Genomic DNA, 144,179 nt, shown 5'->3' on the forward strand with positions numbered 1-144,179 from the left:
CTTGCAACCCCCAAAAGAAGGGGCTTCTTATTAATGACTACATATTACTTGCAAGGTTAAGGGGAATAGGTCTGTTTTCTACTAGTCAATTAAACAAATCCAGAGAAAGAGACCAATCAGCACAGGACTATTTTGTTTCTATAGAACAGAGATGCTGCCTGATCCTTTTCTACTAGGATTAAATCTCTGATAACATGCAAAAATGATAAAGTAAAATATTTAGAATTAACATGAATTAGAGCATTGAGGAAAAATTATATGATTATTTGGGGATGAACACAAATTAAGCTCATGTATACACAGACTATTTTCCTTTTAATTTATAAAAGAGTGACAGTTCTGTTCTATCTGAAATTACACATTTTATATACATTTATAGTATAGCCACAACTTTACTTCTATGTGAATAAATGCAAGAATTAAAGAATCTAATAAGCAAATTGCCTCATAAACTTGAACGCTTGTTTTTCTTTCTTCATTTGAATATTTAGTAAAGTTAAAGATAAGGGATTTTTACTTATTGTTTTCTTATTTTATATTTAACCATGACTAGTCCCTATAAGGTTTTGGGATTCAGAAGTTAAAAATGCCCTTAATGAATAAAGTTCTGCTAATTTAGCAAATATATAGAAAGTGTAATGAAAATCTTCAAAGGTATAATAGGATGCTGCATTTTCAGAAAATACCATTTTGCCAGAGCATTTAAAATATCAGGAGGTGAGCAATTTTTCAGCATTTTAAGAATTATACTTTCAGTTGATTGAGATACCTGGGACTTGCTTTGAGTCAGTTTTCTCTGTCTGTAGATCTACATATTGATTTGCAACAAACATTGTGTGCATGGCTATATGTGTGTACATACGTGTGTCTGTTCCTTTACCACAAAAATAGAACTTCTTGTAATAACTGGTGATCATCTGTGATATGATTTTTATAGTGGCTCAAAGCCTTGCCTCCACAAAATATATTTCCAAAGCAGCAGGTAAAATTCCTACTAGTACAGAAATCAGTTATTTTGGAGTAAATCAATTCTAGAGTAACTTTAAATCATGCATGCTTTAATATATTCCAGTGGCACATTAGCAGAGATCAAGATCAAAATACAAGATTAATTATCTACACTGCACTCCCCAATCTGGTGGTCACTAGCCACATGTGGCTATTCAGCACTTGGAATTTGGCCAGTTCTGGAAATGGAAAACACACCAGATTTCAAAGACATAAGATGAAAAATGGTCTGTAAACGATCCCATTTATTAATATATTGCAGATATAATATTTTAGATGTATTGATTGGATAATTAAATTGATTTCAACTTTTTCTTGTTACTTTTTTAATGTGGTTACTAGAAAATATAAAATTATATATGTGGCTCACATTGTGTTCTCATCGGGAAAATATGTCTATACACTTGAAAAACTGATACAGCTTACAGAGAAAAGGACAGTGAGTCAGAATAAGCACTTCAGAATATGCCTAAGAAACAATAAACTAACAAAAAGAAAAACGACAACTTTGGGGCTTAGAAGGCACTGGCTGCAGGTCATTCTATAAATATCTGGAGGTTTTTATTTTGTTTTTGTTATTGTAATAATATAGTAACTAAATGGATAAGTAGGAAACAGCACGAGACCGAGGAACAGGGACTTAGTCTCTCATCTCTGGATGCAAGTTAAGGAGCACCTGGGAAACCTTCAGAATATCCCTACCTGAGGCCGGACGCGGTTGCTCACACCGGTAATCCCAGCACTTTGGGAGGCCGAGGCGGGAGGATCACCTGAGGTCGGAGTTTGAGAACAGCCTGGCCAACATGGAGAAACCTCGTCTCTACTAAAAATACAAAAGTAGCCAGGCGTGGTGGTGCATGCCTGAAATCCCAGCTACTCGGGAGACTGAGGCAGCAGAATCGCTTGAACCCCAGAGGCAGAGGTTGGCAGTGAGCTGAGATGGCGCCATTGCACTCCAGCCTGGGCAACAAGAGCCAAACTCCATCTTTAAAAAAAAAAAAAAAAAAAAAAGAATATCCCTACGTGAGTCCTGTGCCCACAGATCCTAATTTAAATGGTCCAGGCTGGGACACTGAAGCTTTTTAAAATATCTCCCTGCGTGTATAAAAGAGGTTTGAGCCAGAGTTTTACCCGGGCATCAAAATAAGAGTGAGATACATATGTGCTTTATCTTATGAGCCAATGCTCTGACTCCCTGCATGCTGTTATTGAGGATTTGGAAGATGCATTAGAATTTGGAAGAATCTAGTTCTGTGGTGGATCAGCAATATCTTCCATGGGATAATGGAATGGGAAATAGTGTTAACTGTTTCAGGAATGTATCATCCGGGTCCACATATTCACGTATGTGATTTCTAACTATTTTTAACCTCATTAATGCCAGGTCTAAACTGAAAGTAATTTATAATTGATCACCACCCCTGATGCCACCAAGGGCCCCTTAAAAGCCTTTCCTGGATTCCTTTCCTCCCAATCTGCATAAGTGACAACCTTTCATCATTCCAGGTGCTGCTTAAAATCATCTCCTTAGCAAGTGCTTGGCTAATGAACCAATGTGTAGCAGTCATAAAGTCACTTGACTACTTTGCCCTAATTCAAGACATTGCAGAGCTTGTTGCTAGAGATACTATCCTTCCCTATTTACTTAATTTGCATAAAGGGTCTCCACAACCAGAGGTAAGACTCATGAGAAAATGTAAGTCTCTGCTTCACGGCTACATACCTCAAAAAGTACCGGCACAGTAGAAACACTGAATAAACATGTGCTTAAAAATAAATAGTACTTTTTATGCTGATATTGACTTTGAAGCTGAATGTTTTATTTGGAAGGATGGTAACAGTTTTTTTTTTTTTAAATCTTTTCTTAATAATCTTCTCTTAAAAAAACAATTTTAATTGTTCCTAAATGAATTATACTTCCCAGCAAAGGAAAATCTTTACAAGGGTTTTCCTGATGTCAGACTCTAATTTATTGAGATCCTATGGATGTTGTAATCATTTCAGGTGCTGATTTTTACTTTTTTTTCTTTCTTTTGAGACAAGGTCTCACTTGGTTGCCCAGCTCACTGCAGCCTCACTCTCCCAGGCCGAAGTGATCCTCCTATCTCAGCCTCCCAAATAGCAGGGACTCCAGGTGCATATTACCACACTGGGCTATTTTTTTTTCTCACTATGTTCCCAGGCTAGTTTCAAACTCCTGAGTTCAAGTGATCCTCTGGCCTCGAGCCCCCAAAGTGCTTGAACTCCCAAAGTGCTGATATTACAGGTATGAGATACCATGCCTGGTCCCTGATTTTTACTTCTGAAATCACACACCTTCTAATATTTCTTCCAAAATGTTTGACTTTGAGCTACTTCACTCATGATTCAAAGTTTTATCAGAGAGTGGGCTAAGGCTATAGAGATTAAATCAAATTAGACATTTTTGCATCTTCTTAAAAATACAAATAAGATGTAATGAGAAACAATGCTGAAACTGTATAAAATCCAAAATTGTATATTACCTTAATCCTCATTACCATAATCATTCTGTCATTATTTCAATTATAAATTAATAAACTCCTACTCATTCTTTCTAAATCCCAGAAGTCTTTTGAGCATAACCAAAATCTTAAGTCACATATAAAATATAACTTTGGGTAAGGAATGAGGAGAAAAATGTATTATACTATGACTTTGAGTTAAAACAGTCCATTTTCAAATGTCTTATCTTTAAAATACATCTAATTTGGTTAAAATATGTAAAATATCTATTTACAGAACTTTTAGAAAGACAAACTGTATCATGTTAATGAAATACTATATAGCTGTGAATGATTCCTCCTAAGACGTGACTTTCCTCTATCTTCTTTGGAACTACTGTTTAATACATTTAAAAGAGATGTGGTAAATGTTAGGAGATATTTGAGGAGAGGTGAATCAAACTCTCACCAATGAATGGTTTGAGATTTTATTAGACTGGATCATCACTGGAAGAAAGCAATTGCTGTGATAAAATGCTTTTGAAACACACAAAAATATTAGGAGATATCAGGAAAAATATTTACAGAGTGAAGTATTAAATGTAATTGTATATGTATAAAGTACATTTATACATTTTCTAAAGCAGTACATCTAAAAATGCATTCCGTAAGTTCTGTTACTTCAAAGGCTATTTGATGACACTATGGACTTCTACATGCCTTTTTACACTGATGTAGGCTTCTATGTTAGCTGGATCCTTAGTTTCATCCCATAATTGCATGCTGTATTTTTAAAATTAACTCTTTAATATAGGCCAAATAGCTTAAAATAACACTGCAAGCTCTTTATTACATGGTCTTTCAGCTGCATTTCATGCCATCAGGGTGTTTCACTTTCCAAAAGGAAGAGATTTAAAGCTGTAAAAATTTTATTACTGTTGATAAATAATTCTTACTAGAAATAAACTGTAGTTAGATTGTCTCCCTAACATAGTCTGCCTATATGTGCAAAAGAGGAAAGGGTAGAAGTATAAAGGGAATAAAATCATCCAAAGGAATCTCTATCTAAGAGCATTAATTTAGTATTTAAAAACATTGCCATATGTCGTATCTTCTACTCCCAGCAACCCTATAGATAATTAAAAAATAAATAAACGCATTCCAGTTCTTGAAAGACTTAGAGTCCTCCCATGGAAACAATTCAGGAATGAAACAGAGTCAATACTGAGTTGTCAATTACATATTTTTCCAAGTAACATATTTTTAAAAGGAAAATTATAGAATTCGAATTAATATAATACACTTGTTTAAAAATACAAACCAAATAACATATATTTATGCCTATTCTTTAAGTGAATCAATAAAACTGCCCAACTTTAAGGTCACCTGCCTTATATGCCTTGAGGCTTATCTGGTTTTAGAAGAGTCATAATAAGTAAGTGATTCACTGCCTGGTTGGATTTTAACCAGAGAGAGGAAAGTATCAAAGAGAATGCCCCACAATAAAGCACTTTAATGTGATAATTGAACTACTAGATAAGATAGATGAAGTCATTATTGACTATGAGAAGCTTTCCATTCTGTAGAAAATGACTTTGGATAAGAGGCCTCCAGAGTTACAGAGAGGTTATGTTTTGGTTCTTTAATGGTGAGAAAAAAAGGGCACTAGGAGCCTACTATAGTACATGGAGCATAAGTGAACAAATAAAACTGCTCATTTCTCCCCCCTAAAATTTGAAATGCTTATCATTAAAAATTAATTAAAGGTGAAAAAGATACCGTAAACATATGTATTTATGTGCAATTCTGTCAAATAGAATTATGAAAGGGCAATCAAATGTTTTTATATAAACTACTTGGAAGTATCAAAAATTTCAGGTTCAAAGGGGTTTCCTCCCAAAATGCCTAAATGCATTCTAAAGTAAATATATTATCTACAGAAACAACAACCTACTTTTTCACACCATAAACGTGTTAGTGATAATGTTGTAATATACTTTAAAGTTATCATAGAAATAATGGAAAGTACAGTTTTTCTAAAAATAAGATAAAACTGATGAGTTCACAATTTCTCACAGAAAAAACTTAGCTTAAATAAAATTATACTATCATTTTAAGAGAAAACAAAATTAGCAGTTTCTCTGTTACATTTCCACCCTGAGCACCCCAAAAAGTGCTTTCTTGGTCACAGAATTCACAATCTGTGAATTGAACTCTTATTCCCTATTTCTTGTTGCCAAAGGATTTTGGGTTTCTCTCTATCCTACTCAATCTCTCCAACAAGGGAAACCAGGAGCAACACCTTGGACCTTCGGAGGTGTATAATTTAGATTCTCATATAGCAAAGAAGGCATGATGGACTAAATGGTCTCTGAAATTTTACCAATAGAGTCAAGAGAATTTGATTAAGCACTGTCCTTTGATTTACCTCTCACCAGCTGCAGGGATTATTTAAACCAATGTCCTTGGTGCTCTAATTTCCACCTTTTCAACCAGAATCAGCTTATTTACTTCTTTGAATTAATTAACCCTCTTGCTCCTAAGACTCATCTATTATGGTATAGAAAGAGCTTGGGTTTAAAATGTAAACAGATCGTAATTTAAATTGTGTCTTGGTTACTTACTGACTATACCCTTTGATCATAACTATATACTCTGTGCCTTAATTTTTGCCATCCAAAATTATAATAATACAGACTACAGTTAGAAGATGACAAAATAAATATGTGAGAGTTTCTGTGGTTGATACATACTAAGGATACAAAATAAACATTTTCTAACTGAATAAACTCCACCTTATTCAAGGATATTTACTTCTAACCAGGGCTTAGAGAATGAATCTCAGTTTCTAACAGTGAAATCTTAAGCAACAAATACTGAAATGTGTACAAAATGTGTACAAAATTTTTTGGCACAAGGTAAGTTTCTTCAAATCTTCCACATCAATTTACCTGCTCTTAAGGCTAAATGTGGCTGTCTCGCACTCCCTGGGACTATTAAAGTCGGTTTTGCCTGGAGTTTCCACATCTAACAATTTTTTTCAGTAATTAGGCATCTTCTTGATCATATATACTTCTTGACAAGCACAGTCAAGGAGGGAAATTAAACTTAATTGAGAATTATGACCATAATGGCAAAATAGCCTTTAATGAAAATGAGTTACATTCATTGGCTGAGGCCATAATGAGATGATTTTCCTGAAGCAGAGTCTTGAAGAAAAATGAATAACTAATTCGGGGGCAAAAAGTCTCAAGGAGAATATACATGTATCTCTAAAACCAAACATCATAACTTAATTCACTATAGGTAGTGGTATATTTTTTCTGCAGAATCACTCCAGAATTCAATAGAAGTTCATAGCAAACACTCTCAGGGGAAGAAAAAGCTTTACAATTACAATCTTAATATTTATCTTCCTCTTAAAAGAAATACAATGCATGCTTCAAAGCATGTTCATCGCATTATGCTTAATGTATCTTTGTTTGTTTCTTGAAAAGAAGGGTATCCATAGGTCTTCACCGGAAGTAAAGCATAGAATTTGAATACTATACCAAATTCTTTCCAGCCTTAAATTTAGACCATGCTAGAGTGCAGTTCCTTAAAATTATATCTGTAAATAATTTTATGAAAGTTTCAAACTGTAAAAATGCTTCATTTTGTTTGTAACATTTTCATTGGTCCATTCCACATTTACAAATGACATCTCACCTTTCTTTGTTACACCATATATTACTAAAAAGAACATAACATCTATGGGCAATATGCTGCAGGAATACTTTTTTTTTTTTTTAAGACAGTGTCTCACTCTGTTGCCCAGGCTGGAGCGTAGTGGCACGATCTCGGCTCACTGCAACCTCCGTCTCCCAGGTTCAAGCAATTCTCCTGCCACAGCCCCCTGATGAGTAGCTGGGATCCCAGGTACCCACCACCACGCCCAGCTAATTTTGTATTTTTAGCAGAGATGGGGTTTCACCATGTTGGTCAGGCTGGTCTCAAACTCCTGACCTCGTGATCCTCCCGCCTCAGCCTCCCAAAGTGTTGGGATAACAGGCGTGAGCCACTGCACCTGGCCAGGAATACTTTTATTTTTTGAAGTGGGTAATTACAATTGAACTTGAATGCAAAAAACAAAGAACTGGCTCACAAACTAACGTTCCGAGCACCTAAATGCTTATGACAGTGATCCTACATAATGCAAGGAATTTGGCATTTGGGATATGAATGAATATGTATATTTTAGAAACTTCTCAAAATAATATTTCCCCAAACTTGGTTCATAGACCACCTTCATCAGAATCATGAAGGCTGATTTCTTGTCCCCAAGTGCAATCCACTAGATCAGAATCTCTAGGCATGGATCTTAGATGTCTGCATTTTAAACAAGCTGCTTGAGTATATCGCTTACTTCGAAATGCCCATTTATAGACAAAGAGACAACAGACCTAATTAGTCCAGCAGTGGATGGGAACCTCATGAACACAAACTAGATGACACTTAAAACTTCTCACCCTAGGGCCGAGGCCCTGCAGGATGCAGTCTCTTTGCATCTCTCCAGCTTTCCCCAGCTCGTGCTCCCCATTTTCTGCTGCACATGCTTGGGCCACACTTACCAGCCTCCTTCACAAGCCTAAATTCTGATTAACCTAAAGCCCAAAGGACACCCTCTACCACCTCCTATCCTGACAATGGCCCGAGCTTGATCTCATACCCTTGTCCCCCGCTTCTCTCTCCAACCCCCCACCCCAGCTAACATGCGTGTTCATATGACTTCTTTGTTAACAAACATCTTTACTTACATATAATTTACATACAATAAGCTGCAACTACTGAAAGTGATTCATAAGTTTAGATTTCCGTCACCCTGGAAAGAAACCTCCTTCACATTAAGGTCACTTCACATCCTACTTTCCCCTCCCTAGCCCTATGTGGCCAAGAATCTCCTCTCCCCTGTGCTTGTTCTGGATGTTTATATGAATGCCAGCTGTGTAGATGTCCATCATGGCACTTGCAGCTGTGTTGCAACTACCTACTTATACATCTGCCTCTCTAACCAGACTTACAGAAACTCAGCTTCCAGGGTCTCGCATTGTGCCTGACACTTGAAGAATAATGAAGAAATACTGGATTAATTAATAAATATCTCTTTTTCCTCCTTTTCACAGGCAAGGAGGGGCAGAACTTGCATGTGAAAAGGAGGAAATGCAATAGAGAAGACTGTGCTTTACCTAAACTCGGGGTGGGGAGTTAAGTTCTGACAGGATGAAGGGAACTGGATGAACCAAGAAGTCAAAATTAAATACTTTCCAAAGTAGCACTGATCTGTAAAATTTGGCATTAGCAGTGTTTAATATGAGAGCAACTGTCCATGAGATTTCCAGTGATACATAAGCACTGCTTCTACATGTCAGAGAAAACTACCCATTTTCTGCTCTTGTCCTTTACCTCCTTTCCGAGCACCTCTTGCAGCCCGTGTACTCTTCCTTGGTGCAGGGTCAATGGGTTGCCCAAAGTTTTCTTCTGCCAGGTATGCTAATTTCAAAAAGAAATACTCCTTTCCTCTAGTCTTACTCAAAATTTCTGCTGCCTGAGAGCTATTTACATCACAGTGAAGTGATTCTGAACACGTTAATCAATAGGCAGAACTGGTTAAAAGATTAGGCAAGTATCGGTCATTTAATTAAAATACAATAGAACATACTCTTGAAGAATCCTCAGAGTGAAGCAGGTAAATCATTAAGTAGCCCAAAATACCACAGGGGTCTGGGGGAATGAGGGACGGGCGAGGGGCAATTACTGTTAATATTTTTCTGAACATACTTTATGGCAGCTCTCTCTGAGGACATATACATGTATGTATGTGTGTGCATGTGTGTGTGTGTATACTCACTTTTGTGATCCATTGTACAGAGTTTTTCATTTCCGTGAATACAAATCAACAGTATCCATGGATGGCTGCATGGCATTCCATTGTTGAACATTACATGATTCATCTCTAAACAATCTCTTATTCCTGGACATTTAGGTTATTTTACTTTTTCTCTGGGTAGTATAAACAATTCTAAAAAGACTATGAGCATTTATCTTTGCACAATTAGTTTTCTTATTAAAACAAATGTTTATAAAGAAAATTTCTGTAACAGAGAATATCCAGGTTTTATGTTTTGATCAATATGGTAAAACTACCCTGCAGAAAGACTGCATACCTTTATGCTCTGATCAACAGTGTATATGTGTCTATTTCCCTACATACAGGAAACAATTGCATTTTCATAATATTTTCAGATTTTACAATAAGCATAAAGTAAATCATGGCCTTCTGACACTGCTCTGTCGTACTGGAAAATCAGCATTTTATTAACCTTTTTTTTACAAGTGATGACTGCAAAACAACTTCTGAAGCTTTCATCATCCTTGACCATCTCTCTATCTCTGACCTCTATCCTTCCCCAAATCCATACCCCACCTTAGTTCCTTAAACTGGAGTCATGGAGGCTGTGGAAAACACACATTCCCTAACAATCAAAAGTATAGAAATTGTAATGGTCTATTTTTTAAGCAAAATAGAAATACAATATTCATATTTTATGTGTATATCTGCAGTTACTAGGAACTTTAAGTATATATTTATTGATCCTTTGTATTTCTTTTCTGAAGTCCTGTATCTATTTGCCTTATAAGAATATTTACCTTGGTTGTTAAGGTAGTTTTTCCACCGATATTAAGAATCTTTGTGATCACATATTAACTTTCTATATATATGTAGACATATATATTTCTAGACCCTCTATTCTTTCCATTATCTTATTATGTTAAATAATATAAATTTATAATGAATCTCAATATCTATTAGGGCATGATCCCTCTTCCAATATTGCCTGATAGTACTTTTCTTGTTTTATATATTTTTTTCAGAGGTACTTTAAAATCACTTGACAAATTAAAAATCCTAATAGGTTTTTTCTTGAATTTACATTGAATGCATAAATTTTTAGTGATTTCATATCACTAATGTTTTAAACTTCCTCACTGTAGCAGTAGAAGTATTAGTAGAAACAGTCAAATAATTAGCAAATGGTAACTAAATGTTGAGTATGTATAAGATGATTTCCAAACACTTAAGATCATGGGATATTTTTTAGTATTGTCATTACTTTGTAGATAGGAAAACTAAGCTACAGAATATTTACAAAACTTGATAAATGGTCAAATAATCAGTAAAGACTAGAGCTAGAATTCCACTCAAGCATTTTGAAAAGAGATCCGGTATAATGATAACTCTGCAATTGAAATACCTCCTTCCATTAAAGTATTAATGTTTTACAAATTAAAAAAAAAAAATTTAACCCAGGGCCTGTACAGGTCTTGTTGAATTTGTATCTACACTTTTTATGTTTTTAGCTGCAGTTTTTAATTATTAGATATCCTTATATTTTCAAAAATTTTGGCATCATAAATACTATCAATAATTTGTTTTGTAAACATCTAATGTGCTGAATGCTAATTGTTTCTGAACATATTTTGGTCACTTCAGGTTTTTAAAAATAAATAATAATATTGTATTCTTATTTCCAATTTTTATACCTCTGAATTCTTTTTATTTTCTAATTCATTTGCCTAATAATTCAATAAAAATAAAGATTTATTAAAAATAGACATTAAAGTTAACTAAATGCCTTTTTTTTTAAGATGGATTCTCACTCTGTTGCCAACCTAGTGTGCAGTGGCACGATCTTGGCTTACTACACTCTCCGCCTCCCGGGTTCAAGTGATTCTCCTGCCTCAGCCTCCCGAGTAGCTAGGACTACAGGCACTTGCCACCACCCTCGGCTAATTTTTGTATTTTTAATAGAGATGGGGTGTCACTATGTTGACCAGGCTGGTCTTGAACTCCTGACCTCGTGAACCTCCCACCTGGGCCTCCCAAAGTGCTGGAATTACAGGCGTGAGTCACCATGCTGGCCACTAAACGCCTTTTTCAATAATCATATAGATTTTTCCAATTTTAGTGTCATTGAGCATATTGACTTATAAAATTAATTAGGATAATTTTCTTCTCTCTTTCTAACCTCCAGCACTTAAAATGGCGTAGGCTTCTTGACTATAGAAGAAATTCAAGAATAAAATTTTCTAGCCATAGTACTTTTTATTTTTAGGTTAGCTCAAAAGCTATCTTCCTACTGGAAAACTTACAGATTTAATCACTTACTGAGACAATTCTTCTAATTTATAGCCCCCTGAAATATTATTAATTTGATGCATATTTTCTTGCTGTCCTTTCTATTTGTTTTCATAATTTTTGATCAAGCAAGCGTTCTGTGTTTTATTTATTGACTTCAAGGAACAGGTTTCTGAATTTATTTTCAAATTCTGCTTTCCCTCCTAGTTCATTAATTTATGTTTTTATATGTACTAAATCATTCATTCTAATTGCATAAATTTTGTTGTGTTGATATTTTTCAGATGTTTAAGTAATTCGTTTATTTTATTTTTATTTAGTTCCTTTATATTATGGTTGTGTATACAATCATAGATTCCATATGTAGCATATTTTTACTGCTATTTTCTAACTAATCTGGAATTATAATTTTAGTTTCTTCTTTTTGCATATGTTATTTCTCAATTTGTTACATTATTTTTATACCAGAGACTAGTCTATCATTAGAAATTTGTCATAATTTACTAAGTTTCTGTGTTGAGTGTGTGTTTCTGTGTTTCACTAAGCATATGATAACATAAACAGTATATATGATATATTGTCAAGTTTGCTTGTCAATACACTTTGCTTCTTTGCTTGTATAGTACAGAGCTTGCTCACCTCTTGAATGATATTTATTAGTTATATCAGTACAATCATTCTTGCCACAATTTAATTCTTGTGTATTAGTTTTTCATAAATTAAATAAATTAGCTAAACTCAACTATTCTTCGTGTTTCTCTCACTTTTTTGCTGTATATTTATCAATTTTGTTACATATTTTAATTGTATATAATAAATTAAGATGACGTTAGATAGAGACTGATATTTTTTGTTGAGGTTTTATAGGGAGAATTTCAGAGTATCATCAAAAACTCTTCTCCCCCATTTCCACTTACTTTCCAAGAAATATATAAAATTTTGTGTTTGCATCCAAATAAAATCTACAGCTATGAAAATAGTTAAAATAAAGTCATTAAAAATTCAGCAAAAGAGCAATGAATATTTTAAACCATAAATCACATATCGGGAAGTGTGAGACGTGTCTTGAATTACTGTGCACTTTTTATCATAACGGTATCCTTGAAATCTGCACCATGGAGTGATAATCAAGTCAGAGTATATCAAATTGAGTTTCTCATACTTTAGTATTTAAACTGTAAAAATGGGAGTCTAAGAAATAATTTATATTCAATTTTCTTTTTTACAGTGCTATGATTTCAAAGGTTACATGACTAATGTTAGTTTCCAACATTGTTCTGCAAAGAATAAAAGCTTTGTGCTAACTAAAGAATATTTAAAATTCACTAAACTCAAGATATACATACCACTTTCTGGTCCCCACCCACCCACCCAATTTAAATAACTGCATCTATTGAGAAAGAATGAGACAAGAATGAAAATAAAGAGAGCACCATTTTCATATGCCAGAAACTGTGCCAGAGTTGCCCTGTTCTATATAAGAGCCAATAAGAGGTTATTTAAATTTAAGTTAATTAAAATTAAATACATTCCAAGTGGAAACTATGTGGCTAGTGGCTACTGTTTTGAATAGCATAGGTGGAGGACAATCCCAGAATCACAGAAAGTTCTTTTGGACAGCACTGAAGGCAGTTATTTTTCTTCCCAAGAATAATGAAAAATAATTTCTTTTTATTCATCATTTCAGATGGGACAACTGAAGTTCAGAAGAAAAAATAAACAGCATACTCAAGTTTAGAATATTAGTAACTGGTGAACCAACGACTTTATGTCAGTTCAGTTTGGTTTCTGAGCCTCTGCTTTTTCCACTTAATATGTAGAACTGACTGACGGAAAGAAATCCTTAACATTAGGAATAGCTCATGGAAGGCCCCTCCCTGAACTGAACACAGCCTCAAAAATCTCACCAGAGGTAGCACTGGCACAACTTGTCCCTGGAATATTTATCCTTGTCCTTTCTATATTCCTTGTCTTACACTAGATTCTCTGAATTGTGCTGAGTTCTTACTAGTGTGTACATTTTTGAATTAAATTAACATTGCAACTCAGGTTTCTCCATTACCTCTTACCTCTAGCAAAAATTTAGCAACTGTGCCAAATAGTATATTTATATTTTATACTACCTACTGAGACAACTTCTGCAGGTGACACAGTCTAAACCTCATGTCCAAACTTAACCCTTTAAGTTCTACCAACATTGTCCTTTTCCACATTTGTGGACTGAATAACATCTCCCAAAAAGATATGCCTAAACCCTACCCTCCAGTACTTACGAATGTGAATTTATTGTTAAAAAATAATTTTTGCAGATAATTAAGGATTCTGGGATGAGATCATCTTGGATTCAAGGTGAGCAGTAAATCCAATGACCTATGTCCTGACAAGTATAAGGAGAGGGAGGTTTGAAGCACACAGGCAACGATCAGAAAATACAGAAGTGAAGGTCAAATGGAGATGGAGGCAGAGGTTGGAGTGATGTGAGTACAGCCCAGGAACAGGAAGGATTCAGGACCACTATGAGAAGCTAGGAGGGAGGGACGGAACAGAATGTCTCTCAGAGCTTCCGGGAAGAACCAAACTGCCGGCACCTTGATTTTGGACTTCTGGCTTCCAGAACCGTGAGACGATACATTTCTGGTTTTGTAAGCCACCCAGTTAGTGTAATTTGTTTTGGCAGCTGGAGGGAACTCACAAAGCCACCATCCCTGTCAGTACAACTTCTTTTCAGTGCTTTGATCTCTTCAAAGCAGTTACTGTTTCTTCCACATCTCCCAAAGATATAATCAAGAATTTCTTGTGATTAAATTCCCAATTAACGCAAACAACTAAATACAATCTGGGTGAACACCTGAAGAAAAATGTCAAAAATACGTAAATGTTAGGTTATGGGAAAATGATTTTGCCTGTTAAAATTCGGCTGACTGGCTGGGTCTAGACCCACACTACTTCCTTTTTTAAAGTTCTGAACAGGCGCTGAGGCACTAGAAGCCTCAGGAGACTGAATGACATAATATGTGTGAAAGTGTACTGTTGATCAGTGCTACAGGAGGAAAACAGCTTCATCTAACTGACAAACAAAGGAGGGTTCCATTTAATGCGACATATAGGTAATGGTATGTGAATTAATTATTACCGTGCATGGTGATAAGAAAAAAAGAATATAAAAATTTACATTTAATTATTTTATATGGCCAAACCAAATTATTTTAGATGATCTTACCTTATATTTCTCTGGCATCTGCAAAACCAAAGTTTACCAATTTTCCATATCCTAAATCTTTTAATGGTTCTTGCATACAGAAACTATTTAGAAAGACTCTCACAAAGTCAAACATTGTGTTTTAAATTGCCCCAAATTCCCTAATTCTATAAAAGGTAGCTGTTTTCCTCCTAAGGTCTAGTGCTGGTAAATAGAGTTATTTACACAGGTCATATTCACCTAGGTGCTCACTAAAAATAAAAATGTGGATTGATCACCTTAAGGTCAGAATGCTGTAGGTGAAAGGCCAGGATGGAAGTGAAATCTCAACCAGGGGAAGTAAGAGGAGCAACCTCAGTAATTAATGGTAAGGGTGATCAAAGGAAGAGAAAGGGAGGACTTGACCTTTCTTCTGGTAGAGTACAGATGGTATGGGCCAGCCAGGTGTTGGCTTCAGAGCCAAGGGAGCTCCTGACCCAGACACAAGACATCTCCCTAGTAAAAGACTTCAAGACTTAAATAAAGAAAAGAACATATTGCCCAAAACTCATCTGCAAATAATTGTAATAAATAGTAGCACATCATTTCCTCGTGGGGATTGGGATAAGGGATCAAAACAAATTCAGTCCCAGAAAATGAAGCAGGGGGGTTAAAAAACATAATTGTAATTTGAAAGAGCAAGCTTCTTCAGGTTTGCTAGGAAGAAAACAGTATCTTCACCCATAGAGAGGAAAATGATCAGAAGGCCTGACAGGCCTTGACCATTTAATTTACAAACTAACCTGTTATCATTTTTTTGTTTATTTTTCTTGAGATGTGGTCATCAATAACAGGTAGTAGATGCAAAGGGAACCACTTAAAATCACTTTAGCCTAATTAAAATTTATGCTAGCCCCCAGTCTCTAGGTTTCTCCAGTTAAGAAAGGTCATGTTTTCAGGGGGAAAAAAAAATACTGGAAAAAAAGAAAAAGAGAGAAAGAACAGAAAAAAGGACTAAAGTTTAACATCAAATGACATATGTGCCTAAGACTCTCCATAGTATACCGATCCATTCTTACTGAGACTTCTATTATATACATTAGAGACTTTTCACTATTTGCTGACAAGAGAATACAGACGATCAGAATTATCACACCTTGACTGATAGGAAATTTGCTGCCGAAGGTTTGCAGCTAATTTTCTAGTCTACATTGAAAGTTTTTATTCTACCAATTTAAACCCACAATTAAAAAAAATTATTTTAAAAGCAAAAACTTCTAGAAAGAGCATTTTTTACAGACCTGGAGAGAGAGTGGCACTGAAAGAGGAAAGGTTATCTTTGATAATCTACCCAGGGATAACCAGATTCAGGTAGGCGCCAAAATAACTGGATTTAAAACAACAAACAAGGAAAAATCTAATTCATAAGGTAATTCAATAGGGATGTGTTACGTACCTGTAAACTTTATTTAGAGAAACAACCAAACTGGCCAGGCACGGTGGCTCACACCTGTTAATCCCAGCACTTTGGGAGGCCGAGGCGGGTGGATCACCTGAGGTCAGGAGCTTGAGACCAGCCTGGCCAACATGGTGAAACCCTGTCTCTACTAAAATTACAAAAATTAGCTGGGTATGGTGGCAAACACCTGTAATCCCAGCTACTCGGGAGGCTGAGGCAGAAGAATAGCTTGAACCCAGGAGGCGGAGGTTGCGGTGAGCTGAAACCGCACCACTGCACTCCAGCCTGGGTGACAGAGTGAGACTTGTCTCAAAAACAAAACAAAACAAAACAAAAAAAAGCAACCAAACAGAAAGAAAATTTTCTTTTGTTTGTTTGTTTCCTGGAAACTAAAGTGATTGGAAATAAATATTTTTAAAACTAAGTGAGAAAACAGTGACACACATTTGAATATATTTAAACATACCTAAGATATGTATTGAAGTATTGGCCTATAGTATACATTAATAAAATTTGTGTAAGTTTGTGCAAGAATTAATATACATGAATGTACATACACATGCATATATCTATTATTTCTGCAGTGGAAATAAAATAATAGAGAAATAACTGCAGATATGTGTGACACTATCTATTTGCCTATATTTTAAAATATTATGCAGAGAGCAATGAAGTTCTTTAACTGAAGAAAGCTAAAACTTGGTTAGAATTTGAACATCAGTCCAAATAACTGGTGTTTTATTACGTCTATCTGCAAGAAAATTGATCTAAGAAAATCTTGCAACTTTACAATTAATTGGCAGCAAGTGAGTTAATGCTGATAAATCATGAAAATCTACAAACATGTTTTTATTCCTATACACTACTTTATTTTCTTCTAAAATCAGAAGTAGAGTTATAATGATAAAACATCAGTGTTGGTAATATTCTCTAAGTATTATTAGAAATTCCTTGGTTTGTAAGTGAGGAAATTGGAGCTAAGAGATATGCAATAACCCACCCAAGATCACACAGCTTTTAATGGAAGCCAAATCTCAGATTAGGCAGCATTCAGTGTTATATCTATAATACTAGAATATCAGAAATAATTTTTACAAGCAATGATTCCCCAAGAGTGAACCACAACAGTATGGAGGGTCCAATTATTCAAGAAAATGCTTACGAAAGCTGTTATCTCAATCATATTAAAAATAAAAAATATCCAAGCATACACTAATGTAATTTAACTTTTTAAAATTTTTCCTAAATAAATATTTTGGAATGTCAACAAAGATACAAACAATAGTAAAATTGTTCATTTAGCTTTCTTTCTAATGTGCACAATTTAAACAACTGAAATATCCAACCATAACAAATTGTTAAATAACTTTTGCTAGATCCACAGAATGAAATAACACGTGACTATGAAAATAATGTTGTAGTGAAAGGTTTAATGGCTTCAGAATTTTAATTTTAAACAATGTTATGCAAAATGTTATGATAAATATAGCATAATCGACATACATAAAAAATATACATAATATACCACAATATCACTCACATTTATCTTATAGAATTGTTTTGTATTGTATTTTGCATTTGTAGTTTGTATTTTAATGCATTATTACACTTAAGAACTATTTCAGAAGTCAGAAAAGAAATGCTGAAATTGTGATTTCATCATAATCTTATAATGGAATACTGAACAATGGTTATAATGAATGAACTAGTTCTAAATGTACGAACAAAGAAAAAATTTTAAAATCATGAAGAGCAGAAAAGCAAACTGTAAAACGATACACAGAGTGAATGTATAATGAATGTTAAAATGTGACTTCTCTTCTAAATTGATCTTTAAAATTTCATTTAATAAATATTATAAAGACTATTGTTTTAATATTGAATATTGGTTCTGTGGGGGCAAATAATTAAAAGCCCTAATAAATACTACAATACAAATATTTTTGAGCATCTTTCTTCTGACCATGTTACTTATCCCAAATTTGTATTCCTTTTTTGTTCCCTCAACTAATTTTCTTTTTAATTTTCATGTTATTTTAATAAAAAGTATTAAACCAAAAGAGTAAGTATTCCTGTACTCCATGTTTTGTCTTTGTAGTCTTCAAAATAAACGTTCTCAGTAGTGACATGAAGGCTTCTCTCAGAGGTCGCTGATGAACAGGTTTCAGGTTTGGCACTATTTTGGTGACCTTGGTCTTACAGGTTTGGTTTACAGTATGTGTCAGTGTTGCAGATCTAATTAGATTTGAGGATGATGACTCGCACTAACATTCACAAGGAAATGAAATGTATAACCTATTATGCCGATTTACTAATTTGTAATCAAAATCAAATAGGAGCCTGGAGCTCTTGCCTGCTGCCTGCAGAAGCACCCTGAACACCTTACTTCACTAAAGAAAATGGGCAAGAGTAAACAGATTATCTGAAGGTGGCTTGGTGGCATGAATTAGAATACATTGTTCTATTTATATGATATACTCCTAATGCCATCAGACCATGCAGGTCTGCAACATCAAGTATTCAGAAAGCTAGCAACTACTTTCTTTCCCGGAGGGCACCCATGTGAGTATTACCAAACATTGCCCTTCAGATTCTGGTTCAGTTTGCATGTTTTCCATACACAATTAGAAATATTTATCTCATAGACATTGTTAAGACTGTCAGTATGATTGGAGCTGCTGCCTTGGGAATATATTCTATCCTTTTTGATAGAGATTCTTTTTCTCACAAATCTATAGATTTGGTCTCACAGTACGCATGGGGGTCTTCTTATCCATTATTTCTTGACCAGTTTTTGAAATTTGAAGAGATTTCTGAGGTGACTTGCTTATTCTTTTGCCTAGAGGCGTATTTTTTTCTTAATTGTATATAAAAACATTATTTACTAAAATGTTTTGCATATTATTCACATTTTAAACTCTTCTGCATTACAAAATGGAAAACATTTTACAAAAAAATCTGTCAATATATACTTATTTAGAACATCAGAAATAATTTTTGAATTGATATGTCAGTTGTAATTTTATAAATGATATTACATAATGAGCGAAACCACTGTCCCTTATTGTTATGGTTGTTGGTCTTCTCAAACAATTTAAAAATTAATTTTCTATAATTTCTTTGGGGTTATGAAAAGCTGATCCACGCAAATAGGAACTGTTGCAAATCCTTTTCAATTTAATTCTAATCACACACTGATTCCAAATAGTAACTCACTAAAATAAAATGACCAAGCTCCAGAAACAGGAAAATGCAAAGAATCTTACCATACAATAATATTTTTAATCGAGATTTTTCCCAAATCACATTATCTGATATTTAAAAATTAAAGGGAACATTAAGCAGATAATTTTATTCATGTGCAATTCATGCTAAAGCAGATTCGAGTGTGAATTCTGTTTCAAAGGTACTTGTAACTTCAAATTTCTCTCTGTTTTTGTTATCTCAAAAGCAGCATCATTATGATAATTGTTTCATTTGTACTGTTGGTACGTGCACTCTTTTATTTAAATATATCAACAACAAAATTTTTAAGTGCTATAAGGTTTACATTTTAAAATAGACTAAACTGGAACTACCAATATTGTATAAAACAATAGTGGCTGAAATAAGACTTTCTTAAAAAATAAATTTATAAATCATTCTATGTAAATATTACTAGCATAACAATTTGGACATAAACTTTACCAAAATCCGTAATAAGGACCTGAACATTTAAGACTACTGTTAACATTTCTTATACTTTACTATTTCAAGGTTAGTTTTCCCTCAAAATTTCTGAAAACAAATACTGAGATTTCTATGTTTTATAATTTGTTATTATCACAAAGTTTTCATTTCTTGAAATTTAATTTAATATATGTATGATAACCATTAAATTTTTGCTTTCTTTGTTCAAATTAATCACTGTGAACTGTTTCAAAAGCAAAATTTTAAAAAGCATAAGGTTCACAAGTAATAAGAAACACCATTTTGTTGAAAATGTTATTAGATTTCTTGAAGTAAACAAATTGTAAGCATTAAAAAAATCACTGACCTTTAATTATATGAAAATTAACCTTTTTTATTTTGATCCCGCAGTTACAAGTAAAATTTTGAAGAAATCACTAACAAATTTGACTCACACAAATAATTTTAGAAAAATATTTATTATGAGTGTTAATACTTTATGTGAGTTTAACACATTTTAAGTCAAAATAAAATAAAGTTGGCAATAACTGCAATATTGTCAACTCTGCTCTGAATATAAAAAGCAAAATAATTAAGTTGTATGGAAAAGTATTAATGTGAAAAGTAGGAATAAAAAACTTCACAATGATAACACAAGAGGACCTGTATTTGGGAAAAAACCTACAATAAAAATAATGACACATGCAAAATATAAATTTAATACTTTTGAAATTCAAATCTATAGGCAACATACTTAAGAACTGAAGACACTTTAGTGTATTTAATTTTATCAAAAAAACATTTATTTTGCATAAGGAATTGTTATATGCTATATGAAATTAAAATAAATCTGTAAGAAAATGAGAAAAAGAAATTATGAACACCCCATTACAAAACAAATATTTTCTGGTTGTTAACCTCTTAGACTATCTTGCACCTATTTGTTATTAAAAGAAAGATATCAGTGTACTGATTTTTATTTGATAATAAGAAGAGATCAAAGATAGATGGATCCTAATATTTATTGAGCACTTAATTTGACATTTATGTTTTAAAAATTTTTATCAATATTATAGATGCTGTTTAAATTTAGGTAAATATACTTTAAGAAAAAGGCTTAGAGATGGAAAGTAAATTGGCATGCTTATTTTTCAATAGTAACTGCTTAACCTTTAAATCTATGTTCAACAAGATACTATTATCTTCTCAGAATATTCTATTCTACTGATAGTACATATTAATTGATACAGAAAATTAAAACACACACACACACACATATACACAAGAAAGCCACTTTATCATTTCTAGTTGACATTTTGGCTGAAATATGGGATTATTTATTCTTGCTGCTGTTAATTTTAATTACAATCAAAACTTAAACCTATAAATATTTATCTTCTAAATAACAAAATTAAATCCTAAAAACTGCATCAGCAACTTATTCTTACTTTTTATTTTATTTTATTTTTATATTATTTTTATTTTATTTTTATTATTTTTATTTTATTTTTAATAGACAACTATTAAAAATCAGTCTATGTAACTGCTGAAGTATTTTTAAAAAGGTAATGTGAATCTTTCTGCTTAATGAATGATAGATTGAGCTATAAGATGAAAAAATATAAAGTACTGATGCAATCCATTAATACACTGATATTTGTGACTGTGATTGGTTCTCATTAAAAGTGTCCGGGTTTAAAAAATGTTAAAATAAAGTTTATTTAGAAAACTGGTGGTATAAACTGGAGGGAAGACATTCATGGAAAGGTGTCTCCTCACTTTTCTCCCTCTGTCATATAGTTGAAGCTGACATATGGACACTTTTTGTTCTCACATGCCCATGGGCACTAATTTAGTAAATTCTATAGACCCAGAGTAGAGATTGTTTTATTGTCTGTTTTGCATAATGACGTTCTAAATCTAATGTTACCAGTAAAGTTCTCTGTCACACAATAATTATCAATATTTATTACTAAAGCAAGTTCTTGAACATACTGTAATTTAAGCATGGAAAGTTGAATAAGAATCTAATATAATTTATATTCATAATAAAAGTACTAGCAAAGTGGTAATAATACTGATTTGGGGTTATATAGGAAGTAACATCAATTTAAACTTTTTGCAACACCAGTATTCAGCCTCTCAGTTTGCCAACAGTATTCTATCTGCTAGCTGCCTTTAGTTTAGGCACAAAGTTCTGATAATCATAATCAATCATACATTTCAAAACCTTTAAGATATTCATATTGGAAAACACAGTATAATTCTGTTTGTTAAGGGTGCTGTGAAATAATCAAAATCATGAAACTTATTCCTATCAGAATGAAAATGCTAGTTAGACAACCGTTTTATTCTAATAATATCAGGTACGTTTAATTATGCCTCTCCAATCTCCTACCTTTGGAAAATAATAATTAGAAAGGTATGCTTATTATAATACTTAGTAAGTGTGATTCTGGTAAATAATTTTTCACACACTTGATATCCACTTTTGATCCATACACCTTTTTCCATAATAAGTTCTAAATATAAGCCCTTTAAAGCATGAAAGACAGTTTTTGACCACTATAAAGAATGACTATGTTTGTCTTGTCCCATGGTTTTAATCCCTTGGTAACAATATAAACAGTTTATATAACATATTGTATTTAGAGGTTATCACAAGTTTCATGGTAATTACGTGAATAGTAGGGCGGCTTACCCAATTATATTTCTATGACTAAATATCTCTAAAGCTATATGGCAGAACTGTCCTATACAGTAACATATAGAAAATTATCTGAGGACTCTGGGGCTTCAAAAAAAATTTGGGATAATCAGTGATAAAATCTATCCCTGAATATTGTATGAGCAAAACTGTACTCATGTTAAAAATATGTTTTATGAGATATATATCATATAACATATGCCGGAAAACAATCATATTATACATATATAATTAAGCTATATTCTTGGTAGACTTTTATACAAAGAAGTGGTAATTAAAGAGAGTTAAAGGTAAAGGTGTTTGTACCCAATACAGCATTAATATATAAAAATTAAATTACAGTAATACTCAAAGTTGGAAATATGATTTGGGATAAATCTTGCATCCTCATCATTTCTGCTAAAATTTATATCCCAAGATACATTTTTCACTGCTGTACTCATCTAGAATAATTTTTTTATATTATGATTTTTTCCTTATATATAGTGCTAAAAACTTTTTCTTCTTATTAAAAACTAATGGTGCCTCCCAATAAAACACTCAAGTTTCAAACATATATGCCTTTTCTATAAATTATAAGTGAAAGTCATGCTCAGTCATACTTGACACTAAGAGAAACCAAACAGGCAGGTGACAAGACAGAAACTAAAGAATAAAAGGTTTCATCTTTTGCTTGATCGTCACTGACTGATAAACCCATGTTAACTCCCAGAAGATAACTTAATGGAGAAAAAACCGAAATCTCTGTTTCTTCATAATCTCTCAATCCCTCTATATGAGTTTCAAAAACTTAATTCAGTTGAAATTTAGGTTGGTGCAAATGTAATTGCGGTTTTATATTTCAGTCTAAACTCAGTGGCTACATTTTATGGTGCTGGAAGAAAACTACCTAATAGAGCTATATTATAGCTCTATTAGAACAATGTCCTAAAGAGATGGAATGAAAATACAAATAATGCAGAAAGTGCATTAAAATTACTGTAATAACAAGTGCAAACACTTGGTGAATGCCAAGCTTCAACTATTACCATGAGGCTTAGGTTAAATACAGATCCTCTACTTAACAGATATCTATTTTTGATCACGTTTTTAAAATGAGAATTTAAAGTTGATGATTAGACTATTTTCCAAAATTCTTCAATAGGCACATTGCCACTCCCATTACCAAGATTCCCAGTGAAAACTGATGACCCATGTGTGTATGTATATATGTATGTATGTATGTATGTATGTATGTATCCAATATTTCCCTCCACAAACTTGAACTCAACTTCAGTAGCATATTACAGGATTGTATCAGTCCAATAAACTTAACTGAAAACGCTCAGTACTGTACAAAGAGTATTTAGTGATTATATTTTTAAAGTCTCAAAATATGTAGAAATATATATGTCAAAGTTATATCAAAATTATGTCAATCTTATCAGCATTTCATTTATATTGAGTTTACAGAAAAACTTACAAGGCACCCGGTTTTCTCTGAAGATATATATCACATGAGCAATGACCATAATATACCTACGTTTAACCTATTTTACTACATTAACATTGCTTTGACCAGCTGATTTGTAAACTATCAATAAGAGTTATATTGGAGGAATTTAACACATTTAATAGAGATGATACATTAGTAAATGTCTGGTATTCATATTTTTAAACATTTAAATATGGCATACAACTTTCAGCATCTTACACTGAAACCCTTTTGTTCTTGCCTGTGTAAAGGGGCATAAATTTAGGATGGAATAAATTTAGAAAAATCTATAATCATTTAATCTGTGTGGCAACAGGCGGGATAAAATTAGTTCTTTCAGAAAGGTAGTTATACTATTTTATAACACTGGGAGTTCCAAGCCTTCTTGGATATTATGCGAATGTGAAAGAAATATACTTTCAGAATGCATAAGTAAATACTTTGCTACAGACGTTATCTGAAGATTTAGAAAACAGTCACATATATTTTATAAACATGTGCCCTCAGTGTAAAGCATGTTTAATTCAAATGATTGCTAGTGCTACACTTTTCAATGGCATCGTGTCTGTCTCTAAATTCATTAAAATGTTTGCTGTATGGCTGTAACTTTTAAATTGCTAAATAATGACATTAAAGTAAGATCTAATAGGATTTTTTTCAGAGTAGTTAAGCTCAGTTCTCTGCCACGGTAAAATCTATGACAAAACACAATGAAAGGAGCAAGAGATGGGAGATGAGCAGATTAGACTGAAGAACCAGTTCTTTCCTGAAACGGTGCAACAAAGCAGGTGCCTAAGTCTTTGCCGTTCTGCCTGTGAAATGGGCAGCCCATTTGTCTCTGTTCACTTTAAAGCTATTTTTTCAGATGCATGACTGATTGCAAAGTTTTAAAATTTTTGTAGGAAGGCAGATTCTCTCCTGATGTTATTGTTAGCATAATATATCAATGTAAGGATTTTTTAAAGTGGCTTTTGAAGAATTTCGTCTTTGTCTCTGAAGGTAAAATGAATGTGACCAGATCACAACAGATCTAAATTTCATGAAATTTTGGGGAAGAAGGAACATCAATTCACAAGAATGACTAAAACGTTTTATTAACTTTTTCCTTCAATTTAAGCTGCAGTAAATTATTTGAAGAAATAAGTGTATTTAGCTATCTTAACTTTGCAAAACACAAATTCAGTTGCATTTAGAATGCTAAAAAGTATTCAAAATGATGTTTGCTTACTTTCAAATGCAAGTTTTTATACTTTTAAACTATAACGCAATAATTAGACTTTTATTATGGCAGAAGGCATTGTTTTTCATGGTGTTGTGAGTCACCACAATATATAACCAAAGGACCAGTTGACATTTCTGACATGAATGAATCATCCTGTACTCTAATATGCACAAAAACTATTTTCAAATGCTTTATGAATGAAAAAGAAGCCTAAAGAATTGAAGTTTCTACAGATATATTCCAATCATATTTCAGTAGACACAAAATTTTTTCCAAATACGACAGTAAAACCAGTGTCTCCCCTAAAGTGAGCTCCATACACATTTATTTGGCCTCTTTGTGATTACATTGGGATAAATGAGTGTTATGCAGGTTCCAGTATAGTTTTCCACTGCTCCATCTGCTGGATATGTCTACATCTCCTGCACCAAAGTGGTAACCTCTGAAAAGTAACATGAACTAATTCAGCAGGTGGCTTCAAAAGGCTCAAGCACGTTGCTTGGAAACTTACTATGACTTCTAAATTTTCGTTTCACTAAAAACTTCCTACTTCACCGTAAGAAAAAATATAATAACAATGAACCTATAACTATTACTAAAATAGTATGGCACGGAAGATACGTTTCCCAGTAGGTGATACGTTACAAACAAGAAGGCACTGGGCAATTCATTGCAGGTTTGCACACCGCTCCGATCTCACTGATTTTGGCATTTATCTAAGAGGTTTCAGAGTCGTTCACCTAATCTAGAAATGGAAATCGTATGCATAAAAGTTTTAAAGAGATTTTTAAGCGTGTCTGTTATTAAGCACATAAATATCACAAAAGGAAATCATGCCTCTCCAAACACGATTTACCAAGGATCTGGGAGCCCTTAGCATTTTCCCCCGCAGCGTCTTTGCAGGCAGCTCCCGAGTTGCGCTCTCCGACGAGGCAGCCCCACTTTTCCTCCTCCCAGTCACAGAGGGGACAACGTGCAGCTGCCGCCACCGGCCAGGCCGCTGTCACCGCTGCCGCCGCCGCCGCTGCTTCAAAACCATAGCTGCTACTGCAAAGAAAGTGTTACTCCTCTCTTGGAGTCAAGTGGCTGCAAACTTCACCTGCTTTTCATGTACCTTCTCCTGCAAACTTGTACGTCCTTCCGTGCAGAAGGAGCAACGAAAACCATTACCAGCATCACAGGGAACATCATAATGAAGGACACCCCCGGAAGGTAAGACCTGCGAGTTATTCCGAAATACGATCTTAATCCAGATGGGAACCACCGCTGCCAGCAGATCCTCCCCCCCACCCTCCTCTCGGTTCCCATCAGCGACCGGAGCCCACGCTGCCAGGGAGCGCGGCTGCAGCAGCCGCTGGCATGTGCGAAGTGGAGGTAAAGTTTGACAAATGATGACCACTCTGGGAAGGGGAAGAATCTAGGCAGCCAAAAATCCGCGCGGGGTGTGCTAGGGAAGAAGGCGCCCCGGGAAGCGCCACGTACCTTGCTGGGGTGCTAGGCGTGGAGGCTGAGGAGAGAGTCGGTGGAGGTGGCGGGGCGAGAGTCCAGCCCTGGCCGCGGGCTCCCTCCCGGGGCGAGCGGAGCCGCCGCCGCCGTGCCCGGGCGCAGGGCCGAGCGGCCGCCGCCTCGCCAAAGGCGCTGGCAACGCCACTCACTTGGCCCGGGGAAGTTGGGCAGCCTCCGCCGCGGCCTCGCCACCCGGCGAGAGCAACACTTTTAGTTTGGACTTTCCAGCTCCAGTCCAGGCAAATCCACACTCACGCACACACGCGCGCGCGCGCGCGGACAGCCTCTCAGAGGCGCGCGAGTCGGCCCCGGTGGCTCTCTGGTCGCGTCTTGCTCTCTCCCTCGCTCTTATTGGCGCGGAGGTTATTGTTTTATTTATTTATTTCCTCCTCCCGGCTCCATCCCCCCTCCCCGCGCCTCCTTCTCCGGCTTCCCCTCCTCCTCCTCCTCCCCGGTCTGCGGGACCGGCCGCGGCGGTAGCTCCAGCTGCAGCGTGGCGGGGCTGAGCGGCGGGACCCGGCGGGGGCTCACCGGGTGGGGGCGCTCCGGGTTGGGGCGCTCCGGGCGGGGGCGCGGGGCCGGGCGGGCGGGGGCGCCGGGGCTGCCTCCTTGGCTGAGGTGAGGGAATGTGGGGGAGGCGAGGGGAGGACGCTGCCGCCTGCCGCACTGTGCTGTTCCGGGGGCACCCAGCCGGGTGCTGCGGGGGAGAAGCGGGGCGAACCCCGCGCCGCAGCCGAGGAACTGCGCGAGGGGCGGCTGGCTCGGCGCGCCCGGACCCGGCTCCCTCTTCCTCCGGCCAGGCGAGAAGGCTCAGTCGCCTCCTAGCCACCGCCACCCCGCTTCTTTTCCTGCTCTCCCCGGGGGCTCCCCACAGCCCCTCGGGGACGCTCGGACGCGCGCCGCCACCGTTTATCCACGGAAGACAGGGGTTTGCATTTGTGAATGGTGGTTTCAGCGCTACGCGGTTAGGCTGCCTCCACTTTCCAGCCGCCGCTGCCCCGACTCTCGGGAAAGGTGCAGCCACCGCCGGGTGGGGCGGGCTCAGGCCTCCGGGGCAATGAAGTGGGAGTCTGCGGACCACGGCCCCCAGCGCGAGTTGGGGTGCCTACGTGACACTCCAGACCCACCTACAAGAGCCAGGGCGGCAGTGGCTCTGCTACCATTCTCCCCCAAAATGAGCTCTAAAAGGGCAATTGACCGCTGTTGCCACGGTCTTTCAGTCACGGCCTACCGGGCTCCCAAACCTGCGGGAGACCCGACCTGAAAGCCGGCCGCCCTCCCCCACCCCAGTTACCCAAAGGCCGGGCTGGAAAGAGCCCGGGGCAGAGAACCGGAGACCGGTGGGCGGCTCTCTGCTGCCTGCCCCGCTTCCCAGCGGCTTCTCCAACGCCAACCCTTCCAGGCTTCCCGTTAGGTAAACCTGTTTTGGCTTTTTTTTTTTTTTGTCCTTTGGTTTGCTATTTATTTATTTTTAGGAATTCATGATTTCAGTCACGAAAGGGGGAAAACTTAAAAGGAACTAAGTCTACAATATCTGCATAAATACAGCCAGTTAACTAAGCAGCATCACAAAGGCTGCAATGTAAATCTCACGCCTTGGATTTGGAGGCAGGTTGGTTTCCTCAGCGTTTTGCCCGCCGAAGTCCTCACAGCCTTGGCCTGCATTGTACAAGGTGTATAGATACAGGAAGATGGTGACACTGGAGTGCTTGCCCTGATCCGTCACAGTATGCTTATGTATGTAAACAGTGCTTTCCTTTCTATCCAAACCTTCCAATTTCCCTGAAATTTATTCATTAGATATGCATTTCTTAGTCTTCTGGATCTTTTCTCAGAAATCCACTGTTAGGGGTACAAATACTACTTAAGGAGCCGGTTTTACATACTTTACATTTTCCTTGACATCCCGACTAAGCCCCCCAGAGGTCAGACAGGGGACAGGTGAGGTCAGAAAATGGGAGAAGGTGGAAAAAAAAATGTTTATCTTTTAGGTGGAAAAACAATGTTTATCTTTTCAGCATGTTCTAGTTCTCTTGCCCCAGCATAATAATGTGTACTTGCCATTTTCAAAGAAGGGAAACAGGAAATGCCCATTTCTGGACCTGTAACTACTCCCGTACTCATGAAACACTGGCTTATTACTGAGAAAAACGGCCACCCATAATTCAATTTAAGACCTTTATTGAATGGAGGAATCTAGAGATAATACCCAAAAGGCAGTAAAGTGCCTTACTGGTCAGCTGAGTGGCGGACATGAAGATGTGCCCGTCTCTGATGACATCTGTGCCAGTGAGATAGTAAGAGTTTCACTCAAAATCTGAAAGAACCACTTGCACTTTTAAAGCCAAAGCTTTGGAAGCACATGTATTTCTCCAGAATTATTGTCCCCTGCTCCAGAGGTAGGCAGCCTCTAACATAGGGAAGTACCTATCTGATAATGATAGCTTCGACTGTGTTTTACATAGAACGTTTTCTGTATACACACACACATATACACGCACACACACATATGTGAATCTAACACACATACACACATATGCATGCACACATACATATGTATCTAACATACATACATACATACACACATATACAGGCACACACACATATATACATATGTATCTAACATATATACGTACATGTATATATATACACACACACATACACACACGTATTCCCCACCCCACCACCATAGTTTGAACAACTCTTAAAACAGCATACTTTTTCTAATTTTCTCTTAGGGAATGCAACTGTTCTCCTTGTCCCTCCTCCCCATTTCCCCACAGACTTGCACCCAATATGCTTCTCTTCTCCAGTGTCCAGAGGTAGCAGTGTTCACTGAGTTTTGCAATCCACATTATGATGGCTGTATTCACTCTTACTAGAGAAACACACATTTGATGCTGGGAATGATACTGACTCTAGATGCAGCAAACATCATTGTCACAGTTATTAGATGGAGAAAAGATGAAACCAGGAATTGATTTCATCATCATAGTAAAGAACTGAATATTGTATAATGTCTATTTTCTGGAAACATCATCTGTTTCAATGATTGTGTTTATGTTTGTACCCACAGCCTAAGGCCTGATTCATAGAAATTTAAAAATATGTGTAGGATGAATTAAAATTACTAATACATAAACAGGGTGGATAGCCTATTTCTTTGTTAAGGTCACTGAATCAGAAGGAAAATGATATTAAACATAGGTAGTAAGGGATAACTTAATGTTTTCAGAGGTTATTGTCAGAAATACCAAAAATATACTATCTTTATGTAGAATATAAAAATGTATAACTGCATTGAATTGATTAAATTTATTTAAAAATATGATTTAATTTCTTACTAAAGGGATGGAAAATAAAAGGACATAGAAAGGTTCTGCAGGGGACAGAAGGATGAAAGTTGTGACTGTAAGGGAAGGAAGCTGCAATGCTGGTAGAGGAGGGGCACGATAAGAAGATAAGAAACATGGAGAGAAAGAAAAGTATGAGAATCCCTTGATTTCTGGCCGAGAACATCAGCAGTCATCAGAAAATCCCTCTTAAACCCTGCTTAATATCCTGAATTTGTGAAAATTTGCCTAAACAGTTAAGCTGCTTGTATTACCACTGATAGAGCTACGTCATACAGGAGAGTGAAACCAAACCAATAATTCTCACTTCCACAGTCAAGAACTTCACTTTTCCCACTTTTTAATAAAAGGCACACTGAGTCATGAATGTATATGGTACAATAATTTTAGTTCAATTTTTTAAAATTTATGAATGCACGTTGGCAAGTCACATAACTCCATCTTGTCCAGAGTCCCTACTTGTAATTTGCAACCGGTGATCTATTTATTTGTGTTTGTGTGTACATATGTATGTGTATGCAGACATATTATCAACATCTAACCGAAGGCACTGCAGTGTGTACATCTAGGTTACACATATGGAAACTGAAGCTCAAAAATAAAAATAAAAAATCTGTATTATTTGTCCCTGCTGGTAAAAAATATGTAAGCATTGCAATTTTGAATACCTAGGGTTAATACTAAACCATTTGCATGTTAGAAAATGACTACCAAAAAAAAAAAAAATCATTTAAAAAGGTGTTCTTGGCTGGGCACAGTGACTCAAGCCTGTAATCCCAGCACTTTGGGAGGCTGAGGAGGGCGAATCACGAGATCAGGAGATTGAGATCATTCTGGCTAACACGGTGAAACCCCGTCTCTACTAAAAATACAAAAAAAATTAGCTGGTCCTGGTGGCCGGCGCCTGTAGTCCCAGTTACTCGGGTTGCAGTGAGCCGAGATCACGTCACTGCAGTCCAGCCTGGGGCACAGAGTGAGACTCCGTCTCAAAAACAAACAAACAAAAAACAAAACAAAAAAAAGATGTTCTTGATCTGTAATGTGTTTCGTCTCTTGCTTCTCCAAATTCTTCAGCATTTATCATTATGGTGAATCTAAAAAAAAAATCACTAACATGATATACTCATTTTTGATATATATTTGCACTTTATAAAACATAGATTTTCTAACTCTCCTATGTTCACTTTGCTTGTTAGAGTATACCCTCCACCACCATCCCCATCTCAGCTTTTTTTTTTTCCCTACATCTGACATATCCAGTATGAACATTCAGGACATTGGAACAGAGACAGGAAGACTTTAGACAAGCTCTTCCATTATATCTGAAGTCAGGGAGAAAGAAGGGCAGTAGATTAGCTGTTAGGGAATTTAAGGTTGTAGAAATTCTGGGCAGTGAAAAAGTTAATTTGCCAGAGAGACAGCACCATTTTCCTTTATCTGTGTGAAGACAAATAGAATCTGTGTGCCAAGTGTGACTGTCACCACTCTCTTCCTTCCTATCCCACGAAAGGGCTTCATTTGATTCTTTCTTATTTTCTTCCTTCCAATGCAGGATCCTTGCAAATCCTGTTCCCTGTGCTAAGACCGCAACAATTTCCTCCACTATTCAGCTAAGGTAACTCTTATTCATCTCCAAGCTCCAGGTAAAGGCATATCCTAATATAACAAACACTTCTGTGATTGGTTCTGGGACCCTATATTCGTTTTCATGACACTTACAGTTTTCCAATAGATTATACCAGACTACTTGTAATTCCATAGGTCTGAGATATTGTATTTAATGGGTATATTTTCTCCAGCACTGGAATATTTCCATGAGGGGATTTTTGATTGTATCTTCAGCATTCAGGGCAGTGCCTGACACAGAGTAGTTGTCAAAAGTACATACTTGTTAAATGAATATAGAAAGGAAAAATCAATACATTTCAGGCAGGCTATATTCTGGATAGTGGAATGCTAGACAATTGGGATATGGTAGCGTAAAAAAAAAAGACAAACTACTTAATTTTATCCAAGTTGATTCTTTCTTCACCATTATTATGAAAACCCTTGGTGTTTTTTGAAGATCTATGGTCTATGAAGCTACCGTCAAGGTAAGAAGAGAGACTTTGTGCTGTATAAATTGCAACTTGTTTTTTGATAGCTGCATTTAAAAATTGGATTAGTGTGAACGTTATAGTTAGGAATATTTTGGCATTAAACATGAGTGAAAACCTTAAGTTTAAATCATTTGAGATAGCCTTGATTTTACAATTCAGGGAGTTAGTGGTATCATTTTCACTGAGGATACTACAAAAGTCCTGTACTCTCAAATGCAGTTTACACACTGATAAATTCATGAATATTCAAACATAAAATGAAGGATCTATATACTTTGAAACGTTAGTTAATTTTTATTTTCTCTTTTTGATATGGAGTTCCTCACATGCATTTTAAATAATATATTTATCAAAATATTGTTTAAACATTATTTCTCCCTTATATGTGGTGATATTTTATTTAGCAAAAAATAAAGCCAATTTCAAAATGTTCTCCTTCGTTGATAGAGGGATCAAACATGCTAACATTAACCATGCCAAGAGCTAACCAATGTCTTTGTAAAAGGTGAAGTTTCTCAGAGCTTTTGAGATAACCTTTCAAAAAATTACTTTTAATATTTGTTTCTACTACAATAATTTTAAGACTAAGATTTTGAAAGCTGTGAAGGAGAGATGAATAGAGAAATCAAACTCGATAAAGAATTGAAATCTCACAAGTGCATCCCTGTTACCCAGAGCCCAACATAGGGTTCTCAGCTTGTAATTTAAGTACATTTTAATCTATCTTATAAAAGAACAAACACCAGGAGTTTGAGGGTGGGAAGAAGGGGAAAGAAAGAAAATAACATGTTATTTTATGCTGTATTCTATTGTCTTAGTCCACTCAGACTGCTATAATAACAAGATGCTGTAGATTGGGTAAGAAAATTATTTGTTACCATTCTAGAGGCTAAGAAGTCCAAGATCAAGACACCAGCAGATTCAGTGCCCAGGGAGGACCTGTTCCTCCTAGACAGCGCCTTTTTACTGCGTCCTGACAGGGTAGAGGGAGGAAACAAGCTCCCTCAGGCCCCTTTGATAATGGCACCAATCCCTTTTAGGAGGACTCTGCCCTCATGACCTAATCATCTCAAGACTGCATTGGGGATTAGGTTTCAACTTATGAATTTGGGGCTGGGGGGACACAAACATTCAGATCATAGCATCTATGAGCCAAACAAACACGGAAATTTTCCAGGGCCAGGGCAAGGGTGAAGTTAGTAAAGCACTCTCAGGCAGAAACTTTAAGTGAGTTGAAGGAGAGGTAGCGCCAATAATTGAGTTGGGTAATATTTACATGCAATATTTTCTAAATTGTGGCAAAATATTCATAACATACATGTTACTGTTTTATCCATTTTAAAGTCTACAGTTCAGTGGCATTAAGTAATTCACGTTATTGTGCAACTATTACCACCATCCATCTCTAGACATTTTCATCTTCCCAAACTGAAACTCTGCATAGTTTAAACAATTTTCCCCCATTCATTCCTTCTTCTAGCCCCCAACCCCCACTATTCCACTGTATCTATGAATTTAACTACCCTAGGAAACTCATTTAAGTATAATCATATGGTATTTGTCATTTTGTGACTATCTTGTTTTCACATAGTAAAATGTCTTCAAGGTTCATCCATACTGTAGCATATATTAGAATTTCCTTTTTTTCCCCTAAGGCTGAATAATGTTTCCTTGGATGTATATACCACATTTTGTTTATCCATTTACCCACTGATGGACACTTGGATGGATTCCACATTTTGGCTATTGTGAATAATGCTGCTATGAACTTGAGTGTACAAATATTTGTTCAAGTCCCTGCTTTCAGTTTTTTTGGGTATAAACTCAAAGTGGAGTTGCTGGATCATACGGTAATTCTGTTTAATTTTTGAGGAAGCACCATACTGTTTTCTATAGAGGCTGTACTGCTTAGTGGCCCTGCTTTGCCACTAGCAGGGCACAAGAGTTCCAGTTTCTCTACATTCTCAGTGTCATTTGTTATTTTCTGTTTGATTTTAACCATTCTAATGGGTATGAAGTGGTATCTCATTGTGGTTTTAATTTGTGTTTCTCTAATAATAGTACTGTTGAGCATCCTTTCATGTCCTTATTGGCCATTTGGATAATATCCTCTTTGGAGAAATGTCTGTTCAATTTCTTGGCCCATATTTTAATTGGGTTGTTTTTTTTGTTTGTTTGTTTGCTTTTGAGATGGAGGAGTTTTTAAATATATTCTGGATATTAACCCTTTATCAGATATATGAGTTTCAAATATTTTCTCACATTTCATGGTTGCTGTTTCACTTTATTATTAGAGTTCTTTGATGCACAAAAGTTTTTATTTTGATGTCATTCAATTTATCTATTTTTAATGCAATACATTTTTAAAAACAAGAATTAATTCAAAAACCGTGATGAACAAAACATCCAAATTTTAAATACAGATAGATCAGTATTACTGATTTTGTCTCTGCCTCAGGCTCCAATATGGCTAAGCACAGCAACGCTGCATGCATTTTCTACACTATGCATCATGAAACATAAGAAGTCCTGTGGATTCGAACACTTCTAGTATCACAAGTAGATAAATCATATAAAAAGATTCTAGAGATGTTCTGTGTTGTGCAATGAATAGCACCTGATTAATGTAAGGTCACAATTCTCTTTGTTTGCATTTTCTGTATTTTCAGGAGAGGATAAAAGGCAAAATTCAGGTCTACACTTGCAGCTTGCTTTTCTGAATAAATATGATTATTCTTGTTAGAAAGAAAATGGTCTCATCTCTTGATGAGAATTATAACTGGAAATGGTGCCCCAGGAGAGTTGCCTAAGGGTGGGGGTAGGTAGGCTGCAAAGTCAGTGAAAACCTGTTTTCTGTATATTGTTGTGCCTAAAGCTTTTACTAACCCAAAGAAATCATGTTTTTATGTTATATAGGGAAATCACAAATCAAGAAGTCTGTAAATGTTCTAAAAGCTCACAGAAAGTTTCCTATATTAATAGATTTAACACATGTCATTTAAATTTTCCAAATGTCAGCATATGGCACTCTAAAGATTCCTTCTATCTTAATCACTAGTGACTTTATGTAGATTTACCTTGCTGAACAGAGCCCAGGCATTTCACATTGTTCCACAACTGTGTACCTCTACTGTTGTCAAATGTAAACAGGAAGCTAGATGAATGTTCTTTATAGTGTTTCCTATTGTCAACACTGAGACCTTCTTTCTTCTTAAATTGTTGGTTCAATGTTTGACTTTGTTTTGAAGCATGTATTTAAGAAAGTATTTAAAAATCATGAAGTTCATGCTCTTAACATCCTTAGAAATCAGTCCTCAAGGACCATTGCACCATTTGTCAATCTAGGGGACATTGCCATGTGACAACAAAGATGCACCATGAAAGTTGCTTGTAAACTGCTTTTGAATTGAAGCAGTTTACTTTTTCAGTAAATGAGAACAGAGGATTTTTTTTTAATAAAATGAGATTCGGTTTTTTACAGCTATCTGAGTCTTTTTAACTGCTTTCTTTAAACATGCATAGTAAAACTTTCATGTGAATTTCATTAAGCTTCAAGGTCATTCAGGAGAAAATGATAAGCATATCAATGACAGAAGTGTTTTGCATGTAATGCAGGTGTTTGCCTATCAAATGGATTCATTAAGACAGAAGATCATTTATTCATTTTCTGTTATTACTATTATAATATTTAGAAAGAAATCTTAATATGCCATATATTCTCTCACTGTTTTTCGTAAGAGCATATCTACCATACAATAAATAAATGCCTTCATATCACTATTGTTATTTTTAATTTCAGTGAATTAGAAACAAAATAGTCTATAATTCCTTCAACTGATTTTAATTACATCTGAATGTCCAGGATTTTTCCATTAATATGGATATATATATATATATATATATATATATATATATATATAAAATTGAAGGTTGGACTTTATATTGGAAAGATATTTTTACAAGTATATTAAAATTGTAGAAATTCACAATCTTCCCTTATTATGTTTTTATAATATATATTCGAAATTTTAATTGAAACTAATGTTTACAGTGAAGAAAAACATTTGAAAAGTAAAATATTCTTAAAAGTTTTTTTTATTAAATTCATCCACTTGTTACTCCAAGAATTTAAGTTTTTACTTGATTATTTTTATATGCTCATCTCGTGAAAAAGTATCTTTTAACAACACTTAATAATATGTATTAATATACTGTAATATTGATTAAAATTCTGTTCTACAGACGTCAATATATTGACTTTTTTAAACACTTGAGAATTTCAGATATTATTTACTGGTATAATTTACTAGAGTTTCATGGTGATCATGAAAAGAGAAGACTTTCTTCGAGTAAATAAATAATTATAGTTCCAATAAATTTGTAGTATGCTGCCCACACTGTATTGTTTACAATCTATTTGTTAGTTGGTATGCCTTGCTGATGGTGGGTGTGACTATCGGTGCAATTCTGAAGATGCATGGCTAGCAGAAAAAATGTCTACATTGAAGAAAACAAAATCACTTTCTCAGAATAATGAATAATTACAAAAATTACATTTTGCATTGAAGTAATTTGATGTGATATTTTTCCAAAACAAAAGGATAGCTACAGTAGTGTCTGGATTAGCTAGAATTCTCCAGAGTAGCTGTGTATAATTAATTAAATTTTTGATTAAGAGTTAATTGGCACAGCTATTGTTTCAATTGTTCATTAATTTTCTGTAAGTGTACAGTAGTTTCTCCCTTAGTAAATAAAGGATAGTAAACATTCTTAGCAAGATGATTTCTCATCGAATTTGTTCATTATTTAAGCATAAATTGTTCTTGTACTGTGTCATGAAATGCTTTGAACGTTGTAAATACAAAGATGAATACATCTTAACTTCCTAACTGTTGGTATCACACATTTGGAAACCCATCAGAGATGTTGAGGATGACTGTGCTACATACAGTAGCCAAAACAGGCATTACCAACTTTTAAAAAATCATTGACAATCTCATAGGTAAAAAGGATATTTATTATAATTTAATATTAATGTATTTTATTAGCGTTAGCTTGTTCATTTTTCATCATTTAAAGTTCATTTGTGGTGCTCATATTGTGAGCTGTCATTTCATATCCATTGCTCATTTTTTGGTTATACTGTTAGTTTCTTCATAGTAATATGTGAAAGCTTTTTATATATTAGACTTGGATTATGGTGACTTCTTTGCCTTGCGTGTTTGTTATTAAAAACCTAGTCAAACTTATCGTTGTTTTCTTTTCTGGCCTTTGAATATTGTATTACACATAGAGAACCTTTCTTTGTCCTAACATTTTATATTATTTTCCCAAAATTCCTGTCACCTTTTGTAAGATTCATTTCTTTTATATTCAAATATTTAGTTTTTATGGTACAAGGTGGAATTAAGGATCAAACTTATTTTTTTCCCCTGGAATTTTCCCACTGGTTTGAAGTGTCCTTTAAATTATCTTATGAATTTTGCCTGCTTCTGGATTTCTGGTTGGTTAAATTGATCTGACTTTCTATACACATCCTATTATTTCCTGATTTAGTTATTATTTTATCATTTTATCAACATTAAAATTTGCTTTACTACAAAAACAAATATTGCTTCTCTTCTAATCCCAATTCCAAGTAATTTGCTTCGTCTGAGCTGCTACAAGTAATGCATAACCATCTGAAATGAGGTCTGGAATATTATGGGGATCCCAAAAGAAGACTGGCTTGAGGAAGCTTCTCCTGACAGTTGGGCAAACATGTAAAGAACTGAATCAAAGATCAAGGTCAACACCTAGTAATTTGCAGATTCTTGGCGGGGTTTATACAGCAGAGACTTTCAAAAACCCACAGGGAAGATCGGTATTGGCCCCAGGTTAGCATGTTGAGCTTCTCCTATTATCAAGAAAATAAAAAATAGTGGAACCATGGGCAGATTACTGTATCACTTGAGACTGAAGATGTACAGAGGGCACATGCAGAGCCCCTTTCATCAGTTGTCCCAAACATGGATTGATGTCTTACCTACTTCACATCATTCTTTATTACCTTTGTGACTGCTGACCCTCAATGTAAACACAAATCCACACCTAAGCCCCCATGCCTTGAGAAAAAAAGAAAATTGCTGCATGTTTAAAAGGCTGTGTGTCAGTTTCCTATGGCTTCTGGAACAAATTACCATGAACTATATGATAAAACAACCCAATGTTATCCTTTTATGGTTCTAAAACTTAGAAGTCTGAAATGGCTGTTAGAGGGCTAAAACCAAGAGGAGAGCAGAGCTACACTTCCAGAGCCTCTAGGGTAGAATCTGTTTCCTTGCTCTTTCCAACTTCTTGATGCCACCTGCGTTTTTTGACTCATGACATCCTCCTCCATTTTCAAAACCAGCCATGGAGCACCCACTAGTCTCTCTTTCTCTTTCTGTCTCTCCCTCTCTCCCTTCCACCCCAACCTCTTTGCTTCTGTTCTCACACCACCTTCTCTCCCTATGCTTCTATTTTCACATCACCATCCCTGACTAACTCTTCCTGCATCCTTCCTATAAGGAACTTTACTAATCGTCAGGCATACTCAGATGACCCAGGATCTTGAACTTAATCATATATGCAAAGTCTCTTTTGCATGTAAGGCAACATTCACAGGTTCCTGGGATTAGGATGTGGATATCTTTGGGGGACATTATTCAACCTACCATAGATAGGCCAACAAAAGAAGTTCAGTCACAAGATGCAAAACTGAAATACAGCTCATAGAGGAATGAGGTGAAAACTTCAATAAAAATAGGAGTAATTGAGGAAACAGGAGCAGTAGAAATGTACACACACACACACACACACACACACACTAACACAAACATAGACTTTTTTTTAAATTAAACAACTAAGTAGAATATTTGGAAGGAAAGAAAATCACATATATTGAAAAGAGAATTATAAACAGAAAATGGAAACTATAAGAAATTGTCAAATGGAAAAGGCAAGAAATAAAAATAGTAATATCAGAAATTAAGAATTCCTTCAATAAAATATCAGTGATGTCAAAAATAGTTAATAGTAATCATTCAAACTAACAAAGAAAGATGGTAAAAGAAGGTAAAAAAATGACCTGAACAGCCAAGAGCTGGGGGACAATATCAATGGTCTAATATACCATGAGTATAGTTCCAGAAGGAGTAGAAAGAGAGAATGGGACAGAAGAAATGTTTGAAGAGAAAATAGCTGAAAATTTTTGAAAAGCAATGAAAGATGTCAAATCACAGATTCATAATACTCAAAGAAGATAAATACCCCCACTGTCCCACAGACATATGTATTCACACCCAGATACACCAAAAGTAAACAGTAAATTTCGAATGCACTCAAAGAAAAGAGACAAACAGGGCTACAGGAGAACAAAGAGAACTAAGCATTCTCAATAGTCCCATTAGTGGTTATGAGTGACTATGCACCCATCAGAAACCCAATGCTGAAAGAAAGAATACAGAGACAAAAAGAGGACAAACTGATGATTCAGCTTATGTTAAGTTCAAAAACAGGTAGAACTAATCTATGTTGATAGAAGTAGAAGTGTGATGTCTTTCAGGGTATTGATTTATAGCAAGCACAGGGAACTCTCAGGGGTACTGGAAGTATTTTTCTGTCCTTATTTTGTACTTGAATTTGCCCACTTTTTTTTTGTAAATTTGGATGACTTTTTCTTCTTTTAGTTTTATATATTTTGTATGTTAGTCTTTTACAAAATTATGTATTGAAATATAGTCTTCAACTTATTCTTGTAACTCTTTTAAACTTTTTTCAATGTATAGTGATTCTTAATATTAAGAAAGCTCTGTTTATCATATTACATTTTTTCACCTTAAACTTAAGATGTATAAAATAAGTAAATTGTGTAAATAAGATATGACTGAATTAAAATTGAATAAATGTAAAAGGGAAAAAAGCCTAAGAAATATCAAGATCTCAATATAAATAAAAACAAGAAAAATTAATACACACTTTAAATTCTAATTATAATCTAAATAGTCTGTTTCAAATTGACACAGTAAGCTGTTGAGTTTGTGTTGAAGAGTAAATATCTAGTATTAACAATGTAATTTATGCAAATAGAAGACTGTTGAGCAGAGATATGCCTTACCATATGTGAAAAAAATGCAAACCCCAGTAATCATGTCACTGTGCTGTTGGCATAGACTTAGCCAAAGGTGAGTGGAGAGAACAGAGTTCAGAAATAGATTTCAGAATCAATAAATTTCAATACGTGAAAAAGAAGGTATTGCAATTAGGCAGGAAAATATTGGCTAATTTAATACTTGTGGCTGGCACAAGTGACTATTTGTTTGAAAGAAATTTATATAAAAGCCTATTCTACATCATATGAAAACATATTGCAGATAAATTAAGCATTTCAATATAAAATAAAATCGCAGAAATGTTGGGAAATTTTAGGAGACCAAACAAATAAACTAGAGATTAGGGAATCTCTTAAAACATGTTAGGAAGGCCTGGCGCCGTGGCTTACACCTGTAATCCCAGCATTTTGAGAGGCCCAGGTGGGCGGATCACGAGGTCAGGAGATCAAGACTATCCTGGCTAACATGGTGAAACCCCGTCTCTACTAAAAATACAAAAAATTAGCTGGGCATGGTGGCAGGTGCCTGTAGTCCCAGCTACTCAGGAGGCTGAGGCAGAAGAATGGTGTGAACCTGGGAGACGGAGCTTGCAGTGAGCTGAGATCATGTCACTGCACTCTAGCCTGGTTCCAGAGCAAGGCTCCGTCTCAAAAAAAAAAAAAAAAAAAAAAAAAGGAAAATTGTTGGCTATAATGAAACTATCAAAATTTTGTTCTATTAAATATAAAATTATAGGCAAGACACATTATAAAATTATAGGCAAGACACATTATAAGTATAGTCTTGCCTATATAAAATTATAGGCAAGACACATTATAAGTATAGTCAGAGGAAAACTATAGATTGGGAAAGTATTTACAATGCACATACTTGACATATGTACAATATTTATATTATCTCTCATATTCATTAGTGCTACCTTATTTCATGACATGATTTCAGTGGATATAAATTACATTGTGTTTTATGTAACCCCTGGAGACTGTAATGTGAATAGAAGCAGGGTTAGGCTCATAGGAGTTGTTCACTACCACAACCCTACTGCAAAGAGTTCCTACATGTTCATATGAGAAAGAAAGCCTTATAGAAATGTTTGCAGAGGGTCTTTGACAGATCACATATGGAAGAGACAACCAAATACACACTAAACACAAAAATATTGTGGGACTCATTAGTAGACATTTTTTAATTGTATTAAAAGAATAACAGGGTAACTCTGTACAGGTTACCAAAAATAAAATAATAATCAGAACTGGCACCAATAGGTACAAAGGGTGAATGCACACATGTGTACATAACTGGTGAAAGATGATTTTGTAGAGCTTTTTTTGGAATATAATATGGCAATTTTATTTGATGTTTATATCGTATATATATGTTTATATCACAAACAAAGACTTCTGTAGCACAATAAGAAGATTCCAGGAAATCTACAGGTTTATTTGCATTTATTTATTGGTATGGTAAAAATCTAGGACAGGGGCCACTAACACTAATGCTACAATACAATTTTATGAGGATAAATCTAGAAATGAGCTAAAGCACTAGTAAGTAGGGAAGCTGTTGACAAAATTATGGAACATTCTTCCCACAGAAATGTGAAGTCTTTGCAAGGATGAGTTAAACGTTTATGAGTTGTCTTGAGAAGATTTTATCATACAATTCTAAGTGAGAAAATCAAATTGCAGTAATGTATATATAATATAAGCTCAATTTAATACACAGAGAAGGGAAATACTTTTGTAGAAATTTTCACTTGAGTGTATGAACAAAGAGAGAATTTGGGTTAATGGAAAGAGCAAGGAGACACCACAATAAAAGGAGATGATAAAAAAATGCTCTATTAAAAATGCCAAGACAAAAAGCAAACTCATTAAAGATAAAATAAAAAACAATATGTGTATATATGCATATATTTATTTCTCTCTTACGAAAAGGTTATTGCTGGTTATGTCTACTAATTGAAAATTTCAAGTGATTTTGACTTTCCTCTTACATTTTGCTATATTGTTTGAAGTATTTATAAAAAGCATGAATTATTTATATAATCAGAAAGAAACAAAGAAACACTTTTATTTAAAAAAGAAAATGTGTAATCCATGTGTAATATGTAAATTTGTATGACTCAGAATAAGTTAATCATTGTAATAGCCTACTTCTACTATTTGTCACATCAGAGAGCTTCATGCATTGGTAACTCCCTATCTACAACTATCTAGCTGTCTTTCTATCTCTGAGACATTCCAGGCTTTGCTTATTATGAGGGTAAACAGGTCCTATCACAGCAATTTCCCAGGACATACCTTGAAGCCACTGCGCACTTGATTACCAGATACTGGGCCACATAGAATAAATGGTGCTGCTCTGCAATCTTCTGCTTCTAGTTTGTGATGCTTTCTTTCTTTGGTTTCATTGAATGCAGTTGCTCTGCCAGTACTGACCTCCCCTAGTAACCCCAGTCCTGTTCTCTTTCATGTAGTGAACAAGTCATTATTCTTTAAGTAATATTGTGCAATAGGATATTCTGCAATAATGGGAATGTTTACCTGTGCTGGCAATGTGGTGGGGACTGGCCACATGGAGCTCTCGAGCAGTTGAAATGTGGCTAGTGACACTGAGAAACTAACTTTTAAAATTGTATTCAAGTTTTATTTATTTAGATTTAAGTAGCAAAAATGTGGCCTGTGGCTATTATTGAGCAGTGCCACTTTAAAATAAAATTTTCAGTGCTATTGGGATAGTAATAGCATTTTTCACCTATGTCTCATCTTTGGCTCTCCCAGACACACAAGCCTTGCAGGTGTGACTGTGCTGAGAGGTCACAGCCAGCTCGCATCAGGGGTCCCCAAGCCCCAGGCCATGGACTGGTACTGGTCCGTGGCCTGTTAGGAACTGGACCACATAGCAGGAAGTGAGCGGCGGTCAAGGGAGCATTACTGCCTGAGCTCCACCTTCTGTCAGATCAGCAGCGGCATTAGATAAGCACAAACCCTATTGTGAACTGCACATGTGAGGGGTCTAGGCTGTGTGCTCCTTATGAGAATGTAATGCCTGGTGATATGAGGTGGAAGTTTCATCCTGAAACTGTGCCCACCCCACACCCCACCCCCGTCCTTCCATGGAAAAATTGTCTTCTATGAAACTGTTCCCTGGTGCCAAAAAACTCGGGACCATTGCTCTGGATTACTCTCAATTCTTCTTCGCTAGTGGTTATTTGTTTTTGGGGGTCCACATTATCTCCTCCAATCCAGAATTCACTGTGGAATCTCTACCATATAAAGAAGTTTGTTAATTTCCAAATTATCATATGGATTGAATATGAATTATTTTTCATAGATATTCTGAACCCCAACAACTTATGGGATATACTTGAGAACCTTTTTAATGTTGATATTTTGTCAATTATAATAACAAAATCCTAAACACGTTCTGAAAGAAGTTCATCTGCCAAAAGCGCACTAGAAAGTGTTGTTGTCCAATTCTTCCTCCAAGCCCATTAGAGCTTAATCTCTGAGCCAGGCAAAATTATACACATGCAACCATCCCACAATTAAGGAGCCCTACATTTACATTTAGATCAGGGAAATTTAAATGTTTTCTTCTTCTGCACTCACCACAAAGAAGAGCACCAGCATAGGCACTGCAGCCCTTGTCTAAAGTTCATTTTCTCTGTCCCTATTCTGTCACCTCCCAGGAGGAGAACAAGTCTCATATGCAGATTCAGAATTTACTCATGAATTTACAGCATCACAAATTCAGAGTGTCATTCAATTTCCCTTGCTCTACTCCAGGACACTTGACGGCTACTTCTTTTAGATTCTGGAAACACAAGTTGTCCACCCCTTTCTGAGCAACACGTAGGCGCTGCATATAGCACAGAGGTTCAGTGTAAGAACACTGGAGACAGACTGCCTGCTATCGAGACCGGGTTTCTCCATATCCTAGTTGTGTGTACTTGAGCAAATGTTGAATATCTGTCTCCCTGCCCTCATCTTTAAATGGGGAATAATAATCGTATGTGGATTCCATAGGATGGTTGAAAAGATGAAATAAACTAATACCTAGTCATCCTTTGATATTTATGGGGGATTGGTTCCAGGACCCCCCTGCAGATATCAAAATACATGGATGCTCAAGTACCCTATGCGAAATGGCACAGTTTTTACTTATAACCTACATACATTCTCCTGTGTACTTTAAATAATCTCTTGATTACTTATAATACCTAATTCAATGTAAATGCTATGTAAATTGTTGTCATATGTATATTTTATTTCTATTAATTATTATAGTATAGTTACTTTTTTTTTCTAATATTTAAAATCTGAGGTTGGTTGAATCTACAGGTGTAGAACAAATGTGTATGAAAGGCCAACTGCATAAAGCATTTATAACAATGCCTGGCAATACTACTGGCACTACTACGTGCAGTGTCTCATCATTTGCTCTCCACTTGCCAAAGTTGGCTGCCCTTTTAACCTTCAAGAAGGAAGCCATATTAACAAGGAATTTTCCTTCTATGGGCAAGTTACACATACAGGCAACCCCGGGATATATTGCAGATTTGGTTCCAGGCCACTGAAATAAAGCCAATAAGGCAATAAAGTGAGTTACACAGATATATCTTTTTTCTTTCTCAGTGCACATAAAAGTTATTTTTACACTATGCTGGATTCTATTAATTCAATAGCACTATGTCTAAAAAATTTACATACCTTAATTAAAATATATTTTATTGCTGAAAAATGCTAAGTATCTTCTGAGCCTTCAGCAAGTTATAATGCTTATGCTAGTGGAGGGTCTTGCCTCAATGTGGATGGCTGCTGACTGGTTAGGGTGGCGATGGTTCCTCAAGGTTGGGGTGTCTGGCAATTTCTTAAAACAAGACAACAGTGAGATTTGCCACATTGATTGACTCTTCCTTTCATGAAAGATTTCTCTGTAGCATCTGATGCCATTTGATAGCATTTTACCCAAAGTAGAACTTTCAAAACTTGTCTCAAACCTTGACACTGCTTTATCAACTAAGTGTATGTAATATTCTAAATCATTTGTTGTCATTTCAAAGTGTTCATAGCATCTTCACCACTGGTGGATTCTATCTCAAAGAAGCCACTTTCTTTGCTCTTCCATGAGGAAAATCACCTCATTCTCTTCAAGTTTTATTATGAAATTGCCGCAATTCATTCACACCTTCAGGCTTCACTTCTAATTCTAGTTATCTTGCTATTTTGGCCAAATCTGAAATTAATGCCTGCACTGATGTCATGAACCCCTGAAAGTCATCTATGAGCATTAGAATAAACTTTTTCCAATCTCCAGTTAATGGTAATATTATGACCTCCTCTCATGAATCACTTATGTTCTTAAGGGCATCTAGACTGGTGAATCCTTTCCTGGTTTTCAACTGACTTCTCCCAGATCCATCAGAGGAATCACTATCTGTGGCAGCTACAGCCTTCTGAAATGTATTTCTTAAATAATAAGAATCAAAACTTGAAATTGCTCTTTTATCCATGGGCTACAGAATGGTTGTTGCGTTAGCAGGCATGAAAACAATGCTTATCTCTTTTTACCTCTCCATCAGAGCTCTTGGGTGACTAGGTACATTGTCAATGAGCAGTAATATTTTGAAAAGAACTTATTATTTTAAGCAGTAGGTCTTGAAAGTGGTCTTAAAATATCCAGTAAACCATGCTATTAACAGATGTGCTGTCATCCAGGCTTTGTTCTTCCGTTTATTGAGCACAGACGGGGTAGATTTACCATAATTCTTTAGAGCCCTAGGATTTTTAGAATTGTAAGTGAGCATTGGCTTCAACTTAAAGTCACCAGCTATCTTAGCCTCTAACAAGAGAGTCAGCCTGTCTTTTGAAAGTTTTCAGCCAGGCCTTGATCTCTGTAGCTATGAAAGTTCTAGATGGTATCTTCTTCCAATAGAAGGCTGTTTGATCTACACTGAAAATCTGTTGTTTAGTGTAGTCACATTCACAATGATCTTACCTATGATTTTCTGGATAATTTGCTGCAGTTTCTGCCTCAGCACTTGCTGTTTAACCTTGCATTTTTATGTTATAGAGATAGCTTCTTTGTTTAAACCCCATGAACCAAACTCTGCTGGCTTCCAATTTTGTCCTCTGCAGCCTCTTTACCTCTCTCAGCCTTCATAAAATTGAAGAGTGTTAAGACCTTGCTCTGGATCAGGCTTTGGCTTAAGGGAATGTTGTGCCTGGTTAGAACTTCTATTCAGATCTTTAAAACTTTCTCCATATCAGCAATAAGGCTGTTTCACTTTCCTATTACTCATGTGTTCATTGAAATAGCACTTTTAATTTCCTTCAAGAACTTTTTCTTTGCATTCACAACTTGGATAACTGGCACAAGAAGCCTAGCTTTTGCCCTATCTCAGCTTTCAACTCACTAAGCTTAATAATTTCTAGCTTTTCATTTAAAGTGAGAGACGTGTGACTCTTCCTTTCACTTCAATACTTACAGTCCATTTTAGGGTTATTTATTGGCCTAATTTCAATATTGTTGTATTTCAAGGAATAAACAGGCCTGAGGAGAGGGAGAGCCAGGGAACAGCCAGTTGATGGAGCAGTCAGAACACACAAAACATTTATCAATTGCGTTCACTGTCTTATATGGTCACAGTTCTTGGTACCCCAAAATAATTACAATAGTAACATCAAATATCATTGATCACAGGTAATCACAACAGATATAATAATAATGAAAACTTTTGAAATATTGTGAGAATTACCAAAATGTAACAAAGAGACCAAAAGTGAGCACATGTTATAAGGAAAATGGTGCTGATACATTTGTTCAAGGAAAAGTTGCCACAAACCTTCAATTTTTGAAAAATGCAGTATCTGTAAAGTGCAATGAAGGTATGCTATATTCCAGGGATACTTACATCTTTCATCTTTGGCTGGAAAACACCTCTAAATACTCACACAACATCTTCCCAAGGTAAATCACTGGGGTGTAACTTTTATAAATAAGATGTGATATTACTATTATGTCTGCCATTTGAGATGGAGAATAGTAATGCTGAAAATATACTTTAATTCAGAGTAAGTTTTCAGTTTTTAATGAGGAGCTTAGCACTGCAGTTTTCACAGATACTATATTGATAAATGAATGATCATAAATTATTAGTATAGCACAGAAATTGTTTTGTAGAATCAAACAAATTCAGGGACAGGGGTGTGGAAACCATAATTTGTGACCCTTTTTAGTTCACGTTAAATTATTTTAAAATTCTTTTGCCATGAAAATTTCTGTCTTGACTCTTGTGATTGTCCTTATAAATTGGAATGTAAAATATGGCTAACAGGTACATGTAATAGTGTTGCTAGTGAAAATTGATGCCTTAATAGTCTTTGAAAATCTCATTACCTGATTGTTGCTAAGAATTTTCTGGTAAGGGCTGCCTACAAAACAGAGGAATGGGAAATTCCTCTGACTTTTTACCAATGATAGAACCCTAGAGATGACGTGCTTGAAGAGGGAGGCAAGACCTGATTTTGGATTTAAAATCTGAAAGGCAGATGTTTATTCAACTGATCTAACAAGCTATAGGGTCAATAGAGAAGTAAAATAAGAAAATGAATGAGGATTGTCAGAAGACAAGGGAAAGCAAAGAAGAAGCCTATTGTGAGTAATTCCAAAGCAATTTTATGACCCATGAATTGTTCTTTTTCTGTACCAGCACACTTATTTCCAGACTTTAAATGTGTTATGAAGTTTGACTTATCTGTACTCCCTCATCCCTCAACTTACTTCTGGACCAGATCTTGGTTTATTTGGTGTGCAGGTGTCCCATAGCAGGAAATATGACCGAGATGAGTTTATACTTATGAGATAAAACACCCAGCTGTAGATCTGCTGCTAAAGAGGTTAGCATAAGGAGAGGGGCTGGAACTTAGACTTTCTGAAACAAAGACTTGGATGATTCATTATAAAGCTGTCTGTCTCTCGAATTTCTCTTGGGTGGATGGTGATAATAGACAAGTCCAGTATGGTATTTTTGGTTTGGAATGAAGACTTTGGGTAAAGATGCTATAGGAACATTCTTCTTTTAGTGAGTGGTATATAGCAATTCAGCAGGTTGGGAGGTTAGCACCTTACTTATCATTACTTACTTACTTATCATTACCATACTTACCTACCCTTCCAACAAATTGTTCACACACTTCTCTGGCAACCCATCTTAAGTGTCTTGTAATATACAGGCTCATTAGGATAGAAGTACCTTAATTAAGAACCTAAAGGAATTGACATGAATTGGGATACCTGGGATACCTAAAATGAAATGATGATACTGAATTATCCACACAGTGAAATAGCTGAAAAAAAAGTAGAACCAAGGTGTTCAGGGATGAAGAGGGTCCAGCATAAACCGGGGTTGTCTCCAGGATATGGGACTTTCCTGTTTTAAGACTGGGAAAACCCTGGGCAAACTAGGACAAGTTGTTCACCTTAGTCAAGCATCTAATGGTAGACTATTATCAAAATGACTGCCATGACTAAGATGGTTTCATGGACCTACAATAATAAATGATCTGAAGTAGAGTCAAATGAGGGAATCCTCCAGAGACATCCAAGAAATGGAGTCTTGCTCTTTCAGTTTTCCAGACAGCTTCATCTAAGAATATGTAGTACACATTGTATCTGGATTTCTAATATTTAGACATTCCTATAAGCCTGACTGAGTATTTGAAAATCTACTTCCAGATAACTGAATAGAAGAAATGAAAAAGTTTGATGTAAACCATAATCTGGGCTTCTAAGGTAGGAATTCCTTTATGATAGCCTAATATAGGATGTGCCTGTTGGTAATAGAATTGTTTTCTAATATCTTGGAAAGATGTTTGCTGAAATGATGTCCTGTCAGTAAAACATCCTAGAACTTTAAAAGTCTGAGTACTTAAAAAAATCCTGGAAACACAAAGACTATCAAGGATACATGAATAGACATAAAGCAAATACATGCCAGGAAGGTTATACCTCTATCAGGGAATTGGGATTTTCATGGTATCTCATATTTGTGAGTGGTATCTTCTTCACAGAAGCTTGTCTATGAAGCTTATTGGGACATAGTACTCACACTATAAATTTCTGCTCTCATAGCTAAGAATGAACAGAGGATTTCTTTTTATTACAAACACTCCTCTTCAGCTGTGTGTGCTGTCTGCACCTGCAATATGGGAGGGCAGTTGAGGAAACATGATTCATTGTATTTTGCCTCTCTGTTAGCCAAAGTGCTAGATTATCCCACAATTCCTTGAGAATTTTAGCAAACAGGATCACACTTGTTCAAGCTTAAATCATTTACCTAATTAAATACTTGGAAAGAATAAATAACAGCAACTAACAGTTCCCCGATCCTGCCAGAGGGCAGTGAATTACTTAATTTGTGCTCTCTGCTTGAGATGGACATCAAAAATCCTGGAGAGTTCTTTTAGGAATATCTTATAACATATGCAAGGAGAGATTTGTAGAAGCTTTTCTTCCCTTCCTCCCTCCCTTCCTTCCAACCTTTCCTCCCTCCCTTCCAACCTTTCCTCCCTTCCTCCCTCTCTCCCTCCTTCCCTTCTTCCCTTCCTTTCTTCCTGAAATATTATTTGAGCAAGGTACATACAGGCAGAAATACCATATTTTATAAGAATACAGAAAGAACTGCATGGAATCAAATTCCAGTTGACTTGCTGATATAAGTCAACATATTTTGATTGTTCCTTTTAAAGGGTTTCTTCATGCCTTGTGAAAAACAAGTTGGAGATCACCTGCTAACAGTGATAAGGGTAGCAAGGATGTTTGATGTTGGTTAAGTGGGGATGTATGGAATATTTGTTGTGCAATTTTATCAAATAAATATTGAACAATGTGCAAGCCATATGGGTGGTCTAGTTATGGTGTGGGATCTTCAATTCATAGTAGTGCTAATTTGTTAATTTAGATGATTTTCTCTAGCTATGTTCAGCTGCCCAGAAGGCAAAAAATGTCAGAAGAACAAGAGAAAGTTATTAAATAATGGACCATATAATTGAACTCAGGGAAAAAAGTGAAGACAAAATAGAAAAATAATAAGGAAAAAGTATCAAGATGGTTAAAACATGAAGTGGGATTAGTTTGGTCAAGTGAGCTAGAAGGACAGAGAACACGATACATAAATTAGTGACTTGGGAAATAAAACAATGTTAGGCCCTGGAATTAAGGGCATAGAGGAATTTGCTCATAATATTTTATACAGCAGAAGAAAATGATGTAGAGGGAGGTAGGAATAGATATGAAGGTCAGAACCCAGGAAGCTAAGGAGCATTGTACAATGATAGCATATTAAAGAACAGGCTGCCAGCCTAGGCTGTGAGCATGGGTGGGTGGAGACAATGTGGAGTGTGTTAATAATGGTTCTCAGATGCAAATAATAGAACTTACTTGGGTTAGCTTGAACAGAAAAGGATTTAGTGAAGAACCAGTGAACTACAGTTAGATCCTATACAACTAAGAAACATACAGGCAGGAACAACTCAGGAGAAACATACAGCTAATGACATCACTAGTGTCACTGTCCATGCTCAGAACTTCTGATGCTAGTGACTGGAAGATAAAAAGAAAAAAATAATCAGTTACCTTGAATAACTGGATGCCTCTGTGATGCTGGTTGCTCTGTGGAAGAAGGCTCTCCTGCTAGTTGTTGTGTGGAAGAAGCTCCTGAGTCATGTTGATCACTTCCACATCTGAGAACAATGCAGATGTGTCTGTGCTGAGAAACATATGTCACATGCAGAATCCTAGCTTCCCAGAGCTCTTTCAGCTTTCCATCCCCCATAGTACATTAGATAAGGTGAGAATCAGTGCTAAGAGTGAATCTGCCATATCTGTCCCAGAATAGTTTATAATTGAATATTAATTGATAGAAAAATAAATGAGACTCATGATGAAGTTAGAGGCAAATGGAAAGAACTCTTTGATTCCCAGCTTTTTGTATGGTTGGCCAGACAGCAGTGGTCATATGACAAAAGATTCAGTGTAGTGTATGTGCTCAGTTTTGACTTTTCAACTATGGACACTGCCAGTTCAAGAGATGGAAGTCTCTGTTTATATATATGAAGTATGGCCTCTTTTCTTTCTCTTTTTTATGTGGGGCATAAAGAATTATATGCATCACCTTGTATAAGAATTGACTATAGTTTTAAATATAACAAATAAAACTAAACAATTTTAAAGGAAATCATAGGAATATGTTACCATGGCCTTAGGTTAGGCAATTGTTTCACATATTTGACACATGTATAAGTTATGAAAGAAAAAAATACACAAATTGTACATCATCAAATTAAAAGATTTTGTAATTAAAAGGACATCATTAAAAAAGTGAAAAGATTTAGTTGTTAATTTAGGTGTCAATTTGACTGCATTAAGGAATACCTAGAGACTTGCAAAGAGTTATTTCTGGGTGGGTCTGTGAGGGTTTTTTAGAGGAGATTGGCATATCAGTCACTGGACTGAGTAGGGAAGATCTACCCTCAATGTCAGCAGGAACCATCCAATCAGCTCGAGACCCAGATAAAACAAAAAAGGCAGCAGAAAGGTGAATTCACTTTCTCTCTCTCACACACACACACCTGCTCTGCCCCATCATTGCCCTTCCTCCATGGAATGACACAGCAAGAAGGTCCTCACCAGATGCCATCTTCTCAATCTTGAACTTTCCAGGCCCTAGAACCATAAACCAATTCATTTCTGTTCATTGTAAATTACCCAGTCTCAATATTCTGTGATAGCAGCACAAAACAGAATAAGACAAATGATAACCCACAAATGTGTGTGAAATACTTTAAAATCATATTTTTGATAAGGAACTTGTATTTATATACGAGCAATTCTCAAATTAAACAATAAAATATGCATAATATAAAACCAATTTCTAAATGGGTAAAAGATTTGAATAGACATTTCTCTAAAGAGGATATACAAGTGGCCAATAAGCACATGAAAAGTTGCTCAGCATCATTAGTCCATAGGAAAATATAAATCAAAACCACAGTGAAATGTAACTTCTTATCCACAACGGTAGCTAAAACTTAGACAGACCATAAAAAGTATTATGAAGTGTATAGAGGAATGAGAACCCTTATACAATCCTGATGGGATAGTAAAATAGTGCAGTCACCTTGGGAAACAGTTTAGCAGTCCCTCAAAATGATAAATTATAAAGTCACTATATAATATGATGATTCTACTCATAGGTAGACTAGAGAGAAGTAAAGTCATAAGTCCACACACAAAAATGTACACAGATGTCCATGTCAGCTTTATCCATAAGAATCAAAACGTAGAAACAACCCAAAGGTCCGTCAATGGAAAATAAAATGTGGACTATCTGTGCAATTGGATATTACCTGGCAATAAAAAGGAATTAAATATTTACACATGCTATGTAACATGGATTAACTTTGAAAGTATTATTCTTAGAGAAAGAAGCCAGTTAAGGAAGACCCCATATTATATGACTACATTTATATAAAATGTCCACAGTAGTCAAATTCATGGTGATGAAAATTCAATTAGTAGTTACTGAGGGCTATGGAAAGGTGGGAATGTGAAATGATTACTAATGGGTAGAGAATTTCCTGTTGTTGTGATAAAAATATTTTAAAATTAGATCATGCTGATGATTGCACAATCCTGGGAATATAATAAAAGCCACTGAAATGCACACTTTATAATATGTTTAAAGTATAAATATGAAGCTATTATTAATATTAATATGTGTGTACATGTATATATTACACATATGGAATTTATATACATATAAGATACACATATATAAATATATACACATATATACATGCACACACATATTAATAACATGTATGTTACCTAAGTTTGTCAAATATATAATATATATTACACATATGTGATATTGTATATATATATTTCACATGCTCAGTTAACATACACTTACACTCCCCTAATGTGAACTAACAAAATACTAGATTCCCTGATAATTTTGGACATCCTTTGTTTCCATACTCTTTCTGCTTTGGTACCATCTTTGTGTAATTACAAATTCTCAGTTCTGTCTTTATAATCTTTCTCCTGGACCCTTGCCCTTTACTTTCTTCTTAGTCTGCATTTGATTCTTCTATTTTCTACTTGTTGACTTCTGCTGTAGAACTTTCAATAATTGACCCACAGTCGGGTGTGATGGCCCACAGCTGTAATCCCAACAGTTTGGGAGGCTGAGGCAGGTGGATCTGTTAAGTCTAGGAGTTTGAGACTAGCCTGGGAAACATAGAGGAGACCTCATCTCTACAAAGAAAAAAAAATCTTAGCCAGTTTTGGTGGGCATGTACCTGTGGTCCCAGCTACTAGGGAGGCTGAGGTGGGTGGATCGTTTGAGCCTGGGAGGTAGAGGTGCAGTAAGAAATGATCACACCACTGCACTCCAGTATGGGTGGCAGAGCAAGAATCTGTCTCAAAAAAAGAAAACAAAAAACACAAGTAATTGACCCATTAGCTTAGGACCACCTGTGTGATGTAACTTACTCTAATGTTCTCTGTAGTATCTGTATCTTTGCCAGCTATTTTGTCTGACAGTCTGGTATCAGGAACCTCCTGCTTATAATAGCAACTATCACTCTCTAATAATTGTTTCCAATGACCACTATGTTTAATGAGGAAACTGCATCCCAGTCTGTTCAGAGAGGGAAGAAATGCATGTCAAAAATTACATGTCTGTGCATATCAATGGCATGCCCTTCAATTTACAGGAGGGTTCTCACACCACCATCATGCCACAGATTTTAAGGAATTGGAAACTGTTTCCTCAAGATCCATTTCCCTTATACAGATACAGATGCAATACACTGCTGTCATGCAGAGTGTCAATCTGTATGAAGATCTGTATATGTGATCATTATAATATCTTAATATGGGAAGGTTGATAACTGAGCAGTTCCTTCTGCATCTTCCTTTGAGGATATTTCATGAACATTTTTGGCTCTCCTTGCCTTTACATTTGACAGGTTGCACAGATGATTTGTGGAATACAGCTCTTAGTGATTCTGCCTTGAGGATGAAGGATCTACTGCCAGGGCAACATGGGAATGATGCAGTTCATGACACATTTTTGAGTAGGCATCTCAAGATGAATGCCCCAAACTACTGAATATAATTAGTCTGTGGGAGACACAGCTTATGACATTCTCTGGTATTCATTACTATAGAAAGAGTCACTTCCAAAGAGGAAGAAATAAAAAGCAACATTGATGCATTGCCAGTTGACATCACCAGAGTGAGCATGTTGTGAGGTAGAATGGATATATGTGTACTTTGGTGTTCAAGAGACATGCAGGTACTCCTTCTGCATGTACTGGGCAAGAGTACAACCACTGCCTAGATACGACATTTCAGGAGTAACAGGGGAATCTGTGAGATTCAGCCTTGTGCTATCACTGAGACTGATTCTTCAGTCAGGCTAGCAAGGGTTTAATAGCTGGCCACATTGCCTATATTTTGAGCTCATGCAGATTTTCATCACAGTGATTTTAGCTGTGTTGCATAGGTTTACAACTTTGAATTTTTTCAACAATTTTAGCTCTTGAAAAACTTGTTATAATCATTAATATTTCTTTTGTTTCAGAGACACAAGACCATCACACAATTAAATGTATTCAAAAGTTCCTGTAGCTTGCCAGGTACCTTAACCTCCACTTTTTTTTTTTGCTTATAATTTTTATTAATGAGATTGCTTAAAAAGGAGTTTGTCTTTAAAAAGCAATATGTTTTGCTGCTGCCACGTGACAGAATTTAGAATCAGGCTGCCTCTGTATTGTGCAAATACCAGATCTGCCACATATTAACTGTATGTCCTTGGGCAAGATAATCTTTTTGCCTAACTTGATGCCTTCCTTATCTGAAAAAATACAGAGAAGGAGAATAATGGTTCTTAATAAGATTGTTAGGGTGTTAACTCGATTACTAATGTAAAGAGCATTTATTAAAGTATGTAATAAGTGTTCATTATAATTATCTTGCCTATTATTAGTGTATTGGCCTTTATATTTGATTTCTCTAGTGATTTTGGATCTTCCTTTTGGACTGTGGTACAAATCTTTCCCACTAACTCTTCCCACATTGGATTTCCTATGATGGTCCTTATTCAGTTCTAGAGAACCAACCCTCAGCTCCAATCTATGGATTATCTTGCAAATTCCTAGCGAGAACTAAGGGGGAAGGCACAACATTATTAGGTAGAGAAAGCGGGAGAGGTTTTCGGACTCAGATACTATTATATGTAAGTACTGTTCTAAGCACAGGAAACACACAGCATCCACCAGGGGGTGTTTGTCTTGTAAAGATTGGTTAATTTTTGTCCAGCTCAGTCAGGGAAGATCCTTAAGAGACTAAAGTTGAACAGACACTAAAATGAATGTGTTCTTGAATATGACGTGGAATTTTGTGCTTGGTGCTCACTTGCCTGGACATAAAACTATTTTTGCAGCCTGAAGTCACATAATGAAGTTTTAATAGAGGCATTAGAATAGCATGAATACTCCATATAAGAGAAATATTTAACCATCCTCTCCTTTCAGCTCTACTTCCCCAACACACTAGCTCCTAAACACACACACACACACACACACACATACACACACACACTAACCTGGCCCATGAAACCCTACTTATTTACGTATATGATTTATTTTGTATGCTGAAAACTGTGATGTTTAGGACCCACTGTAACTTCTTATTTGGTCTCATTGAGTCAGAAGCTGGATGGTGCCTTTATTCCAAACAGAACCACATAATGCCATCCTGAATTTCATAAATACATCCTTCATATTTTATTATTTCATTAGTCACTTGAATTCTCTACATAACCTGTAGCAAGTTCTTTTGATTATTTATAAGGTACACTGTACTAATAAGATATATAGACCTGTGGGCTTTTGCCCTGATGGCACAGATGGAAAAGTAGTTTCAGTGACCAGATTAGGAAGAACCTATCACTTTGTTCCTGATAAATATTTATTAAAGACAAGCATTTTACAAAATTTAGAAAATTAAACTAACCCTGTTTTAGTGGGTTGCTTAAACAATTTTTTATAGGAATGTATGGATTTGAAATGCTTTTAAAATCTTATTTCATTAATATAATTACCATTCAAAATTAAGTTACACAGAGTATCTCAACTTGTTGCTCATGGGATATGATCTCTCTTAGTTTAAAATTACATTATACTCAGGAAAGCTTCAAACTATCAGGTTAGCTTGTTTGGCAGATTGTTAGATTAATTCTCTAATTCACTGAAACATCTATTACAATTTTCAAAAGAATTGACTATAATGAATTAGAGAGCTAATCTTAATAATTTATCACTCAAATGAGGTCATCACAGCTAGTGGAATATTCAAGACTACCAGCCCATTTCTAACATTTTCTTTATATGGAAACATATATTTTACATTATGCTCTATCATATTTTTAATGGATTATAAAATATACTAAAGAGCTGCTGTATTATAAAATAAAAATTACTCATAATCAGCCTGTTGTAAATTACTTGTATGAAATTATTAATTATAATCTTGGAAAATAGTTAATATGAGAGTGTAATGCATTGATAAACAGGGAAAATGGTATACTCAAGTTCTAAAATTTTAAGCATTTATTAGAAAATCCAGAGACAATTTCAAACTACATTTGTTCACTGTGGGTATATTTCATTTAAAATAACATAGTGACTGTTAATATATTTTTAAATAGTAGTATAAATATTTAACCGAAGTTTGTTAACTTTTTAAATTCTCAAATATAACTGAAGTTTATAAAGAAATATTGGTCCAGATTTGCTTTTTTTGAATTTGAGAGATTTATAGGGAAACCTAGGAGACTAAGTTACAAAATGGCATGTTACCGAAACATTCACAATGAAGAGAAAATGGCCAAACAAACAACAATAAAAAATAAAACTAATCTTGATTTAAGCTAGACTAATATACTTCAAGCTCCGTGTCTTGGGAATCAGCACTGATTCATCAGAAAGGGTAGATTGCTCTGTCAGTTTGGACCAAAGCTTACACATTATTTTCTGCTGTTGTTCTTTAGAACTCCTGTCTTTTTACAAATGCTGACATGTGCTTGTGTCCTGACACTCTTTCCTGATAAAATGTGCATCCTATGTCCTGTACAGTACAGTCTTTTTGTGTTTAGACTAGTCCCACTCTTTCTTTTTTTTTTTTTTTAATTTCCCTCATTCTCTACAGAAATTCATTCTACCTCCCCACTGGGAACACAGCCTGCCCCAAGTATCAGCCAGGAACCAGGCACTGTTATGCACCCAAGAATAGCCTTTAAACTGCTTGTCTCTATACATTTTAATCTGCGTTGCTTCTATATACAATGTTTTCCTAAGCTGCTTGCCAATCAGAATGTTACATATTATGTATCCCAAAATCAAATCTATATAGTTTTGTACAGTCTGAATTTACTGTGCTTTTTTTCTTTTTTCAGATAGCCCTCATTCAGTGTGTTTTAGTTCCTTATATTTCATGATGTTTTGGTCATAAGCTTATGTTTGTTAAGCATCCAGATGAGAGCTGAGCTCTGGGTGGCTCCTTGATTATAGTCAGAGGACCTGGCTAAGCTGTACCTAGACTCCTAACCCACAAAAACTGTGGGATGATATATGTGTTTGTTTAAGCAACAATAGAAAAGTGATATAATTAGCTTATCTTAACTCATATAAAATGTAAATATAAACAATTTAATGGAACAGAATTGTAGGTGAAGGAGCTGAGTCACACAGATATAAGAAAATTTGGATCTTCAAATTATGTCAAAGAATAAACAATTCAGTAAGCAGTTTCAGAAAATAATATCCATTTGAAGAAAATTTATACTATATTCATACTTAATATTGTATAGAATATAAATAAGGTGGATTAAATATCTAAATGTAAAAATTACAAAACATTTTTACATGTATGCATTTAATACATTCATATATAATGTGGGAGAAATCACAAAATGAGATTTTTATAATATTGTGATGATTGATGCATTATTAAGATATGAAAAGGATGTTACATCTGACAATAATTAAAACTAATATGCATAAGCATATATTTCATTAATGCTTTGGTGGAAAAAGCATTCTTTTTATTTTTAACCTTTTATTTTGAGGTAATTACTGCATCACATACAGTTATATGAAATAATAGAGAGAAGTCCAGTATACCCTTCACCTGGTTTCCCATTGGTAACATATTTCTTTTTTTTTTTTCTGTTTTTTTATTTTTTTATTTTATTTATGTATTTATTATTATTATACTTTAAGTTTTAGGGTACATGTGCGCAATGTGCAGGTTAGTTACATATGTATACATGTGCCACGCTGGTTCACTACACCCACTAACTTGTCATCTAGCATTAGGTATATCTCCCAGTGCTATCCCTCCCCCCTCCCCCCACCCCACAACAGTCGCCAGAGTGTGATGTTCCCCTTCCTGGGTCCATGTGTTCTCATTGTTTAATTCCCACCTATGAGTGAGAATATGTGGTGTTTGGTTTTTTGTTCTTGCGATAGTTTACTGAGAATGATGATTTCCAATTTCATCCATGTCCCTACAAAGGACATGAACTCCTCATTTTTTATGGCTGCATAGTATTCCATGGTGTGTATGTGCCACATTTTCTTAATCCAGTCTAGGATTGTTGGACATTTGGGTTGGTTCCAAGTCTTTGCTGTTGTGAATAATGCCGCAATAAACATACGTGAGCATGTGTCTTTATAGCAGCATGATTTATAGTCTTTTGGGTATATACCCAGTAATGGGATGGCTGGGTCAAATGGTATTTCTAGTTCTAGATCCCTGAGGAATCACCACACTAACTTCCACAAGGGTTGAACTAGTTTACGGTCCTACCAACAGTGTAAAAGTGTTCCTATTTCTCCACATACCCTCCAGCACCTGTTGTTTCCTGACTTTTTAATGATTGCCATTCTAACAGGTGTGAGATGGTATCTCATTGTGGTTTTGATTTGCATTTCTCTGATGGCCAGTGATGGTGAGCATTTTTTCATGTGTTTTTTGGCTGCATAAATGTCTTCTTTTGAGAAGTGTCTGTTCATGTCCTTTGCCACTTTTTGATGGGGTTGTTTGTTTTTTTCTTGTAAATTTGTTGGAGTTCACTGTAGATTCTGGATATTAGCCCTTTGTCAGATGAGTAGGTGGCGAAAATTTTCTCTCATCTTGTAGTTTGCCTGTTCAATCTGATGGTACTTTCTTTTGCTGTGCAGAAGCTCTCGAGTTTAATTAGATCCCATTTGTCAATTTTGGCTTTTGTTGCCATTGCTTTTGGTGTTTTAGACATGAAGTCCTTGCCCATGCCTATGCTGAATGGTAATGCCTAGGTTTTCTTCTAGGGTTTTTATGGTTTTAGGTCTAACATTTAAGTCTTTAATCCATCTTGAATTGATTTTTGTATAAGGTGTAAGGAAGGGATCCATTTTCAGCTTTCTACATATGGCTAGCCAGTTTTCCCAGCACCATTTATTAAATAGGGAATCCTTTCCCCATTGCTTGTTTTCTCAGGTTTCTCAAAGATCAGATAGTTGTAGATATGTGGTGTTATTTCAGAGGGCTCTGTTCTGTTCCATTAATCTATATCTCTGTTTTGGTACCAGTACCATGCTGTTTTCATTACTGTAACCTTGTAGTATAGTTTGAAGTCAGGTAGTGTGATGCCTCCAGCTTTGTTCTTTTGGCTTAGGATTGACTTGGCGATGTAGGCTCTTTTTTGGTTCCACATGAACTTTAAAGTAGTTTTTTCCAATTCTGTGAAGAAAATCATTGGTAGCTTGATGGGGATGGCATTGAATCTGTAAATTACCTTGGGCAGTATGGCCATTTTCACGATATTGATTCTTCCTACCCATGAGCACGGAATGTTCTTCCATTTGTTTGTACCCTCTTTTATTTTCTTCAGCAGTGGTTTGTAGTTCTCCTTGAAGAGGTCCTTCACATCTCTTGTAAGTTGGATTCCTAGGTATTTTATTCTCTTTGAAGCAATTGTGAATGGGAGTTCACTCATGATTTGGCTCTCTGTTTGTCTGTTGTTGGTATATAAGAATGCCTGTGATTTTTGTTCATTGATTTTGTATCCTGAGACTTTGCTGAAGTTGCTTATCAGCTTAAGGAGATTTTGGGCTGAGACAGTGGGGTTTTCTAGATATACAATCATGTTGTCTGCAAACAGGGACAATTTGACTTCCTCTTTTCCTAATTGAATACCCATTATTTCCTTCTCCTGCCTAATTGCCCTGGCCAGAACTTCCAACACTATGTTGAATAGGAGTGGTGAGAGAGGGCATCCCAGTCTTGTGCCAGTTTTCAAAGGGAATGCTTCCAGTTTTTGCCCATTCAGTATGATATTGGCTGTGCGTTTGTCATAGATAGCTCTTATTATTTTGAGATACGTCCCATCAATACCTAATTTATTGAGAGTTTTTAGCATGAATGTTGTTGAATTTGTCAAAGGCCTTTTCTGCATCTATTGAGATAATCATGTGGTTTTTGTCTTTGGTTCTGTTTATATGCTGGATTACGTTTATTGATTTGTGTATATTGAACCAGCCTTGCATCCCAGGGATGAAGCCCACTTAATCACGGTGGATAAGCTTTTTGATGTGCTGCTGGATTCGGTTTGCCAGTATTTTATTGAGGATTTTTACATCAATGTTCATCAAGAATATTGGTCTAAAATTCTCTTTTTTGGTTGTTTCTCTGCCCGGCTGTGGTATCAGGATGATGCTGGCCTCATAAAATGAGTTAGGGAGGATTCCCTCTTTTTCTATTGATTGGAATAGTTTCAGAAGGAATGGTACCAGTTCCTCCTTGTACCTCTGGTAGAATTTGGTTGTGAATCCATCTGGTCCTGGACTCTTTTTGGTTGGTAAGCTATCGATTACTGCCAGAACTTCAGCTCCTGTTATTGGTCTATTCAGAGATTCAACTTCTTCCTGGTTTAGTCTTGGGAGAGTGTATGTGTCGAGGAATTTATCCATTTTTTTGAGATTTTCTAGTTTATTTGTGTAGAGGTGTTTGTAGTATTCTCTGATGCTAGTTTGTATTTCTGCGGGATCAGTGGTGATATCCCCTTTATCATTTTTTATTGCATCTTTGTGACTCTTCTCTCTTTTTTTCTTTATTAGTCTTGCTAGCGGTCTGTCAATTTTGTTGATCCTTTCAAAAAACCAGCTCCTGGATTCATTAATTTTTTGAAGGGTTTTTTGTGTCTCGATTTCCTTCAGTTCTGCTCAATTTTAGTTATTTCTTGCCTTCTGCTAGCTTTTGAATGTGTTTGCTCTTGCTTTTCTAGTTCTTTTAATTGTGATGTTAGGGTGTCAATTTTGGATCTTTCCTGCTTTCGCTTGTGGGCATTTAGTGCTATAAATTTCCCTCTACACACTGCTTTGAATGTGTCTCAGAGATTCTGGTGTGTTGTTTCTTTGTTCTTGTTGGTTTCAAAGAACATCTTTATTTCTGCCTTCATTTCGTTATGTACCCAGTAGTCATTCAGGAGCAGGTTGTTCAGTTTCCATGTAGTTGAGCAGTTTTGAGTGAGATTCTTAATCCTGAGTTCTAGCTTGATTGCACTGTGATCCGAGAGATAGTTTGTTATAATTTCTGTTCTTTTACATTTGCTGAGGAGAGCTTTACTTCCAAGTATGTGGTCAATTTTGGAATAGGTGTGGTGCTGAAAAAAATGTATATTCTGTTGATTTGGGGTGGAGAGTTCTGTAGATGTCTATTAGGTCCACTTGCTGCAGAGCTGAGTTCAATTCCTGGGTATCCTTGTTGAATTTCTGTCTCATTGATCTGTCTAATGTTGATAGTGGGGTGTTAGAGTCTCCCATTACTAATGTGTGGGAGTCTAAGTGTCTTTTTTGGTCACTCAGGACTTGCTTTATGAATGTGGGTGCTCCTTTATTGGGTGCATATATATTTAGGATAGTTAGCTCTTCTTGTTGAATTGATCCCTTTACCATTATGTAATGGCCTTCTTTGTCTCTTTTGATCTTTGTTGGCTTAAAGTCTGTTTTATCAGAGACTAGGATTGCAACCCCTGCCTTTTTTTGTTTTCCATTTGCTTGGTAGATCTTCTTCCATCCTTTTATTTTGAGCCTATGTGTGTCTCTGCACGTGAGATGGGTTTCCTGAATACAGCACACTGATGGGTCTTGAGTCTTTATCCAATTTGCCAGTCTGTGTCTTTTAATTGGAGAATTTAGTCCACTTACATTTAAAGTTAATATTGTTATGTGTGAATTTGATCCTGTCATTATGATGTTAGCTGGTTATTTTGCTCATTAGTTGATGCAGTCTCTTCCTAGTCTCGATGGTCTTTACAATTTTGGCATGATTTTGCAGCGGCTGGTACCGGTTGTGCCTTTCCATGTTTAGCGCTTCCTTCAGGAGCTCTTTTATGGCAGGCCTGATGGTGACAAAATCTCTCAGCATTTGCTTGTCTGTAAAGTATTTTATTTCTCCTTCACTTATGAGTTTAGTTTGGCTGGATATGAGATTCTGGGTTGAAAATTCTTTTCTTTAAGAATGTTGAATATTGGCCCCCACTCTCTTCTGGCTTATAGAGTTTCTGCCAAGAGATCCACTGTTAGTCTGATGGGCTTCCTTTTGAGGGTAACCCGACCTTTCTGTCTGGCTGCCCTGAATATTTTTTCCTTCATTTCAACTTTGGTGAATCTGACAATTATGTGTCTTGGAGTTGCTCTTCTCGAGGAGTATCTTTGTGGTGTTCTCTGTATTTCCTGAATCTGAATGTTGGCCTGCCTTGCTAGGTTGGGGAAGTTCTCCTGGATAATATCCTGCAGAGTGTTTTCCAACTTGGTTCCATTCTCTCCGTCACTTTCAGGTACACCAATCAGACATAGATTTGGTCTTTTCACATAGTCCCATATTTCTTGCAGCCTTTGCTCATTTCTTTTTATTCTTTTTTCTCTAAACTTCCCTTCTTGCTTCATTTCATTCATTGCATCTTCCATCGCTGATACCCTTTCTTCCAATTGATCACATTGGCTTCTGAGGCTTCTGCATTCTTCACGTAGTTCTCGAGCCTTGATTTTCAGCTCCATCAGCTCCTTTAAGCACTTCTCTGTATTGGTTATTCTAGTTATACATTCTTCTAAATTTTTTTCAAAGCTTTCAACTTCTTTGCCTTTGGTTTGAATATCCTTCTGTAGCTCGGAGTAATTTGATCGTCTGAAGCCTTCTTCTCTCAGCTCGTCAAAGTCATTCTCCGTCCAGCTTTGTTCCGTTGCTGGTGAGGAACTGCGTTCCTTTGGAGGAGGAGAGGCGTTTAGAGTTTCCAGTTTTTCTGCTCTGTTTTTTCCCCATCTTTGTGGTTTTATCTACTTTTGGTCTTTGATGATGGTGATGTACAGAGTGGTTTTTGGTGTGGATGTCCTTCTAACAGACAGGACCCTCAGCTGCAGGTCTGTTGGAGTACCAGGTCGTGTGAAGTGTCAGTCTGCCCCTGCTGGGGGGTGCCTCCCAATTAGGCTGCTCGGGGGTCAGGGGTCAGGGAGCCACTTGAAGAGGCTGTCTGCCAGTTCTCAGATCTCCAGCTGTGTGCTGGGAGAACCACTGCTCTCTTCAAAGCTGTCAGACAGGGACATTTAAGTCTGTAGAGGATACTGCTGTCTTTTTGTTTGTCTGTGTCCTGCCCCCAGAGGTGGAGCCTACAGAGGCAGGCAGGTCTCCTTGAGCTGTGGTGGGCTCCACCCAGTTCGAGCTTCTTAGCTGCTTTGTTTATCTAAGCAAGCCTGGGCAATGGTGGGCGCCCCTCTCCCAGCCTCGCTGCCGCCTTGCAGTTTGATCTCAGACTGCTGTGCTAGCAATCAGCAAGACTCACTCCCTGACCCTTTGAGCTTCCTGAGTGCGGCAATGCCTCGCCTTTCTTTGGCTTGCACATGGTGCGCGCACCCACTGACCTGTGCCCACTGTCTGGCGCTCCCTAGTGAGATGAACCCGGTACCTCAGATGGAAATACAGAAATCACCCGTCTTCTGCGTCGCTCACGCTGGGAGCTGTAGACCGGAGCTGTTCCTATTCGGCCATCTCGGCTCCTCCCCCAACATCTTTCATAACGGTAGTATAATATCACAACCAGGAGAAGGCATTTGACAGTGTCTCAACCTTATTCAGATTCGGATTTCACCAGGCTTATATCTGCTCATTAGTGTGGCTGTATATTTTGTTCTATAAAATTTTAGCACATATGTACATTTATTTGATCACCTCTGCAGTCTAGATAAAGAACATTTCCATTAAAAGCATCAGTTGTGGTACCTTCAATAGCCATACTCTCTGACTCATTGCGCTTCCTTCTCTAGTAATTATCCTCTAGCAACTACTGATCTCCATCTCTACGATTCTGTCATTTCAAGAATGTAATATAATTGACTTATACATTGTATAACCATTGGAGAGTGGTTTTTATTTTTCCCACACAGCATTATTCGCTGAGAACCATCGAAGGTGTCCCATGTAGATAGTCCATTCCTTTATATTGCTGGGTAGTATTACGTGGTATTGGATTTGTTTACATCCCAGTTTGTTAAGCATCCACCCTTTGAAGGATATTTGTGTTGTTCCCAGTTTTTGGCTACTAAAAATGAAACTACTGTGATCATCGATGTTTTGTTTTTTTGTATAATGTAAGGTTTTATTACTCCAAAAAAAAAAATATGCAAGTGTGATTGCTAGGTCATATGGGAACTGCATGTTTAGTGTGTGTGTGTGTGTTTTTTTTCATTTTAAGACTTGCCAAAATGTTTCCCAGAGTAGCTGTATCATTTTACAACTCAGCAGCAATGCACGAAGTAATGCATCTCCACATCCTTGTCAGCACTTGGTGGTGTCACTATTTTTATTTTACCCACTTTCATAGGTATATAGCGATATCTCATTATTGTTTTGATTTTCATTTCACTAATGGTAAATGATGTTGAGTATCTGCCTAACTTCAGTTAAATGCTTGTTAAAGACTTTGCCCATTTCTGACTTTTTTTCTGTCAAGTTTTCAGAGTTCTTTGTATTTTCCAGATATAAATTCTTTGTCAGATATGTGCCTTGCAAATGTTTTCTTCCAGTCTGTGACTTGTCATTTCATCCTCTTCATGTGACTTTTCATAGTGTAAAATTTTTGAATTATGATGGGGTCCAATTTGTCAATTTGACCTTTTAATGGATTGTGCTTTTGATGACAGTTGGAACTCTTCACTTAGCCCTAGGCCTTAAAGATATTCTGTTTTTATTGTTGTTGTTGTATAGTTTTACACTTATGCCTGCTATTTTTAGTTAATTTTATACAAAATGTGAGATTTAGGTTAAGGTTCGTTTTTAACATCTCGAAAGTCTGTATATTTCCAGTTTCTCCAGCAACTTTAAAATGGCTACTTTTCTTCCATTGACTTGCTTTTGCAGCTTTGTTAATATTCAGTTGAGAATATTTGTATGGGTCTATATCTGGATTATGTATTTTTTCCATATGTCTATGTGTCTATCCCCTCCAGCAATACCACAGTGACTAAATAGTAAACCTTCCCATTATGCAGACTGATTCTTACACTTTATTCTTTTTTCAAAAGTGTTTTTTTCTTCTATCTAGTGCCTTCCATATAAATGTTAAGATAAGCTTTTCTATACCTATGAAAATCCTTGCTAGCATTTAGAGAAACAATTGAATTCAATCTATAGATTAATTAGCATAGAGTTGATGTTTTTATTATGTGGACTCTTCCAATTGTGAACAAAGTATGTGCTTTCAATTATCCAATTCTTGTTTGAATTTTTTCATCAGCCTTTTGTAATGTCAAATATGTATCCTGCACCTGTTTTCTGACATTTATACATAAGTACTTATTTTGGGGGGAACAATTGTAAATAGTGTCATGCATTCCAATCTGTATGCCTTTTATTTACTTTTCTTTCTTTACTTGGCTGGCAAGATCTTCCAGCACTACTTTGTGTCCCACATACTTTGATATTATGTGTTTTCATTTTCATTTAGGTTTATGCATTTTTAAAAATTCCCTTTTGACCCAAGGATTATTTAGAAGTGTGTTGTTTAATACCAAATGCTTCGAGATTTATTGCTCATGTTTCTGTTATTGATTTCTAGTTTGATTACATGGTGGTCAGAGAATATATTCTACATACAGTTTCAATTCTTTTAAATTTGTTGCTATTTGTGTTATAGCCTAGGATATGATCTATCTTGGTCAATGTTCCAAAAGCATTTGAACAAAATGTATGAGTTCTGTAATTTTGGGGTGGGGTGTCCATCTATGTTGATTGGATATTTTTTGATTCAATTATTCTGTATTCTTGCTGATGTTGTCTCTAGTAGTTCTATCAATTGCCAACAAAGAGATGATGAGATCCTGAATTATAAATGTGATTTGTTATTTTGTCCTTTCAATGCTATCAGTTTTTGCTTCATGTATTTGAGGCTCTATTATCTGAAAAAAAGACAAAATCTGAATGGATGGTTTTGTCTTTCTGGTGGATTGATCTTTTTAATCTTTATATAAAATGTCTCCTACTTTTCTTTCCTCTGAAGTTTATTTTATTTCATATTAATGAAGCCATTCCTGGTTTGTTTTGATTAATATTTGCACACTATGTCTCTTTATCCTTTTACTTTTAAATTACTGGTGTTATTACATTTCATAATGAATCTCTTGTAGACAACATAGAGTTGGGTCATGTTTTTTAAACACATCGCCAACATCTTTCTTTTAATTAGTGTATTTGGACCATTTATAATTAAGGTAATTGGTGATATTGTTAGAATTTAAGTCTGCCATTTTATTATTTGTTTTCTGTTTGTTTCCTTTTTTCATTCCTCTGTTTCTCTTATACTTGGTTCCCCTGTGTTACTTAAACTTTGTTTAGGGTTGCATCTTGATTTGTTTATAGTATTTTAGTCTATTATTTTGAATAATTGTTTTAGTAGTTGTTCTATATAATTTGAAATACAAATGTCACTTTTCAGAGTTGTCTTCAGTATTTCTTTTACTTACACTGAGTACTATATCAAAGTATAATTTTTGCCTGAACCTTCAAAGGTGATTTAAAAGCTAAAGAAAAAAGAAAGCCCATTATATTTTATTTTTATTTTACTTATTATGGTTTTCTTTGCTTTCTGAAGTTCCAAGCCTTCTGTTATAACTGCTTTTCTGTTTAGGAAATTTCCTTAAGCCGTTCTTGAAGGGTAAGCTTGCTTATTACATCTTCTCTTAGTTTTTCTTTTTTTGAGAATGCCTTTATTTTCCCCATCATGTCACTGAAATATATTTTTGCTGAATGGTATTGACAATTTTTTCAGCACTTGGTCTCAGGTGACAAGTCCCTTTCAATTCACTTGATGTTTGTCTATGAGTAATATGTTCCTTTCTAGTTGCTTTCTGTGTGCTTTATTTATTTTTTTGCTTTTAGTCTTCAGAAGTTTAATTGTGCTTTGTCTTGGTGTGGATTACTTTGGGATTATCCCATTTGTAGCACAGTCAGGCTCTTGAATCTGTAGGGTTATATCTTTCATAGAATTTGAGAGATTTCACCGATTATTTATTCAAACATTTTTTAGTTCCACTCTCTCTCCTATCCTTCTGGAGCCTTTATGATATAAATGTTAGCTCTTTAGTTATTGTCTCATGAGACTGTGTTCATGATTCTTTCAGTCTATTTTTTCTCTGATGGTTTGTGTGGATTCTCTTTTCTCATTTCAATTGTGATTTTCCTCCTACCTGCTATGACAAGTGATTTTCAGTTGTATCTTGTACATTTTATGTTATGGGACTCTGGATCCAATGTAAGCTTCTTTTTTAGTAGGTAGTTCCCCTGTTGAAGTGTAGTGTGAGGGCCAGTTGGATATGTATGTTAAGCGTCACATCTACAGATAGGGAGCTTTGTTTCAGAAAGGTGGGTTAAAAGTGCAGCTCCCCCATGGCATTTATATTAAGGACCTGTATTGAAAAAGACGCAGGGAACTCAGCACTGTGTCTTCCTTTCTCAAGTTACAAGAGTACTAGGAAGTCCTTCTTTCTTCCACACTTCAGAGTTTTTCTATTCTTTGCTTTTTTATTGTTCTGGGATTGTTAGTTGTACAAGGGAGGATCTGGGAGGAATGTGGCTACTCCGTTCTAGTCGGATCCTTTTGAATTTTACTAGGCAAATATCAGAGTATGTGCATATCTTGCAATACAGCTTTTTAAATTAAAGCTTATTTATAAAAAAACACATATTTACATCTTAAAACACAGTAACACATTTTAAAGAAAGTTATCTAGAGATAAATCTCAAATTACATTTCAGAAACAATTACTAGAATGTCAAAATCACATGTAAACATTTTGCAAAGCACACTGACGGTTTGCAAGGGAATTTGAATCAGATCTTGTTGGCACTTTGAGAGAGATTGTAGTAGATGGGCCACTTAGATGCAAAAATAAACATTTTTCTGAGATGTTATGGCAATGAGGTAGGAGCTTTCCTTTCAAGCGAAAGACTCGTTTTGTCTTATAGTATTATACAAAGAGAATGTGAATGTTAAAATTTGAAGTGCAAGCAAAGTGTTCTTTTAAGATTTTTCATCCTAAAACTACAACCACATCACTGAAGCTTTTCTGTTCAAAAGTTTTTGCAGCGGCACCAGAATGACAGAAGATCTGTATTGGGTTCTGCGTTGGATAGTTCCTGCCTCTTCACCTCACTTGTCTTCACTATCAACTTCCATAGCCAGTGAAAAATAATGAAATAATGGCAATCAACCCTCTTCTGCTCTTGGTATCTCAGCTTTTCCCAAGCCTTAACTCTCCACCTCAACTGGTAAGTTATAGTTTATTACAGGAAATTGCTATTTGATTGTAAATTTTCATATGCAGTTTTTCTAGTCAGTTTATTTATTGCTATGTGTTATTGGCCTTTCCATATCGTAAACAGAATGTTTATGGTGTGACATGTAAACTGTACATTTTACTGCATACAAAACGAATTTAACAACCACATTAATTGTTTGATGATTAGGAAAGGTTTTAAGCATTTTTACATTCAAACATGATCATTTATAAGTAAATGTTTTATTGCATTTAGAGAAAATTTAGAAAACCGGTTGTGTGTTTTGATTGAGGTATAATACATCTTATTTTTCCCATGTCTAATTATGGAGAATAGGTCATTATTCCCTATCATTCTGGTAAATATCCTCTCAGCATTTTTGGATTTTAGAATCAGATTTTTTACATGAAGTGGGAGATGCTTGCCTTCTAAAATAATATCTTGCAACAAAGCACTTGATAAAATATTACAAACTTTTAATTACAGAGCTAAGCTTATAAGTAGACAAGGTTTCAGAATATAATGGGAACTTTTATCCCTAGCTTTAAGGTAAAGTTGAAGCTCTGAGGGCCCATGAAGGGTGTTGTATTTTTTTTGCTTTGGCAGTGCCCTTGGTTTGTAGTCTTAGGGTTAAGGGATGCAGTGAACAGGAGGAAAGAGTTTGACTCAACGTGGCAGAGAATGCTTGTTGCCTGCCCAATGTACTTTGCCCATTAATCTTAATTACTGAACCCCAATTTTATTTTGGTGGCAGCGTGCCCAGCTACAGACTAACAGCCATTTTCCCAGAGGGAAGTAATGATGGGCGCATAAATTCTGGCCAGTGTGACACAAGTGGTAGGTATTGGGTGACTATCATATTACATCTCTTTATAGGAGTCAGCTGTTAGGAGAATATTTTTCCCTTGCTTTCTCTTCTTTCTGTCAGGAACAGGGAGCATGAGGTTGTATCCCTCATTTGCAATTAGTAGCCTTCATCATTAATGCTTTATCTTAAAGCTGGGAGTGTAAATGTAGAAGAAAACTGGGTTCATAACAGCTATGGAATCATCATGTCTGTCCTGCACTAACTGCTTTCAGATTATTTTTTCTGGTAGAAAATGAATCTATTTGTGTTATTTGTGTGTATGTATGTGTGTGTGTAAGCTACCACTATTTGGGGTTTGTTATTTATCACTGAATTTATTATTCATTGGTATAAATCTGAGATTCCTGCATAAACACAAGGCTCTCAGATTCAGGTAAAGGGAGGCCTAGAATCAAATAATCCTCTTTTTGACATAAGAGAATGAATGCCTGAAAATTTATCGTTTTCATACTATGGTCTGGCATTCATGAGCTGGGAACCCATGAATACTTGAAAGCACAAGTTTTCTCTCCCCTGAACACCTATCACTATGCTGGTCATTCTGTGAAATCCCAGATGAGGACAAAAACGTAAAGTGGTCCTTTCTACAAACAGATTCACAAATGGAAAAATAAATAAAAATGGCAATTAAGATGAAAAATAGGAACAGTTCAGAGGGAGATGGCCTGCTATGCATCTAATTGCAGATCTACATGAAATTAGAAAAACTGAGAAGAGGTCATTTTGAAAATATAGCAACAAGAATTTTCAGGAACCAATGGCATTATGACTGTTTGGATTTAGCAAGTCCAGTGGATGCCACATACCACAAATAACTGGAATTCACTCCTAAACAAATCAAAGAAAATTACTGAACAATTAAGAACCTTAGAAACACACAAACAGATTACCTTACAGAGTAAAGACAATTACCCTGATAGCTCAGTTCCAAAAAACAGTTTTGGAATTAAGGAGACAGTGCAAAAATACCTTAGTATTGCTGAAGAAAAATATTTGTTAAGTTAGAAGTGTGTATAAAGCTAAAGTATAAATCCAAGAGGTTGAAATAAAGACAACTCGGACAAACAGAAACTTACCAAAATAACTTCCAGTGGATGAACTTCAAGAAAGAAAAACATCGAGCTTAAAGGTAAATGGATAGCAAGAAAGAACAAGTAGGAAATACACTAACAAACAAGGGTAATTTCAACAAATATTGATTTTATTGAACAAATCCCTTCATACGTAATTTTTGCAATAAAACATGGAGGAAGTTAAATATTAAACAATAATGGTGGCTAGGCATGGTGGCTCATGCCTGTAATCTCAGCACTTTGGGACGCTGAGTCAGGTAGATCACTTAAGCCCAGGAGTTGGAGACCAGCCTGGCCAACACGGTGAAATCCCATCTCTACTAAAAATACAAAAAATTAGCTGGATGTGGTTTCTAGGCACCTGTAATCCAGCTACTAGGAAGGCCGAGGCATGAGAATAGCTTGAACCCAGGAGTCAGAGGTTGCTGTGAGCTGAAATTGCACCACTGCACTCCAGCCTGGGCAACAGAGTGATATTCCATCTCAAAACAAAACAAAACAAAAAAAACCCCAAACCAATAATAACATGTAAGATTAGGGTAGATAGTTATCAAAGTTAATATATCCTAAATTTCTTTAATTTTGACCTATTTGGGTAGATATATTGATTAACATACTATGTTAAGTGAAATATGAATGAAAATTCATTTGCAAGCATAAGATAGTGTTTAATTCAAACAGTTACTAGGAAAAGTTCAATTTAAATTATAAGGAAGGAGAAGCATGTAAGCATATAAAAAGTGCCACTAATATTAAACAAAAGAAGGTAATTCAAGTATATCCAGGTGGATCAGTAATCACAAAACATATAAATAAAATTAAACTGCTTTTTAAAATAGAGAGATGGTCAAATTGGTCAAGAAAACAAAAGCAAACTATGTTTTCAATAGATGTATTTAAAACATAACTTCACAAGAATAAAGTTAGAAAATGATGAGGAAAATATCTGACAAAGTAATTAATGCCTTAAAAACAGAAAATGGATATTTTTAGTTAAAAAACAATTATCATGGACAAAACAAGTCAGACCCTAATAGTAAATATTTCCATTCATGTAGAAAAATTTAAAATTCATAAATTTTGTGCATTTAGTACAATAAACATATAAATAGAATATTACATATGATTTAAATTTAACTTTTGAAAAATCAAGGTTAATGAAGAAATCATAAGAATTTGAGAAATATTTTATACTTAACAAAATTAAATATACTGTATCAAAACACCTAGAAGAAGTATATGTATAAACATATGTGTGTAAATCTAACAAAAAATTTTGGAGCCAAGGGCGGTGGCTTACACCTGTAATCCCAGCTTCTGGGGAGGCTAAGGAGCTGGGATCACTTGACACTAGGAGTTTTAGACCAGTCTAGGCAACATAGCCAGACCCTGTCTCTAAAAAAATAAAAATAAAAATAAATTAGCTGAGCATGGTTGCACACCCCTCTACTCCTAGCTCCTTGGGATGCTGAGATGGGATAATCACTTCAGCCCATGAGTTCAAGGCGGCAGTGAACTATGATTGTGCAAATGTACTCCACCCACAGGGTGACAGAGCGAGATCTTGTCTCAAAAAAATATGAAATTGTGGAAGACTTTTATAGAGAACCTAGAAAAATTCAACTGAAAACCATTAAATACGTCAAAATTTAATGAAGATCTATATTATGTTCACAACAGGAAGACACAGTAACTTAAGCTAGTGATCATTTTCAAATTGATGCATAGATTTATTTCCAGTCAAAATTCCAACATTTTCCTAAACATATAAAATATGTTACTAAAAATTTTTAAATACTTAAGTGCTTAGAAAAATAATTTATGATTAAAAAACTAATTATGTTTTACCTCGAAGTAAGATTAAAAAAACTTAAACCGAAGGGAAAACGATGAACTTACATGGTGGAGGAAGAATGTAAGCAGAATATATTCCAAATAATAGCTAATAGTATCCAGTATGTAATATACCATAGGCACTCAAATATTAATTGCTAATGATTACCTGAAAATTTCAGGATAATTTTAGATTCAGTTATTCTAAAATAGTTTTACTTAGTCATTAAATTTTTCAGTGGAAAGGGAAGAAAGGTATGTTTAATATTTCTTGAGATAAAATAGATAATTCTTTCCATTGTTCTTGTAAATGAACAAGCATGTAAATTAAAAAAACTTTATTTTCTAATATAGTTTATAAATGTTGTATCTTCTAATAAATGTGCAAACCATATTAAGCAGCTATATTATTCTAAGTACTTAGCACCTAATATTAAGAGAGAAACAATGAGATAAAGTTTGTTTAACATATATTCTTTTAAAATAACCTACATGAACTCAATCTTACTAGCAGGTGGGTACCTAGGAGGTCATACTAATAGTAATACTCAAATTTTCCTAAGATATTGCCCCATTGGCAGAGCGTAACCCTTCAGTCACCTAACAATGCCTGCCTTAGTTGTTTTTGATAGTTGCTAAGAAAAACCTGTCCTAATGGAGTCAATTACCATTTCTTCTACTTGGGTACCTAAATTGACAATGGCCTCTACCTCATATCCTTTGTGCCAGTAATGTCTCGGGGAGTATTCACTCCATGGTTACCGTAAAGCCTCAAAATGACAAATGGACCTAACAGTTTACAGCAAAAGAGAACTATACTATGTCCCATAAGACATTGAGAAGAATGATCACTCTTTTACAGTGGATGCAAATTGGAAGGCTAAGGCAATAGTCCCATTGTCGTTTGGACCACAATGGAGCCAAGAAGGTGAAGAGAAGTGAGTGGGTACTAATATCTGTGTCCTTGAGTCTTACAAAGTTCTTTGTAAAAACAGCACCCAGAGATAAAATTCATTGATTTTATTTTAGAAACAGGGACTAGATCACCACTGTCCCCTCTTCTTAAAATTTGAACTTATTTTTGGCATAGCAATTGAGAACATTGAAAAATTATTATTAATCTAGCTAAGCTAATTATGCTATATTCATATGGCTAAACCATGGATTTTTAATGAGTACTATAAGTAAGATTACTATAAATTCCTTCTTAAGAATGAGGTGCCTAAGGCTCAAAAATTAAGGAGGCAGGATGCTCAGGATTCTACAAGTACATGGGTGTCACCTGGGTGAGAATGTCTCCTTAAATTTAGAACCCTTGCGCCAGGTTTGCTTCACGCTAGTCCTGACCCTAAGTGTCATAATGGAATATATATTCAACAAAGAGCTTATTGTAAACCAGGCTGAGACAGCAACTAATAAAAATAAAAGGATATTTGCAATCATTATTTTAAGTGAACTACACATCAACACTTTTCTAAGGCAAAGAAGGAAATAAAATAGAGTCATTTTCCAGATAACTTCATTTATATAGATGGTAAACCTGGAAAATGGAGGTTCCAAGCCTCTGATCTAATACAATTTATTTCTAGACATAAATATTTGGTTTATATATTTATTTCTTGTGAAATTTAAAGTCAGGAAATGTTTAAATTAAGCAAAGGGAGTCCAGTCATTATAAGTGAGAGACACAGGCTTGTGCCAGTGGTTGGACATTCACATGCTTTCAAGGACCAAGCAGTCCTATAAATCAGCCCTGCAGGCTAGAGAGGGATTACAGAGAACTGCAGAAGTCATGCCTAGCCTAATGACACTCAACTTCAAAGTTTGAATACTGTGCTGGAAAACAAAATAGTTCTAGTGATTTCAGATTTTGCTTTCCATGTCTACTCTTTTAAAACCTGCCTATAAGATATATTATTAAATGTTTGTATATTTTCTTAATTCAACCTCTCCTCCTCCACCTACACACATCAACCACAAAACAGCAATAAAAGCGAAAACAATAAAAACTCAGCCTTGCACCAGAGAACCTGAAATGATCCTAATTTGTGGCTTTTCTCCTGAAAGATGGAAGATAGGAAGGTGTTATTGACAACTTAATGTGGTTTTTTCAACAATGCCTAGCCAGTCACCCAGAAGGGCCTTGAAGGAATGAGAAAAATCTGTAGTTACGTGGGTGTGAGGACAGGTAAAGTCCAGAGGGAGGCCCTAATGGGATGCCACCAGAGTGTCATTAAGGACTAGAACAGCAAGAGGATAAGGCCAGTGGCTAACTGAAAGGAATTGTTTGGGAAAACAGAAAGGAAGACCAAGGAAGAAACATTTAGTTGGTTCCTTAAATAGTCTTTATTCTTTTTTCTAGAACTAGTTCAATGCATGCAGCCTTACTGTCAAGAATTTGTTTTCTTATTTCTGCAGTAACTATTTTTTCGTCAGAATAATTTGTCTGAAATAATACTAGCATGTCGCCACACCTAACATAATTTTTGTAACTAATTAATTCCATTGCTTACTGGAGCACAGTCAGCCTTGATGTAGTCATAACATTGTCTACAGGAAGGGCATGGATATTGTAGATATTTTTGTTTTTAAATGAATTGGTGATTAAAACATAAAAATAACCACACACATTTTTTTGTGCAAAACAAAACCTTTAATTGCTTTGTGTCAAGATCCATCACAAGAAACAAGATGGCAGTGAGCACCAATAAAATGATTATTTCTGCCATGGGTCCTTTTACTCAGTGGAAGAAGTGTGTTTCAGGGAGGATGCATTGAAAAGGCTTAATGCAATCATTTGAACATTTTGAAAGGGTTACTCAGAAATCAAACCACAATATCTTTCATTCCACCACCACTACCCTACATGCAGCATTTGGTAGCTTTAAATTCCTAATCTTCAGAGATCGTCAAAGATTGGATCCCATAAACTTCCTTCAGTAGCTCTTCTGAGCATTAATGCTCAGGCTGTGACTACATGTAGCTAAATCCAATAGAAAACTCATATTTATTCAGGAAATAAACCACTGTACATAGCCACGAATGCCAGTATCTCATTTAAAAATGTTCACTCTTAAAGTACTTGCATCTTGATATCAAAACTGTTATCTTATGAGAATGACTAGCGTTGTTCCTATATGAGAACAAGTACTGACTATCCTATCACTTACTATGACTCAACCGCCCCATTGAAAACTTCATTCCTCATTGGTTCCCTGGAGGCCAGAATTTCAAATAGCCTTTATAACATTTACTAAGAAGTGAGAATTTCAGCACATTCTGCATCATGCAATAGAACTTCATTTGAACCATTCTTCAATGTAAATATCATGTGCTATTTTTTTCTCAAAGTATTTTCTGATTCCAGTTTTTTCCCAAATTTCAGTAATTTGTTCATCCTTTTTTCAAAAATATTCTTTCCAAATTTGTAATTTATAAGGAATTCAGCTTAATTTATTGCATGTTAGTGCTGAAATTGAGGCACTCATGTGTGTGTGCATGTTTATCAGAGATGTGACTGCCTACTTTAAGTGCTTAAATTTATTTGACCTCAATATGCCCAGTTGGTAAAATAACTAGAATGAAAGATGAGAGATATTCGTGGATTTTTAATTTCATTTCTTAGAGTTAATAAATATGTGACTTTGTTTTTGTTTTGTTGAATTGCTTATGTTTTTGGTTTCACTAGCAGAATTAGAGTTACTTTCTTACACATTTTTATATTTACAGGAAGTTAAAATTAAACTACATTAATTATTTTAATTTATTCATTAAGCTGAAATTCACTGCACATTTTTTCCTTTTGTTTTGCATTTTGTAAATCACATGAATGTTTTAATTTTTTATCTGGTCAATTTTAATTTCCCTTGTGTTTTCTTCTACAGCTTTGAAGTTTAGAATGTCATGTTCTTGCATATGTTGGATAAACATTAATGTTTCATCTATTTTTATGTTAATTAATAATTTGAAATTTATTTTGGAATATGACATAATGTAAAGGTATAAATATATTTCTTCATAAATTGCTAATTAATAATTTCAACATTATTTACTGAATTATTCATCTCTTTTCCTTTAATTTCAAAAACTTCCTGTTATGCTTTAAATGTATCACCCATAAAGGATGTGTTGGAAACTGAATCCTCAATACAGCAGTATTGGGAGGTGGGACCTAAAGAGAGCTGACTTGGTTTATGAGCAGTCTGCCCTCCTGAATGGATTCATGTGGATTCATGCTGTTATCCAGGGAGTGTTTTTCATACTGCAGGAATGGGTTTGTTGGAGCAAGTGTGCCCTCACCTCCACACACATACGTGTGCTATTTTCCTCTCTTGCTTTCTGCCATGAGATGACACAGCAAGAAGGCCCTCACAAGATGCCACCCTCTTGATCTTGGACTTCCTATTCTCCAGAATCGTGAGAAATAAATTTATGTTTATAAGTTACTCAGTCTGAGATTCTGCTGTAGCAGTTCAAAATGGACTAAGATAATTCTCTCATAAATATTAAATATATGTAACAAGGTTACATACAGCTTTCCCTGTGTTTTTGCCATGATTAGATGCCTGTTAGCTTTATGTTCCCTGCAACACACTGTACCTAGTTCCCTGTTCATCAGTGGTGCTGGTGATCACCCCATTTGTTGTTTCAGTTACTCACCCACCTTTAGTAAAATAGGATAGTTTCAAGAAGAAAATAATTTTTAAATTAAAAAATCTGTTACTATCATGTGCTGAGTGATCTAATAAATGTGATTACAGCAGATAGCCAGAAAGAGCAAATTCATTCTCTTGCCACTTACCTAGTGCAGAGCATTGAACTAGTATCAAGTTCATGAGCAGGAAGAAGGAGAAAGGCCAATTGGTTTGGGAGATTATTACAGGGGCATATTTCTAAGAAGAAAATAATCAGAAAAAAGCTACCAGAGGAAACACATTTATGTGGGTACTTTAAGTATGAGAAGGTGTTGGCAAATTGAATAAGGGTATGTAGTGAAAATTAAACAACAAAAAATGCATGAAATAAGAAAATGCACATTAAAAAATGTTTATATAATAGCCCTCATTGAAAAAAATATAGTGCTGTCAAGTTACTGGAATGTGTGAGGAAAATATATGCTATCCCTCACTGGAAAATAATAAATAGCTATGAACTTACCAGAATGTGTGAGGAATTCCTCACAGATAGAAAATAAATGTGATCAGAACAACAGAGAACAAGCAAAAAAGGAAACCAATCATAGGTCTAAAAATGTACAGAACACTGCTAGGGAGGTGGGAGTAGTTGCAGCAGCAATTGGAGGGAGACTGAGGACAATTGTCAGGATTACAGACTCAAGAGTAGCTGGGCAGATTGGCCTCACTCCCTATGCTGGACAGCTGGTGGAAACAGTGTTTGTTACTAGGCACAAGCAATGTCTGGAAATAGAAACAGAACAATGTTTTAAATAGCTACTGACTTCCAGGATCCACAGCATCCATAGCATCTGTGGACAGGTGAACAGCAATCCTCCAATAAAATAATGAGCAGTAAATTAACGATCAAGAGGAAATTAAGGACACCTGGCACCATGAAATAATTCACCATACTCAACACAAGGCAACATTAGTAAAAACAAAGTTATTACAGGAAAAAAAGGAAAACATTGGAAACTAAAATATAATGAATTACCAATTTCCTCAGAGGAAATTGGATGCATGATGGTGGAGTGAAAGAGGGTAAAGATAATAGAAAATAAAAATACTTTGAAAGGAAAAGAAATTTAAAATTTGATTATTAGACTGAAGTAGAGAAAGAGGGAAATCAGTAAGCAGAAAAAGAAGCCAAATGATTCCCCCAGAATTAAAAGCAAAAGGAGAATGGAAACTATGACCAAAAAAAACATTCAGAAGTAATGAGGATAGAAAAAAAAATCAAAAGCCTTTTAAATAGGCATTGCAGAAATCAGAGAGACATGAAAGAAAGCGAAAATCAAATAAAATGCAGGAATAATTATCAGAGCTTAAAACAAGAAAAACCTCATTTGAAGAAAGATGAATAAAAACAAGCTCATATCTGGTGTTATCTCAATGAAATTTCAAAAGGCCAAGAGCAAATAGAAAAGTCTGAAAGGAAGACGTGATAGGACAAAAATTATTACTTGTTTTTTTTTGTTTGTTTGTTTTCACCTTTCATTTCCACCTCATCATTAAGGATTTTGGCTTTGACTACTGTGGTATGCAGAATAATGACCCTCCACAGATGTCTGCCTCCTGACCCCCAATACTGTGAATCAGTTTCTTCATAAGGCAAAAGATACTTTGTAGGTGTCATTTAATGTAGAATCTTGAGGTAGGAAGACTATGCTCAATAATCCAGGTGAGCCCAATATAATCACAAGGATCCTCATAAGGGAAAGAGAGAGGCAGAGAAGGGCATGTGATAACAGAAGCAGAGGTTGGATATATGATTGCTGGCTTTTAATATGGAAGATGGTCATGAGCCAAAGAAGTTGACTAGCCTCCTGAAGCTGGAGAAGACAAGGAAGCAATACTTTCCTAGAGCCTCCAAAGGATTGCAGCCCTGCTAATTTATTTGTTTTAGCCCAGTTAGACTTCTGTCCTCCAGAACTGTAAAACAATAAATGCGTGTTGTTTAAGCCACTAGGTTTAGGGAAACTTTTTATAGCAATGATAGGCTATTAACACAAAATCTCAATGTCTACCTTTCCTCTGTTCTCACAGAGCTTGCTTTCTGCCTTTGAAGATTATCTGTTGGGCTTCCATGATAAATAGTCAAGAAAAGTGGAGGGAGAGTAAGAAAAAGCTTGTGGGATGCACCAAGCAAGGAATTTGGGGAAAAGTGGTGACAGCGTGTGTGAAAAGTTGCAAAAACAAGATGCAAGAGGAATGGAACAGAGTGAAAAAAGATGTAAGAGCATCAGGATTTTTTTAAGGGGTTTATCTTGTTTGGGATTCACTGAGCTTCCAGAATCTGTGAATTTATATGTTTCACCAATAGTGAGATGTTTTCAGCTATTATTTCTTTAAAATATTCCCCTAACACCACACTCTTTCTCCTCCCTTTCTGAAATTCCAATGTCACGGATGTGAGACACTTTGTTATTGTTGCACAGTCTCTGAAGATGTGTGTTATCTGTTTGTTTTCAGTTGTTTTTCACTCTAATTCAAATTGGGTAATGTCTATTGATCTGTCTTCAAATTCACTGATAATTTGCTCTATTATTTCCAGTCTTCTATTGTACTGAATATTTTTCCTTATTGTGCTTTTCTGTTATATAATTTCCATGCTTCTTATATAGTTTGTTTTCTTACTGATGCTTCCAGTTGTTTTACTGATTTCAAGAGTGTTTGTGTTTGCTTATTGTGGCACCTGTATCTGCCTTAAAACCTTTGGTCAGATAATTCCAACATCTGTGTCATCTTATTGTTGGCATCTGTTGGTTTTCCTTGTTAGTTATTTCTTGTATTTCACATATCCAGTCATTTTTAATTATATCCTGATCATTTTTGAATATAATTGGAAGTTGACTCAGTTAAGTAGATCACATATTCCAATCCCCATTTTGTGGTTCCAATGCCATGTCAATTTTCGAAGACTTGCAGGTCTGTTTGAATCTATCCCATGAATGTAATAATTCTTTAGTTCAATTCTCAACATCTTTGATATGATGAATAGGATAAGAGTCACACACGTGCAGCTGTGAGCAAATGTACAAATTCATAAACATCATTAGGCATGACTCACTATTGCTAGTTCCTTCCTTTCCACTATCTCCATGGCCGTTTCTCGTTCTTCAGGGTCTTGCCATAGGCCAGGAAGCTGGGGGTTTAATTACTGTACTCTGCTACACATGCTACATCTACACCTGTGCCTGGAGTCAAGTAAGGAAGAAGAGAAAGAAATAAAATAAAATGGTTTGCCTCATCCTCTTGGGGCTCTGAATGGAGAAGCAGGTTCCCATCTCTCGTTCTCTATTTTAGCTCCAAAGGCTGTCATTGCCACTGCCACTTCCTTGCCACTGCTACCTCATTGAACACAGAATTGCTTGGGTGTGGAGGGGCTTGGGAGTTGATTATACACTCTCTCCAAGCACTAAGAGTATCTTGTCTAGCTCCTCAAGCCAGAACTGGAGGATTTTCCTGGAGCAGTTTTGCACCAGTATGATCACTGATGTGTGATCACTTAAGGGTGTTTGGTACTTCATTTCAGCCCAGGGATACCAGAGGAAATAAAAATGGTAAACTCACCATGGTTTGAGGCATACTTTGAATTCCTGTCATCTCCTCAATCCTCCTTATTCATCCTCTGATGGTTGCTTCATGCATTCTGTCCAGGGTTTATAGTTATATTCTATAAGGTTATAGCTTGCATTCTATCCAGGGTTTATAGATATAGTGGAAGAGAAAGGTATGTTGTGCTTACTTCATCTGGAAGAACTCTAATTGTAATTTTTTTGTTTGTTTGTTTGTTTTTGGGATGGAGTCTCGCTCTGTCACCCAGGCTGGAGTGCAGTGGTGCAACCTCCACCTCCCGGGTTCACACCATTCTCCTGCCTCAGCCTCCCGAGTAGCTGGGACTACAGGCGCCCGCCACCCTGCCCGGCTAATTTTTTTTGTATTTTTAGTAGAGGCAGGGTTTCACTGTGTTAGCCAGGATGGTCTCTATCTCTGGACCTCCTGATCCACCCGCCTTGGCCTCCCAAAGTGCTGGGATTACAGGCGTGAACCACCAATTGTCACGTTTAATGCTATGTGTAGCTTTGTTGAAACTCAATATCTCTTGGGACTGAAATAGGCAAGTCACACCTTCAATAGGATTGTTATCTGTGGGGGCAAGACTGTTCCATGCTTTTTACCCAAAGATGTATCCTCGACTAAATTATCTCTGTAGAGGTAAGCCAAAAGCCCAGTTTTACCAATACTGCTAGGCAATTGGAACAATAGTGAAAATGATCAGGCCTTAATTTAATCTTCAAGCATAATGATATGGGAGTGATACCAGAAATCTAAAGATATAGCAAGGAAGTCACAGTTGTCAATTATCTCTCTTTTCTGTTGTGGGCATGCTGTCAGATAACACAACCTAGGGAGCAGTATGTGTTTATTAAATTGAAAATGACTGTCAAAAATAGGTTTCAGAAATAGAATTTTATCAGTTTCTTAAGAAGCTAGATTGCTTTTTGGATGATTATATAAGGATAATTAAAGAACAATCATACAATTTCAAAGGCTCTGCCTGTCTAAGAATGCATGCTTTGGAGATATGGTCATAACTGAAGGATTTACATTGCTCAGGCTTTGGAAATGCTGGACTAGACTATATCCTACAAGACCCTTATAGATTATTTTTTATTTTTTTAATTTTAATTACTTTATTTTTTTTTTCAAATAGAGACTAAGTCTCACTGTGTTGCTAGGCTGGTCTGAAACTCCTGGTCTCAAGTGATCCTCTACCCTCAACCTCCCAGTGCTAAGATTACAGGCATGCGTCACTGTAACCAGCCAAGACCTTTGTAGATTCTGTAAGAAAATATAGCACAGGATCCCAAGAGATGGACTCATCTGCAATTCCAACATCCCATGAGAATGGATAAATTGGAGATTGAGAAATCCTAGGAGTCAGAAATATAAGGGAGGGGTGTGCGTGCACGCACACACGCGTGTGTGTGTGAATCTATACAAGAAATTGGAATGGTAGTTTCTCTTTTTTTTTAACTTTTAAGTTCAGGGGTACAAATGCAGGTACATTACATAGGTAAATTTGTGTCATGGGAGATTGTTGTACAGATTATTTCATCACTCACATATTAGGCCTAGTACCCATTAGTTATTTTTCCTGATCCTCTCACTCCTCCACCCTCCACCCTCTGAAAGGTTTCAGTAAGTGTTGTTCCCCTCTGTGTGTTCACGTGTTCTCATCATTTAACTCCCACTTATAAGTGAGAATATGTGGTATTTGCTTTTCTGTTCCTGTGTTAGCTTGCTAAGGATAATGGCCTCCAGCTCCATCCACGTGGGGACATGCAAAAAACGTGATCTCATTCTTTTTTACAGCTGCATAGTAATCCATGGTATATATGTACCATACTTTCTTTATCCAGTCTATCATAGATGGGCATTTAGATTGATTCTGTATCTTTGTTATTGTGAATAGGACTGCAATGAACATACATGTGCATGTGTATTTATAATAGAATGATTTATATCCCTTTGGCTATATACCCAATAATAGGATTGCTGGTCGAATGGTTCAGCTATTGCGGAGCAGATAATGTGGCAGTTCCTCAAAGACCTAAAGAGGAATTGCCACATTGTCTTTATTGCCACATTGTCTCCCACTGTCTTTAGGTCTTTAGGTCTTTGAGGAATTGCCACACTGTCTCCCACTGCCTTTAGGTCTTTGGGGAATTGCCACACTGTCTTCCACGATGGATGAACTAATATACACTCCCAACAACAGTGTATAATTGTTCCTTTTTCTCCACAATCTCACCAGCATCTGTTATTTTTTGATATTTTAGTAATAGCCCTTCTGTCTGGTGTGAAACAATATCCCATTGTGGTTTTTATTTGCATTTCTGTAATGATCAATGATATTGAGCTTTTATTCATATGCTTATTTTTCACATGTATGTCTTCTTTCAAAAAGTGTCTGCTCATGTCCTTAGCCCACTTTTCTAATGGGGTCTTTGGTTTTTTCTTGTAAATTTGTTTAAGTTCTTTATAGATGCTGGATATTAGACCTTTGTGAGATCCATGGTTTGCAAAAATTTTCTCCCCTTCTGTGGGTTACCTGTTTACTCTGTTGATAGTTTCTTTAGCTATGCAGAAGCTCTTTAGTTTAATTAGAACCCATTTGTCAATTTTTGCTTTTGTTGCAATTGCTTTCACATCTTTGTCATGAAATCTTTGTGCATGCCTATGTCCTGAATGGTATTGTTTAGGTTGTCTTCCAGAGTTTTTATAATTTTGGGTTTTAAATTTAAGTCTTTAACCCATCTTGAGTTAATTTTTGTGTATGGTATAAGGAAGGGGTTCAATTGTAATCTTCTGCATATGGTTAGCCAGTTATTGAACAGAGAATCCTTTCCCATTGTTTGTTTTGGTTGAGTTTTTCGAAGATCAGATTGTTGTAGGTGTGTGGTCTTATTTCTGTATTTTCTATTCTGTTTTATTGGTCTATGTGTCTGTTTTTGTTCCAGCACCATGCTGTTTTGGTTACTGTAGCCCTGTAGTATAGTTTACAGTCAGGTAGCATGATGCCTCCAGCATTCTTCTTTTTGCTTAAGATTGCCTTGGCTCTTTGGGCTCCTTTTGGGTTCATATGTGTTTTAAAATAGACTTCTCTGGTTCTGAGAATATCAGTAGTAGCTTAATAGGAATAGTATTGAATCTATAAATTGCTTTGGGTGGTGTGGCCATTTTAACAATATTGAAACTTCCTATCCATGAGCATGGAATGTTTTTTTTAATTTGTCTGTGTCATTTCTGATTTCTTTGAGCAGTGGTTTGTAGTTCTTGTAGATATCTCTCAGCTCCCAAGTTAGTTGTATTCACAGGTATTTTATTCTTTTTGTGACTGGGAAAGGCAAAAACTGGCAAGGGGACTGGGAAAGAAAAACTTGAAATTTTAGTCTTTTATAACGGACTCTTTTCAATAAAAATGTATTTTTCATTGTAAAATAAAACATAAAGAGAAAACCATTTGGAAATAGATATTTGATTGAAAATATTTGTATATTACTAGGATTTGTTGATGGGTATTCTTTTTCATCTTATTCCATACATTTACTGTCACAAAAATATTTATTCTGGAATTATTTTTGGTAAAATGTTTGTTTTCTTGTTATCCCTAAAATAAAATAAAATTGCATCCTATATACATTACTCTGAAAACTATTTTTATCACTTAGCTCTGTCTCAATAATATACCTTCATATTGATAGACATAGGTACAATTTATTCAGGGGGTAATTCTAACATTTCTTAAATTATTTTATATTTAATGAATGTTAGAATTATTCCCTGTTTCTAAGGAGATTTTTTATTAGTATTCATCTTTGACTTGTCACATGAAAACTATAAATTTTTTTAAGAACTGTACTCAAAATACTTAAAAATGTTAAAATATTTCAATAACAGCATTTAAATATCTTTAATATATCACCTGCACTATAATTAATTTCTCATTTTTCTTATATTTTCAGATCTTTACTTCATATAATATCAACCATATTATTGCTCTCTATTAGTTTAGGTATATTCTGAAAATACAATATTGGTAATGGATTATGGAACAAGAAAAGCACAGCTTTTTGAAATGGGTTTTCTCACAAATTGTCAAATTAGTAATAGCTGTTTTTGCAATTTAAATTCTTTGTTTTCATATATTTTGGTGAGAAACATATAAATATACATTATTTTGAAGATATTAGTAACCCATGTTATTGTGATCAGATAAAGCTACCTAGTTTTCAAGTTAACCTAGCTGGGCCTAATTGTTGCTACCAACTTTGTGATTTACTACAATAAGCTAGGCTTCATCCAAAGTAATGCTGAACCACTGATCATCAAACTGAATATTTATCCCCAATTTAGTTAATTTGTTCAGCAATCTTGAGAATTTCTGCTGTAAAAAGAAGTTGTATAATATATATATTATATCTTTACAACTTAACAATTTATAGTAGTAAAAAACTTACTCAAAAATTACTTAAAACACTTATCTTCTTATTTCTGGAATTTAAAAAAGTTAACTCACAGGATTATTATCAAAATAAGATATTATTAAAGAACTATTATAAAGTGATATATCTTAAGATGCCTGATTCTAAGATAAATAATACTTTTTTCTAAATTTGAAATTGATAAGCCATAGCATATATGGTTTTTAACTGAATAATCTCCATTTATTGCAAAATGGAAAAAATTGGAAAATTATGTGTATGATCAAATACACAATAGACTTATGTGAAGAAACAAAAAGTTATTTCAAGTATCCAGATACAATGCAATAATGAATATTTTACAGATTTTAGGCTTTAGAGTAATTTTCAAAAGAATTTAAAATTTGGAACTTTTCATTGCATTTGGCAAATGCAACAAAATATTCAAAGAAATTTAATAGTAAATATGTAAATAAATTTATATTGAACCTCTAGCCAACTTACATCATTGAATAGACTTATTTTTGGAATAAGTCTTCAAATTGTCATCGAAAATAAAGTTTAATGTTTATCCCATAAATCTTTTTCTGCTTAGTTTGCAATAGAATTTAAAATCTTCTCTAAAATTACAGTTTATCATCATTCTATAGCTTATATAAAACAAGTTACAACTTCTTTATTGTGACCATAAGTAAGTGAAAATAAAAGAAACTGAAATTCATCTAAAAAGAAATACAGATTATAACATAACAATATATATTGCTAATGTTGTAGTTCAATTTAATTTAAGGATCATGCATTTATATAAATAGACAACTAGAGATGATAATAAGGTATTTTTCCATAGAAAATCTATTCATAGCAATACACAATGCAAAATAGAAGGTGACTCTAATGGTGGCATACTATGTAATTCTCATTTAATTGAAACCATTCAAATAAGGATGGCCCTGAAAAGGAACTTTTGAAGATATTGGTTAATGAACATGTTAGTTAGTGAACCCAGTTCACTCCAAGACTGCATAATCTGTAACTGTCTTGGTGAAAAAGAATAAGGTCAGTCTTTGCAATTATGATTCTTATTCTCCCATTCCCTATTGTGATGTGACTAAATCTCTATCATACTTTACTTAAAAATATCTTTAGGTAATTACAACAACAGCAACAACAACAACACACTCAAATATTTAATATTTTGCATCAGCATGTTAGTGGTTCCCAAGACCATTCCCAGTTATGTTGATTCACTAGGAAGACTCACAAGAATTAGCATACGGTTGTACCCTTAGCTATGATTTGTAAGCTTTATTGACATATAATTGATAGACATTTGATGAGTATAGACATATGCATACATTGTGTTGTGCCATCCCCGTGATCAAGGTACCAAATATATTTATCACTTCCCCAAATTTTCTTGTGTTCTTTTGTGTTCATGTGTGTCTGTTAAGAACACTTATGATAAGATCTGTCTTTTGAATATGTATTACAGTGTACAATACTGTGTGTTAATCGTAAGTCCCATGTTGCACAACAGGTCTCTGGGACTCATGCAGGTCACTGTTGTTGGGAATGGAGTTTCCTCAAAAAATTAAAAATGGAACTACCATGTGACTCAGCAATCCTACTTCTAAGTATACATTCAAAAGAATTAAAATCAGGATTTCAAAGAGATATCTGCACTCCCATTTTCTTTGCAGTATTATTCACCATAGCTAAAATATAGAAACAACCTAAGATCCCATTGACTCCTAAATGAATAAAGAAAATCTGATACATACATACAATGGAATTTTGCTCAGTCTCAGCAAAGAAAGAAATCTTACCATTTACCACAACGTGGTCAAACCTTGAAGACATTATATTAAGTGAAATAAGCCAGACACAGCTATGATGTATTACAGCAAAAAGAATGAAAGAATATCAACAAAAGAAAATGGAACATGGGGTGAAGTTTGGAGGAAACAAAGTGCAAGGTGCCAAGAGTCATTTCCTAGTACATAGATGTGACTAATTTTTCCAGCAATGAGTTGTGACAACTTGTGTGAAATGTCATCTACCAAGGAAGCACACTAGAAATTCAGTGCCCAGGGAGTTTCTTCAGGGATGGGTTTGTGGGGATACCTCTCTCTATCATATATTAAGTTTCTAGCTTCCAAGTAGGAAAGCAGGTGTTCAATATAAGTTATATTGTATGCACAAGCTGTTTAGGAACATTGAGACACTCTTTATTCTTATTTAAAAATGCACAGAACTTTGACACATGTGGAAACACTCTTGAAATCCATGTTTTTAACTGCCAACCAAGAGGCAGCAATGCAAGCAAGCCTTTCTAAGGATATTTTCAGGGTTGCTGTGTTAACTGTTTTCTGTGTAATATGATATAGTAATTAAATTTAATGGGGATTATGTTGGGAATATAATAAGTCAACATTTTCTGTCTTACCATTTTTAAAATAATAGGATAATCTTACAAAATACTAGGCAAAACCAGAATAAAAATGAAGTTATGTTTGGGAATCAATAGAGACAAATAAGGTAATATCATGAATATAGGGTCACATTAGAAAAAAGGCTTTTACATTTTAGTATAATAATTATATTATGTCACAAACTGTTTTAAATGTATTTTAAATATATCAAAAAGACTGCACAGTTTGAGAAATGCTAATATAAACAGTGACATTAAATACGCTATGCATTCTATTTTTACAAAATTATTTGATAGAAGTACAAATGTGAGAAAAAAGTATGACATTTCTCACGTGTCAGTTTTTGTATTTATTAAAATCCATTTATAATTTAAAAACGAATTGAGCAACTAAGGGAGGGTAACTGTAAGTCATTATCCATCTGGATATAGCTCACATACTTACCATCAGGTCATTTTTGGCCTAAATTTACTTTCTGTTGACTCTGCCACTTCTCAGTGAAGGTGTTTGTTCATTGTTTCTTTGGTCTGATTTGATTATGAGGTGTATGTGGTTGATAGTATTATTTGCAGACTCTGAAGATAAGTAGAAGGATGCTTTCCTGTGGAGAGTGATTCAACTTGATGTGCCCAGAGCCTAAATAACTTCAGATGTGGACCCCAACTATCCCCTGCCAACTCTTCATTTTGTATGTGAGTGCCAGTTTCAAGGTCTCCCTTACTAATGTGGGAAAAAGCCCCATGGCCCCAGAGCAATACTGACTGTATTTCTGTCCACATAACTGACTTCTGTTTGCTTTCAGTGCTCACCACTTAGGTTCAAGCTCATGCTTTTAATCTCTCTCTCTCTCTCTCTTTTGATTTGTAGTGTTTTCTATTATATCCTACAGTCTAGAAATGAAGTATAATTTGTGTTTTATGCAGGTTTTAGGTAGCAGGAATGCCCCCAGAGAATTTAACCTACTCTGTTGATGGAAACAGTACTCCACAGCACTTTGATGCTTAATATTCAGTGAATGGTGGCTAATACTGTATCATGGAATTATAATACAAAGAAAATTATTGTGGAAAAATAACATCCATTTACCACCTTCTCATTCCATAAACATTAATGGTGTTTACTGAGTGCCAAGCACGATACTCAGTACTGAGGCTTCAGAGGGGAAGAAGTAATAGTCCCTACCCTTAAGGACCAATGCATAGTGAAGGTACAGACCAACTTGTAAGGGAATAAATTATAGTACAATGTTATATATACGAAATTATGTGAAAACAGGATACATGAGTCCAACATGACGTTATGTTTTCATCAAATTCTCATATCGTATTCTAACAGCATCCTGAAAACTATCTTCCCCAAATTCTTGCAGTTGTCCAAGGCCATTTAAATATTAATCTGTCCAGATAGAAGTGGGCCACTCCAAGGTTAAAGCTGTGAAATCTGCTGTGCCATCCTCCAGTTTCTCTCTTCCTCTGCAGTGGCAATATGGAAGTCTCTTGTGGGGTCACAAGCTCAAAATAGCATGGGTGTCATATTGTGGAGCAGTGCCCTGGGCCATAACCATGATTTACTATGGGGTTTCTGAAAGTAGGCAAACCACTGAGATGTTACATTTGTTTATTAAATATAGCATAACATGGACTATGCTACCAATAAAATATGGAGAGAGCACAGAAAATGGAATTGACTTTGTTTGGTAGGGGCCAGGATGGATTTCTGGAAGAGTATTGTCCACAGGTTGACATAGAGAAGACCAGGTGCAGACATTAAGGTGTGAAGATAATTCGAATATTGGGGAAACTATGAATAATTGTAGAGACAATTACTGTAGATGAAAGAAAAGAATATTAAGAAGAAGCTGATCCTAGTACAGAATATTCTATAACAATGTCTAAGAGTTCGGGGCTGTAAGTAATAGAAATGGACTCTAGCTAATTTAAGTTTTTTTAAAAAATCAACTGGATAAGTGCTTAGGTGGAAAACAGGATCTACAGAACCAAGCTTGGAGAACTGATGTAACCAAAAGATTTTGGTGCAGGAACCACTTCCAAGGTTGCCCAGCATAGGCAGTCTGACACCTCTCCCCCTACTTGGCAGCTTCCCCAAACACCCCTATTCTTCACCCTAGATTTTGAGGCTCCTGACACTGGAGTGATGCTTTGAGATAAATTGCATATTCTTTGTAAATTTACTAAATATTTGCCCAGTGCTTCAATCCTTTTCTAAAAGTGTTGTCTGAGCTTAAGTAACGTGCCCCTATTTGCTGCCAGGATACAGCGTTTCCCATAGGAGAAGGCAGGGTTTGCACATAGGATAGACAAAACAATAACAACAACAACAAAACAAACAAACCGTCCTCTAATAAGCTGCACAAGATTTGATCCCATCTTATGTCATTTCTCTCCTTTCTCTCTGTATGACAAATACTGCAACATTCTTTTATTTCTTCAAACAAGGCCCACTCAAATCTACACACACTTCACTTACTGTTCCCTTTTCATGAAATTCTTTTCCTTCCTTTATATTACCTTTTTAGTGACTCAGCTGTCACCTTGATAGGTCAATCTTTCTTATAAATCCTGTATAATTTCACCTAAACTCCCTAGACAATCTATATATGATTGATTTATCAATTTATGGCCCTTGTTAATATTTAAAGTGATATGCATTTTGTTTGGTTATAGGATCATTATTTTTGCGCCAGGAAACCCTGAGAAAGCAGATGTTTCTTTTTGAGTACGAGTATCCCAAATCCTTGGGCACCATGTGGCCCATATTCTGTGCTCTGTATATACCCATTGGATTAAAGATTGGGAAGTAGCAACTCTACTTAACATGAAAAGCTTCCTGATTATTTGATAGAAATAATTTTCATGTAAGTCTAAAAAGCAGATCCAAAATTGTAGTTTGAGGAATGTTTATGGTAATAAGAAAAACTAACATGAAATCACAAAAAGTAATGACTATTATTTTTTCTCCCTTGGAAAAATAATTGCTGATCATCAAGCAGATGTACCTCACTTCATGAAGCAAATCTAGTTTAAATTACTTTTTTTTCTGCTGATTTCAAGGCTTTTTCCTCAAAGGTGCCAATTTTTATTATTTTAATGTCAATTTCCAAGCCTCAGTGAAATTCCTTATCTTAAAGTAGCACACTAGATTCCTATGTAACTAAAAAAACTTTGACCTAATAGAATAATTCTAACTCCTATTTTTTTCATGTCCAAATCAGGCAAATTTCTTTGAGAATTAAAATTTTATTATTTAATGATTTTTAGCCTGTGTTGCAATTTCCTGTCCCTTTTACACTGTTCCATAATTTATGAAGGATTTTATTCTCCTTAAGAGAATCATCATTTCTACCTCACTGGAAGTCATCTTACCATTGAAAGGTGAATCTTAACATTGAAATAGGAAGCAATTTTTTCCTTTCTGGTGGTGTAAAATCAATGGCATGTTTTCAATTAATTATGCATTCAACTTGAATAAAATCCACAGAATAATTGAATTAATTTGAAATAGAGATGAATTAAAGAGTGATTCAGTGAATTTGTTCTTTGTTGTATGAAAAAAAATGCATAATGTTTAAATAGCATGGAAAAAATTGCCGGTATGTCGGGTCTCCACTAGTACAGATGGCTACGTGTAAACTGGTCATAGTTCCAGCATAGTAGCCAATGTCTTCTGGTAAAAAAAATAATAATTAAAAACCACATTATTTTTCAATATATGTTGAGTTATTAATAGAATTTCTAAAAGCCAATAATAAAGTAATGATTTCAGAAATATAATCTTGTTACCTATATATGAGTTATTTTATCATACAAATGTACACCCTTAATTCTACCTAAAATAAATTTCTTAATTAGAAATACAGTAATATAGAAGGCTCAAATAAAAGGAAAGACATCCCGTATCCATAGATTGGAACATTTAATATTACTAAGGTGTGAAAGCAACTTAAAGTACAAGTAAAATGCAATCCCTACCAAAGTTTAAACAACTCTTTTTTTTGGATAATATTAAGAGCAAATTCTCAAATTCATGTGATATTGTAAGTGAGTCCAAATAGCCAAAATGACATAGAAAACAACAAAGGTGAAGGACTCACAGTTTTTTATTTCAAAACTACTATAAATCTATAGTAATTAAAACAGTGTGGTGTGGGCATAAAGATAAACATAGAGACTAATGGAATAGAACTGAGAATCCAGAACTAAAACCAGACATCTTTGTTTAATTGATTTTCAAAAAAAGAGCCAAGACCATTCAAGAGGAAAAAATTGTCTCTTAAACAAATGATGCAGGGACAAGTGTATTTCTGCAAGGAAAAGAATAAGTTGAAATGCTTTTATTTCATACCATGTACAAAAAATAACTTAAAATAGATCAAAGGCCTAAATATAAGTGTGGGAACCATGAAACTATTCATGGGGATAAAGAATAAAACATGGGGATAAATCTTCATGAATATCTATTTGGCAATAAAATCTGAGCTGTGACACCAAAAGCATGATCAACAAGAAAAAAATTTGACTTTATCAAAATTAACTTTAAAAATTTTGTTTCATGAGCAACAAAAGAAAAAACTGACTTTATCAAAATTAACAAGTTTTGTTTTTCCACTCCAGAACATGGAAAATAATCTTAATGAGTCACAAGAAACATAGGATTGAAGCAAATAATATCACAGAAGAAGGTAAGATAACCAGAAACACAGGAGACGTAGATACATTCCAGATTTGGATTATTAATATTGTATATGTAGTGGGATGGTATCTTACCATGAAGGTTCTGAAGCCAGCATGTTGGTGAACTTGACATATAGTCAAATTTACCTTCTAAAATCCTCTCTTTATTTTCCTGAAAATACAATATACATGATGTACATGGCTGTGTAGCTGAAAATACATTTTTTACAACAGTAGTATTCCATGCAGCAAAGTGAGGTGCCCACAATATGAGAGATGTGTGGTTATAAGGGCCTGGAGAAGGGACTCTCAATCTTTATTGGGCATCAGAATCTCCTGGAAAGCTGGTTGGGCTCAGCCACTCTGATTCAGTAGGTTGGAGGTATAACCCGAGATCTTACATTTCTAACAGGGTCCTAGGCAATACTAATGCTATTGGTCCAGGGACCACACTTTCAGAACACTGACCTAGGTACTAGCATGTTGAAACACCCTGAAGATCTGCACTTGGTGTGGCGATTCAGTTACTGCTTGCTTACCTCGTCTCCTGTCCCCCCGTTCCATCTCCTGGAAAACACCCATATTTTCCTTAATGAATTTCACATTTTCTCTATTTAGAGCCCTGAGATTTTGGTGGTATTAATGCTCCTCCAAATTCTGAGGTTTAGTAGAGGTTAGCATAAGCCCATCAGTGCCATCTCTTCCTCCTCCTATAGCGACTGAAAGGGAGAAGTACAGTGGGAAGCCTGCAATTAACCAGCAAACGCTATTCTGCATGACAGTAATTGTCTTAGATTTGTCCACTCGCAAAGAAAATCAGGACTTTAATTCGGTGACTGATTGGTGAGAAACGATCTCCCCTTTGTATATAAATAAGGGAACACATAGTTGTGCTTGCTCCTGGATATAATTTAGAAATAATGAGGGAAGACAAAGCCAACAGAGGAATATCCGCGCTGGAAGAATCACCAAGAACCAGAGATAGGGTCCAGGCAAATGCTAGCAATATCGTTTCATGAACTAACAAATTCCTTTTGTACCATAGGTTATTTTTAATTTTAAAATATATTAAAACACTGGCGCACCAGCCCCTAAACTAAACATCATCTTAGTGTTTTGCAACATTTGCTGTAGAATATTTGAAAGACACAAATATAGAAGATAAATTGATGCCTTCTTCCTAATCTGATTAAAAAATTTTTATTAAATTTTTTTATTATTTTTTTTTGCCAGTACATAGTAGGTGTATAATAATTCCATTTGTTTCTTTCCAGATGTAACCACTATTTTAATAAATTAATTTATTTATTTTGAGACACAGTCTTGCTCTGTCGCCCAGGCTGGAGTGCAGTGGTGTGATCTTGGCTCAGCGCAACCTCCATCCGCCTCCTGTGTTCAAGCTATTCTGCCTCAGCCTCCTGAGTAGCTGGGACTACAGGTGCACGCTACCACACCTGACTATTTTTTGTATTTTTAGTATAGATGGGGTTTTACCATGTTGGCCAGGCTGGTCTCAAAGCCCTGACCTCAAGTGATACGCCCCCCCGGCCCCCCGAAGTGCTGGGATTACAGGCAAGAGCCACTGCTCCCAGCCCATAACCACTATCTTGAATGTGCAGTTTTGTATCTGCATATATATTTTTCAAAAATAATCTCATCACATATTTATGGATTGATAAATCATATATTGTTTTGGTAGGTGTTATATCTTGAAAAGAAGGCAACATACTGTATATTTCTTTGCAGTCATCTATTTGATTGACATGTGTAGCTCTATTCACCAAATGCTAAAGGATTATACTGTATAAAATCCTCTATTTTATTAATTCACTTGTTGTTGGGCATCGAGTTTGTTTGCAAATACTTATTAGTAACAAGCAGTTCTGCAGTGAGAATTCCAAGTACACATCTCTTGTGTGTACTTGGTAACGTTTTCTAACCAGTGTGCCATGATTTGGTTACAGCCTTGAGTATTATTCACTCAACCCTATGGTTAGTATTTAATAGTATTGATTTACTCCTGTGGTTAGCAGCCTCATTCATTTATACACAATGCCATTTTGAATGCATGTCATCATATGACAAGTGTTTAAAACGGCAGATCTAGAATACATATCTAGATGTAGTTTTGGGGAATTTTCAAACGTGTTCCCCCTTCCTGGAGCTGGCTGCAATGTTGCATCTGGAGCACTGCACCTAACTTACTTCTGGAGATCAGCTTCTACCAGAACTGATGGCTCCAGGAGCATACTGCTTTGGCTAGAATCAAGGACTTATTGAATCTGCTGCCGGAACTTTCTGTTCCAGAGCTATGTGATGCCTGATAATCATTCATTGGCAGTATAGATACCTCTACCATTGTTCAATTTTTCTACACTTAATAGTGAATTCAGGTCACACAGGAGTGCATTTAATTGCAGAAGCAGAATTAGATATGAAACCCTATATATGTTTTTAGCTTTCCAGTCTCTGTAGCGAAAGACAACACACAGGAGATAATTTGAGTAAGACAATTTACCATATTCACCATCATTTTGGATTGTATATTTTCAAATTTATATAAATGGAAACAATTTTTATTCCTTTTACTGAAACATGATTTCATCCAATATTCATTGGGTCCTATTTGTTCATATCTAAGATATAATGAAAATATAATCAATCTATAGTTTCCTATCTATTTTAATCTTTGATGAAAATTTAGGGTTTTTTCTAATTTTTTTCATTGTTGTGAACATATTTTAATATGGTTTGTTTGTTTATATAAAAATTTCTTTAGGATAAGTGATTGGAAGTAAAATATCTTGGTAGAAAATTCTACATCTTCAACTTTCCTAGATTTTGGCAAATTGTTCTCCAGCGAGTCATGCAGATTTCCAGTAGTGTATCTGAGGTTTCCTTCATCCTTGCCATTGCTAACATTTGATATTGGTTTTAATTTTTGAAATTAAAATTAGTATGAAAATGTATCTTCCTGCACTAACATTTACTCCCCGATTAAAACTGAGGCATTAGCATACTTCCATAGGTTTACTAACCATTTGTGTATGTTTCTGTGGATAGCTTGTTCACGTCTTTTGAAAATTCTTTCTATTTAACTGTTTATTTCTTATTGATATAGGTTTTACTTATAATTTTCTATCTCAGGTATATGAAGAAATTCTACTTTTTCACATTTTGAAATTTTCATTTATAAAATATTGACTTTAGCCAATCAGGATATACTTTTCAGATGATAGGAAATAGGGATTATATTAAAAAGTTTCTGTCTAAAAATTCACTATTCTGAACATAACGCTAATTTGTATATATAATACTAACATATACATATATGTGTGTATATATATATATACGATATGGTTCTGCTTTGGAACTCTGTATTCTGTAGCTTTTAGACAACCTATCTATTCATTCATTAATACTAGAAAGTGTATGTTATTATATCTTGTTAATAAACCTTGATTTTTTCTTGGCCAACTTTCCCACTTTCTGCTTTTAGTTCAGGAGGGCAATGGAAATGTTTTTTAGTTGCATGCACATACACACACACACAAACACCACCACCCCCCACCACCAACAATACAACTACCACCAACAGCACAAAAATTGGGATTGCACCAAATTGAACTTATAGATTAATGTGGAAAATTTTAACATTGTAATATGTATATTCTTTATTTAAGTTTTTGTAATGACTCAATTTGTTCTATAAATTTTTCCATAAATATAGTATATGTTATTTTATATCTACAAGTATATATGTGTGTGTGCATATCCCTAAGTTGTTTGTTTTTCAAAATTCTATTCTCTATTTTCTAACTTTCATTGTTGTTTTTTAAGAAACATGCTGTTTGTTTTTATCCTCATTGTGTAGAGAATATCTTTTCTTTCTGCTGTTTAAGATTTACTCCCTGTATTAGCCTGTTCTTACACTACTATAAAGAACTGCCTAAGACTGGGTAATTTAAAAAGGAAAAAGGTTTAATTGACTCACAGTTTCACATGGCTGGGGAGGCCTCAGGAAACTTACAATCATGACAGAAGGGGAGGCAAAACATGTCCTTCTTCACATGATGGTAGGAAGGAGAAGTGCTGAGCAAAGGGGGAAAAGCCCCTGATAGAACCATCAGATCTCATGAGGACACACTCGCCATCATGAGAACAACATGAGGGTAACCAACCCCATGATTCAATTACCTCCCACCAGGTCCCTCCCATGACTTGTGGGGATTATGGGAATTATAATTGAAGATGAAATTTGTCTGGGAACACAGCCAAACCATATCAATCTCTCTCCTTGGGTTTCAGTAATTTTAGCCTGATAAATCTACTGATGGGTATCTTTATCTTTAACTGGCTTGGGATTTGTTATGATTCCCAAATCTGAGAATTTAGATTTTCTTTCATAATTGTTGACACATTCTCAGCCAATTTTTGTTTTTCTATTGTTTGCCTCTTATCTATTCTCTAACTCTACAGCTTTAGTTGGAAGTTTATTTATTCTCATTGTAACCTCAATAACCCTTTTTTGTGGGGTTTGTTTGGGCAATGATTTTTTAAAATTATTTCAACAGTTATTGGGGAACACATGGATTTTGGTTACATGGAAAAGTTCTTCAGTGATGATTTTTGAGATTTTGAGGTACCCATCACCTGAGCAGTGTCCACTTTACCAGTGTGTGGTCTTATATCCCTTACCCCACTCCCGTCCTTGTCCTGAGTCCCCAAAGTCGATTATATCATTTTTATGCCTTTGCATTCTCATAGCTCAGCTCCCACTTTCAAGTGGGAACATACAATATTTGATTTTCCATTCCTGAGTTACTTCACTCAGAATAATGGTCTCCAACTCTATTCAAGTTGCTGCAAAGGCCATTATTTCATTTCTTTTTATAGCTGAGTATTATTCCGTGGTGTATATATACACCACATTTTCTTTATCCAGTCATTGCTTGATGGGCATTTAGGCTGCTTTTATATTTCTTGCAATTGTGAATTGTGCTGCTATAAATATGCGTGTGCAAGTGCCTTTTTCATGTAATGACTTCTTTTCCTTTGGGCAGGTACGCAATTGTGGGCTTGCTGGATGGAATGGTAGTTCTACTTTTAGTTTTTTAAGGAATCTCCATATGGGTTTCCATAGTAGTTATACCAGTTCACCTTCCCAACCAACAGTGTAAAAGTGTTCCTTTTTCAGCACATGCATGCCAACATCTATTTTTTTTATTTTTTCATTGTGACAATTCTTACAGGAGTAAGGTGGTATCTTATTGTGGTTTTAGTTTGAAATTCCCTGATCATTAGTGACGTTGAGAATTTTTTCATGTGTTTGTTGGCCAGTTGTGTATTTTCTTTTGTAACCTAAGTAAATCTTAATCTTGTTTATATTTTCAAACATTTATCCCTCTGTTTTGCATTCAGGTCTATTTCACTTTTAGTAATTCTTACTTCTGTTTAGTTGAATCTACCTGTAACTCTATTTTTATTTTTATTTTTTCATTTTTAACTTGTAAGTTCAAGGGCACCTGTGCAAGTTTTTTATTTAGGTAAAGTCGTGTTACAGGGGTTTGTTGTACAGATTATTTCCTCACCCTGGTATTAAGCCTAGTACCATTAGTTATTTTTCCTGATCCTCTCCCTCCTCCCAAACTCCACCCTCTGTGTGTTGTTCCCCTCTATGTGTCCATGTGTTCTCATCACTTAGCTCCTACTTATAAGTGAGAATATGCAGCATTTGGTTTTCTGTTTCTGTGTAACTTTGCTAAGAATAACAGCCTCCAGCTCCATCCATGTATCTGCAAATGACATGATGTTGTTCTTTTTAATGGCTGCATAGTATTCCACGGTGTGTCTGTACCACATTTATCTCTATTTTTAAGTTCCTTGATTACATTTTTCTTTTGGGAAAGTTGTACTTTGCTCTTTATCATTTTCTTCCTGTCATTGCTGATGGCATCTTTTCCTTTTTTATGTTTTATATCTCTTCTCATCTATTTTAATATTTTACAATATTTTCTACTTATGAATATTAGAAAATTACATTATGTGAATTTAGGTGGTACTGATAATCCTAGGAATGATTCTGGTAACACTGAAACAAAGGACCTTTGTTCTTGTATACTTTCTACTTTTGAAGTGACAGTTTATACTTAATAGGACTTTACATGTGGCATTTCTGGACAAGCCCCACCAGAGAAGCATCAAATTAGTCTCTGACAAGATATTCAGGACATTACCGACCTGTGACTGATTTATGTAAATTTCTAGACTTAGAGAAATTTAAAACCACACAGATAGGATATTATAAATTTGAACCCCAAATCTTAGATGTTAAGTATGAAATGTATTCAGCAACTTAATTTTTCCATCTGTCTTAGTAGCAGGTATTATTATATATCCAGGAGCCTTAGAGAAGTTAAGTAACTTACCTAAAATAACACAGTTGATAACTGATTAAATTGGAAGGTAAGCATGGGCAGTCCAATGCTGAACTTTATAGTTTTAACTGCCATAATATTGGTATTTAATAAAATATTTTAATCCATTATTTCCATTAATCTCAGTACCTATGCAATTACTATGTGATTTTTAGGAAAACATTCATGTTTTGTTTGGGGGGAATAATATATGAATATAAACTTTAGCTATATAAATGTCAAGAGCAATTTACTTATAACATGAAAAAGGAAATATTGTTTGAGCAAAATATGTTTGTGCTTAGCCACTCTCCTTTTAACATTTTGCATTTATATAATCCAATGTATTCTTCATCTTCATCTTCAGGATACTATGAAATATGAAAATGCCCTTACATTTTAAGTTAAAATTTCCATTTTTCCATGATTTTAGCCAGTTTATCTATAATTTCACTAAGACCTTTATTTGACATGAAGAAATGTTAAAGCAAATAAACCTTGAATAAATTCAAATGATTACATTATCAGTAATGCCATACTTTTTGAGTGTATAAAAATACATCATTATGGTGAATGCAAATAGCTTACTTCAGTCTACTATATACAAATAAATGCAGAGTAAATAACACAGCATACACACAGATAGAAGTAGACTATAAGTTGTATAAATAACCAGAAGCCTAGAGACATGTCTTCAAATGATATACTACAAAACAAGAGTTACACTTGAGTAGTCAAATAGCTCTTGTACTTCATACTAGAAGCCCTGACTTAAAAGGCAGTGCACACATGAGCAAACCAAGCGGAGTTCTTCTGAAAGAGGATAGGGCACTAGAGTGTAAACCACAACATCTTGAGGACACTCCTTAAATAGCAGCAGGATTATGGAACTTAAAATGAAATTGAAAGAAAATAACTGCACAAAAAGTAGGCTCCAGTATGTACATGAAGCTGAAAATGGAGAAAAGGAGACATTGCTTACAGAGAAAGGATGACACAGGTTTAACACATCACATTACCTAAGTGGTAACCAATAACACTTATTTTTTCAATTATTATACATGAAGGTTGGCTCATATTTTCTACATGCATAATAAGAATAGTTATTGTAAAAAATGTATCATAAAATAGCTAAGAAGAAAATGGAAGATCAAAGGTGAAAGATTCTCTCAGCATCATAGGAAATGTTCCTCATTTGATATTGTCCATATTTATTTCATAAGAAAATTTGTTCTTATAGTTATGAACAATATCTTAACCGTACCTGTGTCGTAGGGGGCCTCTAAAAAAGATAGGATCCATTTCTGATTGAAGAGTCCTTTGTTCTAACTTGAATATTGGGATTAACTTTCTGGTATTTTCGTTTGAAAACTTTGAAATTAAATATACCTTCAGTTTAATATGAAATAAATGGCATTATATTATCATAGATCAAAAATTTCTTGTAAAATCGGGAGATATTTTGTTTTTCCAAGTTTCAACGACTCTATGAGATGATATATTTAGATGAGGTAAAAAGAGAATTAAATGTGAATTTCCTTGATATTAGATTAATAATTTTGAATTGGGACAGTGAAAGTTTAGGTTAGCTATTAATTTATTAATTCTAGAAGTATTTATTAAACCCCAGATACCATTTCCTGGAAATAAAAAAATAAATAGGGTTAGTCATTTTCCTCAAAAGGTTCACAAGCAAATAGGCATGGAAATCCAAAATAGTTAATTTATAATACAACTTACAGTTGCTATAATAGAGTTAAATTTGAGTGTACAGAAAAATAATTGCCTATTTCTAAAGGTACAGCTTTTTTACTACCAGATCTTGCTTATTTTCTTCATGAAATTTTTCAAAACATTGTATTAAATATTTCATTGTTCACTTGTCTTTCCGTTTAGATTTTAGTCTATAATATTAATCAGTGGAGAATAATAATATTCAGTTAACATATAAAACGCAAGACATGTTTTTAATACTACATTCACTTACTTGGTTCTGAGATCAAGCACAAGGTTTCTGATTACTTAAAGCAATCAAATTGTAGGTTTCTGAAGCCACACCTTCTCCTTCGTGGCAATGTGGAGGAGCCAGGTGGTTATGCCAGTGGAGTCTGTACCATAGGAGAAACACCCTGAAATTATGGATCTGGGGGCTACCACCCTCTCCTCTGGATTGCTCCAAAAAGATAAGGGAAGGTATCTGGTTACAACCCTTTGGAATGTAGACACATAACTGAAGAAATAAATCTCTATATAATTCTGGATTTCTCTATCTATTCAAACACCCTTTAACATCCAAGGATTGTCATGTAACCACGGTTTCCAGTAATTTTTCCTCAGAAACCTCTGACCATGCAGAAACTGAAAGATATTCATATTGCTTCCCAACACTAAGGGAGTAAAAAACAGTGACATACAGAATCATTTAAAGGTAATTGGTCACAGACTAACCCAAATTTTTCCCATTCTTCCCTGTTTGATCCTACTGCTTGAAATATCACCAATGAATGTCATTTATTTAGATTGTTTTGCCTGCGACTTGCCTTATACTTAAAAGACTAAAATAAAAATGACAAAGCAGAAAATTCTTTTCTTAAAGAATGTTGAATATTGGCCCCCACTCTCTTCTGGCTTGTAGAGTTTCTGCTGAGAAATCTGCTGTTAGTCTGATGGGCTTCCCTTTGTGGATAACCCGACCTTTCTCTCTGGCTGCCCTTAACATTTTTTTCTTCATTTCAACTTTGGTGAATCTGACAATTATGTGTCTCAGAGTTGCTCTTCTTGAGGAGTATATTTGTGGTGTTCTCTGTATTTCCTGAATTTGAATGTTGACCTGCCTTGCTAGGTTGGGGAAGGTCTCCTGGATAATATGCTGAAGAGTTTTTCCAACTTGGTTCAATTCTCCCCGTCACTTTCAGGTACACCAATCAGACATAGATTTGGTCTTTTCACATAATCCCATATTTCTCGGAGGCTTTGTTCGTTTTTTTTACTCTTTTTTCTCTAAACTTCTCTCTTCACTTCATTCATTTGATCTATTTGATTTTCAATCACTGATACCCTTTCTTCCACTTGATTGAATTGGCTACTGAAGTTTGTGCATGCTTCACATAGTTCTTGTGTCATGGTTTTCAGCTCCATCAGGCCATTTAAGGTCTTCTCTATGCTGTTTATTGTAGTTAGCCATTCGTCTAATCTTTTTTCAACGTTTTTGGCTTTTTTGCGATGGGTTCGAACATCCTCCTTTAGCTCAGAGAAGTTTGTTATTACCAATTGTCTGAAGCCTTCTTCTCTCAACTCGTCAAAGTCATTATCCATCCAACTTTGTTCTGTTGCTGGCAAGGAGCTGTGTTCTTTGGAGGAGAAGAGGCACTCTGATTTTTAGAATTTTCAGCTTTGGCCGGGTGTGGTGGCTCACGCCTGTAATCCCAGCACTTTGGGAGGCCAAGGTGGGCAGATCACAAGGTCAGGAGATCGAGATCATCCTGGCTAACACAGTGAAACTCTATCTCTATTAAAAATACAAAAAATTAGCTGAGCATGGCGGTGGGCACCTGTAGTCCCAGCTACTTGGGAGGCTGAGGTGGCAGAATGGCATGAACCCAGGAGGCAGAGCTTGCAGTGAGCTGAGATCGCACCACTGCCCTCCAGCCTGGGTGACAGAGCGAGACTCTGGCTCAAAAAAAAAAAAAAAAAAAAAAAAAAAGAATTTTCAGCTTGTCTGCTCTGGTTTCTCCCCATCTTTGTGGTTTTATCTACCTTTGGTCTTCGATGATGGTGACGTACCAAACTGTCTGTCAGACCACAGTGCAATCAAACTAGAACTCAGGATTAAGAAACTCACTCAAAACCGCTCAACTGCATGGAAACTGAACAACCTGCTCCTGAATGACTACTGGGTACATAATTAAATGAAGGCAGAAATAAAGATGTTCTTTGAAACCAATGAGAACAAAGACACAACACACTAGAAACTCTGGGACACACAGCAGTGTATAGAGGGAAATTTATAGCACTAAATGCCCACAAGAGAAAATAGGAAAGATCTAAAATTGACACCCTAACATTACAATTAAAAGAACTAGAGAAGCAAGAGCAAGTACATTCGAAAGCTAGCAGAAGGCAAGAAATAACTAAGATCAGAACAGAACTGAAGGAGATAGAGGCACAAAAAACCATTCAAAAAATCAGTGAGTCCAGGAGCTGGTTTTTTTGAAAAGATCAACAAAATTGACAGACTGCTAGCGAGACTAATAAAGAAGAAAAGAGAGAAGAATCAAATAGACGCAATAAAAAATGATAAAGGGGATATCACCACTGATCCCACAGAAATACAAACTACCATCAGAAAATACTGTAAACATTTCTACGCAAATAAACTAGGAAATCTAGAAGAAATGGATAAATTCCTGGACACATACACCCTCCCAAGACTAAAACAGGAAGAAGTTGAATCCCTGAATAGACCAATAACAGGTTCTGAAATTGAGGCAATAATTAATAGCCTGCCAACCAAAAAAAGTCCAGGACCAGATGGATTCACAGCCGAATTCTACCAGAGGTACAAAGAGGAGCTGGTACCATTCCTTCTGCAACTACTCCAATTAATAGAAAAAGAGGGAATCCTCCCTAACTCATTTTATGAGGCCAACATCATCCTGATATCAAAGCCTGGCAGAGACACACACACACAAAAGAATCTTAGACCAATATCCCTGATGAACATCGATGCAAAAATCCTCAATAAAATACTGGCAAACCGAATCCAACAGCACATCAAAAAGCTTATCCACCACGATCAAGTTTGCTGCATGCCTGGGATGCAAGGCTGGTTCAACATATGCAAATCAATAAATGTAATCCATCATATAAACAGAACCAAAGACAAAAACCATATGATCATCTCAATAGATGCAACAGTCCTTCATGCTAAAAACTCTCAATAGGTATTGATGAAATGTGTCTCAGAATAATAAGAGCTATTTTTGACAAACCCAAAGCCAATATCATACTGAATGGGCAAAAACTGGAAGCATTCCCTTTGAAAACGGGCACAAGACAGGGATGCCCTCCCTTACCACTCCTATTCAACATAGTGTTGGAAGTTCTGTCTAGGACAATCAGGCAGGAGAAAGAAATAAAAGGTATTCAATTAGGAAAAGAGGAAGTCAAATTGCCCTTGTTTGCAGATGACGTGATTGTATATTTAGAAAACCCCATCGTCTCAGCCCAAAATCTCCTTAAGCTGATAAGCAACTTCAGCAAAGTCTCAGGATACAAAATCAATGGGCAAAAATCACAAGCGTTCCTATACACCAATAACAGACAAACAGAGAGCCAAATCATGAATGAACTCCCATTCACAATTGCTTCAAAGAAAATAAAATACCTAGGAATCCAGCTTACAAGGGATGTAAAGGACCTCTTCAAGGAGAACTACAAACCACTGCTCAATGAAATAAAAGAGGATACAAACAAATGGAAGAACATTCCACGTTCATGGGTAGGAAGAATCAATATTGTTAAAATGGCCATACTGCCCAAGGTAATTTATAGATTCAGTGCCATCCCCTTCAAGCTACCAATGACTTTCTTCACAGAATTGGAAAAAACTACTTTAAAATTCATGTGGAACCAAAAAAGAGTCCACATTGGCAAGACAATCCTAAGCCAAAAGAACAAAGTTGGAGGCATCATGCTACCTGACTTCAAACTCTACTATAAGACTACAGTAACCCAAACAGCATGGTACTGGTACCAAAACGGAGATGTAGACCAATGGAACAGAACAGAGGCCTCAGAAATAATACCACACATCTACAACCATCTGATCTTTGACAAACCTGACAAACACAAGAAATGGGGAAAGGATTCCCTATTTAATAAATGGTGCTGAGGAAACTGTCTAGCCATATGTAGAAAGCTGAAACTGGATTCCTTCCTTACATCTTATAAAAAAATTAATTCAAGATGGAATAAAGATTTAAATGTTAGACCTAAGACCAAAAATCCCTAAAAGAAAACCTAGGCAATACCATTCAGGACATAGGTGTGGCAAGGACTTCATGACTAAAACACCAAAAGCAATGGCAACAAGAGCCAAAATTGACAAATGGAATCTAATTAAACTAAAGAGCTTCTGCACAGCAAAAGAAACTACCATCAGAGTGAACAGGCAACCTACAGAATGGGAGAAAAATTTTGCAATCTACCTATCTGACAAAGAGCTAATATCCAGAAACTACAAAGAACTTAAACAAATTTACATTGCTGATTCATCAGCAACATTACACCTAAGCATATAGAGAATTGCATTTTAAATAAACATAAACATAATAAAATATTTGCTATCACTATTTGAAGTTACATATTCACAGTTAAGAATTATTATACTTCAAGCGAGAACACCTCAGCCTGTGAGAGCTTAAGCAGAGGAAAGAGCTAACTTGTGCCTAGGCCTCTGACATTCAGAACTGGAACTAATAAATGGATGTTGTTTTAAGTTTCTATCTTTGTGGTAATTTGTTATGTAGTAATAGGAAAATGATACAACAGGAAAAAAAAAAAAGCTTTAAGGGTAAACTTCAAAAATCTTATAAAATAAAACTTTGTGAGATGGTATATTATGTCAAGTTGGCTAATCTGAAAATGATGACTAAATGAAAAAAACGAATTGATGGAAAATTATGATTCCCATTTAATATATTTTATAGCATTATTTTTGTTCAATGCAAGGATGGTTTTGTAATCTATTGATATATTCAGAAAATTATGTATATATTTTAAAATTTTTGTCTTTTTATTTTTATATCTAAATATTTCAAGAAAATTCTACTGTCCCAACTTCATTTGAAAATTAAAGTGTCTTTGATTAATAGTAAAGAAAAGTAGGAATGGAGTCTTTAAAGATTCAATGGGTTTTTGACTTCTTGTAGCATTGCTCATGTTATAGCAATATAAAATTTTGGCTGAAATGAATCCTACTATATTTAAATACCAGAGACTGTCAGTTTTAAATTATAATGTAGAATCAAAAAAATTATTGATCTTATTTAACAAAATCACTCCCTAGTTATCTTCTGGCTTCATGGGATGATTTAACTGTCAAGTCAATGGACAATCCTTATGTTTAACTTTTGTCCTCTGTTCTAGGAAACATACAAAAGTCTCCTATAAAACAAAATGGCACTGTTTTTTAATGCTGTTTTTTTTTTCTACATGGGCATATCAGGAGCAAGTCTTGGTTTCAACCAAAATCATTAGATTTTACTATATGATAAGTGGATAAAAGATTAATATATAAATGTACTGAATGTTAAAATAATGGGTACCAGAATTAAAGGGTATTAGTTAATAGAAATTTTATCCATTTTTGTCCTATTTGTCTCTCTCTCTTTCTCTGTCTCTGTCTCTGTCTCTGTCTCTCTCTCTCTCTCTCTCTCTCTCTATATATATATATATATATATATTTGTTTGTTTTTGTGTTTTTTTGAAAGAGTCTCACTCTGTCAGTCACCCTGGCTGAAGTGCAGTGGTACGTCGGCTCACTACAACATCTGCCTCCCGCGTTTAAGCGATTTTCCTGCCTCAGCCTCCCAAGTAGCTGGGATTACAGGCATCCACTGCCATTCCCAGCTAATTTTTGTATTTTTAGTAGACAGGGGCTTTCACCATGTTGGCCAGGCTGGTCTTGAACTCCTGACCCCAGGTCATCCTCCTGCCTCGGCCTCCCAAAGTGCTGGGATTACAGGCATGAGCCACGGCACCCAGGCATTCGTCTCCATATTTTGTTAGTTAATTTTCTTCATTTATCAGTGGAACTCTAGGGTCAATGTAAGTAAAATCTCTGTTAAACCAAAGATACTTTTAGAGGCTTTCCATTGCTTACTATCTATTAGCATGAAATAATTAAAATGGCTCCTGAAGATATCAAATACAAAACCGGAGCAATGCATATCTATTATGCAGAAATGAGTTTAATTTTTCCCAAAAGAAATTTTAATGAAGAATTTTTATTGTCTTTATCATGTAATATATTCAGACTAAAACAAAAACAAAAAAGTGCAAACTCAAGATCATCATCATTTAAAATAGACATTATTACAATTGCCTAGGTTATTAAATATTTAATAATCAAAAGAATTTTTTCTGCAACACCACAAGTATTTACTAATAATTATCCAAATATTAAGGCAAACTGAGTGTTTAAAACACTCCCACATCCTACCTGCTGTAAGTTTAAAAAAAAATTGCAGGAAAAGATAATAAAACAGCATACCAAATTTTCATCTCCTTCAGAAATAACAATGGGTTAACAACACAGAGTTTTGTAAAACTACTGAAACACTTTTAGTTTAGAAATTTAAATTCTGAAAACAGCTTGGCTTACTTCTTTTAGGAGAAAAGTCTCATGCATTTTTATCTATGTCTATGTTATTTAATATTCTACACCTTACTTGAGCTAAGTTTCTATTCTGAAACAAAATAAAAAAAAAATACCACTGAGATACTTTGAGAGTGTGCTCTGCCAAATATTATTATGCCCTAGTCATATCTGGGCATTATCATTAGTGTTTTGCTGTAGTTTTATTTTAACTCTTTTTTTAACCTTTGTTATGACCTTGGGCACGGATAAGCTCATTAAAATTAAATTGCTTATTATAGCCTGGCATCACTTTCCACTTTGATCAGAAAGCACAATAGGTTCCTTGAGTGGATTTACCTATATAATATTCTAGAAATGAGAACTGAAAAGGCAAGTGTAATAACCTTAATGCTGAAACAAAAGCTGCAGAAATGCTACCACGAGGGTGATAATAAACATTTTATATGGATAAAGAAACTATAGATTTGTGATATTAAAATTTGGTTTTCTAGCTTGTTAGGTAGGTAAGCATCACAACTTGGAAATCTAGTTGCTTATTTTAGTTATACAAAATTATATTCTGCCACTGCTCATGCCAACCAACATCCCTCTCTCTTTCACCCCAGGCTGGAGAGTACCATGAACAACCCTTGAGTAATTATACCAAACAGAAAACAATTTAAGTGGATAGCATTAAAATGAATCCTAAATTGGGTATCTCAATATAGGGAAAGCTTTATTCTTCTTTTTAAAAATTCTAAAGCTGTATTTCACAGTTTTAATTGTGCTATAACAACTTAGGCTGGTATAGCTCTATTTCTAGCGTTTTAGTGTAACTTATAGTTTTCCACCTTTTCGGCATGTGGGAAGAGTAATAAGGTAAAAGCAGGATGGATTATACCAAAAGTTTATAGTAATTATATACAAACTAAAATATTCTGAAAACCTTTACTTGCATTGAAATTCCTCCATATTTACAGTACATCAACTCATTTACATTTGAAATTTAAAGGGTCCGCCCTTGGGATTTGATTGTATAGATGAATATGAAAGGAGTTGGTAATAAAAACCATGTTTATGCCTACTCACTCTCTTTGAATGTAGTTATACTAACATGGAGAAGAGAAAGCTTTTCAAGTTATTTCCTTTAATGCTGAAAAAAATGTATTCTAATCAGAGTATAAAATTTGGTATTATTTACATAAAAACCTTAACATTGTTCAACACAAATTGCTGATTGTGACAAAATGCTCTGGCTCCTCAAAGTACATCCTAATCAAATCATTACTCTTTTAACATTAAGTTGATGCTGATCAAACAAGCAAGGCCTACTGTGTGCTTAGGAGTTTCTGAGATAATAAAATGAATATAAACTATTATAAATCAATGATGTTTAAAACAAACACTGCGATAAAATGCACTCCTATTATTAATGATTAAGTGAATTTTGACTTGTAATTCACTTTGTACTCCAAATATATGATAAAGGAATTTGAGCAAAGCAAATACTTGTCATTCATATATTGCATCCTTCTGGGGCCACCTGTTTTTCTGGCATGAGTATGTACTTACAGTCCTCTGGAGTATTTACTCCGGGTATTACTTGGCATTAAAATTTGGTTTTATTTCTAATTTCTAGTAATTTTATTACTGTTGTCCAAAATTTAGATACAATACCTATTACTACTTTTTACATACATAAATTGTAATTTTAAAACATTCAATGTTTATGACATCTTATAGTAAAGAGAATAAAAATAATCAACTACAGCTAGAGCCAGAAATGTAGACTTGGAATTCATTTACAAAGACAATGGCCAAAGCAGTCAGTTCCATGTTGCCATGGAGTTGCTATCTTTCATATATTCACCTATCCTCATATTATAGTTTAACTAACGTAAGTTTTAATTATAAATAATACTATAACTTTTATATTCTTGTTTTATATTTATAGCTTTTTACCTATGGTGGCATTTGCTCCATAAGATATATTAGCAATCATTACATTTCATGATGAAAAGCTATATATAGATTCTGGTTCTTTAATCTACTGGTAAATAGGTTAATTAAGCCATTTTATTAGTTTACAATGACATAAGCAAAGGAAAAATGATAACATGTTTATTATTTTCTCAATATTTTATTGTTACTTTTATTTATATGACAGTAGCAAACAAAATCTATTATTACTTGAATTAAGATATATTTTTGTTTTGTTTTAATTTTACAATTTGTTTTCTATACCATTTGTCTACGTGTCTACTAAAGTCTAGAATATTTTATGAAATTAGATGAAATGTACTTAGCCTCTTTTATAACATGCTCTTTCTACAAATATAAATTAGTCCTGAGGCTTTTATTTCCCATGTTTTGATTTCACCAATGTTTTAAGGAGTAAAAGCAACTGGACTGTAGCTCATTTTTCTCCCCTTAACTATGGGACATTCCCAGAGAAGAAAGGCAGATGACCCAGGCTAATCTTCCTGAAAACATGCTGATAATTGGACCTCTTGGCAAATAGACTAATTATATTGCTATGAGGAGAGCCTTTATCTGTGAAATGCTTAAGCAGACTGCTTGCAGTGTAGGATGCTTTTGGAAAGCAAACCTAGAATCACTGGATTTATGAGACACTTGTCTTGGAAAATGTCTTGTAAGCTACAACTACACGAGTTATAAGCAAAATTCTCTTTGTGAAGCATCTGACAAATCTCCTTAGAGATTTCATCCATCATTCCAACCAGAAATCACATGTCCTAAAGCAAAGATGGGTGGTGGTCCCCCAATATCCCAGCCAACTCCCCGCTTCCGCTCTGCATTGCCACTTGTTACTTTAGAATTGTTAGAAAGTGTTTCATCAGGAATCTGATTCATGAGAATCTGATTTGACAAATCAAACTTTTTTTGTGTTAACTCATATATACACATATGTGAACACACATACACATTCATATATTTATAGTAGTATGTTTCTTGTTTTCAAATGCCATTTTTCTACTAACAAAATTTCTTATGTATAAGATGAATATGTACATATAGAAATATGTGTACATACATATGTATAAAAGCCCTTTATGTGCCAAAACTTGTGCTAGATCACAAATGAGACATTGTAATTAGTAATTTATAGTGTAATGAGTTCTATAGCCTAGGTGCAGAATGAAGAAACATAGAAAAGAGAAATTGATCCAAATTAGTTACATAAAATAAGCTATAAATAGACATAAGCTACATTTTTTGGAGACTTGGGGATAGTTTATTCCTAGCCCAAATGTACTAATAAAGATATCATTACCACCAGTGGGGTTCTACATTTATTAAAAAAAAAAAAAGTAGCATAGCCTCTTGTGGTGGGCATTGAAGAGTAAGAAACTTTATTTGAAGATTGGAAAATCATCAATTAATGCAATGTGATGGTGGAACATTTCATAAAATTGTCTCCTATGCAACTGACAAGGCAGATAATGTACTAAATAAGTCCTTGGTTTTCATTGAAGAAGTCAGGAAATAAAATGTCTCAACATTGGCTGAATTTCAAAGGGTACTATAAGATGAGTTCAGAAAAGCAAGTCCCTTACAAATACAATTTTAGAACAAATTCGATAACCTATATTTTGGGACTTGCACATTTGAGAGATGTAGCTAATCACAATCTAACTGTGAAAACAAAACCGAGAAGACGTGATGGGGCAAAATAGAATAAAACAAGTCTCCTGGTAAAGACTGAATCAACATTATGACCACCATTCCTCTCTTAAATGTTCTAATTCTGAATACATTGCTATCCAGTAAATACTTCCAATAGGTTAAAAGTGGTTCAGAGGAAAAGTCTAACATACCATATGGCACATGGAGCTGATTGGATAAAAGTTTCTGAGAGATGTAAATCCTCAAACCATTCACCAGTGATTGGCCTTGAGCACCAAAGTCCTGTTGAAAATATGCTTAGGTCCCAAGGAGAGACTTTCTCTATTGCCTTTTTTTCATGGAACCAAGGAGGATATTAATAAAGAATCCAGAAGGCAGAGGACAGGTTCAAAGAAAAGAGTGGTCAAGGATACTACCCTACCCCAGAGGGATTTCATAATTGTTATAGAAAAGTATCTGTTCTGAAACTGTCATTCCTCCCCTTTGTGAACAAAACAGCTTGTCAAGGTTATCCTCTATTTATTGCATGTGTCCTTTGAATTCTTTGGTATCTAGATCAAGATAAGTTACATGCAGGTATGAGCTGGAAAATGTCCTGTGACTGGACATTGAACATGATGCTATACTGGGACTCATGGACATACTTACTGTTGGAGGGGTCTGAGCATATTTGTGTGTAAATGGAAAGGAAATGATGTTCATGACCAAGAGGACAGTCTATCCATCTATCTATCTATCTATCTATCTATCTATCTATCTATCTATCTATCTATCAATCTATCTATCTATCTATCTATCTATCTATCTATCTATCTATCTATCTTTCTATCTATCTATCATCAATCTATCTATCTATCATCTATCTATCATCTATCTATCTTCTATCTATCATCTATCAATCATTTATCTTTCTATCTATCATCATCAATCATTTATCTTTCTATCTATCATCTATCTTTCTACCTATCATTTTTATTTTCAAATTTTCATTTTCTCTGTCCCACTGATCTTTATCGAACCTTCCTTTCGATAGAAGAGTTTTGAAACACTCTTTTTGTGGAATCTGCAAGGGGATTACTAGCGCGCTTTGATGCCTATGCTGGAAAAGGAAATATCTTCACACAAAAACTAGACAGAGGCATTCTCAGAAACCTTTTCTGCTGTGCGCATTCAACTCACCAAGTTGAACCTTCCTTTTCATAGAGCAGTTTTGAAACACTCTTTTTGTAGAATCTGCAAGTGCAGATTTGGAGTGCTCTGAGTCCTACCCTGGAAAAGGAAATAACTTCACTTAGAGCATAGACAGAAGCATTCTCAAAGACTTTCCTGTGCTTTCTGCATTCAACTCACAGAGTTGAACCTTCTTTTGATAGAACAGTTTTGAAACACTCTTTTTGTAGAATCTGCAAATCGATATTTGGAACGCTTTGACGCCTATGCTGGAAAAGGAAATATCTTCACATGAAAACTAGAGAGAAGCATTCTCAGAAACCTCTTTGTGATGTGCGCCTTCAACTCACAGAGTTGAAGCTTCCTTTTGCTATAGCAGTTTTGAAACCCTCTTTTAGTAGAATCTTCAAGGGGATATTTGGTGTGCTGAGAGGCCAACACTGGAAAAGGAAATATCTTCACATAAAAGCTAGACGGAAGCATTCTCAGAAACTACCCTGTGCTTTATGAACTCAACTCACAGAGAGGAATCCTCCTTTTGAAAGCGCAGTTTTGAAACACTCTTTTTGCAGAGTTTGCTCGGGGATGTTTGGAGCTTTTGGAGGCCTATGCTGGAAAAGGAAATATCTTCACATACAAACTAGACAGAAGCATTCTCACAAACTTCTTTGTGATGAGTGCATTCAACTCACAGACTTGAACCTTCCTTTTGAAAGAGCAGTTTTGAAACACTCCTTTTGTAGAATCTGTAAGTGGATATTTGGAGCGATTTGAGGCCTTTGCTGGGAAATGATATATCTTCACCTAAAAACTAGACAGAAGCATTCTCAGAAACTTCTGTGTCATGAGTGCATTCAACTCACAGACTTGAACCTTCCTTTTGATAGAGAAGTTTTGAAACACTCTTGCAGAGGCATCTGAATGAGGATATTTGGAGCGCTTCGAGGCCAATGCTGGAAAACGAAATACCATCACATAGAAACTAGACAGAAGCATTCTCAGAAACTTCTTTGTGATGAGTGCATTCAACTCACAGACTTGAACGTTCCTCTTGATAGAACAGTTTTGAAACACTCCTTTTGTAGAATCTGCAAGTGTTTATTTGGAGCGCTTTGAGGCCTATGTTGGAAAAGGAAATATCTTCACAGAAAAACTAGACAGAAGCATTCTCAGAAACGTCTTTGTCATGTGTGCATTGAACTCACAGAGATGAACGTTTCTTTTGATAGAGAAGTTTTGAAACACTCTTTTAGTAGAATCTTCAGGTGGACGTCTGGAGTGCTTTGAGGCCTATGCTGGAAAAGGAAATATCTTCACGTAGAAACAAGACAAAGCCATTCTCAGAAAGTTCCCTGTGCTTTGTGCATTCAAGTCACAGAGTTCAACCTTCCTTTTGATAGAGCAGTTTTGAAACACTCTTTTTGTAGAATCTGCAAGTGGATATTTGAAGCGCTTTGAGGCCTATGCTGCAAAAGGAAATATCATTACATAAAAACTAGATGGAAGCATTCTCAGAAACTTCTTTGTGGTGAGTGCATTCAACTCACAGAGTTGAACCTTCGTTTTGATAGACCAGTTTTAAAGCACTGTTTTTGTAGTATTCGCAAGTGTTTATTTGGAGCGCTTTGAAGCCTATGTTGGAAAAGGAAATATCTTCACGTACAAACTAGACAGAAGCATTCTCAGAAACTTCGTTGTCATGTGGGGATTGAACTCACAGAGTTGAACATTCCTTTTCGTAGAGCGGTTCTGCAAGACTCTTTTTGTGGAAACTGCAAGTGGATATTTGGTGCGATTGCGGCATCTAGTGGAAAAGAAAATACATTACGATGAAAACCAGATTGAACTCTTCTCAGAAACTTCTTTGCAATGAGCGCATTCTACTCACAGAGTCGAACCTTCCTTTCGATAGAAGAGTTTTGAAACACTCTTTTTGTGGAATCTGCAAGGGGATTACTAGGGCGCTTTGATGCCTATGCTGGAAAAGGAAATATCTTCACACAAAAACTAGACAGAGGCATTCTCAGAAACCTTTTCCGTTGTGCGCATTCAACTCACCGAGTTGAACCTTTCTTTTCATAGAGCAGTTTTGAAACACTCTTTTTGTAGAATCTGCAAATGGAGATTTGGAGTGCTTTGAGTCCTACCCTGGAAAAGGAAATAACTTCACTTAGAACCTAGACGGAAGCATTCTCAGAGACTTCCCTGTGCTTTCTGCATTCAACTCACAGAGTTGAACCTTCCTTTTGATAGAACAGTTTTGAAACACTCTTTTTGTAGAATCTGCAAATCGATATTTGGAACGCTTTGAGGCCTATGCTGGAAAAGGAAATATCTTCACATGAAAACTAGAGAGAAGCATTCTCAGAAACTTCTTTGTGATGTGCGCATTCAACTCACAGAGTTGAAGCTTCCTTTGGCTATAGCAGTTTTGAAACCCTCTTTTAGTAGAATCTTCAAGGGGATATTTGGTGTGCTGAGAGGCCAACACTGGAAAAGGAAATATCTTCACATAAAAACCAGACGGAAGCATTCTCAGAAACTACCCTGTGCTTTATGCACTCAACTCACAGAGAGGAATCTTCCTTTTGAGAGCGCAGTTTTGAAACACTCTTTTTGCAGAATTTGCTCGGGGATGTTTGGAGCTTTTGGAGGCCTATGCTGGAAAAGGAAATATCTTCACCTAAAAACTAGACAGAAGCATTCTCAGAAACTCCTTTGCGATGTGTGCATTCAACTCACAGAGTTGAACCTTCCTTTCTATAGAGCAGTTTTGAAACACACTTTTTGTAGAATCTGAATGTGGATATTTGGAGCGCTTTGAGGCCTATGCTGGAAAAGGGAGTGTCTTCACATAAACACTAGACAGAAGCATTCTCAGAAGCTTCTTTGTGTTGAGTGCATTCAACTCACAGACTTGAAGCTTCCTTTGGAAAGAGCAGTTTTGAAACACTCTTTTTGTAGGATCTGCTAGTGGATATACGGAGTGCTTTGAGGCCTCTGCTGGAAAAGGAAATATCTTCACCTACAAACTAGACAGAAGTATTCTCAGAAACATCTTTGTCATGTGTGCATTGAACTCACAGAGGTGAACCTTTCTTTTGATAGAGAAGTTTTGAAACACTCTTTTAGTAGAATCTTCAGGTGGACGTATGGAATGCTTTGAGGTCCATGCTGGAAAAGGGAATATCTTCACGTAGAAACTAGACAAAGGCATTCTCAGAAAGTTCCCTGTGCTTTGTGTATTCAATTCACAGAGTTCAACCTTCCTTTTGATAGAGCAGTTTTGAAACATTCTTTTTGTAGAATCTGTAAGTGGATATTTGGAGCGCTTTGAGCCCTATGCTGCAAAAGGAAATATCATTGCATTAAAACTAGATGGAAGCATTCTCAGAAACTTCTTTGTGGTGAGTGCATTCAAATCACAGAGTTGAACATTCGTTTTGATAGACCAATTTTGAAGCACTGTTTTTGTAGTATTCGCAAGTGGATATTTGGAGCTCGTTGCGGCTTGAGTTGGAAAAGGAAATATCTTCACATACAACCTAGACAGAAGCATTCTCAGAAACTTCTTTGTCATGTGGGGATTGAACTCACAGAGTTGAACATTCCTTTTCATAGAGCGGTTCTGCAAGACTCTTTTTGTGGAAACTGCAAGTGGATATTTGGTGCGATTGCGGCATCTAGTGGAAAGGAAGATACACTACGATGAAAACCAGATTGAACTATTCTTTGCAACTTCTCTGTGATGTGTGCATTCTACTCACAGAGTCGAACCTTCCTATCGATAGAAGAGTTTTGAAACACTCTTTTTGTGGAATCTGCAAGGGGATTACTAGGGCGCTTTGATGCCTATGCTGGAAAAGGAAATATCTTCACACAAAAACTAGACTGAGGCATTCTGAGAAACCTTTCCTGATGTGCGCATTCAACTCAGCGAGTTAAACCTTCCTTTTCATACAGCAGTTTTGAAACACTCTTTTTGTAGAATCTGCAAGTGGAAATTTGTAGTGCTTTGAGTCCTGCCCTGGAAAAGGAAATAACTTCACTTAGAACCTAGACGGAAGCATTCTCAGAGACTTCCCTGTGCTTTCTGCATTCAACTCACAGAGTTGAACCTTCCTTTTGATGGAACAGTTTTGAAACACTGTTTTTGTAGAATCTGCAAGTCGATATTTGCAACGCTTTGAGGCCTATGCTGGAAAAGGAAATATCTTCACATAAAAACTAGGGAGAAGCATTCTCAGAAACTTCTTTGTGATGTGCGCATTCAACTCACAGAGTTGAAGCTTCCTTTTGCTATATCAGTTTTGAAACCCTCTTTTAGTAGAATCTTCAAGGGGATATTTGGTGTGCTGAGAGGCCAACACTGGAAAAGGACATATCTTCACATAAAAACTTGACGGAAGCATTCTGAGAAACAACCCTGTGCTTTATGTATTCAACTCACAGAGGGGAATCCTCCTTTTGAGAGCGCAGTTTTGAAACACTCTTTTTGCAGAATTTGCTTGGGGATGTTTGGAGGTTTTGGAGGTCTATGCTGGAAAAGGAAATATCTTCTCATACAAACTAGACAGAAGCATTCTCACAAACTTCTTTGTCATCTGGGGATTAAACACACAGAGTTGAACATTCCTTTTCATAGAGCTGTTGTGCAAGGCTCTGTTTGTGGAAACTGCAAGTGGATATTTGGTGCGGTTGCGGCATCTAGTGGAAAAGAAAATACGTTACGATGAAAACCAGATTGAACTCTTCTTAGAAACTTCTTTGCGATGAGTGCATTCTACTCACAGGTCAAACCTTCCTTTCGATAGAAGAGTTTTGAAACACTATTTTTGTGGAATCTGCAAGGGGATTACTAGGGCGCTTTGATGCCTATGTTGGAAAAGGAAATATCTTCACACAAAAACTAGACAGAGGCATTCTCAGAAAACTTTTCTGAAGTGCGCATTCAACTCACCGAGTTGAACCTTCCTTTTGATAGAGCAGTTTCGAAACACTCTTTTTGTAGAATCTGCAATTAGAGATTTGGAGTGCTGTTGAGTCCTACCCTGGAAAAGGAAATAACTTCACTTAGAACCTAGACGGAAGCATTCTCAGAGACTTCCCTGCGCTTTCTGCATTCAACTCACAGAGTTGAATCTTCCGTTTGATAGAACAGTTTTGAAACACTCTTTTTGTAGAATCTGCAAGTCGATATTTGGATCGCTTTGAGGACTATGCTGGAAAAGGAATTATCTTCACATAAAAACTAGAGAGAAACATTCTCAGAAACTTCTTTGTGATGTGCCCACGCAACTCACAGAGTTTTAGTTTCCTTTTGCTATAGCAGTTTTGAAACACTCTTTTAGCAGAATCTGCAAATGGATATTTGGTGTTCTGAGAGGCCAACACTGGAAAAGGAAATATATTCACATAAAAACTAGACGGAAGTATTCTCAGAAAGTACCCTGTGCTTTATGCATTCAACTCACAGAGGGGAATCTTCCTTTTGAGAGCGCAGTTTTGAAACACTCTTTTTGCAGAATTTGCTATGGGAGGCTTGGAGCTATTTAAGGCCTATGCTGGAAAAGGAAATATCTTCACATATAAACTGCACAGAAATATTCTCACAAACTTCTTTGTGATGAGTGCATTCAACTCACAGACTTCAACCTTCCTTTTGAAAGTGCAGTTTTGAAACACTCCTTTTGCAGAATCTGCAACTCGATATTTGGAGCGTTTTGAGGCCTTTGCTGGGAAATGAAATAACTTCACCTAAAAGCTAGACAGAGGCATCCTCAGAAACTTCTTTGCGATGTGTGCATTCAACTCAGAGAGTTGAAACTTACTTTTCGTAGTGGAGTTTTGAAACACACTTTTTGTAGTATCTGCAAGTGGATATTTGGAGCGTTTTGAGGCATATGCTGGAAAAGGGAATATTTTCACATAAACACTAGACAGAAGCATTCTCAGAAACTTCTTTGTGATGTGTGCATTCAACTCATGGAGTTGAACCTGCCTTTTGATAGAGCAGTTTAGAAACAGCCTTTTTGTACCATCTGAATGTGGATGTTTAGAGCGATTTGAGGCCTATGATGGAAAGGGAAATATCTTCACCCAAAATCTAGAAAGAAGCATTCTCAGAAAGTTCTGTGTGATGTGTGCATTCAACTCACAGAGTTGAACCTGCCTTTTGATAGAGCCGTTTGGAAACAGCCTTTTTGTAAAATCTGCAAGTGGATATTTGGAGCGATTTGAGGCCTATGTAGGAAAGGGAAATATATTCACATAGAAATTTGACAGAAGCATTCCCAGAAACTTCTGTGTGATGATTGCATTCAACTCACAGACTGGAACCTTCCTTTTGATAGAGAAGTTTTGAAACTCTCTTTTAGTGGCATCTGAATGAGGATATATGGAGCGATTCGAGGCCTATGCTGGAAAAAGGAATATCATCACATAGAAAGTCGACAGAAGTATTCTCCGAAACTTGTATGTGATGAGTGCATTCTTCTCACAGACTTGAACGTTCTTCTTAAAAGAACAGTTTTGAAACACTCCTTTTGTAGAAACTGCCTGTGTTTATTTGGAGCGCTTTGAGGGCAATGTTGGAAAAGGAAATATCTTCACATAAAGACTAGACAGAAGCATTCTCATAAACTTCGTGATGAGTACATTCAACTCACAGACTTGAAGCTTCGTTTTGAAAGAGCAGTTTTGAAACACTCTTTTTGTAGAATCTGCAAGTGGATAAATGGAGAGCTTTGAGGTGTATGCTGGAAAAGGAAATATCTTCACATAGAAACTAGACAGAAGCATTCTCAGAAACGTCTTTGTCATGTGTGCTTTGAACTCATAGGGTTGAAACTTTCTTTTTGATAGAGAAGTTTTGAAACACTCTTTTAGTAGATTCTTCAGGTGGATGTATGGAGTGCTTTGAGGCCTATGCTGGAAAAGGAAATATCTTCCCGTAGAAACGAGACAAAGGCATTCTCAGAAAGTTCCCTTTGCTTTGTGCATTGAACTCACAGAGCTCAACCTTCCTTTTGATAGAGCCGTTTTGAAACACTCTTTGTGTGGAATCTGCAAGTGGATATTTGGAACGCTTTGAGGCCTATCCTGCAAAAGGGAATATCACTGCATAAAAACTAGATGGAAGCATTCTCAGAAGCTTCTTTGTGGTGAGTGCATTCAACTCGCAGAGTTGAACATTCCTGTTGATAGACCATGTCTGAAACACTGTTTTTGTAGTATTCGCAAGCGGATATTTGGAGCGCGTTGAGGCTCGAGTTGGAAAATGAAATATCTTCACATACAAACTAGACAGAAGCATTCTCAAAAACTTCTTTGTCATGTGGGGATTGAACTCACAGAGTTGAACATTCCTTTTCATAGAGCGGTTCTGCAAGACTCTTTTTGTGGAAACTGCAGGTGGATATTTGGCGCGATTGCGGCATCTAGTGGAAGAGAAAATACATTACGATGAAAACCAGGTTGAACTCTTCTCAGAAACTTCTTTGCTATGAGTGCATTCTACTCAGAGAGTCGAAACTTCCTTTCATTAGAAGAGTTTTGAAACACTCTTTTTGTGGAATCTGCAAGGGGATTACTAAGCCATTTGAGGCCTGTGCTGGAAAAGGAAATATCTTCACACAAAAACTAGACAGAAGCATTCTCAGAAACATTTTCTGATGTGCGCATTCAACTCACCGAGTTGAACCTTCCTTTTGATAGAGCAGTTTTGAAACACTCTTTTTGTAGAATCTGCAAGTGGAGATTTGGAGTGCTTTGAATTCCAGAATTCTTCTGTCTACTTGTTATGTGAAGATACTTCCTTTTCCACCACAGGCCTCAAAGCGCTCCAAATGTCCTCCTACAGATTCTAGAAAAAGTGCGTTTCAAAACTCCTCTATCAAAAGAAATGTTGATATCTGTGAGTTGAAACCAGACATCACAGTGAAGTTTGTGAGAATTCTTCTGTATCCTCTTTGTGTGAGGATGGCCCGTTTCCAAGGAATTCCAATAAGCGGTCCAAATATCCTCATGCAGATTCTACAAAAAGAGTGTTTCAAAACTGCTCTAACAAAAGGAATGTTCAACTCTTTGAGCTGAATGCACACATCACAATGTGGTTTCTGAGAATGCTTCTGTCTAGGTTTTATGTGAAGGTATTTCGGTTTCCACCACAGTCCTCAGAGCTCTGCAAATGTCCTATTGTAGATTATACAAAAAGAGTGTTTCTTGGCTGCTCTAACCACAGAGGAATGTTACACTCTGTGAGTTGAATGCAAACAACACAACGTGGTTTCTGAGAATCCTTATTTTTAAGTTATATGTGAAGATACTTCGTTTTCCACCACAAGCCTCAATGCTCTCCGAATGACCACTTGCATATAGTGCAAAAAGAGTATTTCAAATCTGCTCCATGAAAAGAAAGATTAAACTCCGTGAGTTGAATGCGCACATCACAGAGAAGTTTGTGAGAATGCTTCTGTCTAGTTTTTGTGTGAGGGTGTCCCGTTTCCAACGAATTCCTATAGCGGTCCAAATTTCCACTTGCAGATTCTACAAAAAGAGCGTTTCAAAACTTCTCTGTCAAAAGGAATGTTCAACTCTGTGAGTTGAATGCACACACCAGAGAGAATTTTCAGAGAATGCTTCTGTCTAGTTTTTATGTGAAGATATTTCCTTTCCACCGCAGGCCTCAAAGCGCTCCAATTGTCCACTTGAAGATTCTAGAAAAAGACTGTTTCAAAACTGCTCTATCAAAAGAAATGTTCAGCTCTGTGAGCTGAATGCACACATCACAACGAAGTTTGGGAGCATGCTTCGGTCTCGTTTTTGTGAGAGGATGCCCCGTTTCCAACAAATTCCTGTAAGCGGTCCAAATATCCACATGCAGATTCTACAAAAAGAGTGTTTCAAAGCTGCTCTAACAATAGGAATGTTCATACCTGTGAGTTGAATGCACACATCAAAAAGTGGTTTCTGAGAATGCTTCTTTCTAGGTTTTATGTGAAGGTATTTCCTTTTCCACCACAGGCCTCAGATCTCTCCAAATGTCCAATTGTATATGATACAAACGGAGGGTTTCATGGCTGCTCTAACAGAAGGAATGTTCCACTGTTTATGTTGAATGCAAACAACAAAAAGTAGTTTCTGAGAATGCTTCTTCTAGGTTGTATGTGAAGATATTTCCTTTTTGACCACAAGCCTCAGAGCTCTCGGAATGAACCCTTGCATATATTGCCAAAAGAGTGTTTCAAAACTGCGTTTCAAAACTGCTCCATGAAAAGAAAGGTTAAACTCTGTGAGTTGAATGCACACATCACACACAAGTTTGTGAGAATGCTTCTGTCTAGTTTTTGTGTGATGGTGTCCCGTTTCCAACGAATTCCTATAAGCGATCCAAATATCCACTTGCAGAATCTATAAAAAGAGTGTTTCAAAACTTCTCTGTCAAAAGGAATGTTCAAATCCATGAGTTGAATATATGCACCACAAAGAACTTTTAGAGAATGATTCTGTCTACTTCTTATGTGAAGATACTTCCTTTTCCACCACAGGACTCAAAGCGCTCCAAATGCCCACTTGAAGATTGTAGAAAAACAGTGTCTCAAAACTGCTCTATCAAAAGAAAGGTTCACATCTGCGAGTTGAAAGCACACATCACAAAGAAGTTTGTGAGAATGCTTCTGTTTCTTTTTTGTGTTAAGATTTCCCGGTTCCAACAAATTCCTATTAGTGCTCCAAATATCCAAATGCAGATTCTACAAAAAGAGTGTTTCAAAACTGCTGTAAGAAAATGAAAGTTCAACTCTGTGGATTGAATGCACACATCACAAAGTGCTTTCTGAGAATGTTCCTTTCTAGGTTTATGTGAAGATACTTCGTTTTCCAACACAGGCCTCAGAGCTGTCCAAATGTCCAATTGCAGATTATAGAAAAAGAGTGTTTCATGGCTGCTCTGACAAAAGGAGTGTTCCACTCTGTGAGTTGAATGCAAGCAACACAAAGTAGTTTCTGAGAATGCTTCTTTGTAATTTACATGTGAAGGTATTTCCTTTTCGACGACAGGCCACAAAGCTCTCCGAATGACAACTTGCATATACTGGAAAAAGAGTGTTTCAAATCTGCTCCATGAAAAGAAAGGTTAAACTCTGTGGGTTGAATGTACACATCATAGAGAAGTTTGTGAGAATGCTTCTGTCTAGTTTTTGTGTGAGGGAGTCTAGTTTCCAATTAATTCCTGAAAGCGGTCCAAATTTCCTCTTGGAGATTCTACAAAAAGAGTGTTTAAAAACTTCTCTGACAAAAGAAATATTCAACTCTGTGAGTTGAATGCATGCAGCACAAAGAACTTTTAGAGAATGCTTCTGTCTTGTCTTCATGTGAAGATATTTCCTTTCCGACAGAGGCCTCCTAGCGCTCCAAATGACCACTTGCAGATTCTAGAAAAAGAGAGTTTCAAAACTGCTCCATCAAAAGTAAAGTTCAGCTCTGTGAGCTGAATGCACACATCACACAGAAGTATGAGAGAATGCTTCTGTCTAGTATTTGTGTGAGGGTGCCCCGTTTCCAACGAATTCCTATAAGTGGTCCAAATATCCACCTGCATAATGTATAAAAAGAGTGTTTCAAACATCTCTGTCAAAAGGAATGTTCAATTCTGTGAGTTGAATGCACGCAAGACAAAGAACTTTCAGAGAATGCTTCTGTCTACTAGTTATGTGAAGACACTTCCTTTTCCACCACAGGCCTCAAAGCCCTCCAAATGTCCACCTGCAGATTCTAGAAAAAGAGTGTATCAAAACTGCTCTATCAAAAGAATGGTTCAGATCTGTGAGTTGAAAGCACACATCACAAAAAAGTTTGTGAGAATGCTTCTTTCTCGTTTTTGTGTGAGGATGTCCCGTTTCCAACGAATTCCTTTAAGCGGTCCAAATATCCACATGCAGATTCTACAAAAAGAGTGTTTCAAAACTGCTCTAACAAAAGGAATGTTCAACTCTGTGAGTTAAATGCACACATCACAAAGTGGTTTCTGAGAATGCTTCTTTCTAGGTTTCATGTGAAGATGTTTGGTTTTCCACCACAGGCCTCAGAGCTCTTCAAATGTCCAATTGCAGATTTTACAAAAAGAGTGTTTCATGGTTGCTCTAACAAAAGAAATGTTCCACGCTGTGAGTTGAATGCAAACAACACAAAGTAGTTTCTGAGAATTCTTCTTTTTAAGTTATATGTGGTGATATTTCCTTTTTGACCACAGGCCTCAAAGGTCTCCGAATCACCACTTGCATATCCTGCAGAAAGAGTGTTTCAAATCTGCTCCATGAAAAGAAAGGTTAAGCTCTGTCAGTTGAATGCACACATCATAGAGAAGTTTGTGAGAATGCTTTTGTCTAGTTTTTGTGTGAAGGTGTCCCGTTTCCACTGAATTCCAGAAAGCAGTCCAAATTTCCACTTGCAGATTCTACAAAAATAGTGTTTCAAAACCTCTCTGGTAAAAGGAATGTTCAACCCTGTGAGTTGAATACATGCAGCACAAAGAACTTTCAGAGAATGCTTCTGTTTAGTTTTTATGTGAAGATATTTCCTTTCCAACACATGCCTCCAAGCCCTTCAAATGACCACTTGCATATTCTAGAAAAATAGTGTTTCAAAGCTGCTGTATCAAAAGAAAGGTTCAGCTCTGTGATCTGAATGCACGCATCTCTCAGAAATTTGTGAGAATGCTTCTGTTTAGTTTTTGTGTGAGGGTGTCCTGTTTCCAATGAATTCCTATAAGCGCTCCAAATATCCAGTTGCAGATTCTACAAAAAGAGTGTTTCAAAACTTCTCTTTCAAAAGGAATGTTCAACTCTGTGAGTTGAATGCACTCAGCACAAAGAACTTTTAGACAATGCTTTTGTCTAGTTTTTAAGTGAAGATATTTCCTTTCCACCACAGGCCTCAAAGCGCTCCAAATGTCCACTTACAGATTCTAGAAAAAGAGTCTTTGAAAACTGCTCTATCAAAAGAAAGGATCAGCTCTGTGAGCAGAATGCACACATCAGACAGAAGTTTGTGAGAATTCTTCTGTCTAGTTTTTGTGTGAGGAAGTCCGGTTTCCAACGAATTCCTATAGGCGATCCAAATATCCACTTGCAGATTTTATAAAAAGAGTATTTCAAAACTTCTCTGTCAAAAGGAATGTTCAACTCTGTGAGTTGAATGCACACACAAGAAAGAAGTTTCAGAGAATGCATACGTTTAGATTTTATGTGAAGATATTTCCGGTCCACCACAGGCCTCAAAGCACTCCAAATGTCCACTTGCAGATTCTAGAAAAAGACAGTTTCAAAACTACTCTATCAAAAGGAAAGTTCACATCTGTGAGTTCAAAGCACACATCACAAAGAAGTTTGTGAGAATGCTTCTGTCTCGTTTTTGGGTGAGGATGTCCCGTTTCCAACGAATTCCTATGAGCGGGCAATATCCCCATGCAGATTCTACAATAAGAGTGTTTCCTGGCTGCTCTGACTAAAGGAATGTTCCACTCTGTTAGTTGAATGCAAACAACACATAGTACCTTTTGAGAATTCTTCTTTCTAGGTTATATGTGAAGATATTTCCTTTTTGACCAGAGGCCTCAAAGCTCTCCGAATGACCAAATGCATATACTGCAAAAAGAGTGTTTCAAAACTGCTCCATGAAAGAAAGGTTAAACTCCGTGAGTTGAATGCACATATCACAGAGAAGTTTGTGAGAATGCTTCCGTCTAGTTTTTCTGTGAGGGTGTACCGTTTCCAAAGAATTCGTATAATCGGTCCAAATTTCCACTTCCAGATTCTACAAAAAGAGTGTTTCACTATTTCTCTAAGAAACGACTGTTCAACTCTGTGAGTTGAATGCACGCACCACAAAGAACTTTCATATAATGCTTCTGTCTAATTTTTATGTGAAGATATTTCCTTTCCACTGCAGGCCTCAAAGAGCTCCAATGTCCACTTGCAGATTCTAGAAAAAGAGTGTTTCAAAACTGCTCTATGAAAAGAAAGTTTCAGCTCTGTGAGCTGAATGCACACATCACACAGTAGATTGTCAGAATGCTTCTCTCTAGTTTTGGTTTGAGGGTGTCCCGTTTCCAACAAATTTCTAGAAACGGTCCAAATATCCACTTGCAGATTTTATAAAAAGAGTGTTTCGTAACTTCTCTGTCATAAGGAATGTTCAACACTGTGAGTTGAATGCACGCACCGCAAATAACTTTCAGAGAATGCTTCTGTCTACTTGTTATATGAAGATACTTCCTTTTCCACCACAGGACTCAAAGCGCTGAAAATGTCCACTTGCAGATTCTAGAAAAAGAGTGTTTCAAAATTTCTCTTTCAAAAGGAATGTTCGACTCTGTGAGTTGAATGCACACATCACAAAGTGATTTCTGAGAATTCTTCTTTCTAGTTTTTATGTGAAGATATGTCTTTTTCCCCCACAGGCCTCAGAGCTCTCCACATGTCCAATTGCAGATTATACAAAAAGAGTTTTTTATGGCTGCCCTAACAAAAGAAATGTTCCACTCTGTGAGTTGAATGCGAACAACACAAAGTAGTTCTGAGAATGCTTCTTTCTAGGTTATATGTGAAGATATTTCCTTTTTGACCACAGGCCTCGAAGCTCTCCGAATGACCACTTGCAGATATCGCAAAAAGATTGTTTCAAAACTGCTCCATGAAGGGAAAGTTTAAACTCTGTCAGTTGAAATGAAATGTCACAGAGAAGTTTGGGAGAATGCTTCTGTCTAGTTTTTGTGTGATGGTGTCCCATTTCCAACGAATTCCTATAAGCGGTCCAAATTTCCACTTGCAGACCCTATAAAAAGAGTGTTTCAAAACTTCTCTCTCAAAAGGAGTGTTCCACTCTGTGAGTTGAATGCACGCACCACAAAGAAGTTTCAGAGACTGCTTCTGTCCACTTGTTATGAGAAGATACTTCCTTTTCGACCACAGGCTTCAAAACGCTCCAAACGGCCACTTGCTGATTCTAGAAAAAGAGTGTTTCAAAACTGCTCTATCAAAAGAAAGGTTCACAGGTGTGAGTTCAAAGCACACAGCACAAATAAGTTTGTGTGAATGCTTCTGTCTCGTTTTTGTGTGAGGATGTCCCGTTTCCAGTGATTTCCTATAAGCAGACCAAATATCCACATGCAGATTCTACCAAAAGAGACTTTCAAAACTGCTCTAACAAAAGGAGAGTTCAACTCTGTGAGTTGAATGCACACATCACAAAGTGGTTTCTGAGAATGTTTCTTTGTAGGATTTATGTGAGAAATTTCCTTTTCCACCACAGGCCTCAGAGCTCTACAAATGTCCAATTGCAGATTACACAAAAAGAGCGTTTCATGGCTGCTCTAACAAAAGGAATGTTCCACTCTGTGAGTTGAATACAAACAACAAAAACTACTTTCTGAGAATGCTTCTTTCTAGGTTATGTGTGAAGATATTTCCTTTTCGACCACAGGCCTCCATGCTCCCCGAATGACCAATTGCATATACTGCAAAAAGTGTTTCAAACCTGCTGCATTAAAAGAAAGGTTAAACTCTGTGTGTTGAATGCACACATCACAGAGAAGTTTGTGAGAATGCTTCTGTGTAGTTCTTGAGTGAGGGAGTCCCGTTTCCAACGAATTCCTATAAGCGGTCCAAATATCCACTTGCAGATTCTATAAAAAGACTGTTTTAAGACTTCTCTGTCAAAAGGAAGGTTCAACTCTGTGAGTTGAATGCATACACCAAAGAAGTTTCAGAGAATGCTTCGGTCTAGTTTATATGTGAAGATATTTCCCTTCCACCACAGGCCTGAAAGTGCTCCAAATGTTCACTTGCAGATTCTAGAAAAAGAGTGTTTCAAAACTGCTCTATCAAAAGAAAGGTTCAGCTGTGTGAGCTGAATGCACACATCACACAGTAGTTTCTCAGAATGTTTCTCTCTAGTTTTGGTGTGAGGGTGTCCCGTTTCCAACGAATTCCTATAAGCGGTCCAAATATCTAGTTGCAGATTTTATAAAAGGAGTGTTTTGAAACATCTCTGTCAAAAGGAATGCTCAACTCTGTGAGTTGAATGAACGCACCACAAAGAACTTTCAGAGAATGCTTCTGTCTACTTGTAATATGAAGATAATTCCTTTTCCACCTAAGACTTCATAGCGCTCCAAATGTCCCCTTACATATTCTAGAAAAAGAGTGTTTCAAATCTTCTGTTTCAAAAGGAATGTTCAACTCTGTGAGTTGAATGCACACATCACAAAGTGGTTTTTGAGAATGCTTCTTTCTAGGTTTTATGTGAAGATATTTCGTTTTCCACCACAGACGTCAGAGCTCTCCACAGGTAGAATTGCAGATTATACAAAAAGAGTGTTTCATGGCTGCTCTAACAAGAGGAATGTTCCACTCTGTGAGTTGAATGCAAACAACACAAAGTAGTTTCTGAGAATGCTTCTTTCTAGGTTATATGTGAAGATATTTCCTTTTCGACCACAGGCCTCGAAGCTCTCCGAATGACCACTTGCAGATATCGCAAAAAGAGTGTTTCAAAACTGCTCCATGAAAAGAAAGGTTAAACTCTGTCAGCTGAATTCAAACATCACAGAGAAGTTTGTGAGAATGCTTCTGTTTAGTTTTTGAGTGAGGGTGACCCATTTCCAACGAATTCATATAAGCAGTCCTTATATCCAGTTGCAGAATCTATAAAAAGAGTGTTTCAAAACTTCTCTGTCAAAAGGAATATTCCACTCTGTGAGTTGAAAGCACGAACCACATAGTAGTTTCAGAGAATGCTGCTGTCTACTTGTTATGTGAAGATACTTCCTTTTCGACCACAGGCCTCAAAGCTCTCCAAATGTCCACTTGCAGATTCTAGAAAAAGAGTGATTCAAAACTGCTCTATCAAAAGAAAGGTTCACATCTGTGAGTTGAAAGCACACAGCACAAAGAAGTTTGTGAGAATTCTTCTGTGTTGTTTCTGTGTGAGGATGTCCTGTTTCCTACGAATTCCTATAATCGGTCCAAATATCCACATGCAGATTTTACAAAAAGAGTGTTTGAAAACTGCTCTAACAAAAGGAATGTTCAACTCTGTGAGTTGAATGCACACATCACAAAGTGGTTTCTGAGAATGCTTCTTTCTAGGTTTTATGTGAAGTTATTTCATTTTCCACCACAGGCCTCAGAGCTCTCCAAATGTCCAACGGCAGATTATACAAAAAGAGTGTTTCATGGCTGCTCTTACAAAAGGAATGTTCGTCTTAGTGAATTCAATGCAAACAAAAAAAGTAGTTTCTGAGAATGCTTCTTTCTAGTTTATATGTGAACATATTTCCTTTTCTACCACAGGCCTAAAAGCTCTCCGAAAGACCACTTGCAGATACAGCAAAAAGAGATTTTCAAAACTGCTTCATGAAAAGAAAGGTTAAACTCTGTGTGTTGAATGCAAATATCACAGAGAAATGTGTGAGAATGCTTCTGTCTAGTTTTTGTGTGAGGGAGTGCCTTTTCCAACGAATTCCTGAAAGCGGTCCATATTTCCACTTGCAGATTGTATAAAAAGACGGTTTCCAAACTTCTCTGTCAAAAGGAATGTTCAAATCTGAGAGTTGAATGCACGCACCACAAAGAACTTTCAGAGAATGCTTCTGTCTACTTGTTATGTGAAGATACTTCCTTTTCCACCACAGTCCACAAAGCACTCCAAATGTCCACTTGCAGATCCTAGAAAAATAGTGTCTCAAAAATACTCTATCAAAAGAAAGGTTCACATCTGCGAGTTCAAAGCACACGTCACGAAGTAGTTTCTGAGAATGCTTCCGTCTCTTTTTTGTTTGAAGATATCCCGTTTCCAACAAATTCCCATATGTGGTCCAAATATCCACCTGCAGACTCTACAAAAAGAGTGTCTCAAAACTGCTCTAACAAAAAGAATGTTCATCTCTGTGAGTTGAATGCACATATCACAAAATGGTTTCTGAGAATGCTTCTTTCTAGGTTTCATATGCAGCTATACCGTTTTCCACCACAGGCCTAAGAGCTCTCCAAATGTCCAATTGCAGATTATACAAAAAGAGAGTTTCATGGCTTCTCCAACAAAAGGAATGTTCCACTCAGTGAGTGGAATGCAAGCAAAAAAAAAGTAGTTTCACAGAATGCTTCTTTCTAGGTTTTATGTGAAGATATTTCGTTTTCCACCACAGACCTCAGAGTTCTCCAAATGTCCAATTGCAGATACCGCAAAAAGAGTGTTTCAGAACTGCTACATGAAGAGAAATGTTAAACTCTGTGAGTTGAATTCATACATCGCAGAGAAACTTTGAGAATCTTTCTGTCTAGCTTTTGATTATGGGTGTTCCATTTCCTACTAATTCCTATATTTGGTCAAAATTTCCATTGCAGAGTCGATAAAAAGAGTGTTTCAAAACTTCTCTGTCAAAAGGAATGTTCCATTCTTTGAGTTGAATGCACACACCACAAAGAAGTTTCACAGAAGGCTTCTGTCTAGTTTTTATGTGAAGATATTTCCTTTCCACCACAGGCTTCTAAGCGCTCCAAATGTACACTTGCAGACTCTAGAAAAAGAGTGTTTCAAAACTGTTCTATCAAAACAAAGGTTCACAGCTATGAGTTGAAAGCACACAGCACAAAGAAGTTTGTGAGAATGCTTCTTTCTCCTTTTTGTGTGAGGGTTTCCCGTTTCCAATGAATTCATATAAGCGGTCCAAATATCTACATGCAGATTCTACAAAAAGTGTGTTTCAAAACTGCTTTAACAAAAGGAATGTTCAACTCTGTGAGTTGAATGCACACATCACAAAGTGGTTTCTGAGAAAGCCTCTTTCCAGGTTTTATGTAAAGGTATTTGGTTTTCCACCACAGGCCTCAGAGCTCTGCAAATGTCCAATTGCAGATTATACAAAGAGTGATTCATGGCTGCTCTAACAAAAGGAATGTTCCACTCTGTGTGTTGAATGCAAACAACACAATGTAGTTTCTGAGAATGCTGCTTTCCAGGTTATATGTGAAGGTACTTCCTTTTCGACCACAGGCCTCAAAGCTCTCCAAATGACCATTTGCTTATACTGCAGAAAGAGTGTTTCAAAACTACTCCATGGAAAGAAAGGTTAAACTCTGTGAGTTGAATGCACACTTCACAGAGAAATTTGTGAGAATGCTTCTGTCTAGTTTTTGTGTGAGGGTGTCCCGTTTCCAAGGAATTCCTATAAGTGGTCCAAATATCAACTTGCAGATTCTATAAAAAGAGTGTTTCAAAACTTCTCCGTCAAAGGGAATGTTCAAATCTATGAGTAGAATGCATACACCAGAAAGAAGTTTCAGAGAATGCTTCTGTCTAGTATATGTGAAGACATTTCCCTTCCACCACAGGCTTCAAAGGACTCCAAATGTCCACTTGCAGATTCTAGAAAAAGTGTGTTTCAAAACTGCTCTATCAAAAGAAAGGTTCAGATCTGTGAGCAGAATGCACGCATCACACAGTAGTTTGTGAGAATGCTTCTGTCTAGTTTTGGTGTGAGTGTGTCGCGTTTCCAATAAATTCCTATAAGCAGTCCAAATATCCACTTTCAGATTCTATAAAAAGAGTGCTTAGAAACTTCTCTTTCAAAAGGAATGTTCAACTCTGTCAGTTGAATGCACGCACCACAAAGAACTTTCAGAGAATGCTTCTGTCTACTTGTTATGTGAAGATACTTCCTTTTCGACCACAGGCCTCAAAGAGCTCCAAATGTCCACTTGCAGATTCTAGAAAAAGAGTGTTTCAAAACCGTTCTATGAAAAGAAAGTTTCACATCTGTGAGTTGAAAGCACACAGCACAAATAAGTTTGTGAGAATACTTCCATCTCATTTTTGTGTGAGGGTGTCCCGTTTCCAAGGAATTCCTAAGAGCGGTTCAAATATCCACGTGCAGATTCTTCAAAAAGAGTGCCTCAAAACTGCTCTAAGAAAAGGAATGTTCAACTCTCTGAGTTGAATGTACACCTCACATAGTGGTTTCTGAGAATGCTTCTTTCTAGGTTTTATGTGAAGAAATATCGTTTTCCAACACAGGCCTCAGAGCTCTCCAAATGTCCAATTGCAGATTATAAAAAAAGAGTGTTTCACGGCTGCTCTAACAAAAGGAATGTTCCACTCTGTGAGTTGAATGCAAACAACACAAATTAGTTTTTGAGAATACTTCTTTCTAGGTTATATGTGAAGATATTTCCTTTTCGACCACAGGCCTCAAAGCTCTCCGAATGACCACTTGCATATATTGCAAAAAGAGTGTTTCAAAACTGTTCCATGAAAAGAAAGGTTAAACTCTGTGAGTTGAATGCACACATCACAGAGAAGTTTGTGAGAATTCTTCTATCTAGTTTCCCTGTGAGGGTGATCCGTTTCAAACGAATTCCTATAAGCGGTCCAAATATCCACTTGTAGATCCTACAAAAAGAGTGTTTCAAATCCTCTCTCTCAAAAGGAACGTTCAACTCTGTGAGTTGAATGCACGCACCAGAAAGAAGTTTCAAAGAATGCTTCTCTGTAGTTTATATGTGAAGATATTTCCCTTCCACCCCAGGCCTCAAAGCACTCCAAATGTCCACTTGCATATACTAGAAAAAGAGTGTTTCAAAACTGCTCTATCAAAAGAAAGGTTCAGGTCTGTGAGCTGAATGCACACATCACACAGTAGTTTGTGAGAATGCTTCTATCTAGTTTTGGTGTGAGTGTGTCCCGTTTCCAACAAATTCCTATAAGCGTTCCAAATATCCACATGGAAATTTTATAAAAAGAGTGTTGCGAAACTTGTCTGTCAAAAGTAATGTTCAACTCTTTGAGTTGAATGCACGCACCACAAAGAACTTTCAGAGAATGCTTCTGTCTTCTTGTTATATGTAGAAACTTCCTTTTCCACCACAGGCCTCAAATCTCTCCCAATATCCACTTGCAGATACCAGAAAAACAGTGTTTCAAAACTTCCCTTCCAAAAAGAATGTTCAATTCTGTGAGATGAACGCACACACCACAGAGAAGTTTCAGAGAATGCTTCTGTCTAGTTTTTATGTGAAGATATTTCCTTTCCACCTCAGGCCTCATAGTGTCCCAAAAGTCCACTTGCAGATTCTAGAAAAAGAGTGTTTCAAAACTTCACTGTCAAAACAATTTTCATCTCTGTGAGCTGAAGGCACGCAAAACAAAGAAATTTCAGAGAATGCTTCCGCCTACTTTTTATGTGAAGTTGTTTCCTTTCCACCACAGGCCTCAAAGCGCTCCAAATGTCCACTTGCAGATTCTGGAAAAAGAGTGTTTCAAAACTGCCCTGTCAAAAGAAAAGTCCAGCTCTGTGAGCTGAATGCACACATCACACAGAAGTTTGTGAGAATGATCCTGTCTAGTTTTTGTGTGTGGTTGTCCCGTTTCCAACGAATTCCTATAAGTGGTCCAAATATCCACTTGCAGATTCTATAAAAAGAGTGTTTCAAAACTTCTCTGTCAAAAGGAATGTTCAACTCTGTGAGTTGAATGCACGCACCACAAAGAACTTTCAGAGAATGCTTCTGTCTACTTGTTATGTGAAGATACTACGTTTTCCACCACAGGCCTCAAAGCGCTCCAAATGTCCACGTGCAGATTCTAGAAAAAGAGTGTTTCAAAACTGCTCTATCAAAAGAAAAGTTCACATCTGTGAGTTGAAAGCATACTTCTAAAGAAGTTTGTGAGAATACTTCTATCTCGTTTTTGTGTGAGGATGTCCGGCTTCCAATGAATTCCTATAAGCGGTCCAAATATACACATGCAGATCCTGTAAAAAGAGTCTTTCATAACTGCTCTAACAAAAGGAATGTTCAACTGTGTGAGCTGAATGCACACATCACAAAGTGGTTTCTGAGAATGCTTCTTTCTAGGTTTCATAGGAATATATATCGTTTTCCACCACAGGTCTCAGAGATCTCCAAATGTCCAATTGTAGGTTATACAAAAAGAGTTTTTCATGGCTCATCTAACAAAAGGAATGTTCCACTCTGTGAGTTGAATGCAAACAACACAAAGTAGCTTCTGAAAATGCTTATTTCTCGGTTATATGTGAATATATTTCCTTTTCGACCTCAGGCCCCAAAGCTCTCCGAATGAGCACTTGCATATACTGCAGAAAGAGGTTTTCAAAACTGCTCCATGGAAAGAAATGTTAAACTCTGTGAGCTGAGTGCACACATCACAGACAAGTTTGTGAGAATTCTTCTGTCCAGTTTTCGTGTGAGGGTGTCCCGTTTCCAACGAATTCCTATAATCGGTCAAAATATCCACTTGAAGATTCTATAAAAAGTGTTTCAAAACTTCTCTGTCAAAAGGAATGTTCAAATCTATGAGTTGAATGCTTACACCAGAAAGCAGTTTCAGAGAATGCTTCTGTCTAGTTTATGTGAAGGTATATCTGCTCCACCAGAGGCCTCAAAGCGCTACAAATGTCCACTTGCAGATTCTAGAAAAAGAGTGTTTCAAAACTGCTGTATCAAAAGAAATGTTCTGGTCTGTGAGCTGAATGCACACATCGCACAGTAGTTTGTGAGAATGCTTCTGTCAAGTTTTTGTGTGAGGGTGTCCCATTCCCAGCAAATTCTTATAAGCGGTCCAAATATACACATTCAGATTCTATAAAAAGAGTGTTTATAAACTTCTCTGTCAAAAGTAATGTTCAAATCTGTTAGTTGAATGCAGGCATCACAAGTAACTTTCAGAGAATGCTTCTGTCTACGTGTTATGTGAAGATACTTCCTTTTCCACCACAGGCCTCAAAGCGCTCCAAATGTTCACTTGCATATTCTAGAAAAAGAATGCTTCAAAACTGCTCTATGAAATGAAATGTTCACATCTGTGAGTTGAAAGCACACATCACAAAGGAGTTTGTGACAATACTTCCGTCTCTTTTTTCTGTGAGGATGTCCCGTTTCCAGTGAATTCCTAAGAGCGGTCCAAATATCCACATACAGATTCCACAAAAAGAGTGTTTCAAAACTGTTCTAACAAAAGGAATGTTCAACTTTGTGACTTGAATGCACACATCGCAAAGTGGTTTCTGAGAATGCTTCTTTCTAGGTTTTATGTGAAGATATTTCGTTTCTACTACAGGCCTCAGAGCTCTCCGAATGTCCACTTGCAGATTATACCAAAAGAGTATTTCATGGCTGCTCTAAAAAAAGGAATGGTCCACTCTGTGAGTTGAATGCAAACAACGCAAAGTAGTTTCTGAGAATTCTTCTTTCTATGTTATATGAGAATATATTACTTTTCGACCACAGGCCTCAAATCTCTCCGAATGACCACTTTCAGATACCGCAGAAAGAGTGTTTCAAAACTGCTCCATGAAAAGAAAGGTTCAGCTCTGTGAGGTGAATGCACACGTCACAGAGAAAATTGTGAGAATGTTTCTGTCAAGTTTTTTTGTGATGGTGTCCCGTTTCCAACGAATTCCTATAAGCGGTAAAAATATCCAATTGCAGATTGTATAAAAAGAGAGTTTCAAAACTTCTCTGTCAAAAGGAATGTACAACTCTGTGAGTTGAATGCATACACCAGAAAGAAGTTTCAGAGAATGCTTCCGTCTAGTTTTTATGTGAAGATATTTCCTTTCCACCACAGGCCTCAAAGAGCCCCAAATGTCCACTTGCAGATTCTAGAAAAATAGTGTTTCAAATCTTCCCTGTCAAAAGGAATGTTCACCTCTGTGAGTTGAATACACGCACCACAAAGAACTTTCAGAGAATGCTTCTGTCTAATTGTTATGTGAAGATAGTTCAATTTCCACCTCAGGCCTCAAAGCGCTCCAAATGTCCACTTGCATATTCTAGAAAGACTGTTTCAAAACTGCCCTATCAAAAGAAAGGTTCACATCTGTGAGTTGAAAGAACACATCACAAAGAAGTTTGTGAGAATGCTTTTATCTCGTATTTGTGTGAGGTTGTCCCGTTTCCAACGAATTCCTATAATCGGTCCAAATATCGACATGCAGATTCTACAGAAAGATTGTTTCAAAACTGCTCTAACAAAAGGAATGTTCAACTCTGTGAGTTGAATGCACACATCACAAAGTGGTTTCTGAGAATGCTTCTTTCTAGGTTTTATGTGAAGATATTTCGTTTCCCACCACAGGCCTCAGAGCCCTCCAAAAGTCCAGTGGCAGATTATGCAAAAAGAGTGTCTCATGGCTGCTCTAAAAAAAGGAATGTTCCACTCTGTGAGTTGAATGCAGACAACAAAATGTAGTTTCGGAGAATGCTTCTTTCTAGGTTATATGTAAAGATATTTCCTTTTCGACCACAGGCCTGAAAGCTCTCCGAATGACCACTGGCATATACTGCAAAAAGAGTGTTTCAGAACTGCTCCACGAAAAGAAAGGTTAAACTCTGTGAGTTGATTTCAAACATCACAGAGAAGTTTGTGAGAATCCTTCTGTCTAGTTTTTGAGTAACTGTGTTCCATTTCCCACTAATTCCTAGAAGTGGTCAAAATTTCAATCGCAGATTCTATAAAAAGAGTGTTTCAAACTTCTCTGTCAAAAGGAATGTTCCACTCTGTGAGTTGAATGGACGCACCACAAAGAAGTTTCAGAGAATGCTTCTGTCTACATGTTATGTGAAGATACTTCCTTTTCGAACACAGGCCTCAAAGCGCTCCAAATTTCCACTTGCAGATTCTAGAAAAAGAGTGTTTCAAAACTGTTCTATCAAAAGAAAAGTTCACAGCTGTGAGTTGAAAGCACACAGCACAAAGAAGTTTGTGAGAATGCTTCTGTCTCGTTTTTGTTTGAGGCTGTCCCGTTTCCAACGAATTCATATAAGCGGTCCAAATATCCACTTGCAGATTCTACAAAAAGAGTGTTTCAAAAGTTCTCTGACAAAGGAATGTTCAACTCTGTGAGTTGAATGCACACACCAGAAAGAAGTTTCAGAGAACGCTTCTATCTAGTTTTTATGTGAAAATATTCTTTCCACCACAGGTCTCAAAGCGCTCCTAATGTCCACATGCAGATTCTAGAAAAAAAGTGTTTCCAAACTGCTCTTCAAAAGAAAGTTTCACATCTGTGAGTTGAAAGCACACATCACAAAGAAGTTTGTGAGAATGCTTCTGTCTAGTTTTTGTGAGAGGGTATCCCATTTCCAAAAAATTCATATAAGCTGTCCAAATATCTACTTTCAGATTCTATAAAAAGAGTGTTTATAAACTTCTCTGTCAAAAAGAATGTTCATATCTGTTAGTTGAATGCACTCACCACAAAGAACTTTCAGAGAATGCTTCTGTGTACTTCTTATGTGAAGATACTTCCTTTTCCACCACAGGCCTCAAAGTGCTCCAAATGTCCACTTGCAGATTCTAGAAAAAGAGTGTTTCAAAACTGCTCTGTGAAATGAAATGTTCACATCTGTGAGTTGAAAGCACCCATCACAAAGGAGTTTGTGACAATTCTTCCGTCTCTTTTTTCTGTGAGGATGTCCAGTTTCCAACGAATTCCTATAAGCAGTCCAAATATCCACATGCAGATTCCACAGAAAGAGTGTTTCTAAACTGTTCTAACAAAAGGAATGTTCAACTTTGTGAGTTGAATGCACAGTTCAAAAAGTGGCTTCTGAGAATGCTTCTTTCTAGGTTTCATGTGAAGATATTTCGTTTTCCACCACAGGCCTCAGAGCTTTCCAAATGTCCAATTGCAGATTATACCAAAAGAGTATTTCATGGCTGCTCTAACAAAAGGAATGTTCCACTCTGTGAGATGAATGCAAACAACACAAAGTAGTTTCTGAGAATGCTTATTTTTAGGCTATATGTGAAGATATTACTTTTCGACCACAGGCCTCAAATCTCTCCAAATGAGTTCTTGCAGATACCGCAGAAAGGGTGTTTCAAAACTGTTCCATGAAAAGAAACGTTCAGCTCTGTGAGCTGAATGCAAACGTCACAGAGAAGATTGTGAGAATGCTTCTGTGAAGTTTTTTTGTGATGGTGTCCCGTTTCCAACGAATTCCTATAAGCGGTCCAAATATCCACTTGCAGATTGTATAAAAAGAGTGTTTCAAAGCTTATCTGTCAAAAGGAATCTACAACTCTGTGAGTTGAATGCACGCACCACAAAAACTTTCAGAGAATGCTTCTGTCCACTTATTATATGAGGATATTTCCTTTTCCATCACAGGCCTCAAAGCGCTCCAAATGTCCACTTGCGTCTTCTAGAGAAAGAGTGTTTCAAAACATCTCTTTCAAAAGGAATGTTCAAATCTGTGAGTTGAATGCGCACACAACAAAGAAGTTTCACAGAATATATCTGTCAAGTTTTTAAGTGAAGATATTTCCTTTCCACCACTGGCCTCAAAGCACACCAAATGTCCACTTGCAGATTGTAGAAAAAGAGTGTTTCAAAACTTTTATGTCAAAAGGAATATTCAACTCTCTGAGTTGAAGGCACGCAAAACAAAGAACTTTGAGAAAGCTTCTGTCTAGTTTTTATGTGAAGATATTTCCTTTCCACCACAGGCCACAAAGCTCTCCAAATATCCACTTGCAGATTCTAGAAAAAGAATGTTTCAAAACTGTGCTGTCAAAAGAATGTTCAGCTCCGTGAGCTGAATGCACACATCACATAGAAGTTTGTGAGAATTCTTCTGTCTAGATTTTGTGTGAGGGTGTCCCGTTTCCATAGAATTCCTATATGCGGTCCAAATATCCACATGCAGATACTATAAGACTGTTTCAAAACTTCTCTGCCAAAAGGAATGTTCACCTGTGTGAGTGGAATGCACGCACCCCAAAGAACTTTCAAAGAATCCTTCTGTCTACTTGTTATGTGAAGATGCTTCCTTTTCCACCACAGGCCTGAAAGAGCTCCAAATGTCCACTTGCAGATTCTAGAAAAAGAGTGTTTCAAAACTGCTCTATCAAAAGAAAGGTTCACATCTGTGAGTTGAAAGCACACTTTACAAAGAAGTTTGTGAGAATGCTTCTGTCTCTTTTTCGTGTGATGGTGTCCCGTTTCCAACGAATTCCTATAAGCGGTCCAAATTTGCACATGCAGATTCTACAAAAAGAGTGTTTCATAACTGCTCTAACAAAAAGAATGTTCAACTCTGTGAGTTGAATACACACATCCAAAAGTGGTTTCTGAGAATGCTTCTTTCTAGGTTTTATGTGAAGATATTGCGTTTTCCACCACAGGCCTCAGAGCTCTCCAAATGTCCAATTGCAGATTATACAAAAAGAGTGTTTCATGGCTGCTCTAACAAAAGGAATGTTCCACTCGGTGAGTTGAATGCAACCAACACAATGTAGCTTCTGAGAATGCTTCTTTCTAGGTTATATGTGAAGATATTCTCTTTTCGACCACCGGACTCAAAGCTCTCTGAATGACCACTTGCATGTACTGCAAAAAGAGGGTTTCAAAACTGCTCCATGAAAGGAAAGGTTAAACTGTGTGAGTTGAATGCACACATCACAGAGAAGTTTGTGAGAATGCTTCTGTCTAGTTTTTGTGTGAGGCTGTCACTTTCCAACGAATTCCTATGAGCGGTCCAAATATCCACTTGGAGATTCTATAAAAAGAGTGTGTCAAATCTTCTCTGTCAAAAGGAATGTTTAATTTTGTGAGATGAATGCATACACCATAAAGAAGTTTCAGAGAATCCTTCTTTCTAGTTTTTATGTGAAGATATTTCCCATCCACAACAGGCCTCTAAGCACTCCAAATGTTCACTTGCAGATTCTAGAAAAAGAGTTTTTCAAAATTGCCTTATCAAAAGAAAGGTTCAGCTCTGTGAGCTGAATGCACAGATCACACAGTAGTTTGTGAGAATGCTTCTGTCTAGTTTTTGAGTGAGGGTGTCCCGTTTCCAACAAATTCCTATAAGCGGTCCAAATATCCACTTGCAGATTTTATAAAAAGAGTGTTTTCAAACTTCTCTGTCAAAAGAAATGTTCAATTCTGTGAGATGAATTCACGCGCTACAAAGAACTTTCAGAGAATGCTTCTGTCCACTTGTTATATGAAGATACTTCCTTTTCCACCACAGGCCTCAAAGCGCTCCAAATGTCCACTTGCAGATTCTAGAAAAAGAGTGTTTCAAAACTACTCTTTCAAAAGGAATGTTCAATTCTGTGAGTTCAATGCACACACCACAAAGAAGTTTGAGAGAATGCTTCTGTCTAGTTTTTATATGAAGATATTTCCTTTCCATCACAGGCCTCAAAGCGCTCCAAATGTCCACTTGCAGATTCTAGAAAAAGAGTGTTTCAAAACTTCTCTGTCAAAAGGAATATTCAACTCTGTGAGTTGAAGGCACGCAAAACAAAGAACTTTCAGAAAATGCTTCTGTCTAGTTTTTATGTGAAGATATTTCCTTTCCACCACAGGCCCCAAAGCGCTCCAAATGTCCACTTGCAGATTCTAGAAAAAGAGTGTTTCAAAACTGCCCTGTAAAAAGAAAGATTCAGCTCTGTGAGCTGAATGCACACATCACACAGAAGTTTGTGGGAATGCTTCTGTATAGTTTTTGTGTGAGGGTGTCCCGTTTCCAACGGATTCGTATAAACGGTCCAAATTTCCACTTGCAGATTCTACAAAAAAGCGCTTTAAAACTTCCCTGTCCAAAGGAATGTTCAACTCTGTGAGTTGAATGCACACACCTGAAACAACTTTCAGATAACGCTTCTGTCTAGTTTTTATGTGAAGGTATATCCTTTCCACCACAGACCTCAAAGCGCTCCATAAGTTCACCTGCAGATTCTAGAAAAAGAATGTTTCAAAACTTCTCTATCAAAAGAAAGGTTCAGCTCTGTGAGCTGAATGTACACATCACAGAGAAGTTTTTGAGAATGCTTCTGTCAAGTTTTTTTGTGAGGGTGTCCCGTTTCCAACGAATTCCTATAAGCGGTCGAAATTTAGACTTGCAGATTCCACAGAAAGAGTATTTCAAAATTACTCTGTCAAAAGGATTCTTCAACTCTGTGAGTTGAATGCACACACCAGAAGGAAGTTTCAGAGATTCCTTCTGTCTAGTATTTATGTGAAGATATTTCCTTTCCACCACAGGATTCAAAGCGCCCCAAATATCCACTTGGATAAGAGGTTTTCTAAACTGTTGTATCAAAAGAAAAGTTCACATCTGTGAGTTGAAAGCACATATCACAAAGAAGTTTGTGAGAATGCTTCTGTCTAGTTTCTGTGTGAGGATGTCTCGTTTCCAACAAATTCAAATAAGTGGTTCAAATATCCACATGCAGATCCTACAAAAAGAGTGTTTCCAAATTGCTTTCACAAAAGGAATGTTCAACTCTGTGGGTTGAATGCAAACATCAAAAATTGGTTTCTGAGAATGCTTCTTTCTAGGTTTTATGTGAAGATATTTCGTTTTCCACCACAGGCCTCAGTGCTCACCTAATGTCCAAATGCAGATTATACAAAAAGAGTCTTTCCTGGCTGCTCTAACAAAAGGAATGTTCCACTCTGTGTGTTGAATGTAAACAACCCAAAGTAGTTTCTGAGAATGCTTCTTTCTAGGTTATAAGTGAAGATATTTCCTTTTCGACCACAGGCCTCAAAGCTCTCCTTATGACCACTTGCATATACTGCAAAAAGAGTGTTTCAAAACTGCTCCATGAAAAGAAAGGTTAAACTCTGTGAGTTGAATGCACACATCACAGAGAATTTTGTGAGAATGCTTCTGTCTAGTTTTTGTGTGAGGGTGTCCGGTTTCCAACGAATTCTTATAAGCGGTCCAAATGTCCACTTGGAGATTCTACAAAAAGAGTGTCTCAAAAGGTCTCTGTCAAAAGGAATGTTTAACTCTGTGAGTTGAATACACGCACAACAAAGGAGGTCAGAGAATGCTTCTGTCTACTTATTATGTGATGATACTTCCTTTTCCACCACAGGCTTCAAAGAGCTCCAAATGTCCACTTGCAGATTCTAGAAAAAGAGTATTTCTAAACTGCTCTATAAAAAGAAAGGTTTACATCTGTGAGTTGGAAGCACATATCACAAAGTAGTTTGTGAGAATGCTTCTGTCTCATTTTTGTGTGAGGATGTCCCGGTTCCAACAAATTCCTAAAAGTGTTCCAAATATCCACATACAGATTTTACAAAAAGAGTGTTTAAAAACTGCTCTAACAAAAGTATTGTTTAACCCTGTGAGTTGAACGCACACATCGCAAAGTGGTTTCTGAGAATGCTTCTTTCTTGGTTTTATGTGAAGATATTTCGTTTTCCAACACAGGCCTCAAATCTCTCCACATGTCCAATTGCAGATTATACAAATAGAGTGTTTCATGGCTGCTCTAACAAAAGCAATGTTCCATTTTGTGAGGTGAATACAAACTACAAAAAGTAGTTTCTGAGAATGCCTCTTTCTAGGTTATATATGAAGATATTGCTTTTTCGACACAGGCCACAAAGCTGTCCGAACGACCACTGGCATATACTGCAAAAAGAGTATTTCAAAAGTGATCTATTGAAAGAAAGGTTAAACTCCGTGAGTTGAATGCACACATAACAGAGAAGTTTGTTGGAATGCTTCTGTCAAGTTTTTGTGTGAGGGTGCCCCGTTTCCAAAGAATTCCTATTAGCGGTCAAAATTTCCACTTGCAGACTCTACAAAAAGAGTGTTTCAAAACTTCTCTGTCAAAAGGAATGCTCAACTCTGTGAGTTGAATGCACACACCACAAAGAAATTTCAGAGAATGCTTTAGTCTAGTGTTTATGTGAAGATATTTCCTTTCCACCACAGGCCTCAAAGCGCTCAAATTGTCCACTTGCACATTCTAGAAAAAGAGTGTTTCAAAATTGGCTATCAAAAGAAAGGTTCCGCTCTGGGAGCTGAATGCACACATCACACAAAAGTTTGTGAGAATGCTTCTGTACACTTTTGGTTTGAGAGTGACCCGTTTCCAACGAATTCCTATAAGCGGTTCAATTATCCAATTGCAGATACTATGAAAAAGTGTTTCAAAACTTCTCTGTCAAAAGGAATGTTCAACCCCGTGAGTTGAATGCACGCACCACAAAGAACATTCAGAGAATGCTTCTTTCTACTTGTTATGTGAAGATACGTCCTTTTCCACCACAGGCGTTAAAGCACTCCAAATGTCCACTTGCAGATTCTATAAAAAGAGTCTTTCTAAACTGTTCTATCAAAAGAAAAGTTCTCATTTGTGTGTTGAAAGCGCATATCACTAAAAAGTTTGTGAGAATGCTTCTGTCTCGTTTTTGTATGAGGATGTCCCGTTTCCAACTAATTCAAATAAGCGGTCCAATTGTCCACATGCAGATCCTACAAAAACAGGGTTTCAAAACTGCTCTAACAAAAGGAATGTTCAACTCTGTGAGTTGAGTGCACACATCAAAATATGGTTTCTGAGAATGCTTCTTTCTAGGTGTTATGTGAAGATATTTCGTTTTCCACCACAGGCCTCGGTGCTCTCCAAATGTCCAATTGCAGATTATACAGAAAGAGTGTTTCATGGCTGCTCTAACAAAAGGAATGTTCCACTCTGTGAGTTGAATGCAAACAACATAAAGTAGTTTCTGAGAATGCTTCTTTCTAGGTTTTATGTGAAGATATTTCGTTTTCCCACACAGGCCTCAGAGCTCTCAAAATGTCCAATTGCATATACTGCAAAAAGAGTGTTTCAAAACTGCTCCATGAAAAGAAAGGTTAAACTCTGTGAGTTGAATGCACACATCACAAAGAAGTTTGTGAGAATGCCTCTGTCTAGTTTTTGTGTCAGGGTGTCCCGTTTCCAACGAGTTCCTATAAGCGGTCCAAATATCCATTTGTAGATTCTATAAAAAGAGTGTTTCAAAAACTCTTTGTCAAAAGGAATGTTCAGCCCTGTGAGTTGAATGCACTCACCCCAAAGAAGTTTCAGACAATGCTTCTGTCTACTTGTTACGTGAAGATACTTCCTTTTCGACCAAAGGCTTCAAATGCTCCAAATGTCCACTTGCAGATTCCAGAAAAAGAGTGTTTCAAAACTGCTCTATCAAAATTAAGGTACAAACATGTGAGTTGAAATCACACATCCCAAAGAAGCTTGTGAGAATGCTTCTGTCACGTTTCTGTGTGAGCGTGTCCCGTTTCCAACGAATTTGTATAAGCGGTCTAAATATCCACAGGCAGATTCTACAAAAAGAATGTTTCAAAACTGCTCTAACAAAAGGAATGTTCAACTGTGTGAGTTGAATCCACACATCAGAAAGTTGTTTCTGAGAATGCTTCTTTCCAGATTTTAAGTGCAGATATTTCCTTTTCCACCACAGGCCTCAGAGCTCTCCAAATGTCCTATTGCACATTATACAAAAAGAGTGTTTCATGGCTGCTCTAACAAAATGAATGTTCCACTCTGTGAGTTGAATGCAAACTACACAAAGTAGTTTCTGAGAATGCCTCTTTCTAGGTTATACACTAAGATATTGTTTTTTGATCACAGGCCTTCAAAATTCTCCAAATGACCACTTGCATATACTGCAAAAAGAGCGTTTCAAAACTGCTCCATGAAAAGAAAGTTTAAAATCTCTGAGTTGAATGCACACAACACAGAGAAGTTTTTGACAATGCTTCTGTCTAGTTTTTGGGTGAGGTGTCCC

At 36.1% G+C, this 144,179-nt stretch overlaps 1 long non-coding RNA gene across 5 annotated transcripts; it reads left to right on the forward strand.

The window, feature by feature from the left end:
- Positions 1 to 26,476: 26,476 nt before the first annotated feature.
- LOC103889264 (uncharacterized) lies at positions 26,477 to 93,242 on the forward strand. Of its 5 annotated transcripts, XR_010139703.1 has the most exons (7): positions 26,477 to 26,567; positions 69,190 to 69,380; positions 74,026 to 74,101; positions 77,512 to 77,579; positions 79,886 to 80,072; positions 88,835 to 88,954; positions 92,894 to 93,242. It is a non-coding gene; the product is annotated as an uncharacterized LOC103889264 (long non-coding RNA). The 5 variants fall into 5 exon arrangements; XR_010139704.1 differs by lacking the exon at positions 74,026 to 74,101 and having other exon boundaries at positions 26,480 to 26,567; positions 92,894 to 93,235; XR_008524544.2 differs by lacking the exons at positions 26,477 to 26,567; positions 69,190 to 69,380 and having other exon boundaries at positions 73,528 to 74,105; positions 92,894 to 93,222.
- Positions 93,243 to 144,179: the final 50,937 nt, after the last annotated feature.

This window comes from Pongo abelii, chromosome 3, assembly GCF_028885655.2.
Source record: "Pongo abelii isolate AG06213 chromosome 3, NHGRI_mPonAbe1-v2.0_pri, whole genome shotgun sequence".
In the NCBI taxonomy this organism is placed as follows: Eukaryota; Metazoa; Chordata; class Mammalia; order Primates; family Hominidae; genus Pongo; species Pongo abelii.